General features: G+C 41.8%; 2 long non-coding RNA genes across 3 annotated transcripts; both read left to right on the top strand.

The window, feature by feature from the left end:
- Window positions 1–11,799: 11,799 nt before the first annotated feature.
- On the top strand, window positions 11,800–58,560 carry LOC107974312 (uncharacterized). Of its 2 annotated transcripts, none has more exons than XR_001716969.3 (3): window positions 11,800–12,313; window positions 54,052–57,532; window positions 58,013–58,560. It is a non-coding gene; the product is annotated as an uncharacterized LOC107974312 (long non-coding RNA). The 2 variants fall into 2 exon arrangements; XR_010156601.1 differs by lacking the exon at window positions 11,800–12,313 and adding an exon at window positions 32,424–32,560.
- A 30,001-nt stretch (window positions 58,561–88,561) lies between these two features.
- LOC107974091 (uncharacterized) lies at window positions 88,562–98,539 on the top strand. The gene is made up of 3 exons (XR_008547549.2): window positions 88,562–88,788; window positions 95,151–95,269; window positions 97,041–98,539. It is a non-coding gene; the product is annotated as an uncharacterized LOC107974091 (long non-coding RNA).
- Window positions 98,540–121,896: the final 23,357 nt, after the last annotated feature.

The following is a 121,896-nucleotide window of genomic DNA, read 5'->3' as shown; positions in this document are numbered from 1 at the left end:
GGGCAAAACCCCCTTCAAGTCCTTTCAAGAGGGTTGAAAGGAAACTTCCTTTCCTTCTGTTTGGACCTCAGGGGAGATTATTATCGTTTCTGGAATCCCATGCCTGCTTATGTTTCCCAGATGTTCTTTCAGATAATTAATCCCTCCTCCAATTTATTCCTCCTCTTCTCCCTGCACCCAACAGAAATAGGTTGAAAATTCTCTCACCTTTTTGATAAGAGAGAATGGACATAAAAAGCGTCTAATGACTAAAAATCCTCATATAAATGTTGTAGAATCATTTCAATTTTTAATAGAAGTGTGCCTGTTAAAAAAGGACTAGAGAATCCACCAAATATCAGAGTCCCTTGGTCTTGCATTCCTTAGTTTCTTACTCTTTTTTCTTTGGTGATCACTGTACCTCCTTCCTTACCCTTTCTCTCTTGTCCATTTCTGGAGAGTTGCTCTTGACTTCCAGGAATTTCTTGGCATTTCTGAAAACCTAGTTCCCCTCGTCCCCTTCTTATCCCCATGGTGCCTGATATTACTTTTAATGTCATCTTCAGTTATCTCTGTTGCATGTTGGTTCCATGAATATGTGCTGAATAGCTCCTTTTTGCCAGGCATGTCTCTTGGAACTGAAGATTGATGCAAAGATAATTGAGATCATGGTCCCTGCCCTTGAAGGTAGGAGAGAGGAAAACCCCACATTAATTCACTATGCAGAATCCGACTGAGATGTCAACAACCCACACTGTTATACAGATATGACGGCAGGTGGGGGAGCTGGGGAGGACACTTTTGTCTGCATGACTCTAAAGATCTGCCTGTTTCCCCTCCACTGTGCTGTCCTCCCTCAGCTATGGCTGGAAGGCTGAGAAACAAATCCACTACAGTTGGGGAAAAGGAACGACCACATTGTGAGCATCCGCTATGTGCCTGTCACTCTGGATATATCGTTTAAAGGATATAAAGTAGTCATTGAATTAGAGTCTGCACTTTCTACATGGAGGGAGGGTTGAGATGTTTTAATTAGGTGACCCAGATGCATATTTAGAGGCTGTGAGTGAGAACGTAGAGGACAGGAAGCATTTATAGGGTGGCGGTTTAGGGTTAAAAAGTTCGTATTTCAAGATACAGCAGGAGGCAAAATGGACAAGGCCAAGGAAGAGTGGAAGTGGAAATACTATGTCTCAGAGAGCAAGGGGTATAGTATTTTCCCTGAGATAGGATTGAAGAAGGGGCAATGGATAATGAGATACATTCAAAGATGGAGAGAAGAGCATTTGGAGAATTTATCCCCAGCAGGTTTTTACCAAAGCCAGTGGGTCCAATGATGAAGGTTACATTAGATCATTTCAAGGGTTTGGTGTCATAAAACACAAGAGACAAACTGTTTCTATTAGTAGTAGAAATGGGAAGGAGCAAAACAGATACACACTAAGTAGGTGGGATGCCTAGCAGTTCAGTATTACCTTTATAATAGTTACATAAAACAAGCCAGGAAAGAAAGTTAGTGAATATGGGCTCTGGGTCATTATAGAATTCATTTAGAGAAGAAGAATTTCAGTTAGTAGCCTTCCTGAAAAGAGATGATAAAGAGGCCAGGATTATGCCCAGGGTCTAAGTACCGGCTGAGTATGAGGAAATTGACTCTCCTCCAACTCTGGGGTAGAAGAAACATGATTGGATCAGAGGGAGAGAGATGATTGAGTCATTAGTTAGGCAAAGCAAGAGCTGACGACAATGATAAAGCACTAATGCATCCAAGAGATTTTTTTCCCCACTCTAGTGGCAATTTTTTACACTTTAAAAAAAGAAAGTGAAGTCGACTGATTTGTCTTGCTGACTTTAGAAAGCATTTAAAAATCTTTTAATGACACTCGATTATGTTAAACGGTACATTTCTCCTCTTTAATTTCTCCTTGCCTCAAGTGTGTCCACCCACTTGTCCCAGTTTCCCTGATTAGGCACCTGGTGGCAACCAATGATGTGAGTTACAGGAATGAAAAGGCATAAAAACCTACTGTAGGATTTACTGAAGTTCCAGGAGGCTGGGCGTGGAGGCTCCCACCTGTAATCCCAGCACTCTGGGAGGCTGAGGTGGGAGGATCACTTGAGCTCAGGAGTTTGAGATCAGCCTGGGCAACATAGTGAGACTGTCTCTACAAGAAATAAAAAAATTAGCCGGTGTGATGGTGCACTTGTGTAGTCCCAGCTATTCGAGAAGCTGAGGTGGGGAGGATAACTTGAGCCCAGGAGTTCAAGGCTGCAGTGAGCTATGATTCAGCCACTGTACTCCAGCCTGGGCAAAAGAGTGAGACTCTGTGTCTAGAAAAAAAGGTTCCAAGAATGTCATGTGGAATTTTATCACTTCTATTCTCTGGACATTTCACTGGGACTAATTTCTCTCATCAATTGGATGGGTGTTTTCCTTGGACAGATTCTGGACTAAATTGGGAAGTGGTACCTAAGTGCCTTCTTTGCCTCTTTTCTGTGACTCATTTCCTGCTCTTCATGTCTCTCTCCAATCTGGATGTTTCATATTCTCATAAAGGCTTGTGCTCAGTGCCTGTTAACTTAGAAGACACCTCTGCTAAGGTGGAGATAATAGCTAGCCCTCTAAGAGCTTAGCTTCTGGGATTCTTACAAGGGCCATTCAGAGACCTCACTTTGATTGAACTTGAATGAAACAATTTTTTTTTTTTTTTTTTTGAGACAGGGTCTCACTTTGTCACCTAGGCTGGAGCACAGTGGCACAAACATACCTCACTATGATCTCGAACTCCTGGGCTCCAGTGATCCTCCTGCCTTATCCTCCTGTGTGGCTGGAACTACAGGCATGCATCATCATGTCCAGCTAATTTTTTTATTTTTATTTTTATAGAGACAGGGTCTTGCTATGTTGACCCTGGTCTCAAACTCCTGGCTTCAATTGTTCCTCCTGCCTCAGCCTCCCAGGTCCTGGGATTATAGGCACAATCCACTGTGCCTGGCCTGAAACAAATCTTTAATGGTAAAATTTTAGGTTTCATAATAGGTTGCTGGAGAAGTGTTCTGGATTAAGGAAACTTTAGGAGCCCTTTGAATTCTACCCTGTGAGAAGCTTCACACACTTAGAATTTCTGAGCTCACCAGACTCTGATGTCCTAGTTGCTAGGAGTTTAGAGTAACATGAAGCTGACACTTGGACACTGTTCTTTTCCTCTGTTAATCATCTATGACTAACCAACCACATCCTGCAGGACTTAAAAGTATTCTAGTAGCCAAATTAGCTAGTAGTCCTTAATGCTTTTAAGCATCAGAAAGTGAAAAATATCAAAGAACTATTGCTGCATTTGAGGAGCTAGAATGAAGTTTGGTTTGGCTTGAGGAGAATTGATGACACCCAGGAGTATGTGCTGGTTTCCATTTGGTTCCCATTCACAGGCAAACGGAAAGTACATACGCCCTGGGGTAGGTCAGGCCAGCAGATGTTTAAGTTGTTCAATAGTAGCTGGGCCTGGGAATATGGGGTGATTTTGAAGAATTAAGTTCTGCAAAAGATTCAAGAGTATAAAGCTGCCTTCATCTTAGTCAAATGCAGGCAATCAATCTGTCCTTTGCATGTAATAAACTGGGACCTTAGAAGTGAAGATCAAATAATCTGGGATGGAAAATTGGTTGGAGAAAGTCCAGCCTGACCTACATGTAGACATTTCTCCTGCTTTGTCTTGTCTCTTGCTACAAATCATCCTACAAGGATTAGGTAACAGCAACTTCAATTCACACACCTTTGAAGGATGGTGACTTCAGCATTATCCACGGTGAAATTCACAGCCAACAATCAATACGTATTTTCAGGCAAAGAACCATTATTCATTTCTGTTATTGGACAATCTCAGGCAGAAATCATATCTTTTATGACTGGAATGCACAGCATTTTCAACTGCTTTATTACTGCAGCTGAGAATAGGGCTTTGCGCTGACTGGCATTTAGCTGCTGAAGTTTTCTGGACTGGCATTTGCATTGGGGTATCCAGGACAAGTGTGGGTTTTGAAGGGAAGGGAACGAGGGGGAGAAGAAGGAAAGAAAGAGCCATCTGCAGGTAAAGGCTATTTTTGTTAGCTTGAAGCAGCATAATTTGTTATCATTGACACTGAGTGCAATGCTGATTTAACTTTTGCACTGGGGGTATTGACTTTACATTGAAAAATCAGACACCAGCCATTGTCTGACAACGACCAACACAATCAGAATTTCAGACCTAGCATGATGTAGAGGAGGAAAGTCTGCCAGAAGACAAAGGATCTTGTCCTGGTTCTTTGAAGAATTAGTTGTGTGAAGCTAGCCAAGTTGCTTTACCTCTTTGGGCATCAGTTTTTGCATCTGTAAGAAGATGTAGAATACTTGACTTATGTTCCCTTCCAGCTCTGAGAGGCTTTGACTCTATGATTGGGGTTCTGTTTTACTCTTCATTAACATCATAAATTCATAAAATGAGGGAGGTTGCTAAATAATATAAACACATATATGCCTTAATCCACTTATTGAAGTGCCAACTGCTGGCTGATTTTTATTTTCAAAATCATCTATTAAGATGGGAATATGATGAAGCCATTACTTAGAAGTTAACTAGTTTCCTACACACTTTTCAGATCGTGGTAATGATATTCACCAACATTTGTATAGTTCTCTAAAGTGTGCAGAAGATTCCACATGCACCGTCTCATTTGCTTCTTCCTTAATCTATAACTCTCAGTTTTGTAGTGCAGCTGAGAAGGGAGATGAAAACACTGTTTACATTTTTTACATCGGTTTACTTTTTTTTTGGCAAAAAAGTTGTGTTTTGTCTGAAGAATGGGTTTATTAATCCAGCAGTGTTCACTGAGCCTCTATGAAGTGTCAAGACCTGTGCTATAGATGAGGAGATCAGGATAGACATGGTCCTACTCTTGTGGAGTTCACAGTGCAGTAACAAGAACATAATCAAACACACGATTGGATAAATTAGAGATTGGTGAGAATTTTGTTGCTTCATGGAAACTGGGTTGTCCAGGAGTGGTGATAGAACAAGGGTACTGTAACCTTCCCATGGCTGGAAGGAACACAGTGCTCACTCCTCCTCTGCAAATGTTGTTTGGAGATGTAAGTTGGCCATCTCAGGTCAATTTTCAGGGGTTGCATCAGCCCGGCACACGAGGCCCCACTGATTTTGGTTTGAGATGCCCTTCCAATCGAAAGCCCATTTTCCTGTTTCACAGAATGAAAGCAAATACTCTTAATGGGGCCGTTGGGCTTCAAGTCTGTGCCAAACAATTGGCTTTCCCAGCACTTTCATAACCACACAGCTCTGGATTTTTCAGGAGCCCGTGCAAGACTAGTTTGTTGTATAAAATGCATCCAAGAATTTTTCCTCGTAGCACTGAATGGTAACTTGGTGGCATTAGCTTTGCCCCACATTGTGCTAAAATCCATGGGTTCACTCTCTTTTTTTTTTTTTTTTTTTGAGACGGAGTCTTGTTCTGTCGCCCAGGCTGGAGTGCAGTGGCATGTTCTCGGCTCACTGCAACCTCTGCCTCCAGGGTTCAAGCAATTCTCCTGCCTCAGCCTCCTGAGTAGCTGGGATTACAGGCACATGCCACCACACCCGGTTTATTTTTGTATTTTTAGTAGAGACAGGGTTATACCCTGTTGGCCAGGATAGTCTTGAAATCCTGACCTCAGGTGATCCGCTCACCTTGGCCTCCCAAAATGCTTGGAATATAGGCATGAGTCACCACACCTGGCTGGGTTCACTCTTAAGAGATGAATTCATCCTGTCGTTCATTATGGCCAAGTCTTCACAATAGGAGGCGGGGCACAGTGACTCTAGGGTGTGTGTGGATAGGCTGCCCAGTGTTGTCTTTACATTGAGGCTCATCTGCGATTCCCTGTGCCTGGCATACAGCCTAGCATACAGTAGGCGCTGATTACAGGCTTGCTTTTCCAAAACACTACTCAAATATATTGCCTTTTACTGTTTTTTCTTTTGTCCATTTTTTTTGTTAATTACCAAAATAATTTATATTTAATTTTTTTTATTTCAATAGATTTTTGGGGAACAGACATGAATAAGTTCTTTAGTGGTGATTTCTGAGATTCTGATGCACCCATCACCCCAGCAATGTACACTGTACCCAATGTGTGGTCTTTTATTCCTCACCCCCTCCTACCCTTTCCCCTGAGTTCCTACAGTCTATTGTATCATTCTTATGCCAAAGTAATTTATGTTTGAGGTAAAAAAATCAACCATATAAAAATGATTTAAAAGTGAATGGTCCCTCATCCCCTTCCACAGAAATTACCACTGTAAACCATTTGATCCTTTTAGACCTTTTCAACACATGCGTTCATTCCTCTCACTTCAAAAATAGTATTTAAAACACAGCTTGAAACTGGTTATTTTTACTTATCAACAAAAATCTGACTTTTTTCATCTCAGTTATATTGATCTATCTGAATTGTTTCACAATGCTTCATGGCATAATGCAACATAATTTGTGAATAAGTTTTTCTATTGAATGACACTAGTTGTTTCCAATCCTTTCCCAAAGGATCGTTTGTCAAAATGCTTTAATGAATTTCTTGATTGTATACATATATTTTGATAATTGTGAGAGCATTTCTTCAGAATATATTTCTGGAAGTAAAATTGTTAGGGCAAGAATTATGCATAAGAAACTCTTTTTGTAGACACTGATAAGTTGCCTATTAAATGCTGTATGAATTTCTACTTTAAAATGTTTTTGGTGTTAGTGATAAGAAAGTCAACCCAGTGCAGAAAGGAAATTTAATGGACCTTGTACTGAAAGGTTCAGAGTGTAGCTGGTTTCAGGCTTGGTTAGATACAGGCTCAGAAATGATGTCATCTGGCTCCAGGTTCTCTCTCCTGGCCTCTCAGCTCTTATTCCTCTTTGGTGGCTTCATCTCAAACAAGTTTCCCTCATAGTCTTAAAACATCTCTGGCTGGGTACTGTGGCTCATGCCTCTAATTCCAGAACTTTGGGAGGCTGAGGCAGGAGGATTGCCTATGCCCAGGAGTTTGAGACTAGCCTGGGCAATATAGCGAGACCCTGTCTTTACAAAAAATTAACAAAAAATTTAGCCAGGCATGGTGGTATGCACTTGTAGTCCTAGCTTCTCAGGAGGCTGAGGCAAGAGGATCACTTGAGCCCAGGAGGTCAAGGCTGCAGTGAGCTGTGATTATGCCACTGCATTCCAGCCTGGGAGACAGAGTGAACCTTGTCTCAAAAAGCAAACGAACAAACAAACAAAAATCAAAACTCCCCAAAACCTCCAAAACCCAAACCAAACCAAAAGCAAAAAACAAAACAGCTGTGGAACTCTAGGCTTCATCATTTCAGGTTTTAGCTCAGTGAATACAGGTTTATTTCTCAGAAGTTCCAGTCAGTGTCTCATTTGATTTGATTGGTCACGTGTCCGTCTCTGAACCACGTAGAGTGTCCAGGGCCATGAAGGCTTTTGTTGGCCCAGCCTGGAGCTGGGTGTAGAGTCAGCTGCACCAGAACTACATGGGCTGAGAGCAGGGCAGGATGGCTCACCAATGAAAGTTGGTAGCTATTTCTGGAGGCAGGGTCAGTGTGTAGAGTGTGAAGTCAATAAAGGGGGATGGAGTACTGTGGAGACAGATTCTTTCCTGTGGACTTATGAGTGTAAGTTCAGTTTTATCTTGGTCTTTGGGAAAGCTGTCACTGAGGATCAATTTGGTGATATGACTTAATGACATTCCTTACACCGCTAACTGGGACGACAATTATGTACTGCTGAAGTGTGTTTAAGGGTTATCCTTAGATAAGATTGGATTTATAGCTGAAAAAGAAACACAGTCCCTTTAAAAGAAGGAACAGATGAATTAAAGAACAAAAACATCTTAATGGTTTTGTTAAGATTGCTATGGAAATAACTGAATGCAAATTTCATTTTAAGTCTCTTGAAGTTAGCAATCTATTGAGAGGAGAGAAGTTTGCAGCAGGATTTTTTTTTTTTTTTTTTTTTAGAGAGAGAGAGAGAAGGAGGAGGAGGAGGGAGAGGAAGAAGACTTAAAGTTGGGGCAAAAACTCTTACGGTTAGGGCAAAAAGAGTTTGAGGTTTTTTAATCTGGAAGAGACCTGTAAGATTGTTTAGGCCTATGGTTCTCAAATTTGAGTGAGAATCGCCTGGAAATGTTCTTAAAACACAGATTTCTGGGGTGCATCCTAGAGATTCTTCCTTAGTTGGTCTGGGAAAGGGTCAAATATTAACATTTCTGATAAATTCCCCAGTGATCCTCATGCCAACATTGTGGTGGTGAAACTGGTCAAATTTTCCCATAGAACTGATATTTACAGGTTTTTGTTTTTTTTTTTTTTTTTTAATAAATGTAGAAATTGACCCTCCGGGGTCTTAAAACTTGAAATTTACGTTTGCCTCATCTGGTTTGCTTCCTCAGGAAATGAGCCCTCAGGCAAGAGACTAAAAGTCACCAGATCACTGCAACTGGATAATGACAGCCAGACCCTTCATTTGTCATGATTGCTTGTTTATCCTGCCCTAATTCCTTCCCGCCTATAGCTACATTCCTTCTGCCAGTACAGAAACCCCCCAGTTTTAGTTGGCCAGGGAGACAGATTTGAGGCTTTGTCTCCTGTTCTCCTTGGCTGCTGAGCCAAGTGAAAGCCTTCTTCTTTGGTAATAGTCATTGTCTCAGTGATTGGCATTCTGCGTGGTGAACAGCAGGACCTAGACTGACCTTTGGCGTTTGGGTAACAGTGGCTGATGCTACTGGTGGAGGAACCACACCTTGAGAAGCACTGATCTAGGCACCTTCCACTCCTCTCAGTCTATAGATGGGAAAATGGAAACTCGGAGAGGTGAGGGGCTGGCTCATGGTGACTCTGGGAGAAAGCAGAGGAGCTGGGGCTAGAATCACCTCTCCTGGCTGCTTTCCTGCCCTCCCCTTCTCCCCTCTTCTCTTTCCTCTCCCTGCCCGCCCCTTCCCTTGCCTCCTCCTCTCTCCCCCATTTTCCTCCCCTCCTGTCTCTCTTTCCCTTTCCTTCCTTCTGTAAAGGAACTGAGCCCTGGTCTGGTTAATGTCAAGGTTACAGAGTAGAGTCAGGAAAGAACACAAACCTCTTGACTTCCAGGTTGGTGCTTACCCCACGTCTCAAGTTTCCTGCTCCTGGAGAAGCAAGACACCAGGAGATTATGGGGTTTCCCTCTCAGTAGCTGGATCATTCTGAAAGTGTTTTTCTTTGAAGGTGAGAACAAAGACAGCCTGCATTATTAGGCAGGATGTCCCTGAGCCACATGACAGAGGGAGGCTGTCAGCAGTAACAAAGAGGCTCTCTGGTTTGGGAAAAAAAGGTGCTTGTAGTTGTTGTGGGAGACGAAAAAGCGTTTCTTTGACTTTCTTATACTTAGTACCTGGGGGCCTTCAAATTAAACTAACAAAGACAGATTAACAGGAGGAAAAGAAAAGCATACAGTTTTATTCGTATTTTACGTGCATGGGAGTTCACAGAAAAGAAGTGAAACTCAAAGAAGTGGTTAGTTAGGCTCCAGGGCTAATATTGCATTTTAACAAAAGAAAGGGGGTTTAGGCTTCAGAGGATGAGACAGGGTAGGGAAGTGATTGAAAAATATATGGGAGAACTAATGGAAGATAAAACCTTATTTTAGTGGGGTCTGTTTTTGCAAACTCCTCTTGGTGTCAACTCTCTGTCTCTGGTGATGACTACTTTTGCTCCCTGGTATTGGGGTGAAGGGTGGGACACTTTCACAAAGGGAAATTTACACCCTGCTTTTAGGCAGACAAGAGGAGGGCAGAGAACTCTTCCTGCATCTGTTGATTCTTAATTGCCTTCAGCTCAAAATAATCCTTATGCCATACTGGCATGTTTTGAAGTGGCATATTCTGGATCTCTTCATTGGATGGAGGATTCATAGACTTGCCAACATCAGGGGTGGTGAAATGTAGATGCATGCTAAAGCAGTGTCCCAGTCTCACAGGGTGAGGGAATCAGGGCCATGCTCATCCAGCCCAGGGGAAGCTATACTTAGATTAAAGGGACTTATTTAAGAGCCTAGTAAAATTAAATTTCAAATGATTTTTATTAAAAAACTTACCTTAATTGTGTATTATATTTTAGAGTCTAGTATTTACTGATGTTGCTTAATGAATAACTCTATTTTGGCTTTTAGAAAATATCTGTGTTATCCATACCTATGTAAAGGATAGTTATTTTTACCACTAGATAACTAGTAAGTGACTATTATCTACCTTATCCCAATTACAGGCAACATAACTAGGAAGAAATAAATGGCTTCGGACATGCTGGACTTGTGAACACAAATTTATGAAGTGACAGCTAGTGTCATGATGTTCCTGCCTCAAGATGGCCTCCCAACCCAGAGCCCAGCTGCTTGGGTGAAACATTTTCCCCTCCCTGAATTGTCTTGCAAAATGTAAACACACATTGTCACTCTGAAGGAGTTAGTTTATCAGATTTCTTCCCTTGGTGATAGGAGGGATCTAGGGCAGGCTGAGCAGGAAGGTGAGGTGGAGGATGACAGAAGCACAGACAGGGATGCCTGGGGCTTGTGACTCACCCACAGGAGTACAGCGAGCGCATGTGAGACGCTTCTCAGGATTTATATGTTAGCTTTTCTCCCCAATTTTGGAAGGCAAGGAATTGTAGTCAGCAATCGGCCAGGTGAGGGGAGTATTTTTGGTGCAAGGGACTGTCCAACGGATACTGACTGCAGTGTCCTCCCATCTTCACTGTTTTCTTAAAGGGACTCACTCCTTCCCTGATTTTCTGGTGTCCTCCAGGTTCATCAGCAGTTATTTGGATGGTCTTCTGATGTGCAACCCAGCGTGGTAGGATGTGGTAGAAAGGGCGTATCACACACTGATGCTGCATCAGCTCAGTTTAACCTCAGTTCTACTGCCATGTGACCCAAGGGCCAGTTATAAACCCTCTTAGAGCTTTGGTTTCCTTAGATGCAAAAGGGGACTAATTTATATATATGTACACACACATATAGGCACACATATATATGCACATATATATATAAAAATATATTAGTGCAGATTAAGGGGGTAACATGTAAAGTATCTGGTACAATAAAATCTAGGCCATCGCAGTGTAGGTTTTTGGAAGCTGATGCTGAGATGGAGTTTGGGGTGCAAGACATTTATTAGGGATCAGCTCCTGCGCTTAGAAAGTGAGGGAAGCAAGAACTGGGCAGAGGGACAGGTTGAGCTGTAATGTGGGCCCCGGAGAGCCTTGGCCAACCCGAGGAGCCCTGCAGTGAGTATTGTCCATCTGCATTGTCCCATGAGGGGCTGAGATGGCCAGCCCTTAGAGCCGTGCTTCACTCAGTCACCAGACCTGGCTCCCTGAGAAGGAAGTGTTCTAGGGTGAGGCAGCTCCAGCTGCAGAGGCAGCCCCTGAGCTGCTGTCAGAGGCTGCCTGCTCTGGCCACAGCTGCGCAGCAAGTGCTTCCTGAAGGATGGTCTGGGTGGCTCATTTTCATGCCTACCACACATGCATCCAACAGACATGTCTCCTCCCTGCTGCCAGAACTATCCTCTTTTTTTTTTTTTAACCTTTTCTCCACCTTCTTTCTGTTCTCCATCTGTCCTCTTCTCTTGCACCTGCTTCTTCCATCCATCCTCTCCACAGTCCTAGGAGCTTGGGGCTCCTCTGCAGGGGCCCTAGAAGTGGTGCGTGCCTTTGCTACTCTCTCTGCCAGTCCCACTGCAGCAGGAAGCATCCAACACATTTTTGTCTCACGCAGATAATGTACAAGTTACCCACGACTTCTCTTTTACTTTGCTAGAGGGAAGAAAAGAACCAGGCTTTATTCTGCAGAATAAAACAACACAGATGCTGGTGAATGCACTGTCAGCCCATGCCTGCCAGCTGGGACCAACAATAGGAGAGGAGGCACTGGCTGCATCGCTAACAGATTTCCAAGAACGCTATGGGCAGCGAAAAAAGCCATTTGGGCTTGTTTCTTTTTCCTCTGTTGCCTTTCTGAGAGATAAAGAGGCTGATGGATCATGAATGGAGACATGAATTTGATAACATTTGGAAAGAGGTTAATGGAAACCAACGTACAAACTACAGAACAGGAGAACACGGCAGATTTCTAAATGCCAATAGCATTTAGAAGCTGCTCTTAAAGAAAATTTGAAGGTGAGCAGGCGGTGGGCAGAGGATCTGAAGCAGCTGCAAGGGCCTCACATGAGTTTGGAAATGTCTTCCTAATGTGATGGATCCTGGCATCATTCCACGCAGACGCCAGGTAGGTGTCCCCGTCCACAGTTCTCTGAGCTCCTGGGATAATTTCAAAACAGCAGAGAGTGAGGGCATGTGCATCATTTGACCACATCATAGAGGGCACCACTGATTCGCTGTACTAGCAGTTTGTTTGCTGTACGTGAAATCTCTTATGTCTGGCCTAGAAGCCTGCATCAAGGAACTGGGAAACACCACCGGCTCCCTCTGTGAGTGGCAACCATGAAATCCACCATCTAGTGGCCTCTTGTGGACTGTGGACTAACTTCCTTCAGGGGTCCCAGGAAGTCCTAGGGAAGTGGAAACTGCCTTCCATATCCCACTTCAAGCCTCAGCCATTGTGCAGAAGAGGCCAATAGCAAGACCCCAATTTATTTCCATGTCTGAGGAGTTCAGCCTAAAATCCTGAAGTTGCACAGGGTTTTACTGTCTTATTCCATTCTCTCAACAATGCTGTTTCATTCGCGAGGACAATGGCACTTGGAGAGATTGAGTGACTTCCTCAGGTCTCACCAATTGTAAGGAGCAGGGTAGGTCCTGAATTCTGGCCTCTTCTGGATCCACAGAGTTCTGGTACATGGTTATCCTGGTTCTGATTTTTCTCAAATCAGAGAAGACAAGGGGACAAAGACATTTAATCCCACGGAACCTCATGTCAGTCTCACTAAGTAACCAGGGCTTCAGAGGATGCCACTAGTCCTTGCTTGCAAGTAGTCAGGCATTATGCTGCTGCCCGCTAGACTGTGTTGGCCACTAGCCACACTTGGCTACTGAGCCCTTGAAATGTGGCCAGTCTAAACTGAGATGTGTGTGTGAACTTCAAAGGCTTTAAAAAAGAAGGTAAGGCTGGGTGCAGTGGCTCACACCTGTAATCCCAACAATTTAGGAACCCAAGGCAGGAGGATTGCTTGAGCCCAGACATTTAAGACCAGGCTGGGCAACATAGTAGGACCCTGTCTCTACATTAAAAAAAAAAAAGAAAAGAAAAGAAAAAAGGAGATAGATACCTCATTAATAATTTTGTATTGACTATATGTTGAAATAATATTTTTGATATGTTGGGTGAAATACTTACATTTAAAAACTATAATTTATATTTATAATAACGTAAAATATAATAAAAATTTATTTTACCTACCTTCTTAATTTTAACAATTGTGCCTACTAGAAAATATAAAATACCCATGTGGTTTGCGTTACATTTCTATTGGATTACTCTAGATTCATCTGCATCCCTAAATGTCTTTAGTCTATTTTTAGCTTCTGCTTCTTCACTCTATATCACTGTTACTGGTAGCGAGCGACTGGGTAGGTCATCTGCTTTAGACCTTGAAATTTAAGAGGCAGTTCACAGAATGACGGCTATTTCACATTCAGGTGAGCATGGTCATAATTGGGTGCTCATAGGGGACTTGGCGGTTTAATGTCAATGAAGAAGCCTCCTAGGGGTAATGCCTCATTCATTCAACAAATATTTATGTTAACAGCTTCTTTATGATGGACGATTATGCTAGGTTCTGGGACTATGTCTGGGAACAAGAAATAGTCACAGGCACTGGGGAGCTTATCATCTGGCAGGGGCAGTAGACATTGTGATGGTTAATTTTGTGTGTCCACTTGACTGGCTACAGGGTGCCGAGGCATTTGGTCAAACATTTTTCTGGGTGTGTCTGTGAGGGTGATTTTGGATGAGATTAAAATTTGAATTGATAGACTGAGCAAAGCAGACTCCCCTCCCTAAACGTGTGCGGTGCTTGTCCAATTGGTTGAAGGCCTGAAGACAACAAAAAACCTGACTAAGAGGGAACTTCATCGGCCTGACTGCTTGAGTTGCAACATCAATCTTTTACCCTTGGGCTGTGACTTACACCATTGGCTCTCCTGGTTCTCAGGCCTTTGGATTCAGACTGGAATCACTCCAGCAGCTCTCCTAGGTCTTTAGCATGGCAACTGCAAATCTTGAGATTTCTCAGCCTCTATAGTTATTGATATGATTTGGCTCTGTGTCCCCACCCAAATCTCATCTCAAATCATAATCCCCACATGTCAAGGGATGGATGTGATTAGACATGGGGGCGGTTCCCCCATGCTGTTCTTGTGATAGTGAGTGAGTTCTCATGAGATCTGATGGTTTTATAAGTGTCTGGCATTTCCCCTGCTGAAACTTCTCTCTTCTGCCGCCATGTGAAGAAGGTCCTTGCTTCCCCTTCCACCATGATTGTAAGTTTCCTAAGGCCTCCCAGCCGTGTGGAACTGTGAGTCAATTAAACCTCTTTCCTTTATAAATTACCCAGTCTCAGGTATTTCCTTATCGTGGTATGAGAACGGACTAATACAGTTGTGTAAGCCAGCTCCTTATAATAAATCTCTCTCCCTCTCTCTGCCTCTCATCTATGTATGTATGTATCTGTCATCTATCTCCTATAAGTTGTTTCTTTTGAGAACTCTGACTAACATAGACATTAAATAAACAATTTATATACTGAATAATTATATAACTACTGCTTGGGGGTGTGGTTGTGTTGTGTGGTGAGGGGGTGTAGAAATGTCTAGGGGTTGATCTAGCCTAACACCTTCCAGATTACCCTAGGTTCTGGCCTTTCCCCAAAGAGTCCTGGTCTACTCAGTCATCTCCCACAATTTGGCCATCTTCTTGGGTCCTCAGGACAATAAATGACCCAGCCAGATCTCTACCCTAAGTCTGACTTAGGATGGAAAAGTGTCTCCTTATGCCTTTATCAGTCTTGACTTCAGGTAAGGGAGGCCAGAAAAATGAAATCTGCTCTATTTTGAAAGTTTCCTTCATTTCCTTTTTATTATTTAAATTTGTTTTTATAAAGTGAATTGATGAAAACAAGCACCTTTAACACCTTTACCCCTTGGTATTCTACAGATTTCCTGTAGTTTTGACAGTGAAACAAAAAACGTCATAATTCTTCACATACTTCAATACTATTCTTGCAGTTCTAGTCTTGCATTACTGGTGGAGAGTCTGGGGGTTGGAGATGGGGGTTACATTGTAAGGGAAAGCACATAAGTTTGGATGTGGTCAGAGCATAATGAGATGATTAGCGTGCATATCCAGCTGTCTATCCACTGTCTATCTAACCGTGGGTAAGTTATTCAAAGTTACCTCACTACAGCTTCCTTGTTTAGCCAGTGGGGCTCATACCACATACCTGGTGGGTTTCTGGGAGAATTAGAGATAAAGTATGGAAAGCACCTAGCACCACTCTGGCATATAATGGATGCCCAGTAAGTGGTCTCTATTGATATTTTTCCTTGTTCCTTGGCCCTAGACTGGTCAGGTTGTCAGAGGAACAGAATTTGACCACTTAATTAGAACAATGTTTCAGTAATATATGACTGCATAACATACAGTTCCAAACTTCGGAGTGTAACATATTATTATGTACATAAATCCTATGGGTCAGAAATTTGGGCAGTGCATGCAGGGGTGACTGTCTGTGGTCCACCATGTCTGGGTCCTCAGTAGGAAGGCTTGAATGGTTGAGGCCTGGAATCATCTAGAGGCTTCTTCACATACATCTAGCTGGGATGACTCAAAGGCTGGGATCAGTTGGGACCACTGAACAAAGCACCTGTACCCAGCCTCATCACATGGCTTGGGAATCTTACAACAGTGCAACTGAGCTGTGAGAGGGGGAGTCTTGAAAAGGGGTGTCTGACAGCCGCCCCGTCCGGGAGGGAGGTGGGGGGGTCAGCCCCCCGCCCGACCAGCTGCCCCGCCCGGGAGGTGAGGGGCGCCTCTGCCCGGCCGCCCCTACTCGGAAGTGAGGAGCCCCTCTGCCCGGCCACCACCCCGTCTGCGAGGTGTACCCAACAGCTTATTGAGAATGGGCTGTGATGACAATGGCGGTTTTGTGGAATAGAAAGGGGGGAAAGGTGGGGAAAAGATTGAGAAATCAGATGGTTGCCGTGTCTGTGTAGAAAGAGGTAGACATGGGAGACTTTTCATTTTGTTCTGTACTAAGAAAAATTCTCATCCTGTTGATCTGTGACCTTACCCCCAACCCTGTGCTCTCTGAAACATGTGCTGTGTCCACTCAGGGTTAAATGGATTAAGGGCGGTGCAAGATGTGCTTTGTTAAACAGATGCTTGAAGGCAGCATGCTCCTTAAGAGTCATCACCACTTCCTAATCTCAAGTACCCAGGGACACAAACACTCTGCCTAGGAAAACCAGAGACCTTTGTTCACTTGTTTATCTGCTGACCTTCCCTCCACTATTGTCCTATGACCCTGCCAAATCCCCCTCTGTGAGAAACACCCAAGAATGATCAATTAAAAAAAAAAAAAAAAAAAAAAAAAAAAACTAATGATAATCCTGCACCCAGGTGAAATAAACAGCCCTGTTGCTCACAAAAAAAAAAAAAAAAAAAAAAAAAAAAGAAAAAAGAAAAGGGGTGTCTGAAAGTGAGCATTCTAAAGGAGCAAGGCAGAGGTTGCAAGGTTTCTTTGATCTTGCCTTGGAAGCCACACAGTGTCATGTATTCTGCTTCTCTTGTGACAGGCGAATTACTAAAGTTAGTGTAGATTCAAGCTGAGAGCAGCTAGATTCTAGCAGCAAGGCCACGTCTCGGAAGAGCATGTAGGATGGAAGATATTATTAAGGCCATCTTTGAAAAATGGCATCAGCTACAAAGAACAACCTACATTAGACTCCTTTAGACTTGTTTGTTGGGCTTCTCAAAAGGAAACAGTGGAGCCCAGGAGTTTGAGATCAGCCTGAGCAGCATAGTGAGACCCCCATCTCAATTACATATAAAAAAAGGAACAGTGCACGGTGCAGTTCCCTTCTCAAAGGGAACAATCACATTGTTTATGTCAATGTATCTTCAGACAAGTTTCAGCAACATTGTTGAGATTTGCCTGAGGTAACACTGTAAGTTGATAGTGAATTAGACCCTGAAATTTCAGATATTGACTATATTCAAAATTATAGTGTATTTTTAAAAAAATAACAGCTTTATTGAGATATAATTTGTATACCATGTAATTTTTTCATTTAAAGTGTACATTTCAGTGGTTTTAATATATTCACAGAGATGTGCAACCTTCATCACAAGCAATTTTAGAACATTGTCATTGCCTCACCTAGAAATGAAATATCTAGTGTAACAAACAGCTGTGTTTCAGCCAATCACAAGCAACTAATAGGATTCAGCCAATCTCAGCAGCCAACTCATCACACTGTGTCCAAATAAGGCAGATGCCTACCTGTAGCCAATCAGGTGATTTCTCTGCTTTGCTTGCCTGTTCAGCCTTTAAAATCTCTCTGCCCACACTGCTGGGCAGGGCTCTCTGAACCTCTTCTGGTTTGGAGTGCTGCCCAATTCATGAATGGTTCTTTGCTCAAATAAACTGTTAATTTGTCTAAAAGTTTTTTGCTAACAGCAATACTGGAAGAATTGTACTCACTGCAAAAATGTCTAGCATATGTTTTGTTTAGCTTCTAAAAATAAGATTGACATTTTATTTCAACTTATCAACAAATACAACTCCAAAATACAAATACCCTAATCATTTTCTAGTAGCTGTTCTCCAAGGACAGAGGTGAGCTTTTAATGAAACTGATTTAATTCTTCACAACATCCCTGGGGGTGGTATGGGAGAAGCCTTAAAAAAAGTCAGGTTTTATTGAAAACACTACCTGGAAAAATAGACTTGAGATACACTAATAGTCCTCTCAACACCAAAAAATCCTAGATGTGGGAGATCTTGCTTAGTCAACCCTAACTTGGAAGAAGAGTTTGCATTTGATCACATCCAGTGATGACATATAATTTTATCCTTCTCCAAGCTCTTTTCAAGGATCATCGTATCTGATCCTCAAAACATTCCTGGAGGCCCACTTTACTGTGATATTACAGATGAGGAAACAACCCAGAGGAGCTGACAGATTTAAGACCCAAAGTGACTTTGACCCAAAGCCTGCCACCCGCACCATCCCAGACCCCAAAGACTGGTCTGCTTTTTATTTTCACACTTATTGGAGACTATCTTTCATTTGCCCATGGTAGTGTTTCTCTTTCTAGAAGCTTCTTTATTGTTTTAAGATGAAAAAATTCATTACTAATTTCCAGAACCTCAAAACACAAAACAACTGCTTATTTTCCTGAGCTGCTGCGTGAGTCAGTGATTCCCAGTGTTGCTGTGCCTGAAAACCCACCACTAATGACAGCGCCTTGTGCTGTTGAGTTGCACGCGGCGCCCCTGCAGTCCAGGGCTGGGGCTAGCCCGGCGAGCGCGCGGCAGGCAGAGCATTCCCGGACGAGTCCGGTAGATGGCAGCATTGTGCAGCCGATGCGTCCTCTCCCAGCTTGCGTCTCATTTTTCCCTCTCCCCCTTTCCTGGGCTCAGCGGTGAGGCTCAGGTACCGGCGCCTCCCTGATGCCTACTATGCCGCGCCATCTCCAGATGGTCCGCACCTGGCGGGTCACGACGAGTCTCAATCCACAGCATGGGGCTGACTCGGACTTAGGAGTTTTTGTGGCTCCAGGCGTAACCGTTGCTTTGGATAAAATTGGTCCAGTTCACTTGACCAAGGAGAAGTGCAGAGGAGGATAAACGTCCCCATCCCCGTGGTGTCCTCTCCCGACTCCTTTCGTGTAGTGAGCTTTATTTTTAGAGACTCCCGCGCCTGCCAGCCGCTCATGCTCGGGTTCCCCGAGCGGAGGGGCTCCGCGTGCAGTGTGATGCCCACTGTCGCCGGCAGAGGGCACCGTCGTCACACGCTGCGCAGGAGCCGGCGCGGGAAGGCGGCGGGGCTGTCCTTCCCGGTCCGCGTCCTACGCGTGACCTTGGGACCCGCAAATGTCTGCGCCGGAGGCATTGCCTCTTCCCGACTATGGGGGATACTGCACGGGGCTCCCGATGGCCTCTTCCACGCCTGGCCCTTCACTTCTTGAAGCTCACCCTTTTCTTATTTGATCTTTCTAGAACTGGCGCTCTCTCCCTTCAAACTCTGTCCCACCTTGGCTAGGTTCTGGTTCTGAGACTTCTGTCTCCCTGGCTGTTACTTTCCGTTTTTCAGGAATTTTCTTCCTTTGCCAATCCTTTAAACGTCCCTGATCCCAGGATTATTTGTTCTTCTAAGACTCACTCTGCGCACCCTCGCAAACCCACCGCCACCCTCTTCACTGCCTTGTCTTGACGACAACCACATTTTAATCTCCAGTCTAAGTTTATCTTTTGAGCTACAGACCCATTTCTTCATTTTGCCAGGCCAATAGGGACTGCTTGGAAATAACGCTTAGAAAGCAGCCAGTCTAAGAGCTGCTATTTCATTGAGGATGGTAGTCAAGGTTGTCTTCTGTCTAGAAATGCTTTGAATGACAAGTGCTTTGCTTCCAGCCAGCTGGTGTTTCTCTCTGAAGCCTTCTTCAAGGTAAAAAAAAAAAAAAAAAAAAGTTTTTAGTGCTTACCTAGAGATGCAGTCACCAAACTTAACCTTTCCCCCCATTCCCCTCTTCTGCTGAGGAAACCATGCCAGGCCACAGGACCAAAACCTCCTTTGCTAGCTCCCTCTGTTTAGACCTGGACAGGAGACCTACCTTAAGGCACAAAAATGCGTGGGAATGGGCCAATCAGAGTCTTTTGAGATTTTGGGACTGGAATGTTGAAAAGAATTGTCTGGTGAAAATATGGAGAGCTCAGCGAAGAATCTGTAGACAAAGGGGTGTGTAAAAGATGAGTTGCCTGAGGGAGCAGGCTGAGGTAGGAGGAGGACAGAGCAGACAGAGGTAGTGGAGAGGGCCAGAGTGCCCCAGAAAGCTCTGTTTCGTTCCTCAAGAAACTCAACAGTCTCTTAATTTTGGAAGGTTTTTCTTTTTAAACTTTTTAAATTATTATTATTATTATTATTATTATTATTATTATTATTTTTTAGAGACAGCCTTGCTATGTTGTCCAGGCTGGTCTCGAACTCCTGACTTCAAGTGATCCTTCCACCTCGGCCTCCCAAAGCACTGGGATTGCAGGTGTGAACCACTGTGCTTGGCCTATGAAGGTTTTTCTATATTCTGTCCATAGCCCCTTCATCTTGAGCCAGTGCAGAACTGTAGCTAATTCATGAAGAAGCAGAGGACATGAAAAGGAAGGAAAGGGAAGACGGGCTGCTGACAGAATCAGCAAGGTTTAGCAGGCAGCTCCACTGGGCTGACAGAGTTGGGAGGTTAGTGGCTGTTGTGGTGGTCGGGGAAGCAGAGAAGTTAAATTCCACATTCCCATGAACTTACCACTCCCCTTCCTGAAAATCCCCACATCCCACCTATTGCTGGATCTTAGCAGGTTGGTCAGCCATGACTCCAAAAGTCAAATGCTTTTTGCAAGTGTCACTAGACTTGTGGAATGGGATAATACCAAAAGACAAACCCTGTCAAGTATTTATGGAATGCTTATTTTATGGGAAGGGCTGAGGTGAGAAATAAAACTGAGTAAGATAAGATGCCTACCTTCAAGGAGATCCTCAGGGAACACAGGCACTTGAACATAGCACGGGCACTAACATAGAATTAAGTTCAAAATGCCACATGAATACAGGAGAAGGGAAAATTAACTCCGCCTTTGATGAGGGTGGGAAGGAGCCAGGGAGAACTTCAAAAGGGGAGGTGACTTTTGAGCTGGACCTTGAAGGATGAGTAGGAGTTTGTCAGACAGAGAAGAGAGATTTGCATTCTAGGGAAAGAGAGCAAAGTGTCAAAAGAATACAAGTGCATGGTGTATAGGAAGACTTTTAGTACTGTGGAGTATCTTTGTTGTATGCATATGGGGTTGGGGTTGGGGTTGGGGGTGTCAGTGGCAGCAGATGACAGGGAAAAAGGAGGCAAGGGCCAGAATGTGAAGGACCTTGAATGTCAAGATTAGGAGCTTGGACTTGATCCTGAGGACACTGTGAAGCCACAGAAGCTTTTAATCAGGGAGTCTTATATTAGCTGCCTTTGGAAGGACAACTGCAGACTGAATAGAAGATCCCTGGAAAGAGGAGAGAGCAGAGGAGGTCAGTCACATCGCCTGAACTCAGCTGCAGCTGATAAACTTTCTAGCAATATCCTGGGGCTTAGAGAAGAACAGGCAGGCTATACATTTTAACTGATTGAAGCATTGTCCTCAAGGAGGGCTGATGAATCCGTGCATGCTCACCATTAGCACGGAGGGTCATGGTTCTACTACTGAGCTACAGGGTGCTGCATTCATTCATTCATTCATCCATCCAGCAAACATTCATTAAATGTCTCCAAGGGCCCAGTTTAGTCTGTCCTCTTCAGCCTCAGGGATTGGTTCCACCATACCGAGGGTACCAAATCCACAAATGCTCAAGTCCCTTACATAAAATGGCATAGAACAGTTGGCCATTTGGTAGATTCACCAACCAAGAATGGAAAATATGTACGTACAGCTGGCCTTCGGTGTCACTGGGTCTTTATTAGCAGCTGGTTGAATCCATGCATGCAAAACCGGTAGATACAGAGGGCCAACTGTACAGCTTTGGTGCTAAGGATAACATGGGCAGGAAGTAGGCATGGCCCCTGCTATCATAGAGTCTGTTGTTGAGGGAGAGAGACAGCTATTAATCAGATGATTTCATGACCTAGTGCATAAATTTCCCATTTGGAAGGAAAAGAATATAGTTCGGTGAAAGTGTATAACAAATAACTCCCCCTGGCCTCGGCTTTGGCTAAGATGCAGAGCACTACTGGGAATTTACCAGGTGAGAGGAGGGGGTTGCAGGAGAAGGAGCAGAATGTGCAAAGGCCCCGTGGCCTGAAAGAACATGGTATGGTTGAGGAACTGGAAGACTGTGTGACGGGGCATCAAAAGAAGACTGAGATGAGCTAGTGAGAGAGACAGGAGCCAAGCCATTGGATCTTTTCCTGTCCAGGTCAAGCTTTAGATAAAGTATTTGTTTAGAAGAATAGGTCAGTTAAATCTGAATGATGCAAAGCTGAGAGGACAAGTGGAACATTTGAATTGCAGAATCAAGATTTAAGACAATCTTGCAGGTCTAAATTAAAAGTGATGGAATTAAACAAATGTAAAGTTCTACATTTATGTTAAAAGTTTTAATTGACTTGCAAAGCTTTGTGTATAAGGATGCTTATCACTGCATATTTATAGCAGTGAAAACATGGGAAAGAAGAAATATGCAACTGTAGGAAAATGATTAAATATGCGATGTGTTAAAAAAAATGAGAACATTAGCACTGAAGTTTACTTGGGTTCAAATGCTAGCTTCTTTTACTAGCCGTAGGTCATTGGACAAGTTATGTAACCTTTTTGTGCCTCAGTTTTCTTATCTAGCATATGGGGTTAATAATACTGCCTCACATAGTAGATACTAAATAACCGCTACATCAGTTTTAGCTATTGTCATTACCTAGTGGTATTATGTTTACAAATATGTTTAATGTCATTAGAAAATGCTTGATAGATAATATTAAGTGGGGAAAAACATATAGCATTATGCCGTTTAATACCATTTTGTTGCAAATTGTGTGTATTTGTATTTTTGTGTTGCTTATGTCTTCTGCTTCAACTTGGGGTGTAAGAAATGGTCACATGTGGCCAGGTGCGGCAGCTCACGCCTGTAACCCCAGCACTTTGGGAGACTGAGGCAGGTGGATCATGAGGTCAAGAGATGGAGGCCATTCTGGCCAACATGGTGAAACGCTGTCTCTACTAAAGATACAAGAAATTAGCTGGGAATGGTGGCATGCACCTGTAGTCCCAGCTACTCGGGAGGCTGAGGCAGAAAAATGACTTGAACCTGGGAGGCAGAGCTTGCAGTGAGCCGAGGTTGCGCCACTGCACTCCAGCCTGGTGACAGAGTGAGACACCGTCTCAAAAAAAAAAAAAAAAAATGAAATGGTCACATGTCTCCACTGAACTGAGTCATTGATTTCCTCTTCCCAGCACCATGAGAACCATCCCCTGACCAGCGGTGACAGCGCAGACAGGAATGGCCCAAGGCTGGGTAGCCAACAGCTTTCACCAGTTTGCAGGATGGTAGCATGCACAGATTTATCAGCATTAACATGCTCGTCTCTCTTTCCCAGTGTTTTCCTTTCTGTGATACATTTAAGGTTCCACAGTCCCAGTTTATTCAGGTTAAAGGATCAGTGATACTCCCAAATCCCTTGTAGAGACAGCACTGGAAAATATGATGGGTCTGCCGTGGGCTGCATTTGCTGTTCCCTAACACCAGTGCCTGCTAAAAGCAGCTGTCCACACAGCCTTGAGCTATCACTGTCTGTGCTGTCACAGCTGGTCAGGGGATAGTTCCTACGGTGCTGGGAAGAGACCTCTTCTCACTGTCTTATGCCAGCACGGCTCTGGGTTCTCAATGTTTCAACCTCTTAGTTTGTCCTCATATATACGATTCTCAAACCATGCCCATGGGGCTGCAGTGGCTGCTGCGGTAGAAGGTTCCAGCCTTGGCAATGTGCTATACCTACAACACCTCCCCACTAACACCAACAATTTAGTAATCCAGGCTCCTGCAGAGGACCCACTGAGCTTATCAGAGATGTTTGGAAACGAGTGAACCTAAGGAGAAGTAGTTGGGAGTCTTGATTTGTTTTCTCCTAGGAGGCTTCTAGGCCCCCTCTCAAATGGGCTCAACTATTTAGTACTTCCCAGTGACATTTGGCCTTGGTATCCTGGGGAACAAATGGGGAGCTGAGAAAAAACATTGCCTGTGACTAACATTCCTGCCTTTGGTCGATGAGCGCCTCTGCCTTAAATTTGCAAAGCTAAAAGAAACTGCCTGGGTGATTGTTTCCAGAACAAAAAAATGTGTCCCAGGATGACTTGTTAGACATGGAAGTGGCTGGCAACTTTTAACTTGCAGATTTTCTTGCTAAAAGTTTAAAATTCTGTCTCATTGGGGATACTGCTACATATTCATGAAAAAGAAATTGACTATTAAGAACTACACCACAATATTAGCCATGCCTACCTTTGAGTGGTGGGATTCCAATGGACTGTTTTCTTTTTTATTTTGTTTTGTTGTTCAGATTTCTGACAACAAATATGTATTACTTTCACAATTAGAACTATAGATCCTGCCAATAAGTTTACTTAGATCCGTCCTATTTGTTTCAAATGACAACCCCATCCCTGGCAGGCAGATTTGGCTCTCCCTTGGTACCAGTGAGGGGCCACTGGGTCTGTAATACAAGAGTTCTGTATAGCCACAGAGAAGGAGGTTTGGAGTTAACCTCCATTCTGGGCTCTAACTCTCTCTGAGTTCTAAGTCCTCCAACAAGGCTGCCATTCACAGCCACCCCTTCCCAAAGGCTGCCATTGGGAAGTGTGTGTAGGGTCCCCAAGTCCACCCTCAGGTTTGATGATTCACTAGAAGGATTCAGAGAACGCAGAAAAGCTGTTATACTCACAGTTATGGTTTATAGAGCAAAAGATACAGATTAAAATCAACAAAGAAAAAAGATATACAGAGTAGAGTCAAGGAGAAATTAGACAGAAGCTTCCAGATGTTGTCACCCAGTGGGGTCACATGGATACCACTTAATCCCCCCAGCACTGATGTGTGGCAACATGCATAAAGTATTGCCAATTTGAGTCTTGGTGTTCAGGGTTTCTATGAGGGGTAAGTCACATAGGAAAAGAACACTTATGTGGCTGACCTTAGCTGCTAAGGCTGCAGCTTCCCCAGAGGTCAAACTGATGGAGCATGGTCGGGTGAATCAAACCAAGGATTTGCCACACATCACCTTGTTAGCATAAACTATCTGTTGTGGCTTAGGGATCCAGGTATACAAAGACACGCTTTTTTTCAGACAGGATATTCCAAAGTCTGACAGGTTATCCCCCAGGAGCTGGTCAAGGGCCAGTTCCTTTTTTTGGAATGTGCAGGGTTTGGGCACTCCAAGCCTCCAGTGTTAATCCTTTTCTGCACCACAGGTCAGGTCTTACAAGCATAGGCCTTGCTCCCTTCTGTCTGTATCTTTTTTTTTTTTTTTGAGATGGAGTCTCGCTGTGTCGCTCAGGCTGGAGTGCAGTGGTGTGAACTCAGCTCACTGCAACCTCCGCCTCCCACGTTCAAGTGATTCTGATGTCTCAGACTCCCAAGTAGCTGGGATGACAGGCTTGCACCACCACATCCAGTTAATTTTTGTATTTTTCGTAGAGACGGGGTTTCATCATGTTAGCCAGGCTGGTCTTGAACTTCTGATCTCAGTGATCTGCCCGCTTCTGCCTCCCAAAGTGCTGGGATTACAGGCCTGAGCCACCATGCCCAGCCTGTCTATATCTTTTGCATACTTACAGTTTTCCTGTTTTTCATCCTTTTCTACATCATGGGGTCTGAGCCAGGTAAGCAAAGACTAGCTTTATTCTCCTCGTGGTTTTATACACTTGTGGAGCCGGGGGGCGGGAACTCCATTACTATTGTTAGGCTGTTTGTCCCCATCCAAATCTCATCTCCAGTTGTAATCCCCATAATCCACATGTGTCAAGGGTGGGACCTGGTGGGAGGTGATTGGATCATGGGGGTGGTTTTCCCTATGCTGTTCTCGTGATAGTGAGTGAGTTCTCCCGAGATCTGATGGTTTTGTAAGTGTTTGACAGTTCCTCCTATGCACGCTGCTCTTTCACCCGCTCCCGGGGAAGATGTGCCTGCTTCCCCTTCCACCATGATTGTAAGTTTCCCAAGGCCTCCCCAGCCATGCAGAACTGTGAGTTAATTAAACCTGTTTTCTGGATAAATTACCCATGAGAATGGACTAATACATCTATGTAGAAACTTGGATTAGTTTGACATTCTCATAGTCAATATTTTGTACTTCTGAGGCTGTGTTCCTGCTCCACTCTCCCTATGAGGTCTTCCTGAGACCCCTTGATGATGGGCTGCATTGGCTGTATGGCTGCTCAGATTAGGGTTTGGAGCATGGATGGCCTATCCTGGGGTCACAGACCTGTACCTCACCTGGCCTGGGACCAGCCTCTCTCTCCTGGCATACCTTGGGATGAATGCCACTACCTTGCAAAGTACTTTACTCCCCTGCTGGGTACAAAGCCTTAACACCTGTGAAGACGAAAGAAGTCTAGGGATTTTGGTTGACCATGAGTACAAATGAAAAAAACAGGGAGGTAGTCATTAAGAAACTATTAGATGGTATGATCTACTGGAAGAGTGACAGCTTTAGTGTCAAGACAGCTGAATTTGAATCCCTGCTTAGCTATTTTCCAGCTCTGTGACCTTGAGCAAGTTATTTTCTCTGTAAATTTCAATATTTTCATCTATATCATGGGAATATTAAAATGGGCCATGGTTAAGATTAGAAATAATGTATACAAAGTGGCTAGTCCAGTGTCTAGCATGTAGTCGGTTGTAATAAATAATGGTTATTGCTAATATTATTTGGCTGTATCAACAGAGTAGCTGTTTCTAGATCAAATAAGGTAGTTGACACACTTCTTAGCTTCATCTGGGGAAACATATTCAATTTGGGACCCTCCACTTTGTGTGTGTGTGTTTGTGTGTGTGTGTGTGTGCACACATGCATGATTAAACATTTAGATCTTTCCAAGGATGGTGGTCGGAAAAGCAGAGAATCTGAAAAACATGTCGTATGAGGGAAATGGGAATGTTTATCTTGGCAAAGAGAAAGCTGAGATTGAATTGCTTTTAACTGTTTGTTGGGTCACCCTGTAGAAGTGGAAATAGACACACGGGTTATAGCTCTGAAGGACGTAATTAGACTCAGTGGGGAAACTGGGAGGCCAGATCCTGCCAGAAACAATTCTAGCCATCTAACAATTAGAGCTGTCCAGCAGTAGATTAGGCTGCCTCTGAATTGTCCTGTTCCTGGAATTATGCATCAGAAGATGTGAGACTAGTGGGAGCACTGGGAAGATTTTGGCTTTGGATGGGAGCCTGGATGAGAATGAACTCCAAGGCTCCTTTGTCTGTAGTGGCCATCTTGCTCGTTTTTCTTGTTAAGTTCCTGTAGGAGGCACCAGTCATAAAAACCCCTTGATATTAAATACCATTATAACTTCCAAGGACCTGCAAACACCCATGGAATGTAAAACACGAAGGTCTCTTATCCTATACCTAGCTTTCTCCCTAGAATGAAATTTTAACTTGGTTTGGGAGAGAGAGAGTCCCAGCCAGCATTTCTCTTTAGAATGATTAAAGTCTTCGGATCCATCTGGACTCATTCATTTTAACTATTCCATTTCCCAAGAATATCATCTCATTACTTTTTCAATGACCCAATATTTTCAGCACAAGTGAATGAGTCCAGAAAGTCATTTCAGCCATTGATTATTCTTGGTAACCTTCTGATCTGTTCTGAATCCCTTTTCTTTTAATTTCCATTTATGTCCTCCTGTCTCGTCATCTGTTCCAAGCTGAAAATAGTAACTTGGCTTGACCTTATTATCTACCATTTAAGATTTTATAGTCTTTGGTTAAATCTCATCTTAATAAGTGTTCCTAGGCTATAGATTGTAGTTTTTCCTTTACTTTTTTTTTTTTTAAAGGCTGTTCTTTATCATTCCTATCTATGATGACAGGACCAACATTATGGCCCTTCTCTGAGTATGCCAGAATCTCACTTCATCTTTTTGATAAGAACCATCCTCAACATCAGCTTAGTAAGTTATACCTATTTGCTTAGAAACAAAGAACACCTCCTCTTTAGCCTTGACCTGTGTCCCAATTCTGTTTCTGAATATACCTAAAATCCTACTTACATGGGATTTAAAATGCCACTGGGTAGGGCAACGTACCAAGTGGTATTAGTTAAATCTTAATGTGGCTGAGTTTGTCAGCTTCTTAGAAATAAGTTTTGACAACTGAGAAGAGATTGGGCAACAGAACTCTGGATTTTTTTTTTGCTAGACTATAACTGTAACTATAACTCTAAAACTATATATATATATATATATATATATATATATATATATATATATATATATATATTTGAGACAGGGTCTTGCTCTGTCACCCAAGCTGGAGTGCAGTGGTGCAATCATGGTTCATTGCAGCCTTGACCTCCTGGGCTCAAGTGATCCTCCCTGCCTCAGCCTCCTGAGTGGCTGGGACTATAGGTGCATGTCACCATGCTAGGCTAATTTCAAAATTTTTTGTAGAGACTGAGTCACATTAAGTTGCCGAGGCTGACCTTGAACTCCTGGGCTCAAGTGTTCTGCTCACCTTGGCCGTCCACATTGCTGGGATTACAGGCATGAGCCACTGTGCCTGACCAAAGAATGTCTTTTAAAGCAAATATTTATTGAATGCATAGATGTGATTGGCAGTATAACATTGAAAAAAAAATGAAGAAGACACAGTAGTGGACCTCAAGGACCTGCTATGCAGGAGTGTGGGGGCTTGGGTTAAGACCTGAGAAAACATGGAAAGGGGAGTTTCAGATCATTAGTGACAAACTTCAGATTTTGAGAGCAGGATCTGGGTGGCCTAAAGTAGTTTTCATACTCAGAAGTGAAGAGAAAGGAGACAGAAGGTGGTAGAAAAGAGTAATTTTCTTTTGGCTCCCTGGCGTGCTTTTTTTTCATGGATGAATCAGAGTTTCTTTAGATTTTCAATTATCTTTCTAGTGTGTCCTGCCTAGCTGGGCATTACTCAAAACCCATCCAGTCCTCTGAGGCTTGAAGGGACTTCTGATGCATGTCCTTAGGGCCTGTCTTTGTTGGTAAATCCAATTTGAGAGGAGGCAGCAAATCAACAGGAAAGGAAAATATTTCCCTTTCTTAATGGTAAAGCCCTCCTCTTTGTTCTTTGTGCCACAAAGTCTTTTTTATATTCCTGGACCCAGCTCACCTTCCACGTCCACTATGGAAGCTTTTCTGATCACCCAGCTGGACTCGAGCTTTGGGTGGCTGCAGTGCTGTCTGCTGTCACCCTGAGTGCCTGAGCACTCCTATGGTGCTTACCAGTCCCCGGTTGGCATTGCAGGTTGTCCTTTCCTGTGTAGGACAGGAGGCTGGCCATAGTCATATCACCATCATCAACCTCAAATAGTCAGAGAAGGGCGACCAGGTCAAGGTGCTGAGGATGAAATCCAGTACTATGCCCTGCCTTCAGTCGAGGGCTTACAATCTGGGCTGGTCTTTCTCAAACGGGTTTGCTGGTGTTACTTGAGGTCTATGAATTCTGTGAGAACTTTAAAAAATTGTGTTCATCTGTCAATAATAATAAAACATTTTATCAGTTATAAATACAGAAATTATTTTTTATAATGATAATTTGCTATGGAGAGGCATTTTCTTATTTATTTATTTATTTATGTAACTTTAATTTTAATTTTTTTGAGACAGGGTTTTGCTCTGTCACCCAGACTGGAGTGCAGCGGTGTGATCTCTGCTCACTTCAGCCTTAATCTTCCAGGCTCAAGCAATCCTCCCACCTCAGCCTCCCCAGTGGCTGGGAATACAGGCGCACACCACCATGCCCAGCTAGTTTTTGTAATTTTTGTAGAGATGGGGTTCTTCCATGTTGCCTAGTGGTGAATTTACTTTTTTTTTTTATGACCATATTATTCAGGGGTTTTACAGACAATTTCTGGCACCGAAAGACTATTATTTCTCCAAAAGAGAGACCAAAATTATTTCTTATATTACTCAAATATGAGAGACATTGGTTTAGTCAATTTCATTCTGTCATTAACAAATTCATTCATTCATCAATAAACATTTATGGTACGCCTATTTATTAGATGCCAGGCACTTTGTCAGGCACATGAGCAAGTGGTCAGGACCTGTTCTGGGCTCCAGAATCCTCACTGCTCTTCCTGACTTACCAGGTAGCCCCTACCGCAGAGTTCAGGCTATCGACTTCTCTATGCCTCACTTTCTCCACCACTAATAAAAGGGTAAGAGAGTATATCTATTTTTGTCTTTTGGAGGGGTAGAAAAACATACCCTAGGATTTATTTAGTTATTTATTTTAATTAAAAATTTTTTTAATATTGCCCTGAGAAAGCAGATACCTTAGGATTTAAAAAACCAAACAAAACCCAATCGAAGTATTACTTGTTTCCAAATTTGGTGTTTTTGAGTCAAAGACAAGCGCTAAATTCACATTTCTTTCTACCTCCCACTAACCTCTGTGGGAGGGATCCAGGACCCATGGAAGGTCTCAATCAGCGCTAACAGAAATGGGTCCTACACCGTAGAGCAGATTTTTCACAAGAGCTGTTTTTAGATTTGTTTATGCTGCCACCGACCTCCAATTTCACATTTCAGAAACTCCCGTGGGGCTGAGGAGTTACTCCCTGGGAATCTTCTCTGCTTAGCAGGAGCTCAAGAGCAGAGTGCTGATGGGTCTCATGTTTAAAGAACAATCTGTCACAAAGCTAAGGGGCTTATTACTCATCCTAACACTGAGCACTAAATAAACACCGGAGTAGATAGAGACGTAACCTGGGACCTTTGAGCCTAGAGCTGATATGAATAGTCATTAAAGTAGCACATTGGCAAAACCACTACCCACTGGGGCCATTCTTGTTGGAAAAGTCTGATCATCTGGCATCCAGTTGCAATGCAATCAGTAAGCACCATTCCATGGTGCTTAAACATGTCAGAGTAAATCTCTAACAGGGCCACTACCACCCCGGAAGAGTAGGTGGGATGCACTTTGCTTTAAAGGGATACCTTCCTTTCTCAATATGCTCACAGACGGACGGGGAGCCAGGATCACGCAATCCAGTTGGGCAGATTTTTTTCTGATTCTGAGCATCACATTTAGCAGGGCAAGTTTTTGTTCCCAAAGCTTTAAGGTCTGGAGCCAGACCTCCACTGGTACATGAATCACACTGTGTTTGGGCATCCTAGAAGACATAGGGTGGGCCTACCAGTGGGCCAGCTTATTTACCAGGGCGTGCTTGCTCTCTGTGGAGCAAGAACTACTAGGGCTTTTATGGGGACATGCTGCCTTCATTCATCCAGCAAAAATTATTGAGTGTCTACTTTGTGCCAGACACCACACTAGATATCAGAGACACAGAGAGAGATAAGGCCCAGTTCCTACTTTTTAGGTGCTTATAATCCAGGTGGAGACACAGACAAATCACGACACAGAGCAGTAAGAGTGATGACAAGGGAAATGGAGTCCTTTTCTTCTTGCCAGTCTTGGAGGGTTAGAAAAGCCTTGTTGGAAGGTGGATGTTCAAACTGAGACCCAGAGAATGTACGAGTTAATAGGTAAAGGCAAGAGGATGGCAAACTGTATAAGTCCCAAGGCGTGGGACAGCATGTAGATCTGAAACTGCACATATTTCAAGATTGGCTGCTCAGAGAGTGCAAGATGATATGTTGACAAATGAGACAGAAGAGGTAAACTTCCTTGATAACATTGCCCCTTACTTATTTTTCTCTGCACTCCTTCCCCAAAGCAGGTATGGCAGGTACATCTGTGTGTGCATATGTGTGTGTGTGTTTGCATTAAAAAACAACAACTCCAGCAAACGTTTCAATTCAAATATTTAGTTTGCTTGGCTGAAAACTATTTAGAAGGTAAAGTGTTTGCTCCAGGTCGGGTTGGGGAAAATATCACATGTGAGGCTAGTTATCACAGGGGCTGTGACCTGGTCCTTGCTAAGCTTCCAAATGTTCGGAAGAAGTTTTAGTCTTTAAGAAAGCAAGCTACCAGGGACTCTCAGTATAGAAACAGAAAGGACTGTGCCAGAGGGATGCTAGGAGAAACCCTCACAGTTTGCCTCATATGAATGTAAGACCTCTGAATGAATAGTTGTGTATCCTATGGGACCTACAGAAGCAGAAATTGTGGTCCTGTGAATAAGATGGTGACTGCTATGTGACAACACGGCTTGTTAAATCAAGCTGGCAGATGTAATTAACAATAAGCACAGTATAAAGTCTTAGCATGGCAGTTTACATAGTCATAGAATGTTGCAATAGTTAACATATTGGTTAGATATTACAATAAAGTAACAGTGGATTTAATAAAATAAGAGGATTATTTCTTCTCTCATAGAAGTCTGAGCTGGTAGGTGGTTCAAAGGTGGTAGGTGGTAGGCAGCTCTGCTTTATGAGTTTGTACAGGACCCAGATACCTTCTATCTTGTTCAACTACCATCTAGGGTTGAAGATGACTCACTACCACCACGTCCAACCTCCAATTTGAAGGAAAATGGAAAGGGGAAAGTTGAACCAACAGTACCTTTATGAAGGCATGGCCTGAAAATGGAAGATTATCACTTCTCTTTGCATCACACTGGCAGGTAATTGGTTGCTTGGCCACATGTAGCTGCAATAAAGGCTGGGAACTGCAGTCTCTAGTTGAGCAGGGTGTGTTTAGCTAGAGTTTGGGGTGTTATTGCCAAGGGAAAGAAGAGAAGAATGGATAGTGGTGAACAATTAGTCAACTGTCATAGATGTTTATCTCTATCATTTGATCTTCTCAACAACCTTGTTAGAAAGCAGGCACAGATTATTTACCATCCGCATTTTTGCAGATGAGAAAATTGAGGTGGAAGATTAAGGGACTCCATCAATATCATACAACGAAGCCACATGGCATAGTGGGACAACTGCAAAAACTTGGTCAGGAGGTGCCCTGGTTGGGCACAGTATTAACCACTGAGTTTTCTGAAATGTATTCCTCAGCCTGGGAACAGAATTTCCCAGTGCTTGCAGCTTCTTTCAAGAAAAAGCTTCCCGGTAATCACGGGTTAGAGGTCTGAGGAGCACAAATTCAAGGGCATTTTGAACATGGCCCCACATGGATGTGATCTGGCTAACCCATCTTTTTTTTTAAATTATTTATTATTATTATTATACTTTAAGTTCTAAGGTACATGTGCACAACGTGCAGGTTCGTTACATATGTATACATGTGCCATGTTGGTGTGCTGCACCCGTTAACTCGTCATTTACATTAGGTATATTTCCTAATGCTATCCCTCCCCCTTCCCCCCACCCCACGACAGGCCCCGGTGTGTGATGTTCCCCACCCTGTGTCCAAGTGTTCTCATTGTTCAATTCCCACCTATGAGTGAGAACATGCGGTGTTTCGCTTTCTGTCCTTGCGATAGTTTGCCCAGAATGATGGTTTCCAGCTTCATCCATGTCCCTACAAAGGACATGAACTCATCCCTTTTTATGGCTGCATAGTATTCCATGGTGTATATGTGCCACATTTTCTTAATCCAGTCTACCATTGTTGGACATTTGGGTTGGTTCCAAGTCTTTGCTATTGTGAATAGTGCCGCAATAAACATACGTGTACATGTGTCTTTATAGCAGCATGATTTATAATCTTTTGGATATATACCCAGTAATGGGATGGCTGGGTCAAATAGTATTTCTAGTTCTAGATCCTTGAGGAATCGCCACACTGACTTCCACAGTGGTTGAACTAGTTTACAGTCACACCAACAGTGTAAAAGTGTTCCTATTTCTCCACGTCCTCTCCAGCACCTGTTGTTTCCTGACTTTTTAAAGATTGCCATTCTAACTGCTGTGAGATGGTATTTCATTGTGCTTTTGATTTGCATTTCTCTGATGGCCTGTGATGATGAGCATTTTTTCATGTGTCTGTTGGTTGCATAAATGTCTTCTTTTGAGAAGTGTCTGTTCATATCCTTTGCCCACTTTTTGATGGGGTTGTTTGATTTTTTCTTGTAAATTTGTGTAAGTTCTTTGTAGATTCTGGGTATCAGCCTTTTGTCAGATGGGTAGATTGTAAAAATTTTCTCCCATTCTGTAGTGGCTAACCCATCTTTGCCTCTTCCAGTCCAAGCACAGACAATGAGCAGAGAGGAGGACAATGTGGGTTAATGGAAAGAACACTGGATTGGGGTCAGGAGACCCCAAGAACATTGAATTGGAGTCATTTTTAGCTCACGTCAATTGCGTGCCTGTGAAGTGACGGCTACTGAGCTTGACACTGGCATGTCTTCTCATTTAATCTCAGAACAACACTGTGAGGTAGATGTTACTATGTATATTTTACAGAAGACAAAACTGAGGCCCAAAGAGCTGAGTGGCCCAAAGTTATATAGCTTGTGAGAGGTAGGGCTGGAATTCTAACCTAGACCTTCTGACTGCTAACCCCAAGCCCTTCTACAAAATCATAATGTTCTATATGCCAAGTAACTGCTGGGCAAGCCGGAACTGAAATGGGATATGTCACTGGTCACACGGATGACCCGTAACACGTCTACCTGGGGCCCAGGTACTTAGGTTGTGTACTTTGTGAGTCTGCTTTTTGTGTGTGAAGGAAACCCCTATATCAGAGGTTGGATCCCCTAAATTGGCCTTACCCACACATTCTGCTTGATCTACCTTCTCTGGGCTATGCTTTTTTCTTTGTTAATTTTCTTCTCTTTTCAAAATTGCTGAAGGAATGTATGTTCATAAAATTCAAATAATGTAGAAGAGTCAGAGATCAATTAGGATGCTTCCCTAACCTCTCTAACTCCTTTTCCAGTCCCTTTCCAGAGGAGACCACTTTCAGCAGTCTGGGGAGCACCTTCGGATGTTTCTTGTCTAAGCATTTATTTTTGTCAAGCTTTTTAAAAAGTAAAAATGGGAATGTGTGTGCTGTTTTGCAGTTCACTTTTTCCACTTCACAATACCTTGTGTTTATCTTTCTATACCAGTATATTAAAAGTGATCTCATTATTGCTGGTGGACATGTGTTGCACTAGACACGCATCTGACTTCAGGTCCTGCTCCGTTTGGTATTTTATGATGTGTGGTTAATGGTGTGGAGTTTAGATCCATTCAACCTCCGTCCTGAATCCTGGATCCCTCACTTATTAGCTGCGTGATCCTGGGAAACTGACTTAATGGCTCCGTGCCTCAGTTTCTTCACCTGTAAAGTGGGGTTAATATCGGTAACCTACCTCATAGGATGCTAGGAGGACTGAGTTAACGCATGTAACACATTTACAACAGAGCCTGCAACATATGCTATATGAGTGCTAGATGAGGTTTAGCTATTCTTTTCACACCTGGATACTATTTCATAATATATCTAGTCTTACTTGACATATAAGTTGTTTGTGATTTTTTTTTTTTTTTTTTGCTAAAACAAACACTGTTGTGATCAGTATACGTTTACATATCCCTTTGTGCACATGTGGAAGTATTTCTGTAGAATAAATTCCTTGGAATAGCATTAGTGGGCCTGAGGGTGTGGGGATTTTCAGTGGTAACATCAGTTGGTGGGCTCTGCTTGACCATGCTTTTCTTGGTTCACTCATATCAGCTCACCCGGTAGCAGCTGTTGGGCATCCTGCCAGTGTCCTTCCGTCACATGGCCAGTGGTTGGCAGAGCTATGTGGCAGTAAGCATTCCTCTTTGTCTTCCCAGGGCCTGGCCCTTTGTCAGCGTTCATTAGACTGGATGGCTTGGCTTCCTGGTGATCCTGATTGAGATTCTGAATTGCTACTTTATGTAAAGCATGCTGCCTGGGGGAGACATGCCCAGGGCCAAGAACCTTGATCAGACCCACATGCCCAGCGTAAGGCTGAGGATGAGATTGTACAAGTGGTCAAGAGACTTAACATGGTTTCACCCTTGAATCAGTCCAGGTTCACTAGGGGTTCCATGACATGGCACTTTTTAACTTGGCGATCATGTCTTTGCTCAGTGATATGGGGTAGGTGTGGATGTGATGATTCACACGACACAGGGATCGAGTGCACCTCCCAAAAAACAGGAAGTGAAATAAAGCAGCACTGTGTATTGCTGCTATGACATTTCTCTTGATATTATTAACACAGGAGGGGCTAAGCAATAAATGTGATAATCTCACTTGGGGAATTTGGGGTTGGTTGTTTATCCAATCCTTGAACATTTATTGAACAGTTATTTTGTGTCAGACACGGTTATTGATGTTGGGGGTATGGAACTATGGACTAAGGCATAATTTCAACCTTTGAAAACTCCACAGAAGCTTTAAGAACCCTTGAGGAGACTTAATTTTTCAAGAACAATGGGAATGAAGATATAATACTGCAGGTGGGGCCTGAGCTCCACCCTGGATGAGGCTGGGGGATGGGTATGCATGGGATTATTGGGGTCCCTTCACACAGAAATGCTCACGGGAGAGGCTTTCCTGTACAAATATTAGAAATGTAAAATTACATGTTAATTTCTTTTTCTGTGCTTAGAAAAGGTGCAGGATATATAATTTAGAAAAATGTAAAGGAAAGTTAAAGATCACCTATAACTCTCTCATCCCAATGCAACCATTGTGGAATGTACGTGTATTTATTTCTTTATCATGTTTGTATGTAGGTGCATTTTAAAAGCAAAATTAGGAATCATACTTCATATTCTGCTTTGTGACTTGCTTTGTCACTCAAACTGCATTAGAAGCATTTCACAAATCTTTGAATATTCCTTTACTACATGATATGTAATGGATTATGGTGTTCTGTTATATATTATAGTCGAGTTAGTCAATTAATGATTTGAAAGGGCACACTGGTTAATTATTGTTGTCTTTTCTCCTACGCCTCCTGGTTTTGGCTTTTATTATTTTGTAAAGATGCAGGAGAAATCTTGAGTTCTGAGTGGTTATCCCATCCTTCGTGAACACTGCTGTCAGGCACACAAAACAACATGGGCTGGGCATGGTGGCGGGTGCCTGCAGTTGAGAGGCTGAGGCAAGAGAATCTCTTGAACCTGGGAAGTGGAGGTTGCAGTGAGCCGAGATCGTGCCACTGCACTCCAGCCTGGGCGACAAGAGCAAGACTCCATCTCAAAAAACAAACAGACAAACAAAAACACACACACACACAAACCCACAACATGATTCCAGTTTCTATGCTCATTTTAGAATCCTGCACCTGACCACCACGCAAAAATTCCTCTGGATAACTTCATTTGGGCCTTGCCTCCGGTGGAACTGGAAGATTGTTTTCCAAACTCCACTCCTTTTCCATTTGTGTTGTCCACTCACCGAGTGCCCCCTTTTCTTTCATTTTTAGACACCTCGGCTGCAGCTGACTCCAGAAACATATTCCCTCTTTAAGTCTCGGCTCCACAGGTTGCCTCTTCTCCTCATCATTTCTCATTTCTCAGCGTGAAAATCTTTGCTTTCTCTCTTTATGGCTTCCTGAGACCCGAAAATAGAGGTAATTTAAATTTGGTAATTATGATGACAACAAAACAACTTATGTTGAAATGCAGAGTTTAAAATGCCAGAGTTTCCTACTGTTGAGATCTCTCTGCCTTCATTCTGTGGATACCGCTGTGGGAGCTTACCTGAGTCTGCCCCAGATCAGGAGACAAGCATGAGGCGATGAGAAACAGCTTCTGCACAGAGGTGGTGACTTCTACCTCTTGGGGGATGGGGGCTGGTCAGCCAGAGTGACCACATTCAGGTTCAGCCCCTTCAGACCTTCCTAAGCTCCAGGTGGAATCTTTGCCTTCCCACCTTCTGGACCCTGCACGGGGAGGGTCTCGGGCTGTAGCCACGAGGCGGCATTAGGTAGCTAGAATCACAGAGTGGGGACTGGGGGATGGGGTTTCTTCTCTGACAGTGGTTAGGTGAGTCACTCTCTGTGGGCTGCTCATGGCAGCCTCTTCCTCCATCCTTGAAGCGGGCCTTCCAAATACTTTACCTGCTCCGTTATAAAAGGCTTTGAGTTCTGCAAGAGGCAGCTGTGAAGGTATTAGCATCCTGCTTTCTGTATGAACATCCTGCTTTCTGGCACATGGCTAGGCCACTGCTTAAACAACCGGCGCCAATTCACAGTGAAAAAAGATCTGCTCAAAGCTAGTTTCAGAAGGAGGACACGGGAGGCGTATAATATCGAGCCCGTCTCCCGACGGTGCCATCTGTTCTCATTAAGGCAGCCACAGCGCCGAAGGAAGGGCCTCCAGGTGCACACAAGGAAGCCTGCTCGCCTTGTTATCCTCTCAGAGACTTTGCCTTTTGTTTTGTTTAGTTTTGTTTTTGTCTGGCAGGCTCAAAAAGACACTGTTCTACTTTCCGCAGAACAATCACTCTCACATTTTAAGAAATTAAGTCTCTGGGAAAAAAAATATTGTTTGAGAGGGCTTGTAATGGCTCCTTGACCACATGCTGTGCCTGCCAATTTATAACAGAGAAATATTACAGAAGTTGGGATCCAAAGTTGGTGTGCACAGCCATTGCTTAAAGAGGGATGGATGCTTCCTGGGGACAATGATCTTCCCCCGGGCCCCCCAGCATTTATTCAATCTGGAGAGAATTGTCTGCCAGGCTCCCACTCCTACATCCCAGGAAGAGCTGGGCACATTCATCATCTTGTGTATTCGGAAAGTGATGATAATTCCTCTGAGAGCCAACTGGGCTGGGGAGAGTGTGATCAAACTTCTGCTGGCAATCAGACTGCCTTTGGGGAGGGGAGTCTCCATTTTGCAGGTATGTCTCTACTGCCAGTCTGCAGGGAAGCCTACCCAGTCAACAATATGTTACCATGAAAATCTCCTTTTGGGGGTATCTTATATCACATTATAGGGAAAGGCAGAGGAAATATCAAAAGCATTTGGCCATGAATTTAAAATGATCTTTCCGTAGATTTTTATAGACTGTTTTACAAGATTGGTGTAAGGCCTAAAGCATGTCTTCAGGCCTCTTACATATCCTCCTTCTCTCTGGGGGTTTCCTTCCTGCCTGCCCTCAACATCCCTTACCACACACCTATTCTGTTTCTATTCTGTTTCTCCTCACATGCGTGGTTTGTATATTATGTCCTGTCAGTCAATTCCTACTAAAATGTTAGCTGATGTTAGGGTATTCTTGTGGGAAATATTTGCATTTTAATAGGTGGCTTGAATATAGAAAAGCTTCATCCTAAAGTTGCAAAACTTTAGGGGAAAAACAGGCAATTTTGGATAGAGTGAGGGATGAGGGGATGAGAAGGGGGAATGTATGTGAGGTCAGAGACATTCTCACATCTCACTGTGCATCATCCATGGAACTTGCCTTTCTTTTCTCTGTCTTTTTAATTTGTCCCTGACCTCAGAGTAAATGGCACCTCACACACTCTCGTGGGCCAGAAAGAAAGTCTTTCATAGGCAGATAGGAAATAAGACAGCAGTTTTTCCAAGAGTACTGAAATGCAACAAGTCTACTGGTCTGTTGACTTAAAAAATGGTCAGTTTGGTTGTTCTTGTTCATCTAGTTCAGCTGATCGGTTCGGTAGAAGCAATAGAGTACTGTACTACAGTGTAGTAAAACTGTTGCTTCACAGCAGCCATCCCTAAACTTTTTGGCACCAGGGACTGGTTTCATGGAAGACATTTTATTTCCACGGAAGGGGTGGGAGATGGTTTTGGGATGAAACTGTTCCACCTCAGACAAGATCATCAGCTATTAGCGCATTAGATTCTCACAAGGAGAACACAACCGAAATCCCTCGCATGAGCAATTCACAATAGGGCTTGCGCCCCTATGAGAATCTAATGCAGCTGCTGATCCGACAGGAGGCGGAGCTCAGGTGGTAATGCTGCTCACTTCCTGCTGTGGGGCCCTGTTCCCAACTCATACCAGTTTGTGGACCAGGGGCTGGGGACCCCTGATTTACAGCACTAAGTTACCAGTTTCCACGTTGGTGGGATTGGCGGAAACTTTTCAAGCTCTGTGTGATGGAGTAACACAGGGTAGAAGGAGTACCCTTGGGAAAAGCCTGGCTGCATCTGCCCCTTTATAAAGGAGACAATTGAAGCTAATTTATTTTTAAAACACAAAATGAAATTTGGTTTGAAATTTGAGGAGGAGATACATTGATGTTGCCTCTGAGAAGGAGTCAAAGACCAATAAAAGGTGGTTCTTTCTGTTCCCAAACCCAGAAGCCAATAGGGGCCACAGAAGGAGCACAGTGCCACGGTGACCATGCTGCAGCATTGTCAGATTTAGCAAGAAGAAATACAGGGTGCCCAGGGAAGTTTGAATTTCTGATGAACACTGAAAACTTTTTTAGTATGTATGATTTTTGGAACGTATTTATAGAAAAAAATTATTTATCTGAATTCAAACTGAGTGTCCTATATTTTTGTCTGGCAATCTGGTACCATACTGCCCCTTTGTAATTCCTTGTATATGTTGTTAAAGAATAATTTTTCTGAAGGGTAAAATTATAACTCTTGTATGATTATAAAATGAACATGTGTCAAAGATTTTTTTAGTTCACCAATTAATGAGCGAATCAGTAAGATGTCACAACTGGTTAGAAGAATTCAGAACACACACACACACACACACACACACACACACACAATCAGGAAAGGCTGAACTGAATTTGTTAATAGTTGCAAAACTACCCAAATTCCTAGGACAATAATCAATTGCATTCCACTGGGCAAAATTAATTTGCGTTTCTATGGACAAGAATCATTTGCATTACTCTCAGTTTTCTACAACTTGCCGCAGTTGTAAAATAGGCCAAAGACAATGAGCACTACAGAATAACCAGGAAGGGTGTGTTAGAACATCCAGGAATCAACTTTGCCTATTTCAAAGCCTTTCACAATTGAAACATTTGACAGTGTTGTGCTCTCTCCTATCTAGGGCCTTTGCGCCTGATGGTAGTTGTCTTGAACTTACCCTTGACTGTGGGAGATCAGGATATGCCACCCCAAAATATGCCTCTTTGGCATGAAGATTGTTGAGCTGACGGCAAATAAGGAGAAACACATGCAGGAAAGCACCCTGCTCTTTCCCTATTTGCCTCAAATCAGGACATACATTTATGAAGACAAAAGACATCCCACCTCCTCTTGCTCCCCAGGCAAACAGAGATTAACCACTTAAGACAACTTTGGATCCTTACATGCCTGGAGAAAGCACCAGAGGAACCTACATTAACAAGCTTCACCAACTAGCCTTTATCTGCCAATTATTTGCCTTTCCAAAAGTTGCTGCCCCTAAGGACTCAAAGTTCTTTTCCTTTGTGTCACAAATCTAAAAACGTACTGTTCCTTGTTGAAGATACTATATAAATTGGTATTCAAAGCCACTTCTTCGAAAGTTTCTTATTCTCTGGGTTTCTCCCATGTATGTATGAAATATACGTACATCAAACAAACATCTGTTTGTTTTTCTCTCGTTAATTTTTTTTGTTTGTTTGTTACAGGGGCCTGTTCTAAGAACTTATAAGAGTTAAGAAAAAAAATTATCTTCAAACATCATTAGCTCTGGAAAGCTCTTCCTGACCCACAAACTAGGTTGGGTTCATGTGCTACAAGCTCTCATAGGACCATGTTCCCTTCATTAGGGCATTTATGTGAGTTTATAATTCATCCTCCTTACTGAGGTTTCTAAGTCCTTGCATGATCTGACCCCTGCACCCATCAGCTTCCCTTTCAATAACTGTGCTCTGGTCGTACTTCTCTCCCTTCTGTTCCTCGACCATAACAAGTTCTTCCCTGCCTTAAGGACTTTGCACCTGTTGTTCCTTGTGCCCGGAATATTTTTTCTCTTGGCTCTTGCAAGGCATGTTTCTTTTCATCCCTCAGGTCTCAGTTTGAATGTCAGAAAAGCCTCTCCTGATTATCTTATCTAAAGATGCTCCCTTCTCCACCCTCACTTTCTATTCTAGTGATTCCTCAGCCTTAGCACAGATTAGAATCACCTGGCAGGCCTGATAAAACAAAGGTTGCTGGGGCCCATGGCCAGAGTTTTTGATTCAGCAGGTCCGGAAGCAGCATGAAGTTCTGTGTTTTACCAAGTTCTCAGTTGATGCTGATGCTGCCAGGATGGGCATCACTCTTGGAGAAACACTGCTCTGAGTGTTTTCTTTCAACACCTGACATTATTTTCCCCCTTTGCTGATTTGCTTTCTGTCTCCCATAGAACTGAAAGTTCCACATGAGCAGAGATAGTGATGCTCCTATTTTCTGATTCATCTACGGTACTAAGAACAGTGCCTTATGTAAAAGAAGTTTAATGATTATTTGATGAATGAATGAATGAATGAACCATTTTCTATTTTTTTGTTTTGTATTGTAACAAATTACTGTTGAACTCAGGTGCCGGAACCAAGTTATAGAGATTGGCTTTCATCACTAAGATATGTTTGTGGGAGAGTAGTTGTCTTAATTTAATAAACCACAACAATATTTGACCAGTAACTTGAATAAAGACAAGTGCCTACTGCGGCCTACACTTTCCATTAGCACGCCTTCCTGCTTAGGGTCAATGTCATTAACCAACAGTTGGTTAGATGACATCAGGGCTTTAGGTGCTATTGACAGGTCTCAAGAAGACATGAGTTTTGCCAAGACTGGTAGCTATGATGAGCATTCAGAAGACATATATGGCAAGTGGGGTGAGGGAAGGGCTTGTGCTTTGGCTTTAAGCGTGCCTCATGGATGAAGCAGCTTGGGTAAAGGAAGGGAGAGAGAGGAAGCAGGGAGAATCCTTCCTCCAAGCTAGGTTATAGGCAGTGCTCTCACATCCCTGGTCTTGGCAGGTCCTAACTCCAGGCCTCCTGATGCCCATATTCTGTTCCAAAGACCACAGTCCAGGCTTTAGGGCATAGCCTCAGGCTCTCCTACCCACTAACCCTCTAGGTTCTGTTTGTTTCCCCCCTTCTACTCTCTTCTATGCCATTCCTCTAGGCTTTTACCTTGCCATGTGACAGGCTTATGTGGTAAACTAATGGGTCCTAATGACTGCCACACACACACACACACACACACACACACACCCCTATATATAAGGCCACGTGCGGTAGTTCACGCCTGTAATCCCAGCACTTTGTGAGGCCGAGGCGAGTGGATTGCTTGAGCTCAGGAGCTTGAGACCAGCCTGGGCAACATAGTGAATCCCTGTCTCTACAAAAAAGTTCAAAAACTAGCCAGGCATGGGGGCGCTCACATGTAGTCCCAGCTACTTGGGAGTCTGAGGCAGGAGGATTGCTTGAGTCCAGGAGGTCGAGGCTGTAGTGAGCCATGTTCATGGCCTGGGTGACAAAGTGAGACCCTGTCTCAAAAAAATATTTATATATCCATATGTATCTCCTTGGGGTGTGTGTGTGTAGTGAGACACAATATGGCATAGTGCCTAAAAGCATATACTCTGAAGCCAATCCTATGTTTGAATCTTTTTTCTGCTAAATACTGTGTGTCCCTGAGAAAGTTGCTTACCCATTCTGTTCTTCATATTACGGGGTTAACAACAGCACTAAATCATAGGGTTGTTGTAGATATAAAAGCGATAATAATTGTAAAGGGTTTAGTTCCTGTGCCTTGTAGCTACCAGGATAATAGGCCTAATAGACAGCACCCTATGGAAACAGCTTTCCATTTTAACAAGGGACTTTGGTAAACACATGCGCTGAATACAACACTCTTGGAAGATCAGATATTTGATGGCATTCAGATGACAGCATTTGAGCAGATGCCTATTCTGTCTGGGTGTTAGGGGACAGAGCACTAGGTGACTTGGCTGCTGTCTCTGATCTTAAAAATTGCTCAGACCCTGGCAATTGAGGATAAGACAATAATAGCAATGTTGTATTCAGGAGCGTTGCTTTAAATAATCCTTCTCCCTAATAGCTTTGCCCCTGGCGTGTGACAGGTGTTTACATTATTAAGTAAAAGCATTTAAACAGCGACTTCCTTGGTATAAGGGTGAAGGAGATTAAAATCCAAGCAGTGCTCCAGCTATTTAAATCAATGAGACTTGTCAGATCTGTAACACATGAGCTACTTAGAGGGCGCAGGCACCTATTGTTTTGGAGCTTCGACTAATATCTCAATATGCTCCCTCCCTCCAAGTCTAGCCAGGCCCTGGGATGCTCATTAAAGGCTGGTCTGACCACGGCCTCTTTCCCTGTGGAAGCAGCATTAACTAACTCTTGGCTAGATGCGTGGCAAATAGTTATGCTATTAGGGAGGATCAGAGCTTGAGTTGATTCCTGCTTAGAGAAATGACCTTGCACGGAATTCCAGCGGTTAAGTTCCTTGGCTAACCAGAAGCAGGGACCATAAACATTGCCCCCTTCTTCCGCTAGGGGGTGCTAAACCAGGCTGCTTGGCTTTGCCCACAGCCATCCTTTCTTGAGTTGTGTTTTCCCAGTCTTTAGCTATGACATTGACAACTTCAGGTCCACCTACAGCATTGAGGAACCAAGTTTCTGAAACTTAAATCTCTCTCTTTTTTATAGCTTCATGCTCTCATCATGAACAAGAAACTTCTCTTTTCCTTAGTAATCAAACTTAGATCCTTCATTTGTGTCAACGGAAGGGAAGTCTCCATGTAAGAAGAGCAGCTGGACCTTAAAGATCCAACTCTTATTCCTCAAGATTTATTGTCCCCTTGGAGGTCTCTAGCTAATTTCTGCAGGTCCTACAAGGCTGGCTTCAGAGGGCGCTGATTCATTATTAATTCTCCAGTTCTAAGCAGGCGAACAGGGTGGGGGACACTTGAACCTTCTTTTAATTCCTTGGATTCACAGCTGAGCCAGGCTGGCCACAAAAGGAACTGCACACAGGTAGGGTTACAAGGCAAAGTTTACGTTTCTTCAATTTATGGCCCCATATGTCTGCCTGTCTGACTCATGGAATGTTGCCAGGTGGAGGGTTCCTGATGCCAAGAGACCGCTTAAGCCTCATCTGTGGAAGTGCTGGTTCAGCAGAGGGTGAAGCACTTTCTTCCTGGGTGGTCTCAAGGTCTCTTTTCCTGGTGATTGACTTTGGGAAGTTCTTCCTGTCACAGGAAAGCCCTACTTCTATCCATAGCAGCAGGTGAGGCCACAGCCTTTAGTCTCTACATGACTTCTTTGTCAAAATGCAACATCAAAGGGTTCACAAGGAAAAGAGACCCATGCAAATAATCCCTGGCTGCTCACAGTGTCAGGACCAGCAGCAGAAGTATCACCTGGAAGCCTATTAGAAATGCAGAATCTCAGGCCCCCAGCCCTTTTGAAACAGAATTTGCATTTTAACAAGCTGCCCAGATAGTTTGTGTGCATGCTGCAGCTTGGGAAATAGTGACAGAGCAGAGAGACAGCCTTTTGTATACACTGTCTCTTTCCACCACAAGAAACAACTGCATTAAAGCTTGGTTCAAGGAAAAGTCCTGTGATGTCCCTGTCCTTTGGAGCTGAGGAATTAACATGGGCTCTGTGGGGTTTTTCTGGAGGATGGCAGAATTGTTGGGGATGCTTGAACTTCTGAAAATGTTTGAAGGGAGAAGGAATGTAACGAACCTTCTGCTCAGAGCAAAGCAATGAGACCGCATCATGGGTTGGAGACCACTGCACAAGTTACTTTTCTTATTTCTATAATTGTGGTCAGTACCTCTGCCATCTGCCATCTTCCTACAGCAGTGTGTAGGCCTCTAGGAGGCCTGGAGCAAGATCAGCACCCAGGTGGAGGCCTCTTAGAAGAAAAAACCCTGTCAAAGTGCAGGGGACTCCCAGACCATACAACATTCATTTAGGCCAATCAATTCTGTCAAAAATTCATTCGATGAAAATAGTACAAAGTGAGTACTCAATTGCTTAGCCAATTTAGTCTCCACAGCAACTCTGAGGCTACAGGTAAATACAGTCTCAGGCACGGAAGGAAATCTGGTATTTATTCAGAGAGGCAGTAGATATCCCTCTGTCCCTGACTTGCTAGCTGTGTGACCCAAGGCAAGTTACTTACCTTCCCCAACCAGTAGCTTCTCCATTTTAAAATGGGTTATCAGAAGGTACTGATCTTCTGGGTGTGTTGTAAATGCTAAGCTTACTATTCATTCTAGGCCAGGCATGGTGGCTCATGCCTGTAATCCCAGCACTTTGGGAGGCCCAAGCAAGGGGATTGCTTGAGCCCAGGAGTTTGAGACCAGCCTAGGAAACATAGTGAGACCCAGTCCCAGCAAAAAATAAAAAAAAATTAGCTGAGTGTGATGGTGCATGCTTGTAGTCACAGCTACTTAGGAGGATGAAGTAGGAGAATCACTTGAGCCCAAGAGCTCAAGGCTGCAGTAAGCCATGATTGTGCCATTACACTCCAGCCTGGGTGACAGAGCAAGACTCTGTTTAAAAAAAAAAAAGCACCCTGTAATGCTATTACTCACACTTAAAGTCTTCTCTATAGGAGGTAAGAATGATATTTCAGGAGTGTAAAGAATCTTGACGTCACCTTATGGAAAGGGGATGAAAAAGAAGATGAAAAAGGCTTGTTTTCATTTTGCCAGAGTCATGGATTCCAGTTCCAGGTCTGTTTTGCATCACCATAGTCCCAAACAAGTGTAACATCCAGAGCCCAGGAGGAATTCTGGATGAAATATCAGCCAGGAGCAGGAGTGTGACAGCTGTAGGTCACTTGGGCCATAAAATTAGTTAATGGGGAAGACAGATGAATGAGTGTATTGTGGCAATATATCAGAAGGTCTGAGGCATAAATAGTGTTGGAAAATAATAAGACAGTTGGTTCTTGAGGATCAACATTGCAGGGAAGGAGAAATGCACAACGAAAGACCATGCTGTGTTTTTGGATGGTGGCCGGGGATGCACATTCACTGCCCCTCCCCTCTTCAACCCCACTCTCCACATCCCGTGACCTGGTGGGATGCCAGTGGTCATGAGATCCCATCACATACATGAGTTTCAAGAGTCACTAACAAGCTTGTAAAGAACAGGTACTTTCTAAGGAATATTCACTCTTGCAGCTGTATTCCTAGGGCTTAAATAGCACACAGTTTTCCACTGACAAATGATTTCGGGTAGGGTGATCTCATGAACTTGTACTAATGGCAGACACATTTGAATTTCTTTTTTATTCTGAAAGTTAACTGCTGAAAGCCAATGTGAAAAAAAAATTATCTCCCTCTGTTTTATCTCTGGGAGAAGATAAAAATACGAGGTGTTTTAATTTGGCAGTGATCTGGGCGCCTTCCGCTGGCCTGTTTTTCTTTTGCGAAGAGCTCCCACTTTCAGGACTGCCGTTTCTTTGATCTTATATTCTCTCTGTGTTCAGGTACCCCTTTGTGCCTACCTGAATCGTGTGTAACAAATCATCTTAATTACTTCAGGCCTGGCTTCCTCCTCCAGTTCTCATTTTCTGAAATTCCTGCGATGGTTACCAAATAAATCAGTGTGGGGCTCCAGCCCTTGGAAACAGCACGGAGGCACCAGCAGCAGCCAGAGGAATTTCAAAGTTACTTAAAAGGCACAGGAGGAGTGAGGGAATTGATTGAGAACCTCCCTACCCACCCTGATTTTCAGCCTGGAGAGTTAGTGCTGCCTGTACTCCAATTCCATGTGCTTTGCGGGGCTCAGCCCTCACACTTTTCCCCGTAGAAGAGAGAATAATTAATGCCGTGACTCCTTGGCGTGGTAGCTAGAGCCCTGCTGTCATCAGCAGTGCCCCAAACGCAGTAGGAACACGTACCGTATTTCAAAGCCCAGGCAGGCAGAGAAGGGGGAAGGAACTGGTGGCGCGCTGTGACCTGCGGGAGCTCCCCAGCGCAGCCAGCAGGAGGCCCAAGCTAGGCGGAGAGAGGGTCGTGGGGAAGCGGGCCGCTCCCGGGACTCGTCACTGGGTTGGAGCTGGCCCGCTTGAGTGGCTCCAGTTCCAGGAAGGCCGGGTGCCGTGGGGCTGTGTTTTAAGTGGCCGTTTGTAAGAAGAACCTCTGGCGGAGAGGTGCTGAGGCAGGCTGGGCTGTGATCCTGCACGCCAGGCGGCCTAAGGGGAGGTAATTGGGAACCGCGAGCTGACACTGCGGAAAAACCAAACACCGCATATTCTCACTCATAGGTGGGAATTGAACAATGAGAACACATGGACACAGGAAGGGGAACATCACACTCTGGGGACTGTTGTGGGGTGGGGGGAGGGGGGAGGGATAGCATTAGGAGATATACCTAATGCTAAATGACGAGTTAATGGGTGCAGCACACCAGCATAGCACATGTATACATATGTAACTAACCTGCACATTGTGCACATGTACCCTAAAACTTAAAGTATAATAATAATAATAAAAAAAGAAATTGGTATTTACTAAGAAAAAAAGTGAGAGTTCTGTGTAGGCCTTTGAAAAACACAAATCTGTTACTTGGGGATACATTCCAGTTTAAGTATTATATTTGACAAAGTCCTAAATTATGTTTAAACTATGGTTATGAATTTTACTAGGAAAGGAAGAATTTTTATAGCAAACAAATTACAGGAATTTCAAAGACCAAAAAGAAAAAAAAGAAAAAAAAGAAAATGTAAGCCGCGCAGCCGCATCAACGCCTTCCTGACAGCGGTGTCTGTTAGTCCACGGCGTCCCCTCCTAAGGGGAGCTGCGAAAGACCCATTCCGGAGGCATTTCACGGGGCCCCGTAACACCCGGGCGAGTGAGCTACTGAGAACTGCATGGCTCCTTCTGGGGCCAGGCGGTCCTAGGAGAGCCGGCTGGGAGGCCGATTGCTTGGACGTCCCCCGCCCGCCCCCCCAACTCTGCGTGCGGCGACGTTGGGAGGTCCCGTTAGAAGCTCCTTGGGCGGGATCTGTCCACCATGCCGCGGCGCGGAGTGGGAGAGGTTTCGGTCTCTGCCAAGGGAAGGTGCTGTTGAGTGCATCGCCGTGAACACGACGCAGCACATCCTACAGCCCCTGTGGATATGTGGATGCTGTGGTGGCCTATTGGGTCCGATAGAAATTTCAAAATCAAAAATTTTCACCATCCTCGTTGGGTGATGGTTTGTAGAATATTTTTGAGGGAGTCTTGTTTGAGGCGGACAGACTCACTCATCTGGTACACTCTTTTTCGAGAACATGGTGATAAAATAGGTTGGCTCTAACGAGAAGGTGTCATTCCGCCACTCCCTTTCCCAAGAGGGCTTCGAGGGACACTCAAGTGACCAGGATGTGGCTTATCCTGTGATAGCCATCGGAGAACGTTGTTCTCTGTTCTTTACTTGCTTCTAGTCAGAAAACATGGCCTGTGTTAGGCACCCTAGGGGATAAAGCGAATTAGACCTGGACCTGACTCCAGTTTTTTCTTTTAAAACTCACTCGTTTTTTCTTCAAAAAATAACTCCCCCGGTGTTTCTAATGTACAGCTGTTTTTTGTTAGGAATTACTATATTAAATTACCTCGAAGACTCTTCTCATTTCAGATATTTTTTGGTTTCCTAATTGTTTGTCTAAAATTTTTAATTATTTTTATTTTTTATTTTTTTGCAGAGGTGAGGCCTCCCTATGTTGCCCAGGCTAGTCTCGAACTCCTGGGCTTAAGCGATCCTGTCACTTCAGCTTCCCAAAGTGTTGGGATTACAGGCCCGAGTCACTGTGCCTAGCTTCCCCTAGTTCTTGAGCTCTTCTAGGGCCACTAGATTCTCTTTCACCAGCATGAAGTAGGATCATTTTAGTTAGGGTCAAATTATAACCTTAAATCCTAAGTGACACTGTTCTTTTGTGACCACTAACCCCCCAAAAGATTTTTTTTTTCTGATTTCAAAACTTCTCCTCCTAAATCATCCTGCAAATTTTACTGAACCTCTACGGCATGCCAGAGGCCCCATTCTAGGCATTGGGGAAAAATACAGTGGTGCAGACAAGGAACCTGTTCTCATGGAGCTTACATTCTAGAATCGGATCCAGATCGTTATGAATTTCCCCTTTATTTTGTTTTAGTCTCTTTCTTAAACTTTCAACTGTATTCTTCTGGTTACTCAATCCCAGTTCATCCTAGGGCAGAAACATAAATTAAGTCCACTTTTATACTTGGTATTACGCACTGAATGTTTTTGTCCCTTTCAAATTCATATGTTGAAATCGAATCCCTAATGTGATGGTATTTGGAGGTGAGGCCTTTGGGAGGTAATTAGGTCATGAGGAAAGAACCCTCATGAATGGAATTAGTGCCTTTTAGAAAGAGGCAGGAGAGCTAGCTCATCTGCTTGCCACCTTGGGAGGATACAACACGAAGTTGGCAGTTTGCAACCTGGAAGAGAGTCCTCGCCAGCACCTGACCATGCTGGCACCCTGATCGCTGATTTTCAGCCTCCAGAATTATGGGAAATTTCTGTTATTTATAAGTCACCCAGTCTATACTACTTTATTATAGCAGCTGGAACTAAGACACTTGTTTATCCTTCATCTGTAGGAAAATGCTAAATCAGATAATGGCAACCACTGTGAACTATATTATCTCTAGGGTATTATGGGGTCTCCATGGCAGGTGAGAGAAATATCTTTTTATAACTAAAAATGTTGAGCACTCTAACCATTTGGATGCATATTTTTTACTCTCTGTATTTAAAAGTTAAGTCTCATTTTCTACTTGTAGTTGACATCTGTTGTTATCATTTACTTCTCTGTTACATGCTGGGAGGATACATTCCCTAGTCTTCCATTTTTGTGTGTAGGCACTTTTTCAGAAAACACTCCTAGCTCCTTGGTTTCCTGTATCCCCCTTTTCCCTTCCCCTCAAGGGAGGAAGAGTGAGCTACCTGATGGGTGAGTTTGGGTGCAGTGGCTGAGCATGTGACTCTCAGCCCCTTTCTATTTTCTCTTTGTCACCTACAAGTGTGCAAACAGCTTTCTATGCTCTTCCATGCCATACACGACAGGAGCAGGCCCCCATGGGAGACTGCATGTCCGTGATGGGGGCAGGCCCATCTAATTCAGGAATTAGCAAGCTCATTTTGTTAACAGACCTAAAGCCATGTTGTAAGGCTGACATTTTAAGGCTTTTCTACTTGGCTCCTGGGTCTTTCTCTCAACTGACTCCAAACTAAGGTGGGGCATTGAGCTTTCTCAAACCCCAACAGTACCCATATCTCAATTCCCTAGAGAACCACCTTCTCCAGCTCATAGTAAGTTTGAATTAAGTGAAACTGACTCTACACGTGAGACCCACAATTAGCTCCCCTTGGCTACAAGATTTGTTTAAGGATGAACATAGGGCCCAGTCAGATCTAATGAATCACAGTGATGTTTTTCTCGTTGAGGAACTCTTAATTTTATCTGCTGGACCTAAAGGAGGGTGTAGGGATTACAGCCATTGCTGCCATCCCATTACAACATGAAGCCAAGAGACGTAGAAAAATGCTCCTGATGCCATTGGTTGAGTTCAGGATTCAGCCACATCTGAAATGTATTCTACCCCTGGACTTTTCATCTTAAGTGAAACAATAAGTTCCCTTTGTGCTTAAGCTAGTTTGGGTCAGTTTCCTACTGCTTGCAATGGTAAATGGATCATTCTTTATATTATTTTCACATTGTTAGTTTTAATTGATTTTAGATCACCACAGATCACCTCAATTACTCACGTTAGATCCCAGGAGCTAGAAGCGATTTTAGAAAGTGTTAATCGCAGGAGGATACTTAGGTTTTAATGTTGAGATGTTAATTATTTTAGGCACCTTTTATTACCTATTTACTTTGTCTATTTATTTGTTATTTTTTGGTAAACAAATCTGATGGGGTACTTGACTATAGTAAGTCTTTAATCAAACTTTAACAATGCAATCAGTTCATTTTTTCCTTTTGATTAACTGGAGAAGAGCAACTCTTGGTCTTTAAAGTCATAGTGATCATTATAAATATCCTCAAGGAAACAACAAACTCTTGAGGAAAGTTATTTCAGTTACATCCCAACATAAAAGACTGGACATTTTTTACCAAGAATTCTGGTAGAGGTGTAATATAACCAGGAGGGTGTTGTGGTTTGGATGGACAACGAGAAGAGAGAAGGGCCTTCTGGGAATGGGGAAGAAAATCAGTGGAGTTAAGAGTGAGGCACATTCATAGCTGCTGAGGTGGAGATGGCAAGCTGTCCAAAAAAAAAAAAAAAAAAAATGTGAGCTTTCCCTTTCATTTTTCATAGAATTGCTGCTGGGAGGTGGCTGCCCATCCAGGAACTATATTTTTAAACACTCTTTGCATCTAGATATGGTCATGTGATTTGTTCTCACCAGTGAAATGTGAGTGGAAGTTACTTCTATGCCAAGGCTTTTAAAAAGTAGCCTACTTTCCTGGTACGTTTCCTCCTTTCATCCCTACATCGTCCTTCTAGTGGTTAGTAGGGGCATAAACTCAAAGAAGCTTGGCTTTCTGAATCACTGAATGAGAGAAAACTTGCTTTGATTTTTTTTTTTTTTTCAAGAGACAGGGTCTTGCTGTGTCACCCAGGTTGGAATGCAGTGGAGTGACCGTAGCTTACTGCAGCCTCATACTCCTGGGCTCAAGTGATCCTTCTGCCTAGGCCTCCCAAAGGTGCTAGGATTACAGGCATGAGCCATCACGCCCAGACTGGACTATTTTGTGAAAGGGAAATAAAGTTCTATTGTGTTTGGCCACTGTATTAGGCTGTTCTTGCATTGCCATAAAGAAATACCTGAGACTGGGTAATTTATAAGAAAAGAGATTTAATTGGCTCATGGTTCTGCAGGCTGTACAGGAAGTATGACACTGGCATCTGCTTCTGGGGAGGCCTCAGGAAGCTTCCCTTGTGGCAAAAGGTGAAGCAGGAGTAGGCATTTCACATAGAGAAAGCAGGAGCAAGCCAGAAAGAGAGAGAGGCAGGGGGAGATGCCACACACTTTTAAACAACCAGATCTCTTGAGAACTCACTCACTATCGCACGGACAGCACTAAGCCATGAGGGATCCACCCCCATGATCCAAACACCTCCCACCAGGCCCCAACGCTAGCAGTGGGGATTACATTTCAACATGAGATTTGGGCAGGGACAAATATCCAAACAATATCAGCCAGTGTGCATTTACAGATATATTTGATACAAAAAGATCTCAGTGATTCTCAAAGTGTGGTTTCCAGACCAGGAACATCAGCCTCGCTGGAGACTTGTTAGACATGAAAATTCTCAGGCTCCACTCTTGACCTACTGAATCAGAATCTCGGATCCAGAGATCTGTGTATCTGACAAGCCCTCCAGGTGGTCCTAATGCACACTCAAGTTTGAGGACCACTGCCTTGTGCTGTCACTACCAACTTCATCACCGCTCTAACTGATCAGTAGACATGGGTTGTTTCTCTCCTCAGCTTTGCCTTTTCTTGATTAAACTCTCAAAGTGTCTAAAGTTTCTGAGCTTCATTAGCAATGGTGCTGAAAGTTAAGGATAATGTTCAAAAATCTTGTGCATGAGGGAAGACATTTGGTGAGTTTGAAGTTCTGATGAATTTTGAGAAAAAGAAACATCCTGAAAGCTTAAGATAGCTTAAAAACAACTTTTGTTCAGTTCTAAACATTAGCACTTTTTATAAAAGGGCATATATCCTACCTAGAACAGGGGTCACAACCCAGATGCCCCCCAGGTAATCTAATCCAGGGGAGTGGGCCGAGTGGAGGGCAGCGAACAGTATGAAGCAACAGCTGATTGTTAAGAGTGTGGGCCCAATGACTTCAGGTCTAAACATTATTAAAAAGAACTGCAAATTTGCATTTTCATTTTACATCTTCTGGTTTGTAAATGTTAACTCACATTACAAAAAATCCAAATCCAAGAAACAAAACCAGAAATTTTGTATGGGTCGAACATGCCTGAGTGTTTAATTTGGCCCCTGGGCTGCCAGTTTTACAACGTTTGTCTGGAAGTACCAAGGAAGCAGTCAGGTTGCCAATGTCTCCTCTTACTCATTAGGAGGCAAAATAACTTTTACACAATGATGAGCTTCAAAAGAGAGACGAATAAGAGCTGTACAAAGTAGTTGCCAAGGTAACATCTTGCTGATCAGAAAGGGGCGACAATTGGGTTTTATGTAGACGCAGTGGGAGAATGAAACATAATCTTTCTCTGTCTTCTTTCTGTTTAAGATCAGTGTGGAAATGGATGTGGACGCGGTGCTGCTGCCTGAGATTAGCAGGAAGCAATTCTTTTCCCATTTGGAGAGACCCCAGTGAGACCTGATCAACTAGCAACATGCGGAAGTCACACCATTAAGTCTTCCAATTTGCTAGCAGCAAATCAATGAACTCTGATAGCTGCTGCCCTAAGCTAGCATCCAGGGAACTGTGGACAAGCTATTTGCTACCTGAATTTTAGTGAAGGAAAGTTAAATTTTTTCTTAAAGCAGGGCGGGAGTGGGGTTGTGTGGGGAAGATTATATTAAGCAGTGAGAGAAGACAGATGGAGTTTTGTAGAAAGAGAGCTGGTTGTTTTAAATTGTATCTTAAATTTATTGTAGAGCTATTGGTAATTAGTGTTTTGTTGTTGTGTGTTTATACCAACCAATTAATAAGAAAGGCTTTTATTTTTATTTCATCAGTTGGAGCTGAACTTTATTTTTTATTATAAATATAAGGCATTATTCTAGGGCCTGGCAAACATAGGGCCTGGCAAACATAGGCAGCCATTTTTTTTTTCTGGGGAAGATGATACCTTGGTATGTTTTCACCACTGTGAGATGAAAATTTGAGAACAGTGAGAGACAGATGCTTGCCTGAGGAGTTTTATTTTCCCTTTAATCCTTATCAAATATCCAGATATTACCTATATTGCCTTGATCTGCTGTCTGAGGGTGGGTTTCTTTGATTGTTTGAAGAGTTCTGGGCACTAGAGGTGCTTACTTTGTGACGGGAGCAAATAACAAGGTGTTGCCCATGACATGGTCAAGCCTCTTCTTCAATTAGCCACCTATCTCGGGCATGTTTTCATAGAGATATATCTCATCCCTTTTAATAACTGCAGAATCTTGGACATTTAGAGGTCTCCAAATATTGGTTGTCATTTATGGTGTATCGTGTTTTTGTTATTATGATAACGTTGCAATAAATACCCTAGCAACCTATTTTTGCTTACAAGTAGAGTATTTTCGAAGAATAAATTCCTTCATGTGAAAACTGACGGGTCAAAATATAAAAGGATTAAAGTTTCAGTAGTTAGTTAATTGCCTTACAATGGAATTACAACAATTTATACTTCCACCAGTAATTCATGAACTCTGCCTTATTACATAATATTTCTAATCTTTCCCAATCTGATATGGAGAAACATGTTTTATTATTCTATTTTTTTTTCACTAAAAGGGAGACTTTGAACACCCCTCCATATGTTTCAAAAACACTTGTAGACCAGGTGTGGTGGCTCACTCCTGTAATTCCAGCACTTTGGGAAGTGAGAAGATTGCTTGAGCCCAGGAGTTCGAGACCAACTTAGGCAACCAATCTAGACAAGGGAGACCTTGTCTCTACGAAAAAAATGAAAACATTAACTGGGCATGGTGGTGTGTGCTGTGGTACTAGCTGCTCAGGAGGCTGAAGATGGGAGGACTGCTTGAGCCTGGGAAGTTGAGGCTGCAGTGAGCTGTGTGATGGCACCACTGCACTCCAGCCTGGGCAACAGAGTGAGACCCTGTCTCAAAACAAAACAAAACAATACAAAACAAAACTTTTTTTTTTCAGTGAATGTTTCTTTATAGATTTCAATTTCTAAAAATTGTTGGCACTTTTTTTGATTGACTGAAGAGCTCATTATATATTAAGCAATTTAGACTTTTTTTTTTTTTTTTTTGAGACAGAGTCTCGCTCCGTCGCCCAGGCTGGAGTGCATTGGTGCGATCTGGGCTCACTGCAACCTCTGTCTCCCAGGTTCAAGCAATTCTCCCCCCTCAGCCTCCTGAGTACCTGGGATTGCAGGCACCTACCATCATGCCCGGCTAATTTTTGTATTTTTGTAGAGATAGGGTTTTACCATGTTGTTCAGGCTGGTCTTGAACTCCTGATCTCAGATGATCTACCCGCCACGGCTTCCCAAAGTGCTGGGATTACAGGTGTGAGCTGCCGCGCTTGGCCCAATTTAGACTTTTTAAACCAACTTTTGAAGGTTGGTTTTAAAAAAATAAATGACTGGATCATGTTCTAACTACTCATAGTCTCAGCCAAACACAATTGCGGAAGGCCTAGCCAAAGGCTCTTTGCTCAGTGAAAGTCCCATGAATCTCAGGCACAGAGGATAGTCTGGAAAGACCTAACCTGCACATGCAAATCTATTAAGAAAGATGAAGTCTTAGGCTTATATGGAGCTAAATAATTGCATGTTTAATGCAATGCCAGGGTACAGGTAATGGTGTTTGGAGTTGGAGGGGTGATGTGTGTGGTGGGTGAGGAAGTCAGGGCTGAGTCCTAGGTGAGATCTATAAGAGTGATGTTTATTTATGCATCTGAGGGCTGGAACTCTCATGATAGGATTTATTTTCATTCTCTTTCAAGGAGAGCCATGCTGCCTTGCTGCTTCTTGCTCGTGTACACAGAGCACTTGGTGTCTTGCGAATCCCCTTTGACGCCGGTGCCTTTCCAGGCCAGTGCTTTGCTTGTGTTCAGAGGATGCATGCTCAGGCCCTACCAGACTATCTTAGGGATGAGAGGCAAATTTTGTTTCCAATGCTCTGTGTGGGCCCTCCATGGCATTTTCTTTCATTTTGGGTTCCATCCTGGCCTAAAGCTTCCCATTAAAGCTAATGGCCATTGGAGTTAACCCAAATTTTCTCCTTTGGTATTTATAAAAAGCAACACTGAAAAACCTTGAAATTAACTAACAATAAAAAAACCATTGATCGGTTCTTTCCTGGAGATGGTTCTTTCTTCTCAAATAGGCCACTTTGCAGACTGGAAATCACCCCAATCCTCAAATAGCCTAATATTTTTCACATGTGATTCCAGCAAATTGCTGTTTGCATTAACACCTTGGTGGGGACTCACTTAAGAGCTAGATTTGTTAGTGTATTTACTGACATTTTCACATGATGTTTTCAGCTTTCTGAATAATTGTAATATTCACCAGAAAAAAATCAAAGTAATGAAAGGTGCCTACAATTATTCATATCTCAACATTGTAAGCCTTAATTTCCTGCCTGAAGTGTGGTAAATTACTCATTTTTAAAGTCATCTCTAGCCACTGAGAGTTTATGGTGATGTATATAGATGTTTTGTAGATTCCCAAAAAAATCAATGACTATGAATATCACAGACTGTCAAAACAGCTGGTGTGATTATAAAATAATGAGATCAACTAAAGACATCAGCTCTCAGACATCCAAATTGTAAGAGGAAAATGAAGACGAGGAAGGGGAAAGTGAATTGCTTAATGTCTTGTGGGTACCAAATAATAGAGTCAGTATCTGCCACTGCCATGCTGAAGATTTTGCACTGTTACTTACACAGATTCATTCCCCTTTTTGCAGGCTTTTTCGGGCCAGGAGATGGTTTTGCAGCAGCAGAAGACTATGAACTGGGCTTTGGGAGATAGGATCTCTGGTTGTATTCTGGCTATCCACACTCTGAAAGAGGACCGTGACAGGTATTGTCATTATTGGTGGCTGAGTTTCTAGGTTAGCCAACCTATGGCAGATTGGGAAGACTTTATAATGCGAATAAACAGAAGAAAGTTTACTTGATCAAAAAAGATTTTTTCTCCTGGTGGAAACTGCAATTATTAGGGCAACTCTTTAAGTGTCCATCAATATTAGGATGCATTTTAACAGGTTAAGTACTCTTCTAACTGGGATGAATAGGGCATTGACAGGAAAATTAACATACAAGTTCTTATATCCTCCTTCCCTTATATCTGGTCACATAACCTAATGTGAATTTTTTATGCCTTTAAGTGCTGATATTATGGAAAAACCCTCTAAAACTGGATAAATATCATTTTCCAAGACTCAGATCAAATATCACATCTTTCTCTGATTTTCTTGATCCTTCCTGCCAAAAAGAAATAGCACCATATATGCATTAGTATAATCTATTTGTAATTAACATAAAATTTCTCATTTTACAGAGAATTTGAGTATCCTACCAATATACCTACAAAAGGATGAAAGAAGATTTGGAGTCAAGGGAAAACAAGGGCAATAAAATAGATGCTTACCACCTGCTCTCATACAGTTGCTAGAAGAGGACTGCATATTTGGTTCTAAGTTTTTGGAAGATAAAGCAAAAATAGAAACACAACTCATTATAAAATTTTGGTGTATCCATAAAATAAAAACAAATGACCTGTTTGAGAAAACTCTTTCTGAGTTTGAGCTCTAAAAGGAACTTCTCTATGGAATCCTTAGAATATGAGAAGGCTGTGATATAGGGGAGAAACCCCTTGACATTCCTATATTGGGTTTAGGTCTAATTTCACTCAGTAGTTTTTAAATGTTACTCCTTGTAGACAGATGATGAGACGCCAAAGTACAGCTGAGTGAAAGCGGTTCCTTTGAAAACTAAAGGCTGTAAAAACAAGGCTATGGATCATGTTGTTTCAGTTCTTTATAGATTTTTTAAACTGAATTTTGCATCTGTGTACATGAAGAATAAATTGTAGAATATCTAAGGAAATGGATGGGCTGCTTATCTTTTAGAACCTCCATAAATTATTTATTGTAAGTATGTTTGATAAGGATTGTACAGCTGAGAGTTCAAGGTTGCATTTTTTTCCCCAGCAAGAACCAAAAGTGCAGATAACATGCAGCCAATTAAGGACAAATCTGTATGGTTTGTCAATCAATCTGTCAGAATGTCCCTGAATTGTAGCACTTATCACTTGGTATTATAGACATCTGTGTCCCTGGCATAACTGCATCCTCTTCAAGGGCAGGAATTGCTTCTTTTCCATTTTTCCACTCTAGCATCCAGCATTATGTTTGAGACCTAGCATCTATATAAGAGACTTTGTTGAACGGAATCTATTTAAAGGCTTCCCATTATCATGCAGTACTACTTGGCAAAGATCAGAGCCCTGAGCAATCAAGGGCAGGAAACATAGGCTAGCTGAGCTTTGAAGGAAGTGAAAAGAAAAAGAGGCAGCAAAGATGGGAACATGGAGGACAGTCTGAGAAAACAAGTTCAGGGTTGAAGGGGGTGTTCCAGTGAAGGGGTGATGAGTGGGACCTCACACATGGAGCAGATAACATTGGTGCATCAGTTGATTTAAATGAGCAGAATGGAAAGTGTCTAAAAGAGAGATGTGGAAATGAGTAGGAACATCCCTTTCCTGTTGGGCCAGCTATTGTCTATGGTTAGTCCTTTTCCCATCCTTATTTCCTCTCCTCTGAATTGCAAGTTGCTGGAAACATGAGAAGTGCATTCCTTGCTCCCTTGGTTACTGGGCTTCAGTTAGCATTTGCCAATGAGGGTGAGCACTCATGGGAGACTGGAAAGTGGTAGAAAGGGAAAGCCATTCAGCTGGCTGTGACAGTGGCAGCAGTGGGCAGTACCGTGGGCTCCAACAGCATTGGTGGTGGCTCCAGCATCATCACTGGGAGCTTGGGCTCCTGGGTTCCTGCTCAGCAGCTATGGTCAGTACCTTCTGAGATGGCCTCCTCTGATCCTCACCTCTTGGTATTCATGGCCTTGTGAAATCCCCTTTGCTTGAGTAACTTGCTGCCAACCAATAGAATATGGCAATGTTGAGGGTTGCTACCTTTCTGACTAGGTTGCAAATGATTGTGACTTCTGTCTTGCTGGCAGGCTCTCTCTATTTGCCTTTTGGTTTGTGTGCTCTGAGGATGCAAACTGCCATGTTCGTGAGACCTGCATGGCGAGGAATTGAGGGCAGACTCTGTCCAACAGCCAGTGAGAAACTGAGGTCCAACAGCCTACACGGAGCTGAATCTTACCAATAACTACATGAACTTGAAAGTGTATCCTTCCCTTCAGATGAGTGTAGCCTGAGTGACACCTTAACTGAAGCCTATGAGAGGCCCTGAAGCAGAGGAAGGACCCAGCTAGCTCACACCTAGATTTCTGATGCATAGAAACTGTGAGATAGCATGTGTTATTTTAAGCCAGTTTTGAGATGATTTGTTATACAATAGCAATAGATAACAAATATGATGGCAGAGCTCTGTTCCAACAGCAGTAGCAAGCGTGTGCTTGCCGACTCTGGATCACTCCACATTCACCTCTTTGCTTCTACAGCTATGGGACAATAGCAGCAGCGTCCTACAGTTGCCAATTTCTAGGTAATGCCATTTTCCACTTGACCTGTGTTTTCAAAACCTTTGTCACCATTTTCCTATATTAAATTCCTTCATAATAACAGAAGAGTGGCTAATATATGCACTCAACTATTTTTCTTGATAGGGAGATAAAGAGAGCATTGCTGTATATTAAATGTAGTTATGTCTTTTTAGATGTTTAAGAAAATGAAATGCACCTTTTTTCAAGTGAATAAATGTTTGCCTCTCTGTAGTTCTTGGTTTTTGGGAGAAGGTCAACTTCAAAAGATAGAGTCATCGGCACCTTCTTTCTGTAGTGTGCTTGACTGTATATCCCTGCCCACCCACAGGCAGCAAAGGCAATGCATGAGGGATTCTGAAGGACACACGGTAGCTGCTTCTGTTTTCATGTGGGAGTCCAAGGAAGTATAAATGCTGCATGCTTCCTGTAACTAGAATAAAATATTATGGTGTGTGTATAAGGGCAAACTCCTAACTCAGCAGGTGAACAACCATATCGACTTCATTCCCCCTGGAGACTGAAATTAGAAAGAAACCTACATATCAGGCCACAGCAGCCCTTGATGAAGCTCAAAAGAGAGGTGGCAAACTCACAGCTACACGGCAAAAACCAAGTCAGAGGCAGCAAAAGCTGTAGTTTGAGAACAAAGGGAAAGAAAAAGACTAGTCAAAGAGGCCATATCTACCCACCCACAGAAAACCCAGAGAAGAAAATAAGTTACATTTCTCCCACTGGAAGGCTTGGGGGAGGAGACATTCAGGAAAGCCACAGGGGCAGAAAATTAGATAGTTTATCTGAAAAAGGAAAAATGAACTAAAGTGTGCTTTTGATAGATGGCTGGAAGTGAGCACAAAGGCAAAACACCAACGTACACTTGGCGTCTGAAGAATGTCTTTTATCCAAAGATCTTAGAGCAGTTTGAATGTATTAATTTACTTGTGAGACAGTTAAATTATTATTCGTTCATTTTTATGTGGCATTTTATTCTAAAATTTGCTAAGGATTTTATAACTCAAGTACATTGGTTATTCCCCAAACAGCCCTGTAGATGCAGTGTGGCCATTACTGTATGACACATGTGGACACTGAGCCTCAGAGATGTCAGGAAACAGAGAGAATCAGGGGAGGCTGGAAGATCAGCGATGACTGTATGAACACTGAATAAGGAATGGGGAACTCTGTGGAGACAACTCAGTCTTTTCTATGGCTATTTCTTCATGGCTTCTGTGGTAGATAGAATAATGGTCCTCCAAAGATGTCCACATCCTAACTCGTGGAACCTGTGGATATGTTATCTAATATGGTGGAAAGGACTTTGCAGATATATAAGTTAAGAATATTGAGAGGGGAAAATTCTCCTGGGTTATCTGGGTGGGCCCAATGTAATCACAAAGATGTAAGGGAGAGAGGGAGACATGAGAGTCAGAGAAGGAGATGTGATGATGGGCAGGGATTGCAATGATGTGGGGCCATGAGCCAAGGAATGTGGGAAGGGCAATGCAACACGTTCTTCATCTAAAGCTGGAAAGGGTAAGGTTACATCTTCTCCTCTAGAGTTTCTTGACAAACCATCTTAGACTTCTGACTTATAGCTGCAAGATCGTAAGTTTGTGATGTTTTAATCCACTAAGTTTGTGGTAATTTGTTATAGCAGCCACAGAAAACTCATACAGCATCTTTGAGGAGTGGGGGGCTGCACTGTAAACCTAAAATTTTATTTTTTGAGTTATTTGGGTAACACAATTTTAGAGGATTTTTTTCAAGAACTGTTTGGATATGTATTAATAACAATTATGGGTTTAGTGGCTTGAAGGAAAAATACAGTGGCAGTAACAACAGCAATAGTAATGGGTTATAGTTATTAAGGTTGTGTGTGCCAAGTGCTGGGTAGGGGTGTGGATGTTCCTTCTCTCTCATTTTCTAAAACAATTATATGGGATAATTACCTTCATTTTACAGAGGAGGAAACTGAGTCTGAGAGAGCCATGCAATTAGTGGTGGAGCTGGCATTTGCACACAAGCATATCTGACTCTTAACTACGACCTGAAATGGTTTTTCTATATACTTAATTCATTGATGGGAAAGGACAAGTCATGTGTGAAAGCAGGGACATTAGCAAGTGATGACAGAAAGTTGAGACAGGCCTCTGGTGGCACTGGGGATGTGTATTGGCTCTGCCTCAGCCATGACAGAGGTGAGGGACACTGTCTCCTTTCCGTCTTTTCTCTTCTACCCATGCCAGCCAGCCACTTTTATAAAGTACCCACCATCAGTGTGCAGCACTTTTCCCCATTCTTTCTTGCCAAGTGTGACTCTTCTCTTGAAAGAAAGCACACAATTTCACACTGTATAATGAGTGTCTTTCCTGCCAGAAACAACAAGGATGGAGAGGCTGTGGGGCTACTTTAGCTGCCATAAGTGAGAAGGGGTCAAGTGAGTGGGATCAGGAGGATATAAGATGAGAAGACCAAAATTTTAATGAGATGCTGCTGGAATCAGCATAACCAAGTATGGTATCAGAGCTGAAATAACTTAAAATATTACAAGTGCCATTGTAAAATGCAATACTCCCTACTTCCTAGGGTGGCTGTGAGAATGGAGTTAATAAATGCAGAGTGCTTTGGATGGTGCTATAGAAGTGTAGCTGTTACTCCACTGCCCCCATCCCGCAACTACTCCTGCTGCTACCAGCGCCCTGTTATTATCGCCACTGCCAGGATTACTACCACTATCACAATTACTCTTACTACTGCCATTGACTACCTTTGCTACCATCACATTATTTCAACTGCTATCATTGCTGCTGCTATTACTACTACTGTACCGTTGCTATGACAATTATTACCATTACTACTGTTACTGTCAATCTGTAGGCATAGAAAGTGCTTCTGTTATAATAAATATGCCAACAGACTTCTGTACCTTCAACAAGGGTGGCTAGAGCACATCCTCAGGTCATCCTGGGATTGCCTGGCAATAGTTCCCAGTCTGATTCTTTTCTTTGGGCTGTTGGCATTCTTTTGCTACTGCTCAGGTTTGGACAAAGTGGCTGTCATTGCCCCAAGCTCTCTGAGGTAGGAACTCTGCCTGCTTCACTAATTCTTCTCAGTGACAAATGCTCCTCAAATCTATTCCCCAGTGGCCATTTGAAGTGGACAAACAACTCCACAGCCATGAAATATCATGTTTTAAATAGAAGGCACTGTGTCAAAGGCCACCAGCAACTCAGCCTTGGAGCTGCTGATCTCAGACTGATTCAGATTCTTGGAGATAATCATAAGAACTAACCTTTAACAAGTGCTTATTGTGTCTTATCAGGTGCTGTTCTAGGCATTTAACAAAGATTTAATTATTTGACTCTCCAAAAAAGTCATCGAAATAGTTACTGCTATGAATTATGTTTTACAAATGAGAAAACTGAGACACAGAGAAGTTAAGACATTTGCTCAAGATAATACAGCAAATGGGAAAGCTGGGATTTGAACACATTCAGTCTAACTCCAGAGATGCTGCTGGCCAATGTAAACCAACACATTGGCTTCACAGTACACAGCATTTTAGTCAGAGAAGATCAAGGCCTAGCAAAGACAGCTGCCCATAGTTGGTGCTCAATAAATGCTAGACTAGTGAAGGAATGAATCAACAATGAATGGAAGAATGAGAGTAACATGGTGTTTGTGTGAGTGAAGAAAGAAGGCAGTATGAGTATTCTAAACCAAACAGTCAACTCAGTTATTGTCAAGAACAGACTGAAAAGGAAGTCAAGGTAGTCAAGAAGGAATTGATAAGGAATTATGCATAGAGACCTGGTTTGCTGGAGGATCTAGGGAATTGTCTCTAAGGATTTTCCAGGGCCTGGGGAAGACAGTTCAGTGGAGGGAGGAGGGAGGACTTCGAGAACACTTGGACTTTTCTTAGACCAGGGGTCCCCGAACCCCTGGGCCATGGACTGGTACTGGTCAGTGGCTTGTTAGGAACTAGGCAGGACAGCAGGAGGTGAATGGAGGGTGAGCGAGTGAAGCTTCATCCATGTTTACAGCCACTTGCCATCACTTGCATTACCGCCTGAGCGCCACCTCCTGTCAGATCAGCGGTAGCATTAGATTCTCATAGGAACATGAACCCTATTGTGAACTAGGTTGGGTGCTCCTCATGAGAATCTAATGCCTGATGATCTGAGGTGGGGCTGAGGTGGTGATGCTAGCGCTGGGGAGTGGCTGCAAATACAGATAAACATTAGCAGAGAGGGTTGACTGCCCACAATAAATCAATTGCTTGCAGACTCATATCAAAACCCTATCAATGTGTGGCAAATGACCAGCCGCATCTGGTGGCAGGCTTTATAGTGGCAAGTGAGTTGAAAAAAAGTGCACAATAAATGTAATGTGCTTGAATCATCTCAAACCCACCATACCCCTTACCTCTTTCCTGTGGAAAAATTGTCTTCCATGAAACTGGCCTCTGGTGCCAAAAAGTTGGGGACTGCTGCCTTAGACCTTTCTGGTGTACCTCATGATATAGTTCCAGTCTCTACAACCAGTCAGCACCTTTCTCTGATGCAGAGTGATTTGTTTGCTTCTTTTAGTTATTAAAAATTGTGTGCCATAGGATTTTAGTGCTCGAAATCTCTCTAGAGGTCAAGCCCCCTCATTTCACTGATTAGGATACTGAGTCTCAAAGGGGTTACGGGTCTTGACAAGGCCACAACAATAGTGATTTGCTAGGCCCCAACACACACCTTTAATTCTGATTCATTCATTTGTTCACCCCGATCTGGTGACAGTCTCTTGTGTTGTCTTGAATGTCTTGGTATTTCAGATAAAAAGCCTGGCTTAAGTTTTTGATCATAGCCATTCTAACAGGCATGTCATGAAAAAAGACAAGAGACGAATGTGGACGAGGTTGTGGAGAAAGGGAGCCCCTGCACACTGTTGGTGGGGATGTAAAAGGTGCGGCCGCTATAGGAAACAGTATGGAGTTTCCTCAAAAAATTAAAAATAGAACTGCCGTATGATCCAGCAATTCCTCTGCTGGCTCTATACCTGAAGGAAATGACATCAGTATGTTGAAGAGGTATCCGCACTCCAGTGTTCACTGCAGCATGATTCACAATAGCCAAGATATGCGATCACCCTAAATGTCCATCAGTGGATGAATGGATAAAGAAAATGTGATATTGTACAAACTGGAATACTATTAAGCCTTAAAAAGAAGAAAGTTCTGTCATTTGCAACAACACGAATGAATCTGGAGGACATTACGCTACATGAAATAAGCCAGGCATAGAAAGACAAACACTGCATGATCTCACTCATATGTGACATCTCAAAAAATCGACCTCACAGAAGCAGGGAATAGAATGGTCATTGCCAGGGGCTGAGGGGCTGGGATGGAAATAGGAAGATGTTAGTCAAAAAGTGCGAAGGTTCAGCAGCTAGAAAATGAATCATTTCTGGAGACTAGTGTACAACATGGTGACTACCGTTAATATGCATTGTATACTTGAAAATTGCTAAGGGAGTAGATCTTAAACATTCTCACTACAAAAAATAATAAGTATGTGAGGTGATGAATATGCTAATCAGCTTGATTGTGGTACAATGTGTACATATATCAAAACATGGTGTTGTGTGCCTTGAATACATGCAATTTTTATTTGTCAATTATACTTTAATGAGGTATGGAAAGAAAAAAAGAAGAGAGAGAAAGAGAGAAATCTAAAATTTAAAAAAAAAAAATGGAAAAAAGGTCGGCTTGGGCCAGGGCCATAGGCAAACTTTGTCTTTCATAACACTGGATATGACAATGATCTAATTAGCTAATTAATTTGCACTGTATTCTTTTGCTACAAGGTCATATAACTTTCATCTTTAAGATGGACAAACTAAGGTAACTTGCATTTTCCTTCATTTAATATTTAAAACCTCTTTATAAGAGAAAGCAGCCCCAAAGAATTGTTTGTACTCATATTAATATCACTTAATTAAAAACATTTTTCAGCATTGTAACAAATAGAACAACCTTAGCTGTAATATATGCTCTTCTTGCAGCAAAGTTTTGCCTCTTTACACCATCAATAAATGTGAGCATTATGATTATAATAAATTATTTATATGATACTTACTTTTAATCATTATTTGCTCAGTAAATTCTAAAATTCAATACAAAAGGAACTAAGATGACTCAGTTACATATGTTTCACACTGGACTCATTATAGCTTTCTGGGAGTGACTATGTTACTATATTAAAAATTTCTTTTACCTTTAATAAGGGAGAAAGACAGAGACCATTATGTCATCTAGTTTCTCATTCTGTCCTGCTTAACATATAACTTCTTCATAATTGTACTTTCCATAGTTCCTCCTGAATAGAAAGTATCAAATCTCCTCTTCACGTCTTCACTGTAATTATCATTCTTATCTGACATAAAACAGTGATTAAAGTAACCCATCTCTAGAACTAATTTGATATGTAACAATAAAAACTTCTTGACAAATTTCAATGTCATCTGGGTGGTTTAGATATGTACACACTCTGTTATTGATTTTCCCTCCTTTGATAATACAGCACTACTTATTTTTAGGTTTTCTCTAACTCAAAAGGAAAAAAATGCTGTTTTTATTCTTACTCTCACTAAACGCTTTTATTTAAAGTGTAAGTGACCATTTGGTAGAAGTCACGTAGATTGTGCAATATTTTAATCCAAGTGAGCAATCTGGTTCTAATACCTTTTGCTTGTGTGGGGACACCCATTTTTGCTACTTCAATGGCCTACAATTCAACCTGATCCCAAGACTTTTGCTATTCATCTCTCCTCCTGCATTTAGCTGTTCCGTTATTCCATTGTTATATTATTGTGGGATTTATATGAATTAGCACAGAAAATGGAACTCAAGTGTTCAGATTTAAGCCTCTTTCTTTCTTTCTAGAGCCCAAGGCAGAGAAAAATGTAGATCCAGGAATCTTTTTCTTTTCTTTGTGACATTACTAAGGAGATGCTATTTTTCCATTTTATAAGTGGAAATATTAAGGCAGAGCCAACTTCGGGGACTTGCTTCAGGTTATATAGTCAATCTGGGTTGTAGTCAAGAGGAACAAAACATAAAAATAAAAGTTGGTTAAATAAAGAAACTCATGGCCCCAAACAGTATTAGCTGAAATTGCTAGTATAAAAGAACTCAAGGAAAGTTTAAGTAAAATTGTGGTTGATTGCACTTTAATAGGAACTTAAGGACATTTAGGAGTTGTTTCTAAGCTTGTGAGGCCTTGATTATGAAGGAAGTTGCAACTATTTCCTACAAAATGCCTCTTGGTACTATTGTCAGACAGTTGGTCTAAGCCAGTATGGCAATTCTTACTTTATTATGTTTCCCCAAGCCCCTTTTGGTGTTTTATCTAGTGGAGCATTCATCTGAGACAAACAGCTTATGTACTCTTTCTCGCCAAGCAGAAACTAGAATGAATGAGAAAATTGCATAAGAAAATCTGTCCTCCTGATTTCCCACATGAAACTGGCTTGGAGAGTCACTGTTCCCCTGACAGGAGCCTTCTGCAGCCTCCACCAATACTTGTCAACCGCCTGGCTTGTTGTGGGGGTGGCGGCAGCTGCTACTTCTGCTTCTTCAAAATAAAAACTGCAAATAAGTATATTTAGAAAGTGTGTCCATCCTAGTTCATCTTCCCAGCTGTTTTCCTGGTGGAATTAGATTAGCAGTGTAAGTGAAATCTTTTCTGAACCTCATTAAAATCCAGACTTGCCTAGTAAATGGCTTCATTCATTATTTTCATTTACCTACATTCTTATTTAGTTTTTCTTATTTTTATGAACAGTTACTATATACCAAGTACTGTGCAAAAGGCTTTACAGACAGTATCTCATTTAATCTCAAAACAGCCGTACAAAGTGGGTGTTACCACCCGTATATGGCAACTCCAGGTATAAGTGACTCACCAAGGTCACCCAGCAGGGTGTCATAATCTAGTCTGGCTGATTCCAGGGCCTATGTTCCAGGATACTCCATGGCCCCAGCTGAGGACTTTATTAAATAGTCTATGGTCTTGCAGAGTCAAACCTATTCTCTGGTTCTTAAAGATGGATCACTTGAAGGCAGGTCCTTGAAGAGCCATGGGCACTGACAGTTTTTGCTCACTAGGGATTGGTGGTAATGTCTCAGGTTTTCTGTGAGTTCAATTTTCATGAGCCCAATTTCGCTTCAGTAAGTATTGATCTGGCCCTAGAACTCATGGTTTGTGTGTGTGCCTGTGTGTGTGAGTGTGTGCGTGTGTGTGTATGCACACCTGTGTTCTCTGGCTTGGAGAGTTAGCAATTACTGATGATCAGGGTTTCCTTAATCTCTCTTGGGAAGACTTCTTAGTCTTTATTTATTTGGAGGTCAAATTGTGTACAGTATTTCTCCCAGAGATTCCTTCTTAATTCAACAAAGGGAACGTTTTAGAAGAAAACAAAGGGAAAAACAATCAACACCAATCCCCAAACACCCATATACATGCACATGAAGAAAATGTGCAACATAGCTAGAGATGCGTTATCAGAGCACAGATTAATTATTTGAAGCAAGGTAGACTATTAGTTTCTGTTAGCCTTGCTGGGACTTATTTCTGAGCTTCTAATTCTAGATATGAGCCCGATGATTACCTCCTTCGGCCCTGCTTAGGCCCTCTTCCATCTCTACAGTCACTCTGGTTCCTGGGCAAGTCTTCCTTAATGTGCAAGGCATTTCTCACTGTAGTTGCATGACTCCTGTCTGGAATACGGGCTATCTGGTCTACTTGCAGTCTGAGTGACGCTTAACTTCTTTACTCATTGGCATAAGGAGTGGCTGAGCTTGCTTTCTTTTGAGGTTCTGGAGTCCCAATAGTTGAAGAATTCATCCTCGGAGACTCTTCACTCCAGTCCAGCTTCCTGCCATGATCAGCAAAAGCCTGCATTTCTTCTAGTTTCAAGCCTTTGCATCACCTGTTAGATTTCTTACTATGTTCCTCCTTCAGCCTTAAAAAGGATCTCTTGTGCTCATTTGTAGGACTGGAGTTCTAAAAGAATTCTGCCCTGGTACCAATCATTCCACCTCCCTAGTTACTCTATGGGACTTACTCCAGTTGAAACCAGTAGAAAAATACCTCACACATACAGTGGCAATAGTAAACATACAAGAGAAAGAATATACATTTTCTATACGCCTTTCTCCTATTTTATAAGATATAAAATAAGAACCTTGAATGACAATGAGCTTTTGGGGGAACATACTTTATTCCCACAGGATGTTCCCTGTTCTGGGCCTCTCACATTCATGGACATCTCATACATATGGGTATCAGGTATGATACTTTCGGTTGCAAGTAACAGACAGAGATCAACTCTGACTCTGAAGCTGGTATAGTGGAGGCTGGGAGATCATGTCTAGAAAATGAACATGAACCAGAGAGTTAAGAAACACAAGAATCTGGCCACACCACTGCTGTGGTCATGCTGATGCCATGAATGCATTTAAACAAGCCTTTGTCTTTGCTTCACCTTCTGCAAAGTCAGATGAGTGAGAACATCTGATAGGCAGGCCTTGATATGTGTCAGCCTTGCCTATCAGGTCATGAAGACAGGATGGATCACGACTCTTTGGCTTCCTCTGTGGGAAACTGTGGGAAGCCCGTATGCCCAGGGGAGTTTGTGTTCCTCAAAACCAGGCTGGATGTGGTGGCTCACATCTATAATCCCAGCACTTTGGGAAGCTGAGGTGGAACTCCTGGCTCACTTGAGTCCAGGAGCTCAAGACCAGCCTGTGCAACATAGTGAGACCCTGTCTTAAAAAAAAAAAAAAATTAGTTAGGTGTATTAGTGCTTGCCTGTGGTCCCGGATACTTGGGAAAGTGGAAAGATTGCTTGAGCCTGGGAGTTTGAGGCCACAGTAAGCTTGCTTGTGCCACTGCCCTTTAGCCTGGGCTACAGAGCTAGACCCTATTTCAAAACAAACAAACAAACAAACAAACAAACAAACAAACAAGAAAGGGGGCAGGTTGACTGCTAGACTGCCATAGAAAAATCCAATGGCCAGTTCAATGAATTTTCCTCAGTATTAAAAAAAAAAATCTTAATTAGTATTCTTAACACTATTCTCAATCTAGCCCTCCCTTTTGTTCTTTTCAAAATATATACCTTTTAGGTTAGCAGTTGCCTTAATACTGTTAACATTTTATACCGAGGCCACAGAGTTGCTGCTAAAGTGTATAGTCAGAATTGAATTCAGAAGATTGATGTTCTCTTCAGGCTGCAGACCATCTGATTACTGGATCTCCTCTGGGCAATGAAGCTGCCTCCTTTTTCTCCTCTCTCGACCGTCAAGCTTGCACCACGGTAATAATATTTAATAAGAGCAGCAGTGAAACTATGTCATTGCTTTTCTGATGGTCAGAGTGGAACGCAGCTCCAAATAAAACAGGAGTGATTGTCATACAGATAATACAGTTGTTTTAGTTCTTTCACCTTGAGAAAGGATGAGGTAGCTTGAATGCTGATTGATGCTTGTCTCTCATAGTCTACTGGAATATACGTTAGGTATTTGGGTGAAACTGTGAGTTGCACTTGATCATGTATTAAACATTTTGCAAGCTATTTGCTGCTGTATATTCTGACTGGATCTTGAAAACACCCTTGCTATTTCAGGATAAAAGAAATAAAGCTTTTGTGGTTTTGGCTGCTCTACCTAAGTCAGGAGACTCTTTTTCTGAGAATATTTAAACATTTTGCCACATTCATCTGTCTTTTTCTCACACTATCCCAGAATAACTGAAGATATGTAATACAGGGAAACCTTATTAAAAAAAAACTTCTACCTAAAGAAATCTGAATTTACATAACAGAAAAATTGTGGAGAGATTATTTATATTAAAAAAGATTTTCTTTTTTTTTCCACAAAAGTGTTCACGTTAGGCTTTCTTTAAATAGCAAAGTCCCTTACTGGATTAAAATATGACTGAATTTCTCTTTCAGAAATGCATCTACTGTTTAAAACAAGCCATGTTTTATGTCATCCAATTTTATAACTGAAGAACTGAGAATAATTCAGAAAAAAGTCACAGAAACTTTGTGTGGATCTAGGAAGATAATTCAGGGCTAACGATCACTCCTATCCTCTCCTAGAAAGAGAGTAGCTTCCATGGAAATGAACTGAGACCCTTCCTTCCTAGAACCTGGAAGATTCCTGCATTAAGTCACGTCATAATCATAAGGTCATTCAACTATTGATGACATTTTCTAACTACGTGTGGATAAGCTTTTATGTTGATGGTTCAGATTTTCTGCTTTGGAAAAAAGGAATTTTAGTGTATTTGACTTCTAACAATAAAATATATGCAAAGAAAAGTCTGTCATTAGATTCCCTAGTTTGTGATTTAGGGGAAGATATTTCACTTCAACCTTTCTGGGCCTTAGTTTCTTCACTTATAAAATGAAGGTTTTGAACTGGATAATCTCTGAGTCCTTTTGTAGCTCCCAAACTTGCTTCTTAGTTGTTTCTTTTATTTATAAATAAGAGTAATATAAATCCTGTAATTCTGAGAGTCTAGATCACAGACTGATCTCATCTATGCTTTATCTTTTCATTTTATAAATGCTCTTGGTGTTTGTAAAGCTTATGTCCAGACTTGAAGCCAGTTAGAGGCCTGAAGAACAGTGCAAAAGAATGTTAGTTATACCTGGATACTCTTCCTCTTCTTTTTAAAAAAATTTAATGAGGAACAAAATCTTAGATTGTTACACAGCAGAGGTGCAATAAAGAATAAAAATGCAAGGGAGGAAAAGTCACAAAGCCAATGAACAAAAATTCCCCTGTGGTGAGGGTCTTAAAGCAGGTGTAGTGGTTTATCATTTTACTGAATGAGCTCTGGGTCTGGTGGGTTAAAACAAGATCCTCTGGTTAAGTGGGACAATGAAACATAGATGGGGAAGCAATAACCCTGCTAAAGACTGAATGTTTATATCTCCTCAAGTTCATATGTTAAAATCTAATCTCCAATGTGGTGGTATTTGGAGGTAGGGCCTTTGGGAGTGATTACTTCATGAGGATGGAGCCCTCATGAATGAGATTAGTGCCCTATCAACCAGGGAGCTCACCTAAACATCTGTGTCCAGAGTTTTTATTGGGGCTTCATTATATAGGCATGATTGATTGAAGTATTGGCCAAAATATTGAATACAATCTCCAGCCCTCCTCCTTATAGGTCAGGCTGATATCACATGGCTCAAAGCCTCAATTCTCTAATCACATGATTGGTCTTTCTGGCATGACCAGCCTGCACCCTGAGTAATCTCATTAGCTTAAGCTATTATAGGGGTCAGAAGTCACCTCATTAGCATAAACCTTCAGGGCCCACCATGAATAACAAAGACACTCATGTCACTCCGGAAATTCTAAGGATTTAGAGGATTCCTTCTAGGAACCAGGGAATAGAACCAACCAAACTCTTTATTATGTAACATATTGCTTTTGGCTTTTGTCTGTTCTGTAGCTTTTGTAAGGAATATGACTAGCAATTGTTAAATCTCTCTCTTTCTCTGATGAGACTTCAAGACTGAATTGAAGTCATTAATTGGTTTAGAGTCAGAGTAGCAGAATAGTTAGCAGTGTGGGTTTGGAGATCAGGCTGCTTGGGTTAATCTTGGTTTCACATCTTACTAGCTTGGTGGTCCTGGACAAGTTTCTTAACCTCTCTAAGCCTCAGTTTCCTCTTCAGTAAAATGATAGGTTATCATGATGAAATAAGCTAATGTCTGTAATGTGCTTAGCACGGTGCTGGGCACACAGAAGCAGCCAAGGTTTGCTACTAACGATTGCGTTAGGATTTTAGAAAAGCTGCTGACTATTTCTAAATGTTTACTTTCTAAAGGTGGCATGCCCTAAATATATTCAGGCCAGTGGTTGTATCAGATTTTTAGTTTTTAGGCACTGATTCTTTGTTAAAGGAAATCTTTCACAAAATCCGAATCTAGAAAGCTGATGAAATCTATATTAAGCTGAACTCCTCTAGTCAGAGAGGGTCAGGCACATCTAGCCACCTTTTAATCTCTGGGGAATTAAGATCCGTTTGAGGAAGTTAGTTTGAAAACTGGTCTAGATCACAACCAATCACCTCACCTTCAACCTCCCCTCCACCAGCTCCCATAGCAGGGTTAACAGAGCAAATCTGTGTGTGTCAAAGTCAGGCTATAATTTTCTTATTTCAGTTTCTCCATGAGCAAAATGGGGAAGATAATGCCAGCTTTGTTGTGGCAGTGAATTAGATAATGTCTGTAAACTATTTTGAGTCTTTAGAGATCAGTTTTAGGGACAAAGGCCTTTGCCATCTTTAATTTTTAGCTTACTTTAAAAATAAGATATCCTAAACACACCACTTAAAAATGGGTCAAACAGTCGTTTTGTCTAATCTTGGGATAAGGTGGAAGCAATGACTTAATCACCACAGAAGAAATGTGCTCTGATTAATTGGGAAGAAAGATTTTAAAATTAGAGTTATTCAGAAAGCCTGTCAGGAGACCAGGAAGAGAGGAAAGGATGTGTGTCAACACCTGCAGAAAGCTGTCTGTGAAGCTGGGTTATAACCTGATACTTCTGGTCTTCCCTGTAACTAAATGTCCTTTGCTGAGGCCTGAGACAGACCCTTACTCTGGGTTTCCTGTTCCTGTATGACTAGTTTCAGTCAGGCTTTACGTAGTCATTCTGCCCTGCAGAGCAATCACAGGAGGTAAGAAGGCATGGTCGTTAATAGCATGGGCTACGCTGTTGGACTTGAATTTGGTCTTGTTTCTATCACATTCTGTAATTTAGTTGAAAAATGGAAATAACACCTATCTCAAGGGTTTGTTGCAAAGACTACATGAGATTATACATGCACGGTGCTTAGTACAGTGTCTGATACATAGTAAATGTTCTTTAGCAGCTGTCATTATTATTTTAGAGACAGAGTCTTGCTGGCATTATCTTCCCCATTTTGCTCATGGAGAAACTGAAATAAGAAAATTATAGTCTGACTTTGACAAGCACAGATTTGCTCTGTTAACCCTGCTATGGGAGCTGGTGGAGGGAAGGTTGGAGGTGAGGTGATTGGCTGTGGTCTAGACCAGTTTTCAAACTAACTTCCTCAAGCAGATCTTAATAGGTGGCTAGATGTGCCTGACCTTCTTTGACTGCAATCCAGGCTGGAGTGCAGTGGCGTGATCATAACTCACTGCAGCATCCAACTCCTGGGCTCAAGGGATCCTCCCACTACTGCCTCCCAAGTAGCTGGGAGTACAGGCATGCACCACTATACCTGACTTATCTTTTAAAACACTTTTTTTTTTTTTTTGTAGAGACAGGGTCTCACTTTATTTCCTAGGCTGGTCTTGAACTCTTGGCCGCAAGAAATCCTCCCACCTAGGCCTCCCAATGTGCTGGGATTGCAGGCATGAGCCACTGTGCCTAGCCCCATCAGCAGTTATTTAAAACGTCATTGGTATTTATTATCATTATTAATTATGTTTGCTATCATGGATACTAAATATCCGCCCATCTAGATCTATTACCCTGATCTAAAATTCTAAGTTCTAACATCACCAAAAAGAACTTGAGAGGAAATGCCTTTCCATAGCCAGAAAACTTGAAGCTGAAGGGATTTTGATTTGCTCAAAGGTATTCTGTGAGTCCTTTTTATCTGTCTTCATGATCTGGACCCTATAGCTATAAGCTTTCATGTGGGGAATAGTGCTTCAAAATGAAGTGACCATTTACAATATGAGTCCCCAGTGCAATATCCCTCCTTGGGTAATATTAGGTACTATCTTGGCTCATTTCATCAATATCTTTTTTGACTAGTCTCTTATTGATTGCCCCAAGTTGTTAACTTCAGATGATACAATTAAAACACAAAGAAAACTGGTTGCAAAGAAAAACTGCAAAATTGTTTTAAATGTTTTTCTTTTTTTAATTTTAAGAGCTTTAGGGGTACAGGTGTTTTTTGGTTACATGGTTGAATTGTATAGTGGTGAAGTCTGGGATTTTAATGTACCTGACACCTGAGTGGTATACATGGTACCCAAAAGGTAGTTTTTCATTCCTTACCTCCCTCCGAATGTCCTCCTTTATGAGTTTTCAAAGTCCATTATACCACTGTGTATGACTTTGCCTACTCATAGCTTAGCTCCACTTATGAGAACATGCAGCATTTGATTTTCCATTTGAGTACATCACTTAGGAAAATGGTCCCCAGTTCCATTCAAGTTGCTACAAAGGACATAGCATAAAAAACATCCTTTTTGGTGATTGAGTAGTATCACATGATGTGTATGTACACCGCATTTTCTTTATCTACTTGTTGGACTCTTAAGTTGATTCCATATCTTTGCAATTGTCAATTGTATTATGATAAACACACATGTGCAGGCACCTTTTTGATATAACGGCTTTTGTTTTCTTTGGGTAGATACTCAGAAGTGGGATTGCTGGATCAAATGGTAGTTCCTTTAGTTCTTTAAAAAATCTCTATACTGCTTTCCATAGAGGTTGTACTAGTTTACATTCCCACCAACAGTGTATAAGCATTCCCTTTTTACCATATCTATCTGTGCCAACATCTATCATTTCTTGACTTTTTAATAATGGCCATTTTGGCTGGGGTAAGGTGGTATCTCATTGTGGTTTTAATTTACATTTCTCGAATGATTAGTGATGTTGAACATTTTTTTTCATGTATTTTTGGCCATTTGTATATTTTCTTTTGAGAAATGTCTATTCATATCACTTGCCCACTTTTAAATTTAATTGTTTTTTTTCTTGCTGATTTATTTGAGTTCCTTGTAGATTTTGGATAACAGTCCTTTGTTTGATGTAAAGATTTTCCCCCAGCCCATAGATTGTCTGTTTACTCTGATGATTATTTCTTTTGCTGTTCAGAAGCTTTTTAGTGCAATTAAGTCCCATATATTTATTTATTTAACGTTTTGCTTCATTTGCTTTTGGGGTCCTAGTCATAATTTTTTTGCCTAAGCCAATGTCCAGAAGAGTTTTTCCCAGATTTTGGTCTAGAATTTTGATGGTTTCAGTTCTTAGATTTAAATCTTTAATCCATCTTGAGTTCATTTTTTTATATGGTGAGTGATAGGGATCCAGTTTCATTCTTCTAGATGTGGCTTGCCAATTTTTAGCACTGATTATTGAGTAGGGTGTCCTTCCCCCAGTTTATGTTTGTGTATGCTTTGTCAAAGGTCAGTTGGTTGTAAGTATTTGGCTTTATCTTGGGGTTCTTTGTTCTGTATCACTGGTCTATGTATACAATTTTATACCAGTACCTTACTGTTTTGGTTACTATTGCCTTGTAGTATAATTTGAAGTCAGGCAATGCGATGCCTCCAGATTTATTTTTCAAGCTTAGGATTGCTTTGGCTATTTGGGTTCTTTTTTGGTTTCATATTAATTTTAGGATGTTTTTTCTAAGTCTGTGAAAAATGATATTGGTATTTTAATAGGAACTGCACTGAATCTATAGATTGTTTTGGGCAGTGTGGTAATTTTCACAATATTGATTCTTCCAATCTATCAGCAATGAGATGTATTTCCATTTGTTCGTATCAACTATGATTTCTTTCAGCAGTGTTTTGTAGTTCTTGTAAATATCTTTCAACTCCTTGCTTAAATATATTCCTAAGTATTTTATAATTTTTTTGGTAGCAATTGTAAAAGGAATTGAGTCCTTGATTTGATTCTCAGCCTGCTCGTTGTTGGTGCATAGCAGTGCTACTGATTTGTGTATATTTATCTTGTAAATCTGAGACTTTACTGAATTCATTGATCAAATCTAGGAGTCTTTTGGATGTGTCATTAGGGTTTTCTATGTAAATGATCATATATCAGTGAACAGCGATGGTTACACTTCCTCTTTTCCAATTTGAATGCCATTTATTTCTGTCTCTTGCCTGATTTCTCCAGCCAGAACTTCCAGTACTATGTTGAATAGAAGTGGTGAAAGCTGGCATCTTCGTCTTGTTCCAGTTTTTAGGGGGAATGCTTTCAACTTTTCCCCATTCAGTATGATATTGGCTATGGGTTTGTCATATATGACTTTTCTTATTTTGTGGTATGTTCTTTCTATGCCTAGCTTATTGAGGCTTTTTATCATAAAGGGATGTTCATTGTACTGAATTTTTTCTGCGTCTATTGAGATGATCATATGGTTTTTGTTTTTAATTCTGTTTATGTGATGAGTTGCATTTATTGAATTGCATATATTGAACCATCCCTCCATCCCTGGGATGAAGCCCACTTAAGCCTGGTGAATTTTTTTTTATATGTTGTTAGATTCATTTTGCTAGCATTTTGTTGAGGATTTTTGCATCTATGTTCATAAGGAATATTGGCCTGTTATTTCCTTTTTTTGTTATGTCCTTTCCTGGCTTTGATACTGGCTTCATAGGATGAGTAAGGAGGATTCCTTCCTTCTGAATAGTTTGTAATAGTTTCAACCATTGAGAAGAAGTAAGATTAATACCAGTTCTTCTTTGAATGTCTGGTAGAATTTGTGAATGCATTTGGTCCTGGGGCTTTTTATTTGTTGGCAGATTTTAAAAGTTACTGATTCAATCTCAGTGCTTGTCATTGGTCTTTTCAGGATTTTTATTTCTTCCTGATTCAAGCTAGGGGGGTTGTATGTTTCCAGTAATTCATCCATTTCCTCTAGTTTTTCTACTTTATTTGTGTAGAACTTTTCATAGTAGTCTTGAACCATCTTTTGTATTTCCATGGCGTCAGTTGTAATGCCCTATTTTCATTTCTAATTGAGCTTATTTGAATCTTCTCTCCTTGGTTAATCTAGCTAGTGATCTACCAATTCTGTTTACTTTTTCGAAGAACCACCTTTTTTTTTTTTTTTTTTTTTTCTCTTTTAGTCAGAGTCTGGCTCTGTTGCCCAGGCTGGAATGCAGTGGCATGATCTCAGCTCATTGCAACCACCGGTTCCCAGGTTCAAGCCATTCTCGTGCCTCAGCCTCCTGAGTAGCTGGGATTACAGATGTGTGCCACCATGCCTGGCTAATTTTTGAATTTTTAGTATAGACAGGGTTTCACCATGTTGGCCAGGCTGGTTTCGAACTCCTAACCTCAAGTGATCCACCCACCTCAGCCTCCTAAAATGGTGGGATTATAGGCATGAGCCATCATGCCCTGCCCAACTCTTTTTGTTTCACTGGTTTTTTTTTTTTTTTTTTTTTTTGGTTTTCATTTCATTTTGTTCTGTTCTGATTTTTGTTATTTCTTTTCTTCTGCTAGCTTTGGGTTTGGTTTGTTCTTGGAAAACTGCAAATTTTTTAAAGGAAGCAAGATTTCATGAAGGTGATTAAAGTGATATTGGGAAACTGTTGAATCAGTCATTAATTTAAGAAATACTTATTGGGTACCTACTTGGGTGTCCAAATTGGGTACCATTTTCTAGGTACTAAGTGTTAGAGATTAACGTTGACTATTCCAGCCTTCACGGACCTGACATGCCAAACTTCCATAAAACCACTGGCAAATGGATCTGGTGAAGTTGAACCAGTTAACAATCAGAAGAGATAATCAAAAATATGATGTGATAGATGCTTTCAGTGGATTTAAAACATTTTTGCAAATTCTTTGACATTCTTACTACAAAAGGTGAAACGTAATCTTTCTCTCCTTGAAGATGGGTGGACTTTAGAAGTTTGCTTCCAAAGACGAGAGTTTAGCAGAAGTGATGCTGTATGACTTCACAAGCTAGGTCATAAAAGTGAAATGGCGTCTGCCTTCTCTTTCAGGGGCCCACCTGAAGCTGCCATGCTGGGAAGACCATGTGGTGAGATCAGAGAGAAATGGAGAAAGATGCTTAAGGAGTGCTTGTTGTTTTGTTCCCCAGCTGTTGGAGTCTTCCCAGGCCAGATGCCAGATGTATGAGTTAACAAGCCAACAGGTGACACCGCTCCCAGACTGACCCCATCAGCTGGGACGAGTGGAGAAGGGGTGAGCTATTCCCACTGTGTCCTGCTCAAACTGCCCATTTGTGAGCAAAATAGGTGTTATTCTAAGCCAGTAAGTTTTGGGGAAATTTGTCACACAGTTATTTTCCAATAATTGGAAAAATGCCTCAAGTGAGCATGATAGGAATATCAAAGGATTAATAGAGATCCATGAGAAAACTGAAGAAACCTTTGCATATTTTTTGCAGAAATAACACTCTTTATAATCATTCTGTTTAAGTCACATGGGAAATGATGGATGTCAAATGGGGTAGTTATTCAATTCAGTTAAGAAGAGAAAGAAGGAAATGAAGGATCATTGTTGTATTTAGGTGTTAGAGGGAGGTAGTAATCCCATCAGAGTGTGCTACTGTCCAAAAAACATCTTCCAGATGGTTCCTAACACAAAGACCCCGCAGTTGGAAGTGGTTAGAAAGGCCTTGCCTATGAGACTAACAACACAATTCATGGTTCATTAGAACCAGCTTTTACTTTGAACATCAAGATGCATGAATATCACACAGAGAATAAGGGGTCAACCATTTAAGCTTGGGAACTGAACTACTTGGAGTTTTTGTTTTGCATGCTCAGTCCCTTAGGATGGAACTGGCGTTTTCTTACTGATTGTTTTCTTCACTAATGTAGTTAGGAAGAAGAGAGAATTTTTGCAGAATGTGGAATTTGGCAGGGGGAGAATACATTGGACTGGCTGCATTTCCTTGCCTCTGGGCATGGTTTACTCCTTAAAGGTTAGAGCCAAGGGGATTCTTTATCTTCCAACATTTTCATTTAGGGCAATCAAACACCACAGTCTGCAGTCTTCAGCTTTAGTCAATCTCAGACTTCAATACAGAGGATGGTATTTTATTATCTCCTTGGGTTGTTTTCGGAACTTTGAAAAAAGTTGCGCAAACGCTTCTACTGACTGGATGACTATAACAGGGTAGAACAAACCACTAGAGTCTAGTTTCACTTAGGAAAGCAATTTTCATTGTTCAGGACGCCTGTAGTAAGGATACTGGTACAAGTAGGCTTTGGATTTCTTAGAAACCTCTTCTGTAAGTAGTCAGTACTCCCATTTTATTGAAGGCACAGAGAGGGGATTTGGCAAATAAAAAAAATTGTTCATCGTAGACACTATAATTTTGTAGGCACTATAATTTTGTTTTTAAAGCTTTTACTGGCCAGCACAAACCTGATTTACCCACAATGAGCTTTTTTCTTTTCATAAACAAATGTACATCTGAAATCCTTTAGGGATGAATGTAGGAAGATCTGTCTGCTATGCCTGACTGTAGACTCAAAGTCTCAGTCCCAGCCTTGGTTTCTAGCTACCACATGACCATGCTTGAGCCACTAAACCCACCGAATCTCAGTGTCCACACCTGCAAATTGGGAGTAAGTCATAACTACCTGCCACTGGGATCAGAGGCTTGCATGAGGGGCTTGTGGATGGCCTCAGACAGGACCTGGCATAGAGTAGCTGCTCCATGAGTACTAATTGGCAACCTATGGACTCCTCTGAGCCTTACCTTTCTTATCAGCATGACAGGAGTGCTGTGAGGAGCAAGATATGTGTGACAGGGAAGATGCAATGCAAGAGACAAATATAAGGTGTGTAGCTATTCACTTCCATCTAGGGATTAAGAGGGATGTTGTGAACCCAAAATATCTGAGATAGGTCTCAGTCAATTTAGAGCGTTTTTTTTTGCCAAGGTTAAGGATGCATCTGTGACACAACCTCAGGAAGTCCTGATGACATGTGCCCTACGTGGTCAGGGTACAGCTTGCTTTTATACAGTTTAGAGAGACATGAGATATCAATGAATATGTGTAAGATGTACATTGGTTCCGTTTGGTAAGGTGGGACAACTTGAAGTGGGGGCTTCCATTAGAAGTAGGTAAGAGACAAAAAGTTGCATTCTTTTGAGTCCTTGATCAGCCTTCCACTAAATACACAATTTAGTCTGGTTCAGTGAATCTACATTTTTACATAAACAATAGAGCAGAGGAAGCAATCAGATATGAATTTGTCTCAGATGAGCCTCAGAGGGTTGACTTTGAGTTCTACCTGTCCTTTGTCTGCAAGGAATTTCCTTGTTGGCAAATTATCAGGGAGGTATGTAGTTTTTTATCTTTGTAGCTATGTTATTTAGAAATAAAATGGGAGGCAGCTTTGCCTGATGCACTTCCCAGCCTGACTTTTCCCTTGGCTTAGTGATTTTGGGGCCCTGAGATCTATTTTCTTTTCACAATGTCAGTGGAGGCTATGAAGAGGGTGCCCTGAATAAGCAGTCTTCAAGATGATTTGCACAACAACAGGAGGTGGGCAGCTGGAAAAGTCATCTGGCAATTAGGGGTTAAGGACTAATGTTCACACCACAAATGTGGGCCCTGCCCTTTATCTGTAAAGCAGAAGGGAACATCACTGTCATTTGTCAGAAGTGGGTGTATCATTCTTGGGCCTTTGGCAGGTTGGCATTTGTGGTATTGTGATACAGTAAGAAATATGTGTTTGGTCTCACCCCTGGTTTCTGGCACGGAGCTTCTGAAACCCTTGGAATTTCTTGGGAGATTGGGTGTGAGAGGAACATCCATTTATAATAAGCTCCTTTCAACCACACTCAAGTTTGTGCTAATGCAGTGACTCTGGGAGGAGTCACAAACCAGGGGAACCAACCATATGATTAGAGGGTTAGAACTTACAGCCCCACCCCCAAACAGGAGAGGGGACAGTGGCTGGAACTTGGTTTAATCACCTGTAACCAAAGATTTAGTTAATCATGCCTACATAATGAAGTCTCCATAAAAGCACCAATAATAGGGTTTGGAGAGCTTCTGGAATGGTGAGCACGTGGAAGTGCTGGGAGGGTTTTGCATCCACAGAGGGCACGGAGACTCTATACCCCTTCCCCGTACCTTACCCTACTAATCTCTTCTATTTGCTGCTCCTGAGTTGTATTCTTTATAATAAAGCAGTAAGAGTAAGGAAAGTAAACTGTTTTCCTGAGTTCTATCGGCTTTCTAGCAAACTATCAAACCACAGGAGGGGGTTGTGGAAACCCCAATTTATAGCAGATTGGCCAGAATTATGGGAGGCCTGGGCTGGGGATTAATATCTGAAGTAGGGGCAGTCTTGTGGGATTGAGTCCTTAACCTGTGAAATCTACACTAACCCTGGGTAGTTAGTGTCAGAATTAAATTGTAGGACACCAGTTGGTGTCTGCAGAGAACTAGAGAATTGCTTGGTGGAAAACCAACACATGTGATGTCAGAAGTATTGTGTAAGTATAAAAAAAGAGTCTTCTTTTATTAGACCTCACCTCACCTGAGCACTGGCTGGAGCTTTTGGGCTGTCATAGCAATTTACCTGAACTAGTTCAGTATCAAGCCTATTCGGTGTGCAACGAGACAGCCCAGGGGTTAAGGGTAGCAGTGAGGGTAGGATGCTTAGCAGGTGGACACTGCAAGTGACCTAGCATGGAAAAATGCCAGTCGCAAACTAGGTGCAAGTGGCAGGTCCTGTGTGCAACTAAAACAGCTTCTTCACTGGCAATATGGTTCTTGCAAACAGAGTCCCTCCTGCCTGGTACATACTTAAGTGATTAGTTGATGTGGGTGATTAATGTGGTGCAGTGGGGAGGAACAGCTAAGGAGAAGGAAGTTAAAGGTCAACCAGTTGGAGGAAAAAATAATTAAGTTATTAATATTAGGTGTGTGCTTAATCTTGGAGGCAATTTACTTGTTGCATCTAATGAAATAGATGTGAAACTTAGTCTCAGCCTTGGGTTCTCTCTGGCTCTCTCTCCAACCTTATTTCTATTTCTCACCTTCTGTCTCTGATTTCCTTAGTCTGTGTTTCCCCTCCTTCTTTGCAAACTATGTCCCATTTCTCCCCTGCCTTTCTCTTTCTTCTGTTTCTCAGTCCCTCTTTGTTTTTTCTTCTCCACCTCTGTGTATCTCTCTCTTTCTCAGAGGAAGGAGATTTTCTTTCTCGCTCCTCTTTATTAGATTACAAAAAAAAGTGAATAAAAGCAATCTACTTCAATGATCTAAATAAGAACCACTGGAATACGGACACCACCACCTTCTCACACTGGCAAAGAGTATTTCAAGATGTCTGAAACACCCTTGTACGCATTGGCCTTCATCAGTCTTCTGGAAACTAACCTTCAAAAAATGTAGGGTGGGAATTATTATTCTCATGTTTGTTTGTTTGTTTATTTATTTATTATTTTGAGATGGAGTCTCGCTCTGTCACCCAGGCTGGAGTGCAGTGGTGCGATCTCAGCTCACTGCAACCTCTGCCTTCCGGGTTTAAGCAATTCTCCTGCCTCAGCTTCCCTAGTGTCTTGGATTACAAGCATGCACCACCACACCCGGCTAATTTTGTAGTTTTAGTAGAGACAGAGTTTCTCCATGTTGGCCAGGCTGGCCTTGAACTTCTGACCTCAAATGATCTGCCCACCTCAGTCTCCCAAGTGCTGGGATTACAGGAGTGAGCCACCATGCTGGCCTATGCTTATGTTTTACATAGGTTAAGTCTCAGAGGTTAGAAACTTGCCCAAGGTCAACCATGGGCTGGGGGCAGAGTCTGGGCCACTCTTCAGAGGCTGAAGCATATGCTTCAACCAGGGGGATGCTCCCTCAAGTACAGAGATGAATTCCAATCAGGACCCAGATTTTCTAACCTAGGCCCATCTGGTCTTGTCTGGAATATAGGATCTGGGACAAGGTTTAGGGTCAGGACTAAGGATACTCTGTATTCCACCTTCCAACCAGTTTTAGGTCAAGTTGACTGAAAAGAACACCAAAGGAAAAAGAGGGGTGAAGTAGGAGAAAGAAGAAAAACAATCCCAAAATGGCAAAAGGAAACTTGCATCTTAAGGGGCTATGAGAAAAGTGTGTTTAATTTCACAGAAGCTGGAATCAAATTTCCTTGTTTCAAATCCCAGCTCAGACAACTAACTAAATAATTCTGCTATCTTGGGCAAGTTACTTAACCTCTCCCATCCTCCATTCCCTCATCGGCAAAATAAGGAGAATTATGATCCTTACATAAGAGGGTTGCTTGTGTGTATAAAATGAGATAATCCATATCAAAATGTCCAGTACAGTAAACAAGTTTTCAATGAATGATGATGAAAACAAGTCCCCATTTGTTTCATTTTTAACATTAGCTGGTACTGCTGCTACCACTCCAGACTGAGTCACTGCCCGGAATCATCAGATATGTACTGAGTGCTTTACATTAGCTGGGAGCCAAGTTCTGCAAAAACAAAAGTAAACAAAACAGATTTTCTGATCGAAGACAGTACTGCCTATTGGGTGAGACATGCCATTTTGTTCCGTGGGAATTTCAATACAGTGTGACTGATGTGTGTTGAGATAATATGGGAAGCCAGGAGGGGGCATCCAGTCAGGGCCCCCCCAGATCTGGATGCTAGTGTTCCTCCTTTGATTTGCAGATGGAGGCACTCTCTGCACAGGACTTCATCTTATCAGATTTAGCAGGCAGGGATCACTGAGGAAAATAGGATGGTCTCAAGAGTATGGCCACCACGTGGGTCAAAAGCCTTGTCTGTGGGACAGATATCACCACTGGAGCACACAGGCCTCCATGCCCAGCCAACACTCCTGGCATTTTGAACATTAATACAAAAAGAGACAAATCCTTTCCAGCCATTCTGTTTGATGTTTTGTGACTGCCTCTCCCCGCCCCATGCTGCAGATGGAGATGTTTTAGCAGCGGGGAGAGCAGGCAGGGCTTACTGCTCAGAAGGGTCCCCCATCAGCACAGTTGTCAGCAGGGGCAAGCATATTCATATTCACGTTTTGTGGATAGCTACAAAAGGTATTCTCAACAAGGCCAGCGTCGCCCAGCTTTATCTCCTTATGCGCCTCTTCTCACAATAGCATGTACAGAAAAGAAACAGCAGGGTATAGAAAAAAATAAAGCAATGGCCTGCTCTCCAAAGGCAGGGGGGACGCTGGAGTGGAACTGCAGTTCCAGTTCCTCATGGGCGGTATCAACAGTCCTGACGGCTACTACATGCCCACAGGCGGCAGAGGGCTTCGTGGTTTGGGATGGGAATGACAGGTGTGCGGGATGAACGTGGCCTTGTCTCTGCATATTGTTGTGGTCTGAAATACATCATTGTGCTTCCCTTCACATTTCCTCTTTCTTGGGCACAAGAACATTTCTCCCGGATTAGACTAACAGTTTTAAGAGAAATTCTTGGCATTGAAACACAATGATGATGTGAATACTCCTCTGTGATAAGATGAGGCTTTAAGGAAACTCACTGCTGTTGCTGATTTCGTTTTCATCATTACTGATCACAACATTGTCCACAATAGACCAACACATCATTCTTAGGCAGGAGAGCAGAGTGGTTAAAAACACAGACTCTGGGCCCAGAAGCCTGGATCCAAAAGCTCTGGCTCTACTATTTACTGTGACTCTGGGCCAGGCCCTTCAATTCTCTTTTTCAGTTTCCTCATCTGTAAAATGGGTGTAATATACAACCAAGGGTCACTGGCCAAATTATTAACCTTTGTGCTTCAGGATTTTTTTATTTTTTATTTTTTAGACAGGGTTTCATTCTGTCACCCAGGCTGGAGTGCAGTGGTGTGATCTCGGTTCACTGCAACCTCTGCCTCTCAGGCTCAAGTGACCCTCCTGCCTCAGCCTCCCAAGTAGCTGGAACAGGCATGTGCCACCATGTTTGGCTAGTTTTTCTATTTTTAGTAGAGATGGGGTTTCAACATGTTGGCCAGGATGGTCTTGAACTCTTGGCCTGAAGTGATCCACCTTCCTCCGCCTCCCAAAGTGCTGGGATTACAGGTGTGAGCCACCGTGCCCAGCCTTGTGCTTTGGTTTTCATATGTATAAAATGGGGACAAGTAATGGCAACTCCTTCAAAGCATTGTGGTGAGGACTGAGATAATGCATGAATAACAAATCACTTAGCCTCTGATATGGTTTGGTTGTGTCCCCACCCAAATCTCATCTTGAATTGTAGCTCCCATAATTTCCACATGTTGTGGGAGGGACCCAGTGGGAGGTAACTGAATCATGGGGGTGGATCTTTCCTCTGCTGTACTCATGACAGTGAATAAGTCTCACGGGATCTGATGGTTTTATAAAGGCTAGTTCCCCTATACATGCTCTCTTGTCTGCCACCATGTAAGACGTGATTTTGCTGCTCCTTTGCCTTCCACCATGATTTTGAGGCCTCCCCAGACATGTGGAAATGTAAGTCCATTCAACCTCCTTTTCTTTATAAGTTATCCAGTCTCAGGTATGTCTTTATTAGCAGCATGAGAACAGACTAATACAACCTCTCTGTGCCTCAGTTCCCTCAAATGTAAATTGGGAATAATCATGCAACCCACCCTGTAGGGCTGTTGCAGGGATTTAAATGAGCACTAAACACAGTTAAAGTGCCCAGGACAGTGTGGTGAATATAGCAAGCACACAATGCACTTCAGCCATTATTTTAATGAGATCACTACCACTCTGTCACATTATTTGACTACTACTATTACCATTGATTCAATATGTATTGTCTTAAAAATGCTTCCATAGTGACCCACATATTCCAACTTGTCTCACTCTGAGTTTCCTCAGGAGCTAGCAGTTTTGCATGCTCCCTCCCCCAGTTTTGGCCTGTTTATCCACTCTGATTTTTTTATTGACTCAAATACTGCCTCCCTGGGTACCGTCCACATACACCAAGTTAATGGTGTGCTATTTGCTGAGTGAGGCTTTTCCCCATCTTGTTTCAGTCCATGAGTGGTCTCTGGAGCTCCCTCCTGACATAAAGAGCTCAGGTGTAATGTTATTAGAGCTCCCAGTGGACTCCTGGTATACTTCGGTTTTGCGACTATAACTGCTTTCAAGCAATTTCAGAATGTTATTAGCCTGAGGCTTTCACTCAGGCAGGGAGAGTCAGCATTAATTAATTAATGTTCCCAATCTTTGGCTCTCTGGAATCTTTGCTTGTATGTTTTACCTTCCATGGTTTATGTGTCAGAATATATAAACTCTGACTCATATAACTCCCCAACCTGCTCAAATCCTTTCTGGAAACAGCAGAATACAAAATGTGAATAGTAATAGCTTAAATCTTCTCGCATCATTTATTTATTCATTCACTCTTTGAAGCATTTATTGAGTGCCTACTCCATGGCAGGCATGTTGGAGGGAAGTAGAGGTAGCAATGAGAAAGCCATGGGGAAGAGAAAGATGTCACAGGCATGCTCAGACCCATCTTTATGGAATAAAAAGATAAATAAATGAATAAGAATCATAAATAACTTTTAATGAGCTCTTATTAATAGTATTGGCTATACCTGCTTTATCTTATCCGGTCCTCAGAGAACAGCTATCATTATGCCCATTTTCCAGAGGTGGAATCTGTGGCTTAGCCAGATCAAGCAACGTGCCCAAGATCACACTGCTAGAAAGTGGCAGAACCATGATGGGAATCCAGGTGTGTTTTGTTCACAGCTCATGATCCTAAACACTACACTTTGCTGCCTCTCCAGTGGTCAGTCATGCAGGTGGGAACCTGAAGTCAGTTTGAGGAAATTGAGATGTTTTAAGGGAAAATAACCCCTGTGAATATTAGTCCTCTGGAACTTTCAGCCTGGTGTGGCATGGACAGAGTGACTTTGACTGCCCAGAGAAAGCCATCAGGCCGTGAGAACTCAGGTTGCCAGCACCACCCTCACAAGACCCAAGAGGATGTGGGGAGTGTACCACAGCTCTGCAGCAATCCTTGCACTAGCCCTGAGGAATCTGAGGCACAGAGGCTAAGTGACTTGCCCAGGGTCACAGAGCTAAAAGTGGCACTATGAATAAAAATGTGTCTCCCTCTCCCCCGCAAATTTATGTGTTGAAGACCTAACCCTAGTACCTTGGAATGTGACCTTACTAGAAAGCAGGGTTGTTGAAGATGTAATTAGTTAAGATGAGGTCACTTCAGCAGGCCTGGATCCAGTATGACTGTTGTCCTTAGGAAAAGAGGAAGTCTGGACACAGGCACACACATGTTCGGAAAACACTATGTGAAGATGAAGGCAGAGATCGTTGTGGTGCATCTACAAGCCGAGGGCACCGATGACTGCCAGCAAACCCCAGCAGCTAGGAGAGAGGCATGGAGCAGATTCTCCCTCACAGCTCTCAGAAGGAACCCACCCTGCCCACACCTTGATCTCAGACTTCTAGGCTCCAGAACCCTGAGACAATACATGCTGTTGTTGAACCCACCCAGTCTACGGAACTTTGTTATGGCAGTTCTAGAAAGCTCATACAAGTGGTAATTGTTACTAGTTGGTTAATAGTTCTAATCTGGGGTGCAATAAATGTGGTATAGGGAGGGGTAGAGGGATGATGGGAGCTGGCAGGCACTGTCAGGACGTCATGCTCGGTCTTGCTTCCTAATTGCTACCTCCTCCCACTTCTGCCTCTGCACCTCACCACCAAGCGCTAATGAATAAGTATGGTTTCCATGCCGGAGCCAGGCAGTGTCCTGAGCTCTTTGCATGCATTACTCTGCTTAACCCCCACACAGCCTGAACTAGAAGGTAACGTTGGTATCTCTGATTTGCAGACAAGGTGACTGTGGATTCGGAGAGGTTGAGTAACTTGCCGAAGGACAGAGTAGAGAAGTGATGAGCTAAGATGCAAGCCCAGGCTGCCTAGCTTCTGTGTTGCCGCTTCCTCCATTGCAGCAGTCAGACAGACTCACATCTCTAGAACAGACATTTTAGAGAGATCTTCAAGAAGATTTGAAGGGGAGACCTGACCACAGGGCTAGAAAGAGTTCCTCAAGGAGAAACACTATGAGCAGCAGAATATTTTGTGTCATTGGAACACAAAGCCCTGAATGTATTATTTGAATATTATCTTCTATTTTGGATATGTAAAGGCGTTCCTCTTTTCTGTCTTTATAAGGTTGTGTGGAGAGGAGAAGACATTTTCTTCCTACCCCAAAGGTCCTGTGAACACTTTTGGTGTCGAGTTAGGGTAATTGTGAGAACACAGTTCTGCAGAATTGCACATGTTCCCCATCCCTGCCCTCCACCCCCATCAATGCTGCAAAGAATTTGGTTCCACGGCTTTGTCAATTTTTTCAGCCAGAAAAATGTTCCACCATGTGTCTTTTGTTCTTTTTCTGAGGCGGCTGCAGAGTTATAATTTACTGGCATGTAGAGAAAGTGGATTTATTTTTCATTGCAATTCCATTTTCCCCCTCCTTTGGAATTCTTGGGAAAACCTGATTAAAATGTCAGCCAGAAGAATGGCTGGTGATCCTTTAAAAGGACTGATTAAACCAGGATGACCCAAAGCACTAACAGGAGAAGAAAACCCTATGGGGATCTGAGTATGTAACTTTCTAGTCATTGGAGTATAGAAAAAAAAAGGTAGGAAAGAAAGAAATAAGAAGCTTTGATAGAGGAGAAGGGTGATATTAAAATTATTATAATTAACAATGGTAATAATGAACTCCACTTGAGTAATTTCTGTTCTAGGCTCTGTACTAAACTTTTGTTTTATTATATCCAAAATTCAGACTCTTCAAGGTAGGTAGGATTGTTCCACTTTCCATATGAGGTTAAAGAAGGTACCCTTGGTCATATAGCCAGGGCCTGTCCCCTGGGGCCTGAAGCTTGTGCTTGTTAAAGGCCTTTAACAAGAAGAGACTGTCAGATCCATCCCCCGGAGGGGGCTGCACCATGCTTGGAGACTTGATTCCTTCTGCTTGCGATTTGAGCACCAACTCCTTCTGTCCTTTTCTGGGACTGGGCCTTTTTGCTCTGCTCTTATACCTGCTTCCAAAATTTCTTGCTAATTGTTTCCTGCTTAAAACTTTTCCTTTAGAGAAAAGGTACTCACAAATGTATGCATAGAAGTCCACGCAGCTCTCTGTAGCAAAGGGAGAAATTGTTGACTTAGTTGCAGCATTTTAATTTTGTGTTTTCTGAGAATTGGGTTCTAAGTGTTGAACAATCCAGTGGGACCAAAATATTTGGCCTGTTTAATTCCCAGGAAGTTATTTGTGGTCCCCCTGCAGCTGTGGTTACATCATAGAAAGGAAGCCAATAGGAAAGGCAGAGCAAGTGGGCTAGCTGACTTTGGCCGGGCTCATGTAGAGACTGATCTTGCGAGCTTTCCAGTTTCTTTCTTCTGTCATTCAAGGCCCAGTCCAAGTTAAACCACACAAATCTTGTCTTCTCTAGTGCCAAACATACTCATTGATTCTTTTTCCTCTTTTTTTTTGTCCCGAGATGGAGTTTTGCTCTTGTCGCCCAGGCTGGAGTGCAAGGTTGCAATCTTGGCTAACTGCAACCTCTGCCTCCAGGATTCAAGCGATTCTCCTGCCTCAGCCTCCCACATAGCTGGGATTACAGGTGCCCACCACCACGCCCAGCTAATTTTGTATTTTTGATAGAGATGGGGTTTCACCATGTTGACCAGGCTGGTCTCGAACTCCTGACCTCAGGTGATCCACCCGTCTCTGCCTCCCAAAGTGCTGGGATTACAGGTGTGAGCCACCACACCCAGCCCATGCTCATTATTTTTATGGCATGAAGCACCATATGCTGTGCTTTTTCATACTATGCATTCTTTGTATTACGTTATTCTTTAATTATTTTCTTTTATAAAAATAATCCTGTCTGCCCAATAGACTGTGAGCTCTACTTGAGTACAAACGTGTCTCCCTTTACAGTGCCTGCCTTCCCCCAGCCCACCACCAACCCCCATCTTTACCTCAGCACTGACTTCAGTGCTAGGCACGGAGAGAGCTGCCCAGGTTCTACTGTTGAGTAACGGTTGAAAGTTTTTCTTTTAGTGTGCTCAGTTTCCGTAATAAAGCAAATTTCTGTAGAATAAAGAACTGCTCCATCATAGGGAAGAGAATGGGTGTGGAGAGCACAAAAGAGAAAATGTCAGGAAGAGGAAAAATGACTCTATAGACCATCATGCAGCCCAGTGTTGGGGAATTCCGTTAAAAGATTCCCCTGATGTATCCCTGCATTGGCAAGGGATGGGCTAAACAGATAGTAATTATTGGTGCTTGTTTGTCTCAGTTATGGTACACCTGTAGGCTTCTCTTCAGAAATAAACTACAAATTGGCAACAGGAGGAGAATGTAATGCCTAAGAAATCTCAAACTCAGAGCCCCTTCTTTGTTTAGAAAGGACTGTGAAAGTAGCAGGAGAAACCTGCACCTCACTGCCTTTAATGGAATAAAAGTGTAATTGGATGTTCCCATGGGTCCCCTGTCTCTGTGCTGAGGAAAGTTGTAAACAGGGAGGGAACACCTCCTCTGCTGTCAATAGCATGTAGGTTGCCTTCAGAATTGTGACTTCAGAGAACACAGGACCGCTCCTCTTGCCCATCATCCACTTACCTATAGGATCCCTGAATTGTTCACACAATTAAAGAATCCCACTTTCTAGCAGAGACAAGGGGAGGGCAGAAAATATCTAAATCATACTTTAGCCCACGTTTTATAGGATGTAAAGCATGGGTCTCTCTCTCTTGGGTCCTGCAATTTTCTTATCACTGTAAAAAAATACGTATAAAATCAAAGTGTTTTCTTCTCTGGAGGATGGTGACATCACTAATTTGTACAGACCCTAGACGTCACATCCTTTTGGTCTTTCCAAAGGAAGAGAACTTTCTTATCACACTTCAAATCAAGAAGCTCTTTAGGAGAAATCGCAACTATCAGTCATTCACATCCTCTTTATAATCCTCTCATGTTTTTGTTTTATAATCTACCCAAAAGGGAAGAACTGAACTAATTTTAAGCAGACTTTTTAGTGCAAAAATATACACAAGGGAGCAAAGGGCAAGAATTTAAATTACGTGAGATGATGACTTTTTTTTCAGATCACACAGTTATTTGATAACACTAGCTTGTCCTGATAGTTCTCATTTGCAATTAGATGTATGCTGCCTTTTTGTATTCAAGAGAAAATGTTTCCAAATAGATTCGTGGAGCTTAAAAGACTCATGTTAGAGATGAAAAACCAAACAATCCCTGTCCCCCTCAAACCAAAAGCTACTGGTGCTCAATTCACTAGGCAGAGAAGAATGGAGAAACTATGACCCTGGTTTCTTAAGCATTTGCTGACCTCCCCTAGGTTCAGTTTAAACAGTCTTAGCCTCTTTGTGGTGATTCACAGAACTATGATATTTCAGGGTTGGGAGGCACTTGGGTTAATATCTAGTCCAATCAAATACCTAGGGCTTGAATTTTTTCTTTTGTATCTTTACCAAAACATCACAGCTTTGAATACATCTTGAATGCTTTCAGTCTTGAATACGTCCAGAGGTGGGGAGCTCACTACCTTATGAGATATCTCATTTCATTTATGGTCAACTCTGTAGGAAATTTTTTACGTTGAACAAAAATCAATTCAAATGCTTTTATTGAGTGCATACTATGCTCCAGGTATTAAGTTCTGCGGATCTAACAATGAACAAAATAGAAAGCAATCTCTGTGCTTTTGGAGTTTGCTTCCTACAGAAGGGAGACAGAATAAAGGCAAGTAAAACGAAGAGCATGACTGGGACAAGTAAGAAAGAAAGAGAATGCCAGGGGTGGATGCTTGCAGTCTTAACTAGTGTGATTAGGAAAGGCCTCACGGACAACTGACTTTCAAGTGGAGTCCTGAAAGAGCCATGTGAGTATCAAGGGGAAGAGCATTCCAGCAGCAGAAACAGTAAGCGCAAAGGCCCTGAGGCAGGTTTATGGAGCAGTGAAGAGGCCAGTGTGATCGGAATGGGGAAGGCAAAGGGGAGGATGGTGAGATATGAGGTTAGAAAGGGAATGGGAGGCAGACCGTGGGAGCCAGACCCATGGGGCCTTGGGAGTCTTGTAAGGATACCGGATTTTACTCTAAACATGATAAGGAGTCATTGGAGGGTCCTAGTATGATTTGACTTAAGTTATAGAAAATTTGCTCTGCAAATAGACTGTATGGGAAAGTAAGTGGGCTTAGGGAGAGCAGTTAGAGACTGCTGTGGAAGTTCGGGCCAGAGACAATGGCATCTTGGTGTGCAAAGTGTGTGGGCTCGGGATGTATTTTGAATAGTGCTCTTTGAGTTTCACCTGTGGATCCTAGCATTATCTCCTGGGGCTTAACACATGTGGTCCTCATGCATATATTCAGACCAAGGTAAAAATAAGGCAAATGCCACTTATTTCTTCCTTTTGACTCTTCCCAGCCCTCTTACTTCTTCCTCATAAGCAACCATCCTAAAGCATATGATGTGTATTTTTCTATTTGTATGAGTTCTTGTAAAACATGTACTTTTTGTCACAGATTTTTTTTTTTTTTTTTTGAGATGGAGTCTCCCTCTGTTGCTCAGGCTGGAGTGCAGTGGTGCGATCTCAGCTCACTGCAAGCTCCGCCTCCCGGGTTCAAATGATTGTCCTACCTCAACCTCCCAAGTAGCTGGGGCTACAGGCGCGTGTCACCATGCTAGGCTAATTTTTGTATTTTTAGTAAAGACAGGGTTTCACCATGTTGGCCAGGCTGGTTTCAAACTCTTGACCTCAGGTGATCCACCTGCCACAGCCTCCCAAAGTGCTGGGATTACAGGCCTGAAGCACCATGCCCGGCCTGTCATAGATTTAAAAAATTTTTAAAACTTAAATACCTGACTTTGTGCTACAGATCACCTTCTGTTTCTTTCTGTATTTTAAAAATCAATCTGCATTGCTGAATGTACTGAGTCTGCTGCTTCTGGCTGAAGCGACTTCTTCAAATGAGACAGCTGAGCTGTGAAAAACTCTGTTAGCACATGTTTCCCTGGAGCCTTCTTCTTTCCAGTCCAAGCCTGTTCACTTCTTCCACTGTTCCCACATAACATGGCTTTGAGCCTTCTCTTGGCCTGGCCACTCTCTTTTGAGCCTTCCACGGCCTATTTTGGCTCATAGTCTTGGGCTTCTGAGAGCAGAATCTATGCCTGAAACCGCTTGCCATTTTTCAGGCCTGTAAACAAGGTTCAGTAGCTGAGAAATGGGTGTGGGGACTTGGACTAAGAAAATAGAAGCTACAGGACAAAGAGAGCCCCTAGACTCCAAATGTACCCAGAGCAGACTTTGCTTCAATTTTTTTGGGCAGTATAGAGTAGTGGTTAAGAATTTTGGCTCTTAGATTAGATAAATTTAGGCTTGTCTACTCATTCTCCTTCCTACTACCCTCTGTGTTACTTTGGGTAAATCACTCAACTTCTCTGAGCTGCATTTTCTTCTGTAAAATAGTGATAATCAGAAATAATTTTGTGAGGCTGTTATTAGATGCAATATTGTATGCAAACTTCTTGGCGCAGAGCCTGATACAGGGTGGGCCCTTGGTAAATATTGGCTGTAATTTTTAAATATAAATTCATACAAACCCAGATTGTCATGAAAATGAAATATGGAGCATTCATTTGCATCACAAAAGATATTAAAAGATTCTCTTTAATAGCAATTTCTCTAGTGTATTTCTATAATTTAAATGGCCCAAACTGGGTTTTCATGCTGCTTTTCAACAGCATAGATTGCATAGAGCTTGATTTACCTGTATTATGACAGTGAGGGAGACACATGACCGTGAGAGATATTTTGAGATTTCCTGTCTATACACAGACATAGTGGTATTATATGTGTTCCCTCTGCCCCCAACCCTTGTCTCTGCCTCTGTCTCCTCTCTCAGACTCTTCACAATGGTAATCCCAGCAGTGGGTTATACTTTTTAAGAAATCTTGAGGCTAACACTATATTCTAAGAAGTGGTGCATTCTGTTTTTTCCAGTAAAAACCTACAGTAAATGAAAATATAGAAGTAGAGGACTTGAAGAGACCAGAAGAGTTTGGTGTCTTTGAATCCACAGGATTGGCAGGGAACTCAGTGGTCATCAAATACTCCCTTCTCTTTCTGTAGATGAGGACACTAAGGCTTATGGTGGTGGAGAGACTTGGCCAAGGTCGCCCAGCTTATGAACAGCACAGCAGGAATGCAGACTTCCTGTCCAGCATTCTTTCTTCAACTCATGGTTCCTGGTAAGAATTGGATTTCATCACCCATTTTTATTCAGGGAATGGAATTTGCACTTTCCCGTGGCAATCTATCCTAGTAAGAAAGTTTTTCCTTCAACTTATCCCAATTCCCCCCCCTTTTTTTTAAGACAGAGTCTCACTCTGTCACAAGGCTGGATTGCAGTTGCACGATCTCGGCTCACTGCAACCTCCACCTCCTGGGTTCAAGTGATTCTCCTGCCTCAGCCTCCCAAGTAGCTGGGACTACAGGTGCCTGCCACCATGCCCAGCTAATTTTTGTATTTTTGTAGAGACGGGGTTTCACCATGTTGGCCAGGATGGTCTCGATCTCTTGATCTTGTGATCCGCCTGCCTCAGCCTCCCAAAGTGCTGGAATTACAGGTGTGAGCCACCGCGCACGGCCCCAATTCCCTCTTTGAACAATTTAAATACCCAAACTCAGCCTGCCATAGAACTATCATAGATCTATGTCATTCTGGATATGGCCCAGAGAAAGGGAACACAGTGCAGGCTACACGCACGCAGCCTGTTTTTACCTCCTTTTGCCCCCAACTTGAACTTCTTAAAGGCTCCTCCTCACTTCACTCCTTCCCCTCTATTTAATGTCTCTGCCACTAGAACGTGAGCACCAGGAGAGCCAGGTCTTCATCTGTTTTATTCTCTGGTGTATAAACAGTGCCTGGCATAAAACAAGAGCTAAGTGGATGCTTGCTGAAGGACTAATACACTTATTGAGTGCCTGCTATGTGCCAGGCACTCTTCTTGGCACACTGGGCACACATCCTCCCTTAGCACTAGGAATACGAAGAGGAGAGAAAAAAATATCTGTCTCTGATAGGGAAGCAAGGTTTAAGTTCACCCTGCCTCTCTCTGGCAGACTCAGAGGAAATCTTTTGACCAAAAAACAAGTAGCTTCTCTCCCTAACCCTCACATCATAATAGCATGTCATCATGCCTCACCGTGCTACCACAGGCCACACACATGTGGATGTGTGCACATATACACATACACACAAGAGTCAGTTTTAAGTGACTGAAGTAGCAACTAAATTTCCATCTGTTTCCCTAATGTATATTTCTTACAGCCTTGCATGGTACAGGTACCTAAAATTCACACTATCAGAATGATTCTCTGGGTTAAGGAACATCTATAATAGTCCCATTTTGTTTGTTTATTACAAATAATTTCAACTTTTATTTTAGTTTCAGGAGGTGCATGTGCAGGTTTTTTACATGGGAATATTGTGTGATGCTGGGCTTTGGGGTATGATTGATCCTGTCACTCAGGTACTGAGCATAGTACCCAATAGTTAGTTTTTCAACCCTTGCTCCCACTTTCTCTCCCTTCTAGTAGTCCCCAGTGCCTATTTTTGCCGTCTTGATGTCCACGAGTACCCAATGTTTAGCCCTCACTTAGTGAGAACATATGGTATTTGGTTTTCTGTTCCTGCATTAATTTGCTTAGGACAATGGCCTCTAGCTGCATCCATCTTGCTGCAAAGTACATGATTTTGTTCTTTTTTATGGCTGCATAGTATTCCATGGTGTTTATAAACCCTATTTTCTTTATCCAATCCACTGCCAGTGGGCACTTTGATTCCATGTCTTTGCTATTGTGAATAGTGCTGTGATAAACATACAAGTGCATGTCTTTTTTCGGTAGAACAATTTATTTTCCTCTGTAGACCCACTTTAAATTATAAAGATTTTATCCAGAGACTCCAAAGGTTATTTATTAGCAACACTGATATGTTCACATGAATTAATTTTTCAGGTCAATGATAGAAATGGACAGAACAGAGGGCATCCAAGAGCTTCCTTAAGAGGAAGTCAAACTGTCACTGTTTGCTGATGATAAGAGTGTATACCTAGAAAACCCTGAAGACTCATCCAAAAAGCTCTTAGAACTGATAAATGAATTCAGCAAAGTTTCAGGATACAAAATTAGTACAGACAAATCAGTAGCTCTGCTATACACCGATAGTGACCAAGCTGAGAATCAAATCAAGAATTTAACCCCTTTTACAATAGCTGCGAAACAAAACAAAACAAAAAACAACTTAGGAATATACCTAACCAAGGACGTGAAAGACCTCTGCAAGGAAAACTGCAAAACAATGCTAAAAGAAATCATAGATGACACAAACAAATGGAAACACATTCCATGCTCATGGCTGGGTAGAATCAATATTGTGAAAATGACATACTCCCAAAAACAATGCACAAATTCAATGCAATTCCCATAAAAATAACTTCATCATTCCTTAAAGAACTAAAAAAAAATCCTAAAATTCATACGGAACCCAAAAAGAGCCCACATAATCAAAGCAAGACAAAGCAAAAAGAATAAATCTGGAGGCATCACATTACACAACTTCAAACTATACTATAAGGTCATAGTCACCAAAACTACATGGTACTAGTATAAAAACAGGCACATTTTATAGAATAGAATAGAGTCTGTTCTATAAAACAGAATAGAGAACAGAATAGAGAACACAGAAGTAAAGCCAAATATTTACAGCCAATTGATCTTTGACAAAGCAAACAAAAACATAAAGTGGAGAGGGGAAAGGACACTGTATTCAACAAATGGTTCTGGGATAATTGGCTAGCCACATGTAGAAGAATGAAACTGGATCCTCATCTCTCACCTTCTACAAAAATCAACTTGAGGTGGATCAAACACTTAAATATAAGACCAGAAACCATAAAGATTCTAGAAGATAACATCAGAAAAACCCTTGTAGACATTGGCTTAGGCAAAGACTTCATGACCAAGAACCCAAAAGCAAATGCAACAAAAGCAAATATAAATAGATGGGACTTAAACCAAAAAGCTTCTGCACAGCAAAAAAATAATCAGCAGAGTTAACAGACAACCTACAGAGAAAATCTTCACAATCTATACCTCTGACAAAGGACTAATATCCAGAATCTACAAAAAACTCAAATAAATCAGCAAGAAAAAACAAACGATCCCAGCAAGAGGTGGGCAGATCACGAGGTCAAGAGATCGAGACCATCCTAGCCAACATGGTGAAAGCTTGTCTCTAGTAAAAATACAAAAATTAGCTGAGTGTGGTGGCACACGCCTGTAATGCCAGCTACTCCGGAGGCTGAGGCAGGAGAATTGCTAGAACTCAGGAGGTGGAGGTTGCAGTGAGCCAAGATCGTGCCACTGCACTCCAGCCTGGTGACAGAGTGAGACTCTGTTTCAAAAAAAAAAAAAAAAAAAAAAAGGTGGGCTAAGGACATGAATAGACAATTCTCAAAAGAAGATATATAAATGGCCAAGAAGCATATGGAAAAATGCTCAACATCACAAACTATCAGGAAAATGCAAATCAAAATCACAATGCAATATCACCTCAGTACTGCAAGAATGGCCATAATTTAAAAATCAAAAAATAATATATTCAGTGAAAAGGGAACACTTTTACACTGCTGGTGGGAATGTAAAATGGGGAAACAGAGGCTTAACAAAACAAAGACTAGGGAAAGTTAAATTATTTCCCTGGTACAGCCACTAGGGAAAACAGTGTGGAGATTCCTTAAAGAACTAAAAGTAGATCTACAGTTTGATCCAGCAATCCCACTACTAGGTATCTACCCAGAGGAAAAGAAGTCATTACACAAAAAAGATACTTGCACACGCGTGTTTACAGCAGCACAATTTGCAATTGCAAAAATGTGGAACCAGCTCAAATGCCCATCAATCAATGAGTGGATAAAGAAAATGTGATATATATATCATGATATATATATATATATATATATATATATATATATATATATATATAAAACATGGAATACTACTCAGCCATAAAGAGGGATGAAATAATGGCATTTGCAGCAACCTGGATGGAATTGGAGACTATTATTCTAAGTGAAGTAACTCAAGAATGGAAAACCAAGTATCATATGTTCTCACTCATATGTGGGAGTTAAGCTATGAGGACGCAAAGGCATAAGAATGATACACTGAACTTTGGGGAATTGGCGGAAATGGTGGGAGGTGGCAAGGGATAAAAGACTACACATTGGGTACAGTGTACACTGCTGGGGTGATGGGTGCACCAAAATCTCAGAAATCACCACTAAAGAAGCAACGCATAGACCGGTTACTTTGTACTGATGTAGAAGTCAGGCCACTGTCTGGGTAGGTAGGTCCTAGTGAGGCATTTGTGAGAAGATCCCTGGGCTTATAGGGGCCACAAGAAGGCTGTTCCTTAGAGGTGGGCAGGAAGGACAGAGGAGATCAATTTTGCTTACTTCACTTCATAGCTTTGCCTAAGGACTAGGCTTGACTTAAATGGAATGAATTTTTTTCTAAAAAAATTTGCTTCAGCATTTTGCCAAATGCTTGCTATAGGAGACACTCCACATATGTTGTTGTTCATCAGTGTGGAGCATTGAAAATAATCCGGAGTCGAACACAAAAGAGTTCAAATCCACCGTTCTCTACTTTTAGCTGGGTGACATTGGGCAAGTTACTTAACTTTTCTGTTCCTTCATTTATAAAAACTTGAATGATAGAAGCCACCATATACGTTTTATTATATCAATTAAGTGCAGTAGCATCCCTAAAAGCAGATTTCCAGGCAAGAGTTCTTTTTTGAGTAAACTGATTGAGTGATATCTTCCAGCATTATCTGATATACTCTTCTCCATGATTCTGTGTGGTGGCAACTATATGAGGCCCATTTTGTAAATGGGGAAACAGAGGTTTAACAAAGCAAAGACTAGGGAAAGTTAAATTATTTGCCTAAAGTTGGAGCCAGAGCAAAGATGACTCATAGATCAAAAGAACTGCTTGAAAGTAGCACCCACGATTTTCCTGCAGGCATTTTTGTTCTATTTGATACTAATGAGTTGGCTGTGTGGGCAGTGAGTTGATAAAGGAACATGAACTGAATCATTAAGCCTCCATTTTATTGTCTCCACTGTACAGATTTCACAACTGACTTGGGTGAGGAAATTCCACCAAAAACTTTAATATGGAAAAAAAGAGAAGGAAAAAAAAGGCAAGGTATCTCTAAATAGCTCTGCAAAGGTCAATGGGATTAATGTATCCTTTGAACATGGTTATTTTAGCTGAAATAAGAAAACAGCATGAGGGAACTTCACAGACTACTTGTGTAATAGAAATGTAATGTATTTGCCCCTTTTTTCTTCCTTTGTGGCAAACATGTGATTACATGAAGCAAGTTGGTAGAATAAATAAAATAACCAAGAAATTGTGCTCTGGAAATGTGTTCATTATCTGTAAATATTATTTTACATCCTCAGATTCATCAAAATCAGCATCTCAAGGTGGCTTGAAAAGAACAAGTAGATAATGGGCAGCTAAAATTGACGGATTGGAAGCCTGGAGACAATGTGTGCTCCTGGGGACTTTTGCGATTGGCTCCTATGTTCCGTATAATTTAAGAAAACTACCTCTAACTCAATGTATAGGTCAAACTTAATTTTTAACCTCCTGTGAGATGAAAATTAACCTTGAGGTAAATTCATAGAATTTCCCAAGTAGAAATTAGAGCCCTGGAAGACATGAATAAGTGTTCTTAGAAAAAAAGGTTATTTGGTTAAAAAGTTTTGAAGCCACCCGGTTCAGAGCTTCATAGAGGCCTCCAGTGCAGGACTTCTCAGAGCCTCTAATGTACTAATGCAGAATATGAGCTTCCCAGAGGGCTGCAAGCAGCATACAATTATTTAATTGTGGAAACTCCCACTCAACATTTTTTAGCATCTTGTGGTTATTGCATTCTTTGGAATATACTTTGGGAAATAATGATCTTCTCTGACACTCCTCATTGTATAGTTCAGGAAATCAAGTTCAACAGAGTTTATGTACCTTATAGTTAACATCTTAATTTTGTGTCTGCCTATGAGGTGTGACTGTAAAATAACACAAGGTTTGCTTCCAGGCTCACGTGGTTGTTGGCAGCATTAAGATCCTCGCATGCTGTTGACTGAGGGCTTCAGTTTCTTGCTGTCTGTCAGCCTCCATTCCAGCCATCCCCAAGTCTTGCCAAATGGACTTTCCCAAAGTCTTGTTGTTTGAGGAACCAAGTCTTTGGTTCCAACAATGGAGAGATTACAATGAAAAATTTACAAATATAGAAATACTGCTTGGAGATGAGTGTTACCTTTCAAAATGGAACCCACTGCTGTGTTTACATGGAGTGTCTCCACAATCATGCTTCTATTCAAAACAATTTCACAGCTTCTCTTTTGGATATTGCTTTGTTTAGGCTACCACACTTGCCACACAAAACAGCCTGCCGACTGCAGAGCAACAACTGACTGGTGCTCTGTTAGTAGAAAGAGTGTTAGATTAGGGCATCACTCTAGGACATTAGTTGTAGTCTCTACTGCATCATCAACAAGTTAAATGACATTATTTCTTAAACTCTTAGAGTCCCAGTTTCTTAGTCTATAAATCTGGTCGTTAGAATAGCTACCTCAAGGAGTCATTGTTTGGATTAAATGAGATAATGTATGTGGATATCCTTTATAGGAAAAGGGTTAATTGTGTAGTCTCTGGAAGTTGATTGCCTGAGTTAGAGTCTCAGCTCTGCAATTTGGTAGCTTTTTGACCTTGGGAAAATTATTTACTCAAGTTTTCCCACTTTTAGAATGGGAATATAAAAGTTCATATCTTTTGGGGTTGTGTGAATTATTAAAATAATATTTATAAAGTGCTTAGCACAGTGCCTGACACATGGTAGATGCTAGATGCTATTAATCTAAACTGTAAAATATTAGACAGATGAATAGTGGCTCTCTTTCAAGAGAATTCTTGATTTTGTTAAGAGTGACTAGATGAGACAGCAAGACGAGAGCAAGATAATTAAAAGCTGGGTGTGGTAATATGTGCCTGTAGTCCCAATTACTTGGGAGACCAAGGCAGTAGGATTGCTTAGGTCCAGGAGTTCGAGGCTGTAATGAACTATGATTGCACCACTGCTCTCTAGTCTGGGCAACATAACAAGGCTCTGTCTCTTAAAAAAACAAAGAATGATATAATGGCTAAAAAAAATGCCTATAATATTACAAATTTTACTGACCAGACCTGGCTCAGAATAACTAATGTTTGTGTATTAGTTACCTATTGCTGCATGACAATATTAAAACTTGGCAGCTTCAAATAATCCGTATTGTCTCACAGTTGCTGTGGGTCAGGAGTTTAGGCATGGCTTAGTTAGGTCCTCTGTAAGGTTACAAAGTATCAGTTGGGGCTGGGGTTTCATCTGAATGCCTGGTGAGGAAGGATTTACTTCCAAGTGCATGTGGTTGTTGGCAGCATTCAGATCCTTGCATGCTGTGGACTGAAGGCTTCAGTTTCTTGCTGTCTGTCAGCTCCCAGACAGCCACCCTCAGGTCTTGCCAAATCGACTTTCCCAAAGCCTTCTTGTTTGAGGAACCAAAGACTTGGCCCCTCAAAGCCAACAATGGAGAGAGAGTTTACTAGCAAGATGGGTTACAGTGTTCTGTTACCTAATCATGTGCATGTGATAACGTACAACCCATCATTTTTGCCATACTCTATTGGCTAGGAGCAAACCCCAGACTCCACCCACACTCAATGGGAGAGTATCACACAAGGATATGAGTATCAGGAAGCAGAGGTCAGGGGGCCACCCTAGCATTTTCCTGCCACAGATTGTTTCCAAAATCAAGCCCAAATGAAAAGAATGAAGGTTTTGACAGACTATGCCCCTGAAATCAATTTTAGAGGATGAGATTTTTGGAACAAAAGCAGCATCATTGGAATATGTATAGTCTCCCAAGATGGCCACTTTGAGGGGACAATACCTGTTTCAACCAGAATTTACATCTTATCCTGTTGTTCAATGCCAGATGCATTCTTTCTTGGTCAATTCTCGTCTATTCTAAACTAGAAGAATTTTCCTCATAATCTACATTTGTTTGTATATTTTTATGTAATTCCTTGATCTTCTGTTTTGTATGAACTTTCCCTTAAAGACCTGTCTAGGCTAACAAATAGATGAACTGAAAGTTGTTTTTATTATGTAATAAATCTTAGATATGACCTCTCATTATCTAAAGAGATCTGAAAAGATAAATCTGCCTTTATCTAAGTTTCCTTGATTTTGTGTATTCAGGGTTCTGAATTTACCACATAATAGCACAAGTATTTGCTTCTCTTTGGCTGTGTAGCCCCTTGGGAGTCTTTGTTAAATAGCTCCAATGTCGTTTCTTATACTCAGATACAATCACCAGGCATTTGGTATTGAACCTCACAACATGAGTGTGAAGCTGTGTCACCTGTGCTCACCTATGTAATAATCATCTTGAAAAGAATAACACACGCAGGCAGCACAAAGAAACTGAAGCTTGAGAAATACCTCTCCAAGAACAGTCTTGGGGCATAAGATCATCCTAACTGTGGGGCAAAAGAATGTTAGAACATTAAACAATCATAGGGTATAAAAATGTCTTAATTTAGCCTGATGAAGACTATTTTTAGGTTATGCTTGAACAAGAGAACATGAGGTTATAGCCAACCACATGAAAAATGGAAGGGAGCAGAAAGGGTATTGCTTAGTTTCTACTCCATAAAAATCACAGTGAGCCCATAATAAATGCATTTGGATGTTGTGGTGGCTCCCTGGAATAAAATATTCTCTGAAGATTTTTCAAAACTCTGATCCATTCCCCAGGGTTTGCCAGCCATGTTATTGATTCATTATTTTCACTTCATTTGAAGCATTATTCATCTATGACTTTGGTTTGTGGTTGAGTTCTACTGAGAATAAAATCAGCAAAATGTTTCTACTTTAACTTCATTTTTCTTTGGATGTTCTTGATAGCACCAACAGAACCCAAAGTGTTTTTGTCACAAACAAGTATATGCTTGTTTGTATTGAAATCTGATATATCCATCACTGAAACTTTGGATTAGGGAGAACATGATGGCTGTGTAAATCAACTTATCAGTAAATCCAAGGTTTCTTACAAATATTGTTTTGGCAGATTAATATTTGTAGGCTTATACTTAAAAAAGTCATATTCCCAGAACAAGTCAGCTTGACCCATAGAGAAAAATTCAGACACTAGCTGTAACAATAGAATTGAACAACAAAAGATCTCATCCTCACATTAGATTTTAAGTCCTATGTCTGCCCTTAACTTGATATGTGACCTGGGGCCATTCACTTAACCTCAGACTTCAATATTATGTAAAGGCTTTTGAGGTCTGGAATCCCATAACTCCTAGGGAGACGGAGAGGTGGCAACCTTTTACAAACAGAGTGTCAAATTTCTAACCTCTGATTTCTGGTATTTTCAAGAGATAGCTGAGGTCACTTTGTTTTGACTTCTGTGTGCAGGGGAGAGAGAGGAAATACGGGGATGATAAAAGGATGAATAGTGAATCCCAAACTATCAGAGGGAAAGTGTTATTGATACATTCAACTACCTTTATTGAGCATTTTGAAGTGTGGGACACAGTGCCAGGTATTGCAGAAGGTGTAAAGAGGATTAAGACATATTTTCAGCCTTAAAAAGCTTATAAGATAGAGGAAAAAATAAGAGTTGATACATAAATAAAAGAACCCAAGGCAACGCAGGGTATGATTATGGCCACGAGGAAGATTCAGACCAGATATGATTAAAGTTTACATGGAATGATCATGTCTAGTTTGCAGAGGATGAGCTCAGAAAAGCTTTCATTAAAAGCTGACATTTGAAATGAACCTTAAAGGGTGGAGAGGAGGTTTGCTGATGAAAATAGAGGGAGGAAAGCTCTAGGTAGAGGGAGATGGATAAGCAATGGGTTGGAAATGGAAAAAACATCATGGGCTATAGGAATAAAATTGAATAGCTGTATTTGGCGGAACAGTGGACAATTGTGTTGAAAAGTAGGCAGTGGGCTTATGATTTTATCGCAAACAAAGTAATGGCAGCCCAGATAGGTTATATGATTGGGCATCCTGGTTTATGCAGCATGCTGGCCCTGTGAGACAAACTCATTTTCATCTTTATGACAACAGGATGTATTTTAAGGATACAACTGTTATTCCAACAATATCCTCTCTTTTACACTTACCAGTATAGTCACACAACCTTTATTTGTGTAATGCAATGCTTTCTCATAGTATTACAGAAATGTATAACATCTTCATTATCCAACAACATAAAGCACCATCCAGCATTCATTTTGCCAGGAGCATTAAGAAAATCTTCAAGGCCTCTGTGTGGAGAAAACCACTCTCTGTTTAGCGTATCCTCTTGAACATCAAACTTGTCTGGTTCTCAAAGGGACGATTTCCAAACCAGGTTAAAAAATGTAGTACCTCTTTTATTTTTATCACCCTAGTGGCTATCATCTTCACATCCCTTTTGGGCTTAACTATCCTTTAAATATTTTTCTTGCCTTTCTTGGAGCATTTTTTTTCTAAGGCATTACTGAATTCCATGCCAGCTGTGCTATCAAAGAACACATAATGGAATGTATGGAATAAGCTGCTCTTATGCAATTTGCCTTGTCCTTGTCAATTGCAGGCATTACTCTCATGAATTATTTAAACTTCTACTGTCCTGGAGTGAGCCCAGTAGAGCTTCAAGTATTCACAAACAAGTCTCTTGAAGTATTCCTTAAAGAATCATACTCTCAGTGGTAGTGAGTGAAGTAAAGTGGCAGCAGCAGTTGTAGGATCAAAATAAACATTGGGCCAAAGTCCTGAACTGAGGCTCTTGGGAGATTTGGACATTTCTACAACTGATGCTCACTGGCATCTAACTTGAAAGCACTTTTTATTCAAGGAAAGAGGCTGGTCAACCAGGAAGCAAAGCAAAAGTGTAACAACAATTTTAACAAGAAACATTTGCTAGGTGCTTATGTACCAGGAACAATGTTCATTCTGGAAAATCCCATGATATGCTTATTATTTTTATTTTTTGAGATGAGGAAACTGAAGCACAGAGACATCAAGTTGCCAAATTGAGATTACCCAGCAAGTGGTAGAGCTGAAACAGGCAGCGATTTTTTTTCAACCTGCATAGCATTCAACTTGTCGGAGCTGGGCATGGCAAACGTGGAGTAGATTTCTAAGGGAAAACCTGTGCTGGTGATGTGATAGATGCTGTAGGACTCTGCCAAGATCTCCTTGAGGGACTGAGATGCTCATTTCCCCAGCTCCTGGGAGTGTTGGCAGCTGGCGACTCTCAGCTGAGTTCTTCTCTGGTCATTGTCCTCAGCAGAGAAGAGCCAAATCACGTAAGGCCACATCCTGTTCCTGGGGCATCCAGAATCTAAACACTTGCCCAGGGGCAGATGGGAGTATAAAGGCCAGGCCCCCTTGCCTTAAGGCTGGACAACTCTGCAAGACCATCTCAGCTCCAGAGCACTATGCGGGATCCTGGGATCCGACTGCCTGTCTACATTTCTTTCCTCCCTCACCACTACTGAGGCCAAAGTCTCTTCCAGTAATCTTCTGCACACCCATCTTCAGCTCAGAAGACTGAACTAAGACTTCTAGTGTGGTGGAAAGAGCCTGGGTTTCAGAGCCAGAAGACGTGGCTTTCCCTCCTGGCTCCAACACTTCCTCCCCAACTGTAAGAAATTGGGTACAGTGTATTACGTTCCTGAGCCTCGGTTTCATTATCCATTCAGTGGAAATGATGATATTCCAGGATGTTTTTAGGATGAAGTAAGATCAATGTATAAGATATAGTGAATGAATCAACCCATGGTAGCCTCCACTCAGCACTGTTCACGGACTGATGAGGAGCACGGAATGCAATCTCAGCAGGAGCTTGGTTTAGAAAGGAGAGAAGCCAGCAGCTTCTCTGGTGAGGGCCAGTGGGATAGTTTAGAAGGCAGTTGGCCTAAGCAGCATTCCCAGCCCTCTTCAGTGTGAGATACATAGCCATGATTGTCAGCCCGAGCAACTTTACTTAATGGCTTGGCTTCATAGACATTTTCTAAGCTTGGTATGTGCTAACATTTTCATGAATTTATGTGTATATGTATATATTTATAATAGATAAATCTTCCCTTTTGATTTTCCCTTATAAAAGCACATGGGGTAGAGTGGAGGGGAAGAGAGAGTAAGAGAGTTAAGAGAGACAGTGAGAGAGAGAGAGAAAGACTTTAATCTAGGAGACCTTTTGACGATGACCATCAGTAAGAAGTACATTTTACCTTACTACTTGATACACACATGCATACAAAGACACATGCAATCAAAATATAAGTTTCGGGAATGAGTGCATGCTTTTATAATGTGCAATGCACTATGTTTTTTTTTTTAAAGAATTTATTATTTATTGTTATACACATTAATAAAAATTGTACAGATGGTATGACTTGATTTTGACTTTGGGCAGTCCACTTTGGGACCTAGTTTCTCTAGAATGAAAAGGTTTATACTGAACATTACCTCTTAACATCCTTTTGCTAAAAAAAAACAACTTTTATTTTATATTCAGGGGTACATGTGCAGGTTTGTTACATAGGTAAATGCGTGTATCAGGGGTTTGTTGTGCAGATTATTTTGTCACCTCGGTATTAAGCCTAGTACTCAGTAGTTATTTTTCCTGATCCTCTCTTTCCTACCACCGTCTACCTCTGATGGGCCCCAGTGTGTATTGTTCCTCTTTATGTGTCCATGTGTTCTCATTATTTAGCTCCCACTTATAAGTGAGAACATGCTGTATTTGGTTTTCTGTTCCTGTGTTAGTTTACTAAGGATAGTGACCTCCAGCTCCATCCATGTTCCTGCAAAGAACATGATCTTTTTCTTTTTTATGGCTGTATAATATTCCATGGTGTATATGTATTACATTTTCTTTTCCAGTCTACCATTGATGGACTTTTAGATTGATTCCATGTCTTTGCTATTGTGAATAGTGCTGCAATGAACATATGCATTCATGTGTCTTTATAATAAAATGATTTATATTCCTTTACGTATATAGCCAGTAATGGAATTTCTGGGTCAGATAGTATTTCTGTCTTTAGGGCTTTGAGGAATTGCCACACTGTCTTTCACAATGGTTCAACTAATTTACACTCCCATCAACAGTTTATATGCATTCCTTTTCTCCACAACCTTGCCAACATCTGTTATTTTTTGAGTTTGCAATAATAGCCATTCTGGCTGGGCACGGTGGCTCACACTTGTAATCCAGTGCTTTGGGAGGCTGAGGCAGGTGGATTATCTGAGGTCAGGAGTTCGAGATCATCCTGGCCAACATGATGAAACCCTGTTTCTACCAAAAAATACAAAAATTAGCTCGGCATGGTGGTACGTGCCAATAGTCCCAGCTACTCAGGAGGCTGAAGCAGGAGAATCACCTGAGCCTGGGAGATGGAGGTTGTAGTGAGCTGAGATGGTACCACTGTACTCCAGCCTGAGTGACAGAGTGAGACCTTGTCTCAAAATAATAATAATAATGCCATTCTGACTGGTGTGAGATAGTATCTTATTGTGATTTTGATTTGCATTTCTGTAATGATCAGTGATATTGAGTGGTTTCATATGATTGTTGGCTGCATGTATGCCCTCTTTGGAGAAGTGTCTGTGCATGTCCTTTGCCCACTTTTTAATAGCGTTGTTGGTTTTTTCTTGTAAATTTGTTTAAGTTCCTTATAGATGCTAGATATTAGATCTTTGTCAGATGCATAGTTATGAAAATTTTTTCTCCCATTCTGTAGCTTGTTGGTTTACTCTGTTGATAGTTTCTTTTGCTGTGCAGAAGCTCTTTAGTTTAATTAGATTCCATTTGTCAATTTTTGCTTTTGTTGCAATTGCTTTTGGCATCTTGGTCATGAAATCTTTGCCTGTGCCTGTGTCCTGAGTGGTATTATATAGATTATCCTCCAGGGTTTTTATAGTTTTGTGTTTTACATTTAAGTCTTTAATTTCTCTTGAGTTAATTTTTGTATATAGTGTAAGGAAGGTGTTGAGTTTCAATCTTCTGTATATGGCTAGCCAGTTATCCCAACACTGTTTATTGAACAGGGACTCCTTTCCCCGTTACTTGTTTTTGTCAGGTTTGTCGAAGATCAGATAGTTGTAGGTGTGTGGTCTTATATCTAGGTTCTCTATTCAGTTCATTGGTCTATGTGTCTGTTCTTTTACCAGCAGCATGCTGTTTTGGTTACTGTAGTCCTGTAGTATAGTTTGAAGTTGGGTAGCATGATGCCTCTAGCTTTGTTCTTTTTGCTTAGGGTTGTCTTGACTATTTGGGCTCTTTCTTGGTTTCACATGAATTTTAAAATAGTTTTTCTGGTGCTGTGAAGAATATCAATGGTAGTTTAATGGGAATAGCATTGAATCTATAAATTGTTTTGGGCAATGTGGCCATTTTAACAATATTGATTCTTTCTAGCCATGAGCGTGGAATGTTTTTCCATTTGTTTGTGTCATTTCTAATTTCTTTGAGCAGTGGTTTGTAGTTCAGCTTGAAGAGATCTTTCACATTCCTAGTTAGCTGTATTCCTAGGTATTTTATTCTTTTTGTGGCACTTTTGTGATTTGGCTCTTGGCTTGCCTGTTGTTTGTGTATAGGAATGCTAGCTATTTTTGCACATTGATTTTGTATCCTGAGACTTTGCTGAAGTTGTTTATCAGCTTAAGAAGCTTCTGGGCTGAGACAATGGGGTTTTCTAGATATAGGATCATGTCATCTGCAAACAGGGAGAGTTTGACTTTCTCTCTTCCTATTTGGATGGCCTTTATTTCTTTCTCTTGCCTGATTGCTCTGACCAGGACTTCCAATACTATGTTGAATAGGAGTGGTGAGACAGAGCATCTTTGTCTTGTGCCGTTTTTCAAGGGGAATGCTTCCAGCTTTTGCCCATTTAGTATGTTGTTGGCTGTGGGTTTGTCATGGATGGCTCTTATTATTTTGAGGTGTGTTCCCTCAATATCTAGTTTATTGAGAGTTTTTAACATGAAGGGATGTTGAATTTTATCAAAAGTCTTTTCTGCATCTACTAGATGATAATGTGGTTTTTGTTTTTAGTTCTGTTTGTGTGATGAATCACATTTATTGATTCACTATGTTGAACCAACTTTGCATGCCAAGCATGAAGCCTACTGCATCATGGTGAATAAGCTTTTCAATGTGCTGCTGGATTAAGTTTGCCCATATTTTGTTAAGGATTTTTGCACTGACATTGCCTGAAGTTTTTAATTTTTTTTATTTTATTATTATTATTTTTTGTATCTCTGCCAGGTTTTTGTATCAGGATGATACTGGTCTCATAGAGTGAGGTAGGGAGGGGTCCCTCCTTTTCAATTTTTTGGAATAGTTTCAGTAGGAATGGTACCATCTCTTCTTTGTACCTCTGGTGGAATTCAGCTGTGAATTCATCTGGTCCTAGGCTTCTTTTGGTTGGTAGGCAATTTATTACTGCCTCAATGTCAGAACTCATTTTCAGTCTGCTCAAGGATTCAATTTCTTTCTGGTTCAGTCTTGGAAGGGTGTATGTGTCCAGGAATATATTAATTTCTTCTAGATTTTCTAGTTTATGTGCATAGAGGTGTTTATAATGTTCTCTGATGAGTGTTTGTATTTCTGTGGGGTTGGTGGTAATATCTCCTGTATCATTTCTGATTGGGTTTATTTGGATCTTCTCTTTTTTCTTCTTTATTAGTGTATGTAGAGGTCTATCTATTTTATTAATTTTTTCAAAAAACCAGCTCCTGGATTTGTTGATTTTTTTGAATGATTTTTCATGTCTCTGTCTCCTTCAGTTCTGCTCTGATTTTGGTTATTTATTGTCTTCTGCTAGCTTTGGGATTTATTTGTTCTTGGTTCTCTAGTTCTTTTAGTTGTGATGTTAGGTTGCTAACTTGAGATCTTTCTAATTTTTTGATGTGGATGTTTAGTGCTATAAATTTCCCTCTTAACACTGCCTAATCTGCGTCCCAGAGATTCTGGTATGTTGTCTTTTTGTTCTCATTAGTTTCAAAGAACTTCTTGATTTCTGCCCTAATTTCATTATTTACCCAAAAGTCATTCAGGAGCAAGTTATTCAATTTACATGTAATTGTATGGTTTTGAGTAAACTTCTTAATCTTGAGTCCTAATTTGGTTATGCTGTGGTCTGAGAGACTGTTATGATTACAATTCTTTTGCATTTGCTGAGGAAAATTTTACCGTTGATTATGTGATCAATTTTAGAGTAAGTGCAATGTGGTGATGCAAAGAAAGTGTATTCTGTTGTTTTGGGGTGAGGAGATCTGTAGGTATCTATCAGGTCCATTTGGTCTAGGGCTGAGTTCAGGTCTTGAATATCTTTGTTAATTTTCTGTCTCAGTGATCTGTCTAAGATTGTCAGTGGGCTGTTAAAGTCTCCCACTATTATTATGCGGGAGTCTAAGTCTCTTTGAAGGTCTCTTAGAACTTGCTTTTTGAATCTGGGTGCTCCTGTGTTGGGTGTACATATATTTAGCATATTTAGATCTTCTTGTTGAATTGAACCCTTTACTCTTATACAATGCCCTTTTTTGTCTTTTTTGATCTTTGTTGGTTTAAAGTCTGTTTTGTGAGAAACTAGGATTGCAATCCTTGCTTTTTTTCTGTTTTCCATTTGCTTGACAGATTTTCCTCCATCCCTTTATTTTGAGCCTATGTGTGTCACTGCATGTGGGATAGGTCTCCTGAAGACAGCAGGCCAATGGGTCTTGGTTCTTTATCTAGCTTGCTACTCTGTGTCTTTTAAGTGGGGCAGTTAGCCCATTTACCTTTAAGGTTAATATTGATATGTGTGGATTTTATCCTGTCATCATAATCTTAGCTGGTTATTTTGCAGAGTTTTTATGTGGTTGCTTTTTAAAAAATTTTATTATTATTATACTTGCAGTTTTAGGGTACATGTGCACAACGTGCAGGTTTGCTGCATATGTATACATGTGCCATGTTGGTGTGCTGCACCCATTAACTCGTCATTTAGCATTAGGCGTATCTCCTAATGCTATCCCTCCCCACTCCCCCAACCCCACAACAGTCCCCAGTGTGTGATGTTCCCCTTCCTGTGTCCATGTGTTCTCATTGTTCAATTCCCACCTATGAGTGAGAAATCATGCTGCTATAAAGACACATGCACACGTATGTTTATTGCAGCACTATTCACAATAGCAAAGGCTTGGAACCAACCCAAATGCCCAACAATGATAGACTGGATTAAGAAAATGTGGCACATATACACCATGGAATACTATGCAGCCATAAAAAATGATGAGTTCATGTCCTTTGTAGGGACATGGATGAAACTGGAAACCGTCATTCTCAGCAAACTATCGCAAGGACAAAAAACCAAACACCGTATGTGGTTGCTTTATAGTGTCACTGGTCTGTGTACTTCAGTGTGTTTTTGTAGTGGTTGGTAACAGCCTTTTCTTTCCACATTTAGGGTTTCCTTTGGGAGCTCCTGTAAGGCAGATCTTGTAACAAATTCCCTTAGGATATAAAGGATCTTATTTCTCTGCTTATGAAGCTTAATTTGGCTGGATATGAAATTCTTGGTTGGAATTTCATTTCTTTAAGAATGCTGAATATTGGGTCCCAATCTCCTTTGGCTTATAAGCTTTCTGTTGAGAGGTCCACTATTTGTCTGATAGGCTTCCCTTTGTAGGTGACCTGGCCTTTCTCTCTAGTTATATTTTTCCTTTCATTTTGACCTTGGAGAATCTGATGACTATGTGTCTTGGGGATGATCTTCTCGTGGAGTGTCTTACTGGGGTTCTCCACATTTCCTGAATTTGAATGTTGGCCTATTTAGTTAGGTTGGGGAAGTCTCATGGATATCATAAAATATGTTTTCCTAATTGGTTCCATTCTCCTCATCTCTTTGGTACACCAATCAGTCATAGATTCAGTCTTTATGTAATCCTATGTTTCTTGGAGGTTTTTTTCATGTTCACGTCTTTTGATTCTTTTTTCTCTATTCTTGTCTGCCTGTCTTATTTCAGAAAGACAGTCTTCGGGCTCGAGATTATCTCCTCCACTTGGTCTATCCTGCTATTAATACTGTGAATACATTATAAAATTCTTGTATTGTGTTTTTCAGCTCTATCAATTCAGTTACAGTCTACTCTATACTAGCTATTTTATCTGTCAGCCTCTGGAATGTCTTATCACCATTTTTAGCTTCCTTGCATTGGGTTACAACACGCTCCTTTGGCTCAGTGAAGTTTGTTTTTATCCATATTTTGAATTCTACTTCTGTCATTTCAGCTATCTCAGCCTTAGCCCAGTTCCAAACCCTTGCTGGAGAGGTAATACGGTCATTTGGAGGCAAGAGTCAGCCACCTTGGCCCTAAATGGCCCACTGTATTCTTTCCTGTTCAGTCCATTCCACTCCACTCTGTTCCATTCTGTTTTGGAGGAGAGACCAATCTGAATGTGCCCAGAGACTTGTTTTCTTTCCTTTTAGCTTAGTATAGAGCTGGCTCAGCAGATCTTAGTCATGCAATGAAAGAGCAGGGCTGAGCTGCTCTTCATCGATGAAGATATGAATATCTTCATTGATGAAGAATGATAGTCTCCTCATCATTTCCTCAAGCAGGCAGCCCCTGCAGCTACATGGTTCCTCAATGTAAGTATGCAGAGTGTCATGTGTGTCATGGGGTATGTCTATAACTACAGGTTCACTTGCTGGGTACATCCAGTTCAGTCAACTCAGCAGGATAATGAGAGCCTAGGAATAGGATCTCATGCACATTACTCTTTCTCTGCTTGTGCATTTTTTTCCCCGCAAATCCTATTTTGTATTTATGTTGCATGGTAATGGTGGGAGGTGTATTGGTGTTCCCTTTGCATGCCAATTTCATTTTAAGAAGGACTGTTAGCCTCATCAAATCAAAAGTGTTATATCCCACAGCTTAAAAAAAAAGCCCCTCTGATCCAGCTAGTTGTACCCTTACTGGAAGCAGTATGACAAGAAGACCTGAAGCACTTGTTTGGAGCACAATTCCCTGGATGAGAAGCATTGTGCTCTTCCTTTACATTTGTTAATTCTCAAAAGGGAGCTTGGCCAATGGATCTTGTGGCAAAGAAAGCTTAATTTCTGCTCTTGGTCAAGCCAATCCACATACGTTTTTGTTCACCTGCATGTGGGTCCAAGACTACATTTCAATGAGCTCCTATCATCTGAGACTCTCAGCTGGGGCAGGGCTGTGCATGCATAGCAAAGCCACCCGGGGAGATGCTTCTGCCTACACTTGTCTCACCAGGGGTAGGATTCAAAATATCTAGTAATGGGTCTGAAGACAGATGCTTGCTGGAATAATGGAGAAAGGCCTTGCTTTGCCAGGCATTCATGGAGTTCATTTGCTGGGTCATAGAAAACTGGGAAAGGGGCTGCTGTCATGAGGGTGAGAGCTGGGAGCATAGGCTGTTTACCTTGCTGTCTCTCCTCCTGGGGAGCTTGTGCCCCACACACATTCTCCACCTCTGGCAAACTGTGAGACACATCAGAATTGGCTGGAGAGGGGTGTTAGGAAGAAGCTCATCAGGTGTTTCTGGCTTGTCCCTCCTGATTCCAGTGATGAGGACCCCCGTAGCAGAGCAATAAAACACTACCCAAAATTGGGAGAAGCCTTCTCCCACTCTGTAATTGGGTTGTCTTGGCCAAAGAATGTAGATTATAGTGTGGAATGGAGAAAACTGTGGGAATCAGTTGTGGCAGGTGAGGGTAAGGAAGCAAAATGAGAGTTTTGAAAAAAGTTCTTCATGTCCTTCTGCCACTTTGAGTCCTATGGTAAGGTACCTTGAAAATGTGTGTCTTATCCTCAGCACTACTGACATTTGGGGCTGGTAATTCTTTGTTGTTGGGGGCTGTCCTATGCATCATGGAATATTTAGCAGCAACCCTGGCCTCTACACACCAGTTGCTAATAATATTCCTCCGACTTCTGCTGTGACAGTAAATAATGGCTCCAGGCTGGACGTGGTGGCTCATGCCTGTAATCCCAACACATTGGGAGGCTGAGGTGGGAGGATGTCTTGAGGCCAGAGGTTTGAGACCAGCCTGGGCAACACAGTGAGACCCTCATGTCTACAAAAAATAATTAACAAAAATAAGCCAGGCATAATGGGGCATGCCTGTAGTCCTGGCTACTCCGGAGGCTGAGGCAGGAGGATTGCTTGAGCCCAAGAGTTTTAGGCTGCAGTGAACTATGGTTGTGCCATTGCACTTTAGCCTGGGACACAGAGCACAAACAACCCTTTTTCTAAATAAACAAGCAACCCCCCCTTTCCCTGCCAAAAAGCCAAAAAATGGCTCTAGAGCTTGTCAAATGTTCCCTGGGGGCAAAATCATCCTTGGTTGAGAATCAATCATTGCTTTAGATTATGAATACTTTCCTGTGTCCCCATCATTTTATTTTTTTGTCAAAGGGTCAAACCCTTTTGTTTTTTATACATAGTAACATGGACACACTTAATGATGTCCAGACTTTTGATTTTTTTTTTTTGAGACAGGGTTTCACTTTTGTTGCCCAGGCTGAGAGTGCAATGGTGCGATCTTGGTTCACCGCAACCTCCACCTCCCAGGTTCAAGCAATTCTCCTGCCTCAGCCTCCCAAGCAAATGGGATTACAGGCATGCGCCACCACACCCGGCTAATTTTGTATTTTTAGTAGAGACGAGGTTTCTCCATGTTGGTCAGGCTGGTCTCGAACTCCCAACCTCAGGTGATCCACCCACCTTGGCCTCCCAAAGTGCTGGGATTACAGGCATGAGCCACTGTGCCTGGCCTGATGTATGTTTTATTATTTTGCTTTGCATCACTATAAAAAAATACCTGGGCCTGGGTAATTTATAAAGAAGTTTAATTGGCTCATGGTTCTGCAGACTGTACATGAAGCACAGTGCTGGCATCTGCTTCTGGTGAGGGCCGCAGGAGGATTACAATCATGGTAGAAGGCGAAACGGGAGCCAGCACATCACATGGTGAGAGCAGGAGCCAGAGAGGGAGGGAGGAGACAGGCCCTTTTAAACTACCAGATCTCGCATGAACTAACAGAGAGAGAACTCGCTTATTTCCATGGGGACACATCAAACCATTCATGAGAGATCCAGCATAGTAATTAAAGAGATGCAATTTTTTTTTCTTTCATTGCCTTGGTAAGACCACCAGAGAGAAGACTGTTAGAAAGAGTTACTAGATGATGAAAAAATGGAGGTTCTACTGGATATTGATTAAAGAGCAATGCTTCGATGCTTAACTTCATAATTTATTAACAAATAAGGATCAACAGCAATATATTAAAAAGTCTTAGGTGTTTCCAAGGTCAGTGTTAGTGATGGAGTCCACACTGAGCCCTTTTCAGAAATGAAATATGGAAAAGTTTACATGGCCTCATTCAACACACTCTCAATTCAGTGTCAGCTTGCCCCATTCCTTGTCCTGTTCTTGGCTAGGTTTCTCTTCCCTCCTTCCAAACAATGTTTGCTGGGAGATGCAAAGTACTTTATCCTAAACAAAACATAATGGAGGAAAGGGAAGCAACTGGGAAAATAATAGTAATCAAATGACGCATTCCCAAGCTTTTGGATGCTCTGGTGTTTTGAATGATCATGCCCTGGTGCCTTCCTCTAGTAAGCAATTGAAAGCTGGCTGGGGGGAGGGCGTTTGCTGACCTTAGAAGCACAGAACCACTCAGAGAGAACGGAATGCCTTTTGTATCCAAGGAAAAAACAGTAGTTAGCCTCTCAGCACTTAACAGCCACAGTGAGGTGAAGGTTACCAGAGAAAGCTGGAAAAAATATTGTAAGATTTGCTGGGAAACCTCAATTATCAAAGCTGTTTGGATTACACAAAAAGGAATTAATTTTTTTTCGAGGAGTGTGATTTTTCTTTCTTTCTTTTTTATTGGTACCCATTTCTTGTTGCTCCTTTCTTCTATTAAACATGTACATGCATGTGTGTATACACACACACACAAACACACACACACACACACACACACACACACACACTAATTTCTGCTGAATCTGCATTTTCTGTCCTGAAACGTAGGGAGATGGAATGGGCCAGCCTTTGCCCAAGTTCTGTCTGCTCAAGATGAGCTCTGTCTTATCAGATATTTCTGTCTACATATTACTTACTCCTGATATCTGCTACAAAAAAATAGGAATTTGAAAATATCTTTCAAAATATCTTTTTTTAAAATAAGACTTCGCGTAGGATTAATTTTCCCCCATAACAGAGTATTATATACCTGTCTACCTTAGAAAAACTTGAATTTAAACAAAAGAAAGTGGAAAGGAGAAAAAGAAAAGAGAGTGAATGAGAGACAGAGAGAGAAAGAGACAGAGAGAGACTGAGGAGGAGCCTATGTAGGTTTCTACCATCTCAAGGTGACCGCCAATAGGCCTTTGATAAACGTTGTATGGTACAGAGTTTTGCAGTTGATATAACATATTGGAGGCTGTTTGAAGGACTAACCTCATTTATCTTCGCTCCCTTTGTATTCTCAGCAGAGCCTAGTACAAAGTAAGAGCTCTATAAATATTTGTTGAATGTTAAATATTTTTACTGTAATTGTATGTTACTTAAAATGAACTAGTGAATAAAAGGAATTGGCCAGCCACAAGTAGGATCACAGAATGCTGTAAGCAATCATTTTGGCTAACTCTTCATTTATTGAGGAGGGGCATCAGGCGTGGAGCTCTTTAGACACTTGCCAAGGTCTAAAGTGGCAGAGCCAGTAGACAGACCCACCTTTTTGAATCCCAGTATTTTCATAATCAATCATTTATAATCTAAAATCCTTCTGATTGCAGCTTCTCAGAAATGCCAAATGATGTTTGTTTATTTAAAATCACTTTTATCCTTTAAGCTTCCAAGAAAGTTTGAAGATAAAGGCAACATTTGTCTTTGAATTTCCCTTTATCATTGGTTTTAAGGCCTTACAGCACATCCTATTCACTCTTGGGGATTAAAAAAATTCAGATGCCCAGGTCATTACCCACATTTCCTGAATCAGAATGTCCAGGACCCAGATACTGATATTTTAAGAAACACCTCCCAGGTGATTATAATACTCAGTGATTATAATACTCAGTGATTATAATACTCAGTGATGTTGAGAACCACTGCTCTGGATAGTAAACTTTCTTTCTTTGACAGTAGTTCCAAAGTCCACTTCCCACTGAGCTGAATTTGATGTTCTCACTCTTTGTGAAAATGTCATACCATCATAACATTCCATGACTTTCCACCAGGTTGGTACATTATTAGTGTGTATAAATAGAAACTTTCTTTGACTTTTTTGGTGAAGTCAACAAAATCCAACTTCCAATATTTATTCTCCTCTCTTTCTTCATAAAAGTTTTCTGCTGCTCCATGTGGCTGCTCCACAAAAAACCACACCTCCAGCCTCTTTTGTGCCTAGCTTTAGCCATGTGACTTGGTCTGGCCAATGGGATGTGAAAGAAAGTAATCTGTGTAAATTTGGATTGCACCTTTAAAAGAAAAGAAGCTTGCCCTCCCTTTCTCTCATTCCTACTTGATTCATGCCAACTCTCATCGAGACTATTATGTGATAGAGAAATAAACATCTATCTTATTTAAGTCCCTGTAGTTTCGTCCCTTGTTGCAGCTCAACTAGTGCAACAGTCTGATAAAGTCTAAATTATAACCCTGGATTTCCTGGATCTCATTTCCTTTGTTTATTACCCATGACATAACACATAATGAAGTCTTTCAGGGCTAGAATCAAGTCTCTGGCATTTTTTTCTAGTTCTGAAAGCCTGACAATGCTAGCCACACCTATTTATCCAATAACTGTATGTCAACCAATGCCAGTCTGCCTACACACCAAAATAAAAAAAAAAGGGGGATATACAATTTCATTCTAAGACAATGATATGAATCATAGAAGGACATTGTGACTGAGATGATCACTCAGTCGTAGAAATCCATATTCTCTTCTTCTGGAGCACACAGTTGAATTACATTTCCCGGCTTCTCTGCATCTAGGGGTGGCCGCATGACTGAATTTTTGGTTCATTCTGTTAGATCAGTATATCTTTAAATCTCTTTACCTGCATTCACATTGTTTACCACTATAACTTCTGTTTCTATCTTTCTTCTCTACTTAGGTTAACTTCCCTTGGAGTCCACCAAAATTGGTGTTCTTAAAATCAACCTCATGCTTCCTCTAAATTGAGAAACGCTTTTCCCCACTGCGTCCTGTCATCCTATCACAATGTTCCAGCCATGTCCAACATTCATCTTTGGGTTGCATTTAGAGAGAAACTGTTGATTCAGTAAACTAAGTTCACACTAATGTGCATGCTTTCTACTTCCAATTAATTCTTCGTTGTTCTTTTCTGCAGTATTGTTTTTATGTACTTCTTATTTCCAGCCTGTCTTGGGCTGTATGCCACATTTCCGGCCTTGGGAAAAGTATGTCTGAAAGAGCATAGGAATATCTTTTACAACATTCTGCTTTCTCTGACAGCATAATGCCAGCTGCAATCTTTGTTTCTGTTTGTTCTTCAATTGTCCTTAGAGTAGGAGCATTTGTGTATTTCTAACTTGGGTATTCTCTTCCATTGTCAGATGCCAATTATAGCGTATGTTGGTGGAACTAAAACTAAAACATGTAACCAAATCAATGAATGCTCATTAATAAAATGGAAAGTACAAAACTTGAAGCATAGGTATCATTTCTAGCGGCTTATTTCTTTGCAAAATAAAAGATCGACTGTGTAAGGAGGTACTCATGTTAGTGCCCAGCATACAGTTTTAAATGTCAGATGCTCATAAAGCGGCCTTCAAAACTCATTTTGCCTATATACAGACTAATTTTGTCAGAGTGTGAATTTACTTTGCCTGCTGCTAACAGAAGAAATCTCAACTCTTTAATGTGGCCCACCTCGATCTACCCCCACTGGGGTGTCCAGGCTACTTCCGCTACATTGCCTGGGTGCCTCTCTGTTCACCTTCACCTAAGGATACTACTGGTATTATTTAGGGTAACACAAGCTCCTGTCACAAGTAGACCCCAATGCAGAATGATTCAAACACAGTAGAAGTTCATATATTTTTTACTCACTAAAGAATCCAAGGTAGGTGCTCCTGGTAGGCAGGAGAGCTCTCCTCCATGAGGTCTAGTCGAGAATCAAAGTGATGAGGGCTCTGCGGTCTTCAGCACGCAGCATCCAGATCTGCCCTGGTCATCTTTGTTCCAGCCAGTTAGAGGGTAAACTGGACAGAAAGCCCATGTGAGGGGTTTCTGGGCCAGCCCCGTCAGTCATCACTTCTAATCATATTCCATTAGCTAGAATTTTTAGAAGGGTGGCCATACTGAATTGCACAGGAGTTTTAGGAAAGATAATCTGGCCAAGTGTAGAAGAAGAGGAAATGGACATTTGTGAACAGCTAGTAGCTTTTGCTACACACTCTTTTATGACTCTGTCCTTTTGCTCATACAGCTTCTTTAGTCTACTTAGTTTTCAAGATCTAGCTCAAAAGCAACCTCTTTGTCTAAGCCTCCTAGTTGCAATGACTTGTTCCTTCCTCTGTCTTCTATCTTGAACCTCTGTTATGGCCACTTTTGATTTCTACTTTGTGCTCTGTTAGTTTTTTATACATTGGCCTTACTCACTTAACTGTAAGCTCCTTTAGCACACCACCATATTGCGGTGGGGGAAAGCAGAGGTGTGGGGGTCACACAGGAATGGCTTTAAATCAGCTGTGCTACTTTTTAGCTGTGAGACCTTGATCAAGTCACTTTCTCTGTCTTCTCATTTTCCTCACCTAAAGAACATGAATAATACTGCATAGTGTGGTAGGAAGGGCTAACTGAGATAATACTTGAAACTTCCCGATGGGATTTCGTAAGAATAAATTCTCTGTAGATGTTAATGTTGCAGCCCTTTGCCTCTTCTATAGTGATTTTCCCCTTCATTGGCATTTAAAAAAATGCAGCTGAATTGAGCTCTAAGTCCTCTGCCTTCACAGCACTACAGTAGCAGAGGTTCAAGTCAAGAGCATGAACTACTAGTATATCCAGCATGGGCAATAGAGGCGAGGACAGAAGGAAGCCACTTGGAATAGTGTCAATATGTTAGCTATGCAGGCGTTCACTCAGCTCTGGAGGACTCATCGCCTGCTTAACGAATTGTGTTAACTCCAGCCAAGCTTGCAGCTGCCTCAGATGACCTTTGAGAATTGCTGTACGCCAAGCAGCGGCTGCTTCATTGCAGATAAGGCCAGAGGCAGCAAGCAGAGCTCAAGCCAGGGCTGCCCCAGGTGACCCATTTAAGCCTCTGCCAAGAGCTACTGGGGCACTGGAGTGAGAAGAGAGGGGGTAGGGGAAACTAGGTACCAAGAGAATGGCAGAAAATGCATCACAGATGATTTTACCCAGTATTGTTTTTACTCTGATGCCTATCCCTGTTCAGGTGCTTTGGAAAGTACTATTTTAGCCTCAGGCATTTGCCTGGGTGAGGTGGAAAAAAGAAGAAGAAAGGATGTAGACCTTTGCTGGCTTATTGTTGTTGCATCTTTAATTTTCCCCAAGTGAGATATTTCAGTATTATACTGGAATAGGTATCCATCCCGAGCTGAAGAGCCATGTGGAGCAGTGGTTAAGAGCAGGGCAGTGGAGCCAGGCCACCTGGTTTGA

This window comes from Pan troglodytes, chromosome 3 (genome assembly GCF_028858775.2).
Source record: "Pan troglodytes isolate AG18354 chromosome 3, NHGRI_mPanTro3-v2.0_pri, whole genome shotgun sequence".
NCBI lineage: Eukaryota > Metazoa > Chordata > Mammalia > Primates > Hominidae > Pan > Pan troglodytes.
The sequence above is the reverse complement of the archived record's forward strand: the minus strand, read 5'-3'. Positions and strand labels throughout refer to the sequence as shown.